The sequence below is a fragment of the Pteropus medius genome, unplaced genomic scaffold (assembly GCF_902729225.1).
Source record: "Pteropus medius unplaced genomic scaffold, Ma_sr-lr_union100, whole genome shotgun sequence".
Taxonomy (NCBI): Eukaryota; Metazoa; Chordata; class Mammalia; order Chiroptera; family Pteropodidae; genus Pteropus; species Pteropus medius.
In genome coordinates, this window is record NW_024343159.1 from 62,174 (window position 1) to 188,466 (window position 126,293).

The 126,293-nt window shown below is 46.1% G+C and overlaps 14 protein-coding genes, 2 long non-coding RNA genes and 12 other non-coding genes across 42 annotated transcripts in view; 11 read left to right on the forward strand and 17 right to left on the reverse strand.

The window, feature by feature from the left end:
* Positions 1–8,927, reverse strand: part of ZKSCAN8 (zinc finger with KRAB and SCAN domains 8) — a 9,037-nt gene extending 110 nt beyond the window's left edge. The window contains exons 1-6 of one of the 4 annotated variants that reach the window (XM_039867306.1): positions 8,749–8,927; positions 5,451–5,941; positions 4,707–4,848; positions 2,951–3,039; positions 2,542–2,665; positions 1–1,903 (exon numbers count right to left, since the gene is read on the reverse strand). The exon at positions 1–1,903 is cut by the window's left edge and continues 110 nt beyond it. In XM_039867306.1, the coding sequence (XP_039723240.1) occupies positions 942–1,903; positions 2,542–2,665; positions 2,951–3,039; positions 4,707–4,848; positions 5,451–5,867 (1,734 nt within the window). In that variant the 5' untranslated portion in view covers positions 5,868–5,941; positions 8,749–8,927 and the 3' untranslated portion in view covers positions 1–941. The other 3 variants (XM_039867305.1, XM_039867309.1, XM_039867308.1) reach the window with 3 other exon arrangements.
* A 1,184-nt stretch (positions 8,928–10,111) lies between these two features.
* On the reverse strand, positions 10,112–22,665 carry ZNF165 (zinc finger protein 165). 5 transcript variants are annotated; one of them, XM_039867314.1, is made up of 5 exons: positions 22,540–22,665; positions 18,530–19,009; positions 18,098–18,236; positions 14,676–14,770; positions 10,112–10,767 (listed from the first exon to the last, which is right to left on the reverse strand). In XM_039867314.1, the coding sequence occupies exons 2-4, from the start codon at positions 18,938–18,940 to the stop codon at positions 14,700–14,702; spliced, it is 621 nt and encodes a 206-aa protein (XP_039723248.1). In that variant the 5' UTR covers positions 18,941–19,009; positions 22,540–22,665; the 3' UTR covers positions 10,112–10,767; positions 14,676–14,699. The 5 variants fall into 5 exon arrangements, with proteins under 5 accessions (XP_039723248.1, XP_039723247.1, XP_039723244.1 ...); XM_039867313.1 differs by lacking the exon at positions 10,112–10,767 and adding an exon at positions 12,592–13,651; XM_039867310.1 differs by lacking the exons at positions 10,112–10,767; positions 14,676–14,770 and adding an exon at positions 15,428–16,418.
* A 4,842-nt stretch (positions 22,666–27,507) lies between these two features.
* Positions 27,508–31,113, reverse strand: LOC120606155 (putative olfactory receptor 2W6). Its single transcript, XM_039867322.1, is given in 3 exon segments — positions 27,508–28,369; positions 28,372–29,238; positions 30,921–31,113. Coding segments are annotated over 2 exon segments (933 nt in total). The 5' UTR covers positions 29,219–29,238; positions 30,921–31,113; the 3' UTR covers positions 27,508–28,283.
* LOC120606167 (histone H3.1) lies at positions 30,779–48,701 on the forward strand. Of its 5 annotated transcripts, none has more exons than XM_039867342.1 (3): positions 30,779–30,792; positions 32,075–32,080; positions 48,235–48,701. In XM_039867342.1, exon 3 carries the CDS (start codon positions 48,241–48,243, stop codon positions 48,649–48,651), a length of 411 nt encoding a protein of 136 aa, XP_039723276.1. In that variant the 5' UTR covers positions 30,779–30,792; positions 32,075–32,080; positions 48,235–48,240; the 3' UTR covers positions 48,652–48,701. The 5 variants fall into 5 exon arrangements, with proteins under 5 accessions (XP_039723276.1, XP_039723274.1, XP_039723275.1 ...); XM_039867340.1 differs by lacking the exons at positions 30,779–30,792; positions 32,075–32,080 and adding exons at positions 33,383–33,386; positions 47,144–47,147 and having other exon boundaries at positions 48,222–48,701; XM_039867338.1 differs by lacking the exons at positions 30,779–30,792; positions 32,075–32,080 and adding exons at positions 39,326–39,331; positions 43,327–43,329 and having other exon boundaries at positions 48,222–48,701.
* Positions 32,042–38,806, reverse strand: LOC120606208 (uncharacterized). Its single transcript, XR_005653847.1, has 3 exons — positions 36,827–38,806; positions 33,248–33,465; positions 32,042–32,700 (listed from the first exon to the last, which is right to left on the reverse strand). It is a non-coding gene; the product is annotated as an uncharacterized LOC120606208 (long non-coding RNA).
* TRNAG-GCC (transfer RNA glycine (anticodon GCC)) lies at positions 39,861–39,931 on the forward strand. Its single transcript has one exon. It is a non-coding gene; the product is annotated as a tRNA-Gly (tRNA).
* Positions 40,306–40,377, forward strand: TRNAM-CAU (transfer RNA methionine (anticodon CAU)). The gene has a single exon. It is a non-coding gene; the product is annotated as a tRNA-Met (tRNA).
* LOC120606180 (histone H2B type 1-C/E/F/G/I) lies at positions 45,916–46,356 on the reverse strand. The gene has a single exon (XM_039867356.1). The coding sequence runs from the start codon at positions 46,322–46,324 to the stop codon at positions 45,944–45,946; it is 381 nt and encodes a 126-aa protein (XP_039723290.1). The 5' UTR covers positions 46,325–46,356; the 3' UTR covers positions 45,916–45,943.
* Positions 46,605–60,020, forward strand: LOC120606170 (histone H2A type 1). The gene is made up of 2 exons (XM_039867344.1): positions 46,605–47,027; positions 59,956–60,020. The coding sequence occupies exons 1-2, from the start codon at positions 46,644–46,646 to the stop codon at positions 59,962–59,964; spliced, it is 393 nt and encodes a 130-aa protein (XP_039723278.1). The 5' UTR covers positions 46,605–46,643; the 3' UTR covers positions 59,965–60,020.
* Positions 51,823–71,372, reverse strand: LOC120606178 (histone H2A type 1-H). Its single transcript, XM_039867354.1, has 2 exons — positions 71,337–71,372; positions 51,823–52,238 (listed from the first exon to the last, which is right to left on the reverse strand). The coding sequence occupies exons 1-2, from the start codon at positions 71,355–71,357 to the stop codon at positions 51,873–51,875; spliced, it is 387 nt and encodes a 128-aa protein (XP_039723288.1). The 5' UTR covers positions 71,358–71,372; the 3' UTR covers positions 51,823–51,872.
* LOC120606181 (histone H2B type 1-N) lies at positions 52,494–52,998 on the forward strand. The gene has a single exon (XM_039867357.1). It carries the CDS (start codon positions 52,556–52,558, stop codon positions 52,934–52,936), a length of 381 nt encoding a protein of 126 aa, XP_039723291.1. The 5' UTR covers positions 52,494–52,555; the 3' UTR covers positions 52,937–52,998.
* Positions 58,813–59,282, reverse strand: LOC120606182 (histone H2B type 1-K). The gene has a single exon (XM_039867358.1). It carries the CDS (start codon positions 59,247–59,249, stop codon positions 58,869–58,871), a length of 381 nt encoding a protein of 126 aa, XP_039723292.1. The 5' UTR covers positions 59,250–59,282; the 3' UTR covers positions 58,813–58,868.
* On the reverse strand, positions 60,544–61,320 carry H1-5 (H1.5 linker histone, cluster member). Its single transcript, XM_039867326.1, has one exon. It carries the CDS (start codon positions 61,259–61,261, stop codon positions 60,581–60,583), a length of 681 nt encoding a protein of 226 aa, XP_039723260.1. The 5' UTR covers positions 61,262–61,320; the 3' UTR covers positions 60,544–60,580.
* LOC120606096 (uncharacterized) lies at positions 64,229–80,768 on the reverse strand. The gene is made up of 7 exons (XM_039867208.1): positions 80,763–80,768; positions 78,182–78,183; positions 69,304–69,727; positions 68,223–68,229; positions 66,523–66,810; positions 65,411–65,559; positions 64,229–64,703 (listed from the first exon to the last, which is right to left on the reverse strand). Exons 3-7 carry the CDS (start codon positions 69,706–69,708, stop codon positions 64,269–64,271), a joined length of 1,284 nt encoding a protein of 427 aa, XP_039723142.1. The 5' UTR covers positions 69,709–69,727; positions 78,182–78,183; positions 80,763–80,768; the 3' UTR covers positions 64,229–64,268.
* On the reverse strand, positions 70,900–71,381 carry LOC120606171 (histone H2A type 1). The gene has a single exon (XM_039867345.1). It carries the CDS (start codon positions 71,355–71,357, stop codon positions 70,965–70,967), a length of 393 nt encoding a protein of 130 aa, XP_039723279.1. The 5' UTR covers positions 71,358–71,381; the 3' UTR covers positions 70,900–70,964.
* Positions 71,598–72,111, forward strand: LOC120606179 (histone H2B type 1-C/E/F/G/I). Its single transcript, XM_039867355.1, has one exon. It carries the CDS (start codon positions 71,680–71,682, stop codon positions 72,058–72,060), a length of 381 nt encoding a protein of 126 aa, XP_039723289.1. The 5' UTR covers positions 71,598–71,679; the 3' UTR covers positions 72,061–72,111.
* TRNAS-CGA (transfer RNA serine (anticodon CGA)) lies at positions 78,987–79,068 on the forward strand. The gene has a single exon. It is a non-coding gene; the product is annotated as a tRNA-Ser (tRNA).
* Positions 80,260–80,332, reverse strand: TRNAF-GAA (transfer RNA phenylalanine (anticodon GAA)). Its single transcript has one exon. It is a non-coding gene; the product is annotated as a tRNA-Phe (tRNA).
* Positions 80,769–82,082: 1,314 nt separating the features above from the next.
* On the reverse strand, positions 82,083–82,176 carry TRNAI-UAU (transfer RNA isoleucine (anticodon UAU)). The gene is made up of 2 exons: positions 82,139–82,176; positions 82,083–82,118 (listed from the first exon to the last, which is right to left on the reverse strand). It is a non-coding gene; the product is annotated as a tRNA-Ile (tRNA).
* Positions 82,177–85,762: 3,586 nt separating this feature from the next.
* On the reverse strand, positions 85,763–85,835 carry TRNAT-CGU (transfer RNA threonine (anticodon CGU)). The gene has a single exon. It is a non-coding gene; the product is annotated as a tRNA-Thr (tRNA).
* A 1,234-nt stretch (positions 85,836–87,069) lies between these two features.
* TRNAL-CAA (transfer RNA leucine (anticodon CAA)) lies at positions 87,070–87,175 on the forward strand. The gene is made up of 2 exons: positions 87,070–87,107; positions 87,130–87,175. It is a non-coding gene; the product is annotated as a tRNA-Leu (tRNA).
* A 3,935-nt stretch (positions 87,176–91,110) lies between these two features.
* On the forward strand, positions 91,111–91,192 carry TRNAS-AGA (transfer RNA serine (anticodon AGA)). The gene has a single exon. It is a non-coding gene; the product is annotated as a tRNA-Ser (tRNA).
* A 4,271-nt stretch (positions 91,193–95,463) lies between these two features.
* On the forward strand, positions 95,464–95,535 carry TRNAQ-CUG (transfer RNA glutamine (anticodon CUG)). The gene has a single exon. It is a non-coding gene; the product is annotated as a tRNA-Gln (tRNA).
* Positions 95,536–98,585: 3,050 nt separating this feature from the next.
* TRNAS-AGA (transfer RNA serine (anticodon AGA)) lies at positions 98,586–98,667 on the reverse strand. The gene has a single exon. It is a non-coding gene; the product is annotated as a tRNA-Ser (tRNA).
* Positions 98,668–99,900: 1,233 nt separating this feature from the next.
* TRNAQ-CUG (transfer RNA glutamine (anticodon CUG)) lies at positions 99,901–99,972 on the reverse strand. Its single transcript has one exon. It is a non-coding gene; the product is annotated as a tRNA-Gln (tRNA).
* A 4,290-nt stretch (positions 99,973–104,262) lies between these two features.
* Positions 104,263–104,334, reverse strand: TRNAD-GUC (transfer RNA aspartic acid (anticodon GUC)). The gene has a single exon. It is a non-coding gene; the product is annotated as a tRNA-Asp (tRNA).
* LOC120606201 (uncharacterized) lies at positions 104,300–106,192 on the reverse strand. Its single transcript, XR_005653840.1, has 3 exons — positions 106,021–106,192; positions 105,748–105,911; positions 104,300–104,506 (listed from the first exon to the last, which is right to left on the reverse strand). It is a non-coding gene; the product is annotated as an uncharacterized LOC120606201 (long non-coding RNA).
* A 102-nt stretch (positions 106,193–106,294) lies between these two features.
* On the forward strand, positions 106,295–121,299 carry ZNF184 (zinc finger protein 184). 4 transcript variants are annotated; one of them, XM_039867301.1, is made up of 6 exons: positions 106,295–106,449; positions 106,981–107,124; positions 112,100–112,167; positions 115,069–115,238; positions 115,601–115,696; positions 118,821–121,299. In XM_039867301.1, exons 4-6 carry the CDS (start codon positions 115,073–115,075, stop codon positions 120,776–120,778), a joined length of 2,220 nt encoding a protein of 739 aa, XP_039723235.1. In that variant the 5' UTR covers positions 106,295–106,449; positions 106,981–107,124; positions 112,100–112,167; positions 115,069–115,072; the 3' UTR covers positions 120,779–121,299. The 4 variants fall into 4 exon arrangements, with proteins under 4 accessions (XP_039723235.1, XP_039723233.1, XP_039723234.1 ...); XM_039867299.1 differs by having other exon boundaries at positions 115,112–115,238; XM_039867300.1 differs by lacking the exon at positions 106,295–106,449 and adding an exon at positions 106,531–106,691 and having other exon boundaries at positions 115,112–115,238.
* The last annotated feature ends 4,994 nt before the right edge of the window (positions 121,300–126,293 follow it).

The window sequence follows — 126,293 nt, forward strand, 5'->3', positions numbered from 1 at the left end:
GTACGTTCTCTGTGGGGACTTAACTCTTCTTCAAGTCCCTGTCTCCTTCCTCCCATGTGATGCCACACGTAGCAGAGTGTGAACACGTACTTGCATCACAGCGTACAGCAGGACGGTGAAGAGGAGAGCCAAAGTCACCAAAAGGTACAACCATCCACGCCCAAGGGCAGCGGGCTAACCTCCCCTCCCCTCGCTCTCTGCACATGCCCACAACCACCACTAACGCATCCACGTCTTTAGCTAACGTGGGCACTGGGGCCGGGTGTGCTGAAGGGTACGTATGGGTGTCAATGACTCCGTGGGGCCAAAGTGACATGCGAAGAAAAATGCTGTTAAAAATGTAGCATTCCAAGTCTACGTGGGGATACGGCTCTCCAGTATCGGGAACCTCAGAATAAAATAAAATGCACACTGAAGCATAAATCCATTAACTGTCTGCAAAAACTGCTATAGAACTGGGATCTCAGAGAGCTACACGCAAACGTAAATCTCACACAGAGGCTGCTTCGATCAGGTTAGCCGCATGACTGCAACTTCAGGGTTATGAGTAAACGGAGAAGGGGATACAGGAGATGGGACGAGGCAGAGGAACCAGGAGCCGCCTCTCTCAAACCTACAGCTACTCACCCAAAAGACAGAGCTAAGTGCCTCGCACTCCAGCAAGTAACCCGCTCTACTGCTACTTTAAGCTTCTACAGGAGACACTGGGCCTTCGGAGCTCCACTCCATCAGGACCTCCAAAGACAGTCACACTAACCCACCTGCATCAAGGCACTGGCGCAAACACTGAACGGCTGTCCTAACTCCGCCACCGATTCTGATCCTCCGGAAGGCTGCGCTGAGGACAAACTTCCTGCGCTTTCAGTACCCTGAAAGCCCTCTCACGTGCGTGTGGTTTCTCTAAGGCTGAACAATGCCCACACTACGACCCGAGTTTCTTCCTAGACGCCTATGGATTCAGACTTTTCTCCACTGTGGATTCTCTGATGTCGAATGAGACTCGACCTCTGAATGAAGGCCTTCCCACACTCACTGCACTGATAAGGCTTCTCCCCTGTGTGAATTCTCAGGTGCTGAATGAGGCCCGTGTTCCCATTGAAAGCTTTCCCACACTCTTTACATTTATAGGGTCTTTCTCCGGTATGGATTCTCTGGTGTTCAATCAGGCCGGACTTCTGACTGAAGGCCCTCCCACATTCGTTGCACTTGTAGGGTTTCTCCCCAGTGTGGCTTCTCTGATGGCCAATGAGATGTGAGCTCCGCCTGAAGGTTTTCCCACACTCATCACACTCATAGGGCTTCTCCCCAGTGTGGATTCTCTGATGTCCAATGAGGTGCGAGCTATGACTGAAGGCTTTCCCACACTCATTACACTCGTAAGGTCTCTCCCCACTGTGGATCCTCTGGTGCAGGATCAGGCCGGCACTCTGGCTGAAGGCCTTCCCGCACTGACTGCATTGGTACGGCTTCTCCCCAGTGTGGATTCTCTGGTGCAGGATCAGGCCTGTGTTCTGGCTGAAGGCTTTGCCACACTCCTTACAGTGATAGCGTTTTACTTTGTTGTGGATGTCCTGATGGGAGAGAAGGGCTGACCTGTAACTGAAGGCTTTCCCACACACGTTACACTGATAGGGCTTCTCCCCAGTGTGGATTCTCCAATGGCGAACAAGGCCTGAGCTCTGAGCAAAGCTCTTCCCACATTCGTCACACTTATGTCGTCTCTCCTGGGTGGGATTTCCCCGCTGCCTCTCTAATCTGCCCAGAAGGTCTCGAGCTTCTCCATGCTCAAGACCCCCGATAGCATCCCCGTTGCACTTGGCAGCCGTCTCTCCATGTGGGTGGGCTCCGGCAGGTATTACCTGTTTCGAAGCTAATTCCCTGTTCTCATTCCTGGTCTCACCACCTGAAATAAAAATGTAACAAACGTTAAGCCAATGTCACTTCCTGTCCTTTATGTTAGGAGAAAAGAACTGAAGATCAAAGGAAAATGCACATGGAACAGCTACGCGTAAATGCAGAGCTTCCGTCTCCAAAATGCCTTCGTAAAACGGGGAGGCAGGAGCAGAGGCAGACTCAAGCCCACAGGCCAACAGGGGCACAAGTTGGTGGAGGGGAAACTAAGCTAGGGGAGGGATCGACGGAGAGAAGTGGAAGGGGTACAGAACCAGTATAAGACCCAACGAGTGCGACGAAAATGGAAAAAAGCACCAAAGAGTCGCTGAGAGGGAGGGGCATAACGGCCCTAAGGGAGGGACATCCACGCAAAGATCTTCCAGGGCCTGGGAGCAGAGTGAACTCAGAAAACACTAAAGGATTTCAACGTCCGACTGGCACACAAACCAATATCCAGTTACGAATGTAAGGTGAGTGAGGCCTAGCCTGGAAAATCACTTTCATTTCAGACCTCAAGAAGTCTCAATGCTGTATCTCTCTCTTGGATCCTAAGTTCAAACTCGACTATGTCTTTCAGGAAGCTCACAGCCAAGTGCACATAAAAACAAACAAAAAACCGTAACTGACAGTAATCAGAGCTCTCCTTACCCAGGGAGAACGTGCTCCTGTAATTCTCTGGCCTGTTATCTCCACTCAGATCCTTCTGGGATGGATCGAGAAGCCACTCTTCTCGAATCAGGGACACGGCCATGTCTTCGATTTTCTCCAGAGTCTGAAACAAAACAAGATCCCCATTTGGAGATGGACGAGGACTGTCGCACAGCTCAAACACAGTGTCAGAGAGACCCACTGAGAGAGAGTCAAAAGCTGGGACCATACTGTGTGAAGGGATCTAAAGAGCTGGGAGGAGGAAAATGCACCAGGTTTACTGAGGGAGAAGGGGGAATCAAGGACCAATCTGTCTCTGTTCAAAAAGATTTGGGGTAAGTTCTTGGTTGAGCACCACAGACACTACCTAGGACAGCCACGGGGTTCAGTGGGAAGGAACACAGCTCACCTGGAAGCCCGCTGTTAGAAGTGTAGCTGTCACCTGGTCTCCGGGACTTCCTTTCTGGGAAGCAGTGGGACTCTGAGAAGCAGATCCGGCTGAGAGAGAAGAGGGAGCCGTGAATGAGGTCAGTGAATGAGATCAGCCTTGACCCATCTGTCCATTAGCAGGTATGCACGCTAGAGATTTACATATGAAAAGCTGGTATCCTGGGCTCTGGGCCCACACAGAACACCTGCACTTTGATGTCCCACTCAGCCTGAAGTTACACGTCAAAAAGACAAGGTGCACTCCTTCCCTAACAGGAACGGTTTCACAATTTCTTCTCCACCACCAAAGCCCAATACGAACCCCGTGCTTGTTACAGTGTTTCTTCAGGTGGCCGTCTCTGGGCAACTGAAAATGAAGACCTAACTCAATCCAACTCTACTAAGTCTATAACCTTTCCGAAACGTCTTCCAGAATGGCCAGTATCCACTTCATGGAGATATCGGACAGCGCAATACCAGAATCGGGCAACGGGTCTTAGAACTTTAGACAAGAATTGTATTAATAATTGAACATGTTTCTATGCGTCTTCGGAACTATTAAAAATTTACTTCTACTGAACTACTATAAACTGCATAAATAAAAAAAATAAGAAATGCAGAGCAAGTGAGAGATGAGACTAGAACATCTCATTCTGTAGTAAAGCAAGTTCTTAAAAAATGATGGGAAGATGTCAAAAGGACACAAGAGCCAGACTGAAGGGGCCTTCTCTGGTGAGGCAGCAAAATGAAGATGATAACAGAATATTTATGGGATAAAATATGAATATGTGAGTCCCTACGATAATAAAATAAAATGGGGAGAAAGGAACCCTCTCCATTATGATAAACAAATAAATGTAGAAGGAATGATAGAAAACTTATTTCTAACTATCACGGTGATCACTTGAAGATCAGTGAATGCTAGTCTGACGAGGCCCAGGATATTTACACAGACTCCAGAGAATCTCCCCACAAATTACTTATTAATTACAAAGAAAAAAATAGTAACTTTTTAATAATTAACCCAGCAAGAATAACCTTAACCAAGTCATCAAAGATACCAGCACCAACAGCAGGACAAATTCCCACTGGAGCCCTGAGAAGGACACACCACCGCTTCTGGGGGTTCCTGTCAAATACACGGCTTGAATCTAAATGTGAAGAAACATCACAGAAGCCCAAATTGCAGCCACTTTACAAAATAACTGACCCGCACTCTTCAAAAATATCAAGATCACGAAAGCAAAGAAAGGCTGAGGAACTATTCCAAATTAAAGACTAAAAGGACGGGACAAATGATGGCCAGCTGTCATCTTGGACCGGACTCTGGAAGAACAGTCACTGTTGGAACAACTGGCAAAACATGAACACGAAGCATGGACGAGATCAGTATCGCATCAGCGATACATCTGACTGACGGAAAACGCCCTGTCTGAGGAAATACATACTGAATTATTTACAAATAAAGTGGCATAAAGATACCAGCAAAACCTCAAAAAACGCCTTGTTGGAAATACACCGGGGTAACAAAATTGCGTGAATACATAAAAACCCCCAAAGTCTTTGACTTGTTCATGAGTTAGCCCTGGGACTGACAGTCTGTCCGAGATCGACGTTTAAAGCGAGCCTCACGCCTGGTCGGTAAGGACGGCTTCTCCAGGAGCCTGACAGGTGTGTGTGGGGGGGACCTCCCCTCCTCTGCGCTCTCCCCGCCCCCGGGATGCGTGGCTCCTCACCGCTCTCCCGCGGCCCCGGGAGCACCGTGGGTGTGTGCTGGGCGGCCACAGGCTGGGGCTGAGCATCCGCAGGCTCCGGCGCGGGCTCTGAGGGCAGCCTCTCCTCCCAGAGGACCCTGTGTCCAAGTGCGCCAGCTGGGACCTGGAAACACAGGACAGCTGCGTTACGGAAACCCCTCTGAGAAATGCGGTGAGCGCCGTGAGGGACCGAGAGCACATCTCCAGGGACACGCGCTTGGGAAGGGGAGCGGCCGACCCCGGTTGCTTCCTCGAGCCGTCAGGGACACGAGGTGCTGACCTGCGCTGTGGCTGAAGGAGGGAGCTGCGGGCGCCGCCCCACCCTGCCCGGCACCAGTGATCTCGCTCCCCAGGCAGGCGAAGGACGGGGGCAGCAAACAGAGCAGCGCGATTCAGTGGCAACACTTTTGATAAGGACCTAGGAAACCTGAGCTGTGGTTTCAGACCTGCCTCTCGTATCCGGGTGCCCCTGAGAAAGTCAGTTAAACCCCCCAAGCACCAGTTTGCCATCTGGCAAACAGGAACAGTAACACGGTGCAGGGATGTACGAGGATAAAAGAGGATTTATAGCCCCTAAAAGCAAAGAGCTCTACAAACACGAGCCCTGCGCCCCTGCAACCACAACAGAAACGCGGGCTCGGGGCTCGGTGCCCACGGCGGTGCCCACAGCGCCCCGCCCGGCTCCCCGGGCTCCCCGGCCCGGCACGCACACCTCCGCCCACTTACCGGCCGTCCCAGTATGTCGATCTGCCTCTCCACGTCCTCCAGCAGGGTCACCACCTCCTCACCGTCCTCCAGCTGATGCTCCTTCACCAAGACCTGCAGCTCCGTGGGCAGGATGGCCAGGAACTGCTCCAGCACCAGCAGCTCCAGGATCTGCTCCTTGCTGTGCAAGTCAGGCCGCAGCCACTGGTGGCAGAGCGCCCGGAGCTGGATCAGCGCCTCGCGGGGCCCCCGTGTCTCCTGGTAGCATAGCTTCCTGAAGCGCAGGCGGAACAGCTCTTGGCCGGGGGGACGCTTTTCATGCAGACTTGAGTCCTGGTTCCAGCCATGGTCTTCCTCCACCTTGACAATGACAAGGTCCTCCTCGGGAGCCCGGTCAGCTGGGGATCGGGCCAAACACCGTCTTGGTTCTGCAGCCATATGGGGCCGGAGACGCTCGGGGGACTCGTCCCCAACTCCTGCGTTCTTTTAGGAGAGCCTCCCCTTTGAGGGCACTTCCTTAGGAAGAGGAAACAACAGAGTCAGGGGAGCTGACGGCCACAGTGAGTCACTGACACGTCTCGACAGGCTCCCGACCTCAGTCAGTTAAGAGATCCTTTCTGCTCTTTCAGAATTAGCTCCTTGCCCCTTAGCCTTCTGTCATGCCAACCTACCTCCCTTCTGCTTTCTCTCCTTGGAGATGGGGAACGTGGGTAAACAAAGTCAAGAAACCAGGTAGACTGTGTCCTTTTGAAATTCTGCATTTAACCTTGGCTGCCCTCAGTGCTGCTGACTTAACTTCGTTCAGTGTCTGCTACACCAGCTGCACTGTTCCTACGCACTTCAGCTCGTAACCAGTCCCTCAGCGGATGAGACTAATCTAGCTCAAGAGACTGTTTGTGGCAATGACCTTTTCCTGAAGCAGGGCAGTTGAATCCCATGTTCGTATGCCATTACAGCACTGCAGACAACAGACAGGATAAAACGTAACGGAAGGCAGGACCGCAGGAACGGAGAACGGGACCAAAGGCAGCACGTCCAAGAGCAGCTGGCAAGAGACGCCAAAATCGAGATAAAGCCGCAAACCACAGTCCACAAAGAGACAGAGGCAAGTGCTTAAAAAGAAAATCAGACACGCATAGTTTCTGACGTGACTCCTCAGAGCAGTGCCTCTGCCTTTCAGGGAGTTAGGGGAGAGGGTGGAAGGAGGGTGGTCTGTAGTCTCTACAATCTAATAAAAACACAGAAAGAAGCCCTTGGGCACAAAAGTTTAAGTTCAATTTCAGTAGAGTTCACAGACCTACACCCACCCAAGAATTCCAGGAAGATAAGAGCCTCTACTTAAACAGTATGGAGAGAAAAGGAAAAGAACTCGAAAATTACCTTTGATTAGACAAGGCCGGGAACAACAGTTTGGGGAGTAAACTACAGGTAGGAAGAATCAAGGAGCAAGAGATCAGTCTGAATGATGATTAACATCAGACGATTTAATTCACGGGTGATGACGTCACAGAGAAGAGGCGGGATTTCCTGGGATAGTGAGATTGGAGGGAAGAGTGAATCTGGCCAAGAGGTCGAGATTTTGCGGAGCGTTTGAGATAAGGGGTAATCGGTTTTGTCTTAAACAGACAAGATTTACATCCACGGTTTTTAAATATTTTTAAAATCAATTAAAATTGATTAAAATCTTAAATCGTCTTAAAATAGCTACTTATAGTTTAAAAACTTAAAAGCTCATTACCACGGGACATGTGTTCTGAGCTCTAATCGTTTAGAATGTGATGCTGCACGGCCAGTCTTGCCACATCTTCTTATGAATTTCCTTAAAGCCCAGGCTCATCTTTAACTGCCGAACTGGCCACCTTCCGTCTTAAAATCAGCCCTCCTCAATACTAGCTATAAAACACTTCCATGTCAAGAGCACATCATTCAAAAACTTTATTGGTGGTACATTAAAATGTTACATTAAGTAATATACTATATTACATAATACTACTAAACAAAGCCTCAATAGCAAAACTTTGATGGAAGTGATGTAATTATCAGGTTTGTTCTCATGTCATACCAAATCAGCAAACAAGTCTCGTCCATTCTCCAACTTGACTATTCTTTCTAGTAGCTAATTTTCCATTTTTTGGTCTCTTTCCTCTCCAGTCGCACAGTTTTTTGACCATTATGGCCTATAACTAACCAAGCACAAAGATATGTACTATAAAGTCAAGTCACAACCTACCTTCCTCTCAAACAATTCTGTGTATACACATATACGTTGGGTGGGTAAAAACCTTTGGACAAAGGCTGCTTCTTACATTGTCTTGCAAAAACACCCAGTCAAGTTTACTGACTTAGGAAGTTAAAACGGTCAATCTTGGAGGCTTTCTCTGGCCTCAAACACTGTAACACTTCAGTGAAATACTGAAGACACAACTCAGCTTTTAAGACCATTGTTTTTCAACGGATGAAGAAGAAATGTGTTCCTCTTGCATACTAGTTAAGTATAATCTGTGATGTTTGGGAACTGAAAATAAAACAAAACAAGAAAGATATTTTCCAGGTTTTAAGCATCAAGAAAAGGTAGGTGAAGCCAATACTGTGCTTTAGTTATCTCAAGCTAAACGTTTTAACGTATATCACATTTTACAATTAACCACAACCGAAGTTGAAAACGTTTGCATTTTCCAAAATAATGGTTACTGCATAAACATAGTTATCTAATCAAAGGACAGAAGTATAGATTGCTCTTAGAGGCGGTAGTGGCAGTTGACGTTGCCTGGCAAAAATTACTGGCGCAGGACCCGAGTTCTGGAAACAGGACCCCTCCTACTGGGTCCCCAGACTTCTGCTTCAGTTCGCTTTAATAAGCTAAGTCAAGTGTTCTGAAGAGGGCTGAATTCTACATTACCCCGAAATGTTTCTTTTGTACAATTACTCAAGTCAACACACCACCATTTTATGAATGCGCTACAAAGAATAACCTAAAGGTAAAAATAGGTTTCCACGGTTAACTGGGGCTTCCAAAGGCAAAATAGATCTTTTTTTTAAAAAATGGGAATTTTACTGTGACGGAAATGCAAAACTGCTACGTCAAAACAATTCATATCGTGGAAACAGTCGTGTAGAGGATAGCGTGGGGGCGGTTCCTCATTTTAATACAAATAACAGCACGAGACCGTCAGTGATGAAGAAAACAAACCCCCATAAAAGGTTCCCTGGCAAAAACTGTGGGGACGCGAACGCGGCCTGCGCCGGCACCTCCGGGGCCCCGTGACCGTCCCAACGGCCCGGGCCGCCTCTCGGACCCCCGGGCCCGCGCAGCACTCACCGCGAGTTCAGGCGCCGCCCGGGCCGGGCCGGGAGGGGAGGCTGCCGGGGGCGACAGGACCGGGAGGCGGGGTGGGGAGAGAGGGCGGCGGAAGCTCCGCGCCGGCCAGGCCCCGCTGCTCCCCAGCTTCCAAACCGGCGGGGGCACAACGCCGGCCCCCGCGCATCTTGCCCCAAAGGCACTTCCGGCGGCGCTCTAGGAACCCGGCGGCCTGACGGCTCTATGGTCGGCGCCTCGGGCTCCTCCCGCGCCTGCGCGTCGCCGCGCCTGCGAGCGGGCGCCGGGCTCGCTCGGACTCGTCCCTCTGCACGTCCCTGTCCTTTTCATAAAAACATCCAGTTCTCCCGCAGACTGCACATTTCTCAGGAATTCCTGTTAATCATCGTTTACGGGTTTTTTTCCTTTTTAAACCCCTGTGGCACCTGGGAATAGTTCATTTAGGCCTTCCTAAAAAAAGAATTGTAATCGAACGTTATTTTCCAATCTACACGTATGTCCCACTGTTTCCTATCTTAATGAATTGCACTCGTTCACAAAACCTGCTTTTGCAGCCCCGCTTTTCACGCCCCGAATCTGGACCCAGTTTTAATACCGCCGAGTTCGGGAAACAAATCTGTATTCCCTCTTTATATACCCGTTGTATTAAAGTTTTAGCTTTTCACACTGGTAGGATTTCGGGGGTGGAGGTTGTGGAAAATGTGTTTTACTTTTGCTGTTTCGGTCCCACATTTTTCTTCCTTCAGCAACTTGCCTAACCACCATTTATTCTGAGTTCCCAGGCGCCCCTCCGGTCTGCACCTTCACTTCCCCTCTTTTGTTCCTGCTTAAAGCCACCATCAGTTTCTATCCTGTCCCCAACCCTAACCCAGAAATATTTTGTCCACCCACCTGAACCTAATCTTAGTAGTTTTGATTTGTTTTTGTCATCACAACGAAACAATAAAGACAATAAAGGAGAACTTTCAGTGCTTCTAGGCTCTCAAAACACTTATCTTTGTTCTTTATTTCATAGCTCTTGCCTCCCAGCTGAGGATGGTAACTGGAAGTAACTGGCAACAGACTAGAACTCTGCTCTCAGTTTTTTCCATTACAAAATTTTTTAAAAACCAAAGTTGTGCACATAGGTAGTTGAGAAAACAGCATCATGACCTACGTGAAGTTTTCTCAAAAGGCTTTAATGATAACAGATAAAACTGATAAAATCTGACTCCATCAAAATTTAAATCTGCTCAACAAAAAACAGCATTAAGACAGTGTAAAGAAGCTACAAACTGGAAAATATTTGCAATATATATTTTTGACAACTGGAATTCAGAAAATATAAAGAACTCTCACAACTCTGTCATAAGAAGACAAACCAGCATTAATAGGCAAAGATTTTATTACACCTTCACAAAAGAATATACACGAATGGCCCATAAGTACATGAAAAAGTATTCATCATTATTCATTATTCGTTAGAAAAATATAACATTAAAAACAGTGAGTTAACACTACATATCCATTAGAATGGCTAAAATTAAAATGACTGACAGTATCAAGTACAGATGAGGATATGAAGCAACTGGAACTCAGACAATGCTAGTGGGAGTGTAACATGCTATGTTAAATTGACAGTTTGTAATAAAGTTAAATGATGCCTACATTATGACCCAGCAATCTCACTCCTAGGTAGTTATCTAAGAGACATGAAAACATAAGTCCACAGCAGCTTCATTCACAACAGGCCCAAACTAGAAAAACCCAAATGTTCATCAACAGGAGACTAGGGAATCAAATAGTGTTATGTTCATGCAGCAGAATACTACTCAGAAATTAAAAGGAGCTACTGATAGATGAGCAATGTGCATAAATCTCAAAAGTCCTATGTAACCTTATATGAACATATATTCAAGAACAAGTGAAATTCATCCGTGGTGACAGAAGACAGAAGTGTTTCCCTCTGACTGGGGTTGTCGTTGCATGGTTGCATACATACGTAAGAATCCAGTAAGCTGCACCCCTGATTTGCACGTTTTACTAATAAAAATAAAAATTTAAAAAGCAAATAAAATTCAACAGGACTCTCAGTATTATGCTGTGAAAAACACCAGGCCTCCATCCTCCCTCCTCTACCGGTATCTATTCCCCAGAGACGACCACTTTAACTATTTTACTTTTATTAACCTCCATATTTATAAGTAGCATGCTAACACTGCCATTTCTAGATTTTTCCTGTATAGATAATATATATTGACTTCCTATTATGGAAAATGAGCATCTAACCCTTCTAAACCAGTGATAGTAGCCACATCAGGGATTAGATGACAGGTTTTAAACTTCCCAGCGTTGCTAGGTCTGACAATAGCTGCCCCATCAAAGCACAAAAAAAGTTAGGCTCTGGTTACTTGTCTTTTCCTTATTTGTATAAGCAGAGAACAATTTCTATGTAGATTCCAAATATTTTCCATACCTGGGGCCTCAAAGGTGTTCCCCAGATTCATTCCCCTCCGTTGCTCTGCAATCGTTTCACCAAGATCCCTTCATATATGGTACGTGGACTAGCACAGTAATTCTCGAATATTCTGTGACTCCTTTTATGCTCTTAAAAACTAGTGAAGACCCCGGAGAACTTACGTGGGTCATTATTTGTCTAAATTTGATGTGTTCAAAATTAAAACTGAGGAATTAAAAATATTTATTCTTTAACAATAACATATCCATTACACGTTAAGGAACATTTTTTGTGAAATTTAACTATATTTTTCAAAGAAAAAAAACAGTGAGAAGAGTGGAATTCAGTTTTGTGAATCTCTTTAACATCTGTCCTAATATAAGGTGGTGGGTTCTCATGTCTACTTCACTTAGTACCACACTGTTGCTTACACTGTTCCCTCCTCTGTAAGTGTACTTCCTTCTACTTTCCACTAAACTCTGTCCATCCATCAAGGTTTGGCTCAAAATTTTACTTTAATTAGAGAGCCTCCTCTAAGAATCTGGAAGTGGAGTGTGTAAAAACAAGAAAATGGGAGATAAGGTGGTATAGAAAAAAGTGACTTGTTTCAAGTTCAAGTTAGAAGTGATACATATATCTAATTCCTCTCCCTACCAAAATGACTGAAAAAGTGTAAAAAAAAAAAAATTATTATTGTGCTAGAACATAAAGAATTGGTCAGAAATTTTGAGGAATTTCTGGAAAAGAATAAGCAATTGGGATGTTTGTTGGAGAAGCAGAGGAAACTGCCATGAGAGAGCCTAGGGCCAGGTGTGTATCTCCAGGGGGGCCCTGGAGTAGTTCTAACCTCAGGACCCACAGCTGCAAAGGACAGGAGGGGCCATTCATTTAAGAACTGCATTTGGGACGGTTGGATTTCTCCCCTTTCTAACTGGTAGCTGGGCCTTCTGTCCTCTAGTTATGGTTTGATTACCTGCTTCCTAAAACAAGTCAATGGGCTCTTACTAAGAAAACTGAGGCCTAAGAAAGAAGCACAGTAGAATTTGAGATGACTCTGGACCTCTACAACAGAACAAGGGTGGGGGCGGGGGGTAAAGACAGCACTGCCTAGGAGTGAAGTACACTGAAGCTCTCCACCTCAGAGAAGGCATTTTTCTCATTTGTTCATTGTGCAAGTCCCCAGCCTGTCTGTTGGCTCTGGGTTCACTCACTCCGATGCCTGCCTGCAGCCTGCTTACCTGAAACCGGCACTGAGAACTCCCAGTGGGGTACGGCCACCTGCAGCGGAAACATGACTGTTTCTCTGCAAGACTAAAAGGGGGAAAAGCTATCACTCAGTAAGCACCTAACTTTATTTTTTAAATAAGGATGTTTCTAATACTAAAGACTTAACATCTTTTCTCTTCATGCCCATTAAAAAACCCTTTATTTCAAATGCTTTGAAATATTCCTCAGATAAGTCATAAAAACAAGTATGAGTGTGAACTTGGTATTTTAAATATTTGTATCAGTTTATGTAATCATTCAAAGTAAACTTACATTTTCTTTTAAAGGAGACTTATATTCAATAGGCATAAAAACTCAGCTTATCTTCATGGTGTTACGAGGAACGATTTAAGGTCTATGTTCCAATAGTAGTGAAGCCGGAATGACTCTGGTGGTTTTCCCACTTCCAAACACAAGGTGAAAACGAGTGTGCGCAATCGTCTCCACGAGATCTGATCCCTTCCTGGTTGTTCTGCTCGTGGCTGTTCCCAGAGCCAGGAGCTCAGGGCAGTTTGGTAGCGTTATAAACGTGAATGTGCTGGGCCTGTGGCCACAATTCCTGTCAGGTTATAAAATTCTCAAGCTGGGGATATAAAACTGATCAAGTACATGAAATGCTAATATATTTTGAAGCCAAAAGGAAAAACATTGGATTGTTCATTATCTTAAAGTATGGGCGCCCTTGTTTCTCCTTAGTGTAGGTTTCTGATGGGGATGCTATCTTTTAAAGGTAATTACACTCTTTTTATGGAGATGAGGTAGTAATTTAAGCTTTCAATTTGAATTATTAGGTTATTGCAGTTACTTTACTAATCATCTTTCTCCGATTATAACACACTTTTTTTTTAAAGCCGAAAAAGCGCCGTTATTGCTAAATCATTTTCTTTCAGGGTGTTTGTACTTTGTCTCCTGTTGCTACGGAAGCCTCTTCAGGTGTCCCCTTTGCTACCTTTCTGAACAGAGTCACACGATATCAGAGCCAGAAGGCTCCTTACTTGATTGACTGGGACAGCAATGCTCTCCAGGACTCTCTGCAGTGATAAAAATGGTCTCTGTGCCACGCAGCACAGCGGCTACCAGCTACACACCACCGAGCACTCCAAAGGCCCCATTTGATTTGTCGTTTGCATTTCCACAGCCATGTGCGGGTGCTGGTGACCATACTGGACAGTGCAGTTCCAGACCAGTCTGCCCGTCTCTTTCTTGAGACTCCGAAGAGAAGAATTTAGTTCCAGGTCAGGGTCCCGCACCCCCATCACCGCCCCCAGCGGCTCCAGCTCAGGGTCCATCACCATCGCCTTTCCCAGCAGCTCCTACTGAATGTTCACTGCTTTCCTTCCCACTTTAATGTTTTCTTTAGCCTCCTGTCTTTTCTGATGGCTTCCTTTTTAATCATCAGCAAACAAACAAAAAAAAACTACGCAAAATGATTATACCCCCTACTTTAAAAAACGGATAAGTATTTAGGCCGCTATATCAATAATGATGAAAAACAAATGGTAGTTTTAGTACCTAATTTTAAAGACAGTTTTCATCTATTTTAACACAGCATATGTGGTGGGCCTCTATTATGTATATATATAATGCAACTAACTAAACCACAGACCTAATCACTAAGAGTTGTCTTGAGAATAACTAAGGAAAGATTAAATTCAATGCCCTGCACTTAGTGAAACCCCAGCAAAGGGCTGCAGTTGCCCTGTGAGCTGGCCACATAGGGACTCCTCCTTGGTTTCTGCGCACAGAACTCATCGTTATTCAGAAGTTATTCAAGATAAAGACACGAGGCCACTCCTAAATGTTGCCTTCCACTACTTTAGATCTTCGAAACAACAGAACAGTCTACTGAGTTAACCAGCCAGACTGCAAACACCTTTCCGATTTCTCTGGACAAACCGAATTGACACGTGACGGATGAGCGACCATGATGAGCCTAGGAAGGTTTGGCTGTCATTGTCCTTTAAGCTACAGCAACCTGACAGACCACGAAAGCTCCCGGGAGTCAGCGGCGGTGATGGAGAAGAGGGTGGTCCTCAGGGACCTATCTGGGACAGCACCTGCCACCCAGGAATCTGGGTCTTTGGAACATTCTGCAGTGCCAGCTAGGAGCTAGGCTGGGAGGGGGAAGGGCAGCAGAGCCCAGCACAGAAATTGGCCCAAAGGAAGTGTACCCCCAAACCCAACCCAGAGAACTACTCAAAGAACCCGGCCTGGAGGAAATACTCACATGAAGCTTTTCTGGAGGAAGTGCTCAGGTGAATCCCACCCAGGGGAAGTGATCACGTGAACTCCTCCCGGCAGAAGTAAACTCGCCCCAGGAAACTGCCAAAAAATCCACAGCATATGTGGCAGTAAAAACCTGGTTACAGTACTGTGTCCGCCTCCTCCAAAACTTACGGTCAGGTCCACTTGAACACCATTCCCAACCTCTAATCCCAACTCCAGCTTGATTTCCTTCTACGTCCCTCCTGTCTTATTTGACTCTGCATTCTGACCTCTTCCTTGGACACTCACAGTTTCTACTTCCTGGCATGACCCTGGACTCAGGTATTGGCCTACATATTGGAATGCCGCCACTGCCCACGTCCTCTTGATTACATTTAGCTTGCTTGTGTCCACGTTTTAAAGCAGCGTTCGGAAAGCACCCTTCTGTGCGCGCTGCTCCAGCTACTGCACTCCTGGCTCGGCCGAACTCTTGTTGTGCAGAATTATTAACGACGGTTGAGGACCATTCTCTTTCCCTGAACCACCGCCCCCCACCCCCACTGTTCTCATGGTTATCTCCCAAAAGGGTCTTTATCCCTCTTTCTTCACCGCCACAGACTAATCTATTTCTTAGCCTCCCCCAGATTCTGCTCTTCTGGTTTGACTTGGAAGTCAATGGAAGAGCCGCATCCTGTCTCACAGAAAGCACACTCAGAGGCGATCACCATATGCAGAACAGCAAGCCAGAGAACCAGAGAGAGAGAGGAGACAGTGCTTGTTCAGCCATTCGATATTTATTTTTTATTCAAAGTTTTTCATGTTTTGCTATTTCCTTAGCCTTTCATATAAACAGAAACCCATTACATTAATAGGGTTTCCCTCTTGTGAATTTTCTGATGTTGCCTGAGGTGTGAGCTCTGACTGAAGGCCCTCCCACACTCACTGCATTCATAGGGTTTCTCTCCAGTGTGGATTCTCAGGTGTCGGATGAGGTATGAACTTGCTCTGAAGGTTTTCCCACATTCTCTACATTCATAGGGTTTCTCTCTGGTGTGAATTCTGTGATGCAGGATAAGATGTGACTTCACGCTGAATGCTCGCCCACATTCTGGGCATTCAAAGGGTTTTTCGCCAGTGTGAATCCTCTGGTGTCTAGTAAGATCTGAGTTCCCCGCAAAGCCTTTCCCACACTCATTACATTCATAGGGTCTCTCTCCAGTGTGGATTCTCTGGTGTCTAATAAGCTTTGAGCTGTGTCTGAAAGCTTTCCCGCATTCGTTGCAATAATGGGTTTCTCCTCCACTGAAAATTGCTGCATGTTTAATAAGGGTTGGACTCTTGAGAGATTTTCCATATTGGTGAATTTTTTCTCCAGTATAAATTCTTTGATGCTTAATAAAACCTGAATTCCATTTCAGACTCTGGTCAAAGTTACCACGTTTACAAGAGTTCCAGTGTGTAAATTCATTTGAGTTCAGGTTTAAGCTTCTCTCAAATCCATCATGACTTATTTCACTTGTAAGTGTATTTTTGTGGGTGAGGATTTTGCTAAATCCTCCATCCTGAGCGGATGATGGTCTCTGAGACTCCCCAGGTTCGTTTTCCTGTTGCCTCTTTATCCTGCCCGCAGGCTTAGAGAAGTCCTGAGGCTCAGCAGACACTTCTGATGCAATCCTTGAAATCCTTCCTGATACAATTCTCTGTGATTCCTTTTTTTCATGAATGTCCAGATTTGGCATTGACCCATTGTTTTCACATCTATGATCTAAAATAATGATAATGATAATGATAATGATAATGATAATGATAATGAGGTATGTTTGCTGAGATGGAAGAAAAGAAAACGTTGACATACACTCAAGATAGCTACTATTTGGTACTCATTTGGCCACTCTAAAACTGTGGCCTTTCAAATGAGAGGCCTGAAGGACATAAAAGAAAGAATTGGTAAAAGCAAGTAATGTATGCAGTGGTTGGCAGGGAGAGGAAATAGACATCTGAAGATGGCATTTAAATAGAAAAGACTGGGAAGAGGATCATCACCGGCAAGAATAGGGGGAAGACAAAGTAAGGAGAAAGAACTATGCAGTGTGACTGATGGGTTTTGGGGAACTTTGGATCTGACACATTTCTCGGGTTAGGCTCATAGGGAGAAAGGGGAGCATCACCACAAAGGAAGCAGATGAGGACACAGATGCAGGGAGAAATGCAACGTTATAAATGGCTTTGGGGTATGTGTACGTGGAAGGGAAAACCTCCACCCGCCTATCCATCCATCCATTTCTTCTTCATCTTCCATGGCTAATCAAGTCACCACGTTCTCCTGAATGTCCCTTTCTCTACATTTGTTACCATCCCCTTAGTCAAGAATCTCACCACTTCCTATTTGGTAACTGTAACAGCTTCCTTGCTGTTCTCACTCGGAACTATTCTTTTTCGTGGTCAGCCTAAATACCTTTACCCGACTAACTCGTTAAACCTTGTCAGCCCTACCACAAAACCTCTCATCTCTTCGCTTCCACGACACATCTGAACTCCTCGGCCTGCTTTCCAGGAACCATTTATGGCCTAATTGTCACAATTCCTACCTTCTAGCTCGTGAAGCAGTGCTGTGCTCAGGACTCTGTACTGTGCTGGAGTCAAGCCCTCTTTCTTGCAGGGTTTCCTTACTCTAGAACATGCTAGGGCAGGAAATAGGGTTCGGCAGTGCTGGTCTCAGGGTGGAAAGGTCTTAGGGAAAAAGTAATTTTCAGATGGCATGGATGGAAATGTTTCCAGAACAAACTTGACAGCAGAATCTGGGTATTCAAAAAAATTACTGTAATTTTTCCTTGGGTTTATGTGGGGCGCTTTTCACAGCTAAAGTGATACTGAGTCCATGAACTTTTAAACAGATGGGTTTTAGAACAGCAATGAGTATTCAACAGAGGAAATCTCCAGAAATATGGCCAACTTTCTACAAAAACTTAAGAGAGATTTTTAAGATCAAAAGTATAAAAAAGGCAACGATATGTATCTTGTTCTATGGATCTGTGAATTATGTTCTGGGTATATCATCATGCACTTGCCTCTTTACCATTATATATATTTCTCTATTATGTTTTATTTCCATCCACACGTTTTTTGTCTTTGGCTACTTTTCTCATTCCTTGATGTTTTCTCAAGTCATTTGTTTTTCTTTCCTTTAATTTTCCCCTAAGATAAAAATATCCTGTGTTTGGAAATGTTCTGGATAAAGAAACAATGGAAAAATAGAAATATTCTGAATAAAAAAGCTCTCTCTCTCTCCGTCTCTCGATTGGACAATGACCCTAGGAAAAGTTCCCTGCTTCTCATTGCTTAACAAAGGAAAGGAGCACCTACAGCAACGAGGACTTCTCAGAGAAGGGACGTGAACCTCCACACCCTTTCGTGGTGAGGCCTGCATCGAACACTGTCTCTTACCAGAGTCCAGTAGGAGAGGGGGTTCTGGAGAACCACGAAGGTCTTTGGTGTCCACTGGCTGGAACCGGACACTAAGCGCTGGCCCAGGAGATGCCACCCTTCTCCAGAATATTTCTTGTCCATGACCAGGGACTGGAACCTGAGAAAAATACAGTACATTTGGGCTTATGACAGACTGCCTGGAATTAAACATCGTCCAAAAACAAAGAGCACCTCCTGTAGGGATACAGAACTGGGGAAGGAAGAATGAAGTCCGACTCCACTGTAAGATGTGGCGTAGGAGAAACAGCGAGCACAGGAGACCCGCCGCACACTGAACTGAGCGCTCCTCCACGGCTCGCTAGGTCTCACTAGTCGGTCCGTCCCAGGCCCTGCCTTCCCACGTGGGGCTCCGGCCTGGCGGAGGTCTTGGCTCCGCCATCCCCTGTGTACCTGGGGCGTGGCTTCCTCAGCACCTCTCCCCACATCTTCCAGTATGGTCACTGCCTCCTCTCCGCTCTCCGGACACCGTCCCCGCACCCGGGCCCGCAGCTCCGCGGGCAGGATGGCCAGGAACTGCTCCAGCACCAGCAGCTCCAGGATCTGCTCCTTGCTGTGCGTCTCGGGCCGCAGCCACAGCCTGCAGAGCTGCCGGAGCCGGCGCAGCGCGTCACGGGGCCCCGGGGAATCCCGGTAGCAGAACTGTCTGAACAGCTGCCGGCAAAGCTCCCGCCTGACAGAACCACTTCTCTGTGAGCACGTGTCCTGCCTCCACACACGATCTTCCTCCTCCGTCTTCACCGTCAGAAGCCCTGCGTCCTCCGGAAGGTGCTGAGCTGCAGCTTTCTCTGACTCTGCCGTCATCTTGGGATAGAATGTATTCCTGGAAAACCCACTTCTGCTCTGTGAAGGGTCTCAGTTCCCAGAGCTCTCCTGAGAGGTAAAAAAATTACTATGACTATCGAGGAAGATGAAACATCACATCATAGAAACGGTCACGTTCCAGGACACAAACGCACTGGGCATTTACTGTGTGTCGAAGCACGGAAATACCTGCTTTGTGAACACGACTGTTACATAATCTCCACCTCTAAGCAGCTTAAAACTTAAAAACGAGATCATTTAAATTAGAAACACTAAATATAAGATAACTATAAGGCAGCACTAAATCTTAACATGCTACACGACTATCTGTAAGTCATGAAGACAATAAGGACCAACGAAAAGGTGATGAAAGTGCTTCACAGAGTTGGAGACGAGAAAAAGCACAGCACGCTGCGACGGTCAGACAGCTTAATGAAAAAGCTAACTCCGAAGAACGGAGAGGCTTTGACCAGGATGCGGGAGAGAGAGAACAGGAAACTACAAGTGCGGAACAGCGTGAACCGGTGAACAGTAAGAACACGGAAGCGGGAAAGCAAAGCTACAGTCGGTTTGAGTAAGGAAATTACAGCGGCCAAGGCCCTGCGCTAGAAAGTCTCCGATGTCAAAGTTCATGGTTCAGAGGTTGTCTTTTAGGCACTGGGAAGCCTATGAAAGCTCGTGAGCAGAATGACCTGACAAATACCGTTTGTGCAGATGAACACATCGCCCATTTCCTGGATGGACTATAATACGAAAAGAGAGAAACAGAAAGAGGCTGCTGTACGCATACAATGAGGAAAGCACAGGCTCGAATTACTGTAATTATTGATTCAGAATCTGGAACTAGGATTACTTATAAATCTCATAAATAATGAAATAGGGCAAATTTCTTGAGAGGCAGAGGTTAACAACTTGTCAGTGCAACTGCTCCCTCCCCCAAAGTCTCAGATAGCTTTCCTTTCGTCTCAACAGTGCCTTCCCTGCCTTCCTAGTGTCGTGGCTCAGGCCAGGTCTCGCAGTGAGGCCACCTCACGATAAAATCAAACACAACAACCCAGCAGCGCAACTTTCTCACCCGTCTTCTTGAGCCTTGTTATTGAATATCAGTTCCCCAAGCCCTATCAGCATGTGGGAATGGTGGGCCTGGTTTCTGAACTGAAGGGCTGAATAACAGGAGTTCAGAGGTGAAGCCTGGAGCACAACAGCAAAATGCAAATATCGGTCTTTCAGGTCTGTCGACCACACATTTCCTCAAGTCCACGACTGACCGCTGCAATCTTAACACGAGCAAGCAGTGGGCTTGATGGTGTTCGGCAGTGGATTCTAAAAAAGTCTGAGTTCAGAGCTGGGTTCATTGCCTGATCTTCATGTGGGGACTTAGTCAGAAACAGTTTCCTGGGCCTTGCTCTAGAGGTGCTGGTTAGTTAGGATGGGATACTAATAAGTTAGTGTGGGGTACGCTGGAAATTTGTACTCTGATGTACAGCTAGAAGGAATTAGAAAATAAAAGTGTTTGAGTTTGCAAGGAATTTGCAAAATACTTGAGAAAAATGACACAATACACACATGGATATAAAACGTTTAAAAAACAAGACATGTTCCACAGAACAGATGCATTGAAAATGTTTGATAAATGTTCAAAGCTGAATAAACAAGTTGCACGGTGGACACTCTGAAGAATCTAACGATCCCAAGGTAGGGAGAGAATGCGTGTGTATGTGTACAAATGGGAGTAAACATTTCCTGGAGGTGGTGGGGCTTGAACTGGACAATAAAGGATGACGGGTTCAGAAAGGCAAAAAGGGACAGGAAGAGATGAGCACGTGGGAATGAACAGCAGGTTGATGGCGAGACTAGCTTGCTGGGAGTGGTAGCTGCAGGGACTAGAATTCCACTACCTCTGACACGAGTTCCACGACTCTACTCTGACTTACTGCAGTTCCTAATACATAACATCTGTGAATACCACACATGCCACCTCGTATTATTTTTACTTGTTGGCTGTTTTTCTTCATCAATTGACTGGAGCTCCCCGAGGTAAAGGACCTTGTATTATTAATATTCATTTTTAAGTTCTCGTGTTTGTTGTTTTATTGCATAAAAGTGGAAATAAGGCAAGTTTGAGTTGCTTTGTGTTTTGGATATTCTATATTTAAGATGCTAAGGAGACACCATTTGGAAAAACATGTCCAACAGATATTGTGAGATTTTAATGAGAAAGAGCTAGGAATGGCAATATAGATTTAGACAAGACCCATGGAAAGGGGAATTGAAGGTAAATATCAGGAATTATTCTTCAAGAGTATGCAATGTGGATCGCAGGCTCAGACTGAACCTTGGAAACAGAGCTTGAGTGGGAATAAGTAGGAACAAAGTTTAGCGGTGACAGAGGGCAAAAAAGGGGGTTAGTGCTATGGCACATCAGTCAGTCTCAATCCTTCATGTTACTGGGACATTCGTTTGATACAAAGGCCTAACTGCACTTCCTGTTCTGTTTCCTGAATGTGCTGAGCGCTTACCGGGTAGCGTCCTAACGCTTTACGGGCATTACCTCATTCAGCATAGGAAGATGGGCAGTAAAGTCAGCCTAGAGATTCCACAAGTCACTTACACGTTAATGATCACGTGAATTAGCTGGTTCTATAGCATGTCATCTCCTTAGACACCTTAAAGTCCTATGTCCAGGTGTTTCATCACCTCTTACCCGTTTAAAACAGTCCACAACTCTAGAGGGAATTATCTAGTCTTCAAGGATTAGATACAGCCCCCTAAAGCTGGTTTTTAAAGGTCTTCCTAACTTCAAGGTAATACACATTCATTCAGCATCTAGAGCCTTACAATCACTGTGTTGGGGGACGAGTCAAAAAAACAGCCAGGCGGGTATGTAAACAAACATAGAAAGGAGTAATTAATGGTGCCGGTAAGGCGGAGCTTCGGTCAACTGCGGGGCTCCCGGTGGACGAGTAGCTCCCCGGCGCGTCCGCTGCGGCAGAAGGGCCGGGAGGGCTCGGCCGGTGGAGGGCGAGGAGGCGCCTGTCGTCCCTCGATCCGGAACGAGGGCGGGGGCTCAGCGCCGGCCTCACTGCACACCCCGCACACAGCAAATACTCACTAAGCAGTTACTGTGGGAACCAATTTCACCGGGAGGCCCGGGGCCCCTTTTCCCACGGAAAAGCGGTCGCTCCTCCGGGGAGAAGCAGGCGTCCGGGACGGACTTCCGGCGGCTTCCTCCGGCAGAGACCGGAGCCGAAGCAGACGCCGCCCTTAGCGGTCTCGCCCGGTTGGGCCGGGACGCTCCTCTCCCCAGAGCCCCCCTCCGAGGCTCGGCGGCCGGAAGGCCCGCGGCCCGCACCACGCCCCGTCAGCCCAGACGGTGACGTAACGCGCGGCGGGGTAACTATAGAAACCACCCCTCCCCACGTGGCCGGGCGCAAGTGCCGTCCCGACGCCGAGCCCAGTTCCTCGTTTCCTCCGGATCCTTCTGAGGTCCTGGGTCAGGGCGCCGCAAGACTGCTGCAGTCTCGAGGGGGACATAGTAGGGGCTGGGTGTTTAGAGGGCACGAAGCGGCGGGTACCTCAGTCCCCAAGCCCGGACTCACCTCTCCCACGGGCCCGGTTCTGATCGGACACTTCCGGTGGGAGGACGCAGCCGCGTCGCCGCTCCCGGTGTCGGCCCGGAGACCGCTGAGTCTGCGCAGAAGGAGACGGGCCCCGCTCTGCCTGCGCTTCCCAGAAGCCTCCGGGCCTCCCGGCGCTCGGACTCGGTTTCCCAGGAGCCTTCGCGCGGTGCGGAGGCCCTCCGAGCGCGGAGGAGGCGGGGCCTCGGCTGCCGTTGGCGGTACGCGACGGCGGCGTCCCGGCTCCAGCGCGGGGCCCGGAAGTGATGCCTCCACCGCGCGGCCCCTGCGCCCGCCTCGCCGTGCAAAGCCGTTCCGCACCCGGAGCCGTCCCGGACCCGGACTCGTCCCGCAGCCCGGCGACACGCAGACACGCAGCACGGGATGAGCCGTGACCCCGCCTCTAAAACGCGAACGTTTTCGGATGTCCCAGGCCATAAGCAGCACGACATGAACAGTGTTATATTTACTATTTCTCTCGTCCGTCGCCAAACCTGTTACAAATTTTGTTTTTCGTTCTCTTACCTTTAAAAAGATAGTCTTTTAGATACACATGCATGGTCAAACAGTCCCAGGTTCAGTGTTACTTGTTTTTGATCCAAAAAGCATCACGTCGTAGGTAATATTATAGTTCCTTCTTTTCACTCAATATATTACTAAGATTTATCCAACTGTTGAGTTAATATTAATTTTCATTATCGTCTGATCTACTTGTGATTATCGCGGGGCATTCGTCCATTTTCCCAGAGATGAGCTGATGACGCTATCACCTCGCTTCTGGATTGGTGCTGTAACGTGGTCCCTGTGCTATCTACCAGTGTCCCCCCAGTCTGTTCTCAGTAGAGCGGCCAGAGTGACACTTTTGACACCTAAGTCCTATCATGCTACTGCAGGGTAGGAGCATATGCCTTCCCAGAACATGCTGCTTCAATTCATTGGTTATATCTCGAGCTGTAGGCACTTGAAAAACAGCAGAGGCTTTCTCTGAGCGCCCCTTATCCAGCTAAAGGCAACAAAAATTCAGGACACTACCAATCCAATGTTTGGACTTTACTTTTCTCTCACTTTATAAATCTTAAATGTTACAGAGCAAAATATTTTTTCAGCTTCTCAGTCTGCACGTTATACAAATACCAACCTGTCACGAACCATTGTTTCCTACTAAAATCATTGGGCCTGTTCTTAGAAATAAATCAACCTCTATCTCCCCATGATGCAAGTTTAATAGTAAATAGTACCTAAAGAAGAATAATATCTCACAGTATCACCATAGTCCAGAAAAGAGTCTGGCATATAATAGATTCAAGGAAATATGTATGAATACATGAAAAAGGAAGAAGCTTAAATTTTGTAATATGCTATAGAAATGTATAAACTTACAAGAGGAAAACAAGAAATCCTGAACAACATTTAATAAGCAGTCTTGACTTCTGAACTTTAGGTGTTTTAAATACTGTGTTGTATGGAACTTTGCAGGGCTGTCTCTTGTGAACATCACTTTTCCATTAGCCAATTTGTGACCAGGCGAGAGGATATTCTGTTACCTCTCTTATGCCTTTCCTGTTGGATTCTTAATACCCCAATCCTTTTATTACTAAATCCTTTTGGTGATCGTTTTGGTGGATTTTGTTACCGTGGTGCCAAAGGATAAAATTAATTTGGAATAATAAGTTCTAAAATGCAACAAAATAGTATATCTGAAGGATATTTTTATAAGCCACCAAAGTCAAAGTACATGCTTCCGGGAGTGAGATACTTGAGGATGTGTTTATTTTTAGTGGCCCCAAGAGTGGCCTGCCCCATGTAACTCTTTTGCTTTAGTCCAAGTATCCAGAGTTTGGTGCCTCTGACAAGCAGCCAAAGAGAAAGGCTCTGGAGAGGAGACATCAACAGAGGGTGAATCTGTTCCTGCCAAACTGACTAGGAGTGGACCTATTGCCTTAACTTTCATTTCCCAAATCTAATACTATAGATTGAAAGTTTTTTGCTAGTGTTTCTTTTTAAAATTGAGATATAATCGGCATATAACTGTCAGTTTCAGGTGTGTAACGTAATGATTCGATGTACGTATTGCAAAATGATCACAATAAGTCTAGATAACATTCATCACAGCACATAGTTACAAATGTTTTTTCTGTGACGAGAACTTCGAGGATCTTAGCAACTTTCAAATATACAATAAAGTATTATGGTCTTATTAACTGTAGTTATCATGCTGTACATTACCTCCCCAGGGCTAGTTTTTAAATTTTTTATTCTTATTTTTAGAAATACTATTTATTCATACTTAAAAGAGGAAAAAGTGCATTAAACATAATTTCTGTGCCTTTCTTTCATATTAATTATATCTGCTATGACTGACTCACTAACAATTGATTTCCAATGATGCCCTTAACCCTATTACCTTCCAGTGTTTTTTGAAACCTTGTTACCCAGTTATATCTAATCTGTTCTGCCTTCAGCTTCTTGTATCCCATTATCTGTTTATCCATAGCCTAAAAATATGCTCTTCTATTCTATCGGAAAAATAAAATTAGAATGAACCCTCCTATTCTCCCCACTCTTCTAGCTCTCCCGCCTGTTAACTTACAATTTTTTTGATAGGACACAACACAGTTCAGGGAAAGAGGCGCAGCCGCGTTATATAAAGCCTGTTTAAACACATCAACCCAGGCAGCACGAGCCTGTAGAAACCATCTCCTTTGACTGTGGAACGCTTCTAGGCACTGCCTTTCCCGTTAGACCATTTCTCCAACGTCACCCTAGACGCTGTGGAGGATTTGGCTTCTAAGGTCATCTTATGTCCTTTCGTCATCGGGATGGTGTTAATTAACGGCCTATGTGAGTTGATGGATGCCCCTCCACTGGAGGTTCTCCAGTCCGAACTCCCAGCAGTGGTGGTTGGGAGGCGACCTCAGGCTTTTGCCAGGAGCCCCAGTCTACGCTCCGCGTTGGGCCACCGCAAGAGCGTGGGTCCTGCCGGCACTCCTGCTTCTGTCTTACACCATGGCTCAGGCAGTCTTCCTGGTTCCCATGTGGCTCGAAGGGCGGACCTACGTGTTTTACCTACGAGGGAGGGGACACGGTCTCCAGTGGGATGCAACCTTCATCCCCACAACATAATCCAGTAAAAGAGGCACAGCCACTTCACAGAGAGCTGTTCAAACATACCACCCCTACTTTACTGTGATTCCATCGACCTTTACATGCCTAACCGTAGCCCCTAGTGGGACTTCATCCACGTCTTGGATTTTGGAAGGAAGACCTGATACAATAGCACCTTGTCTTCTGCTTTTAAACGTTTTGCAATTCTTTACATAAACATAGAACTAATGAATCTAAATAACTAAGAAGACCATGCAGGATTTTGAGTCTCTTCTTTTTGCTGTCTCCTAAGTGAAAAGAAAATAGAGCCTGTCTGTTGGTTCATTGAACAATTGACATATTTCCCCTGATGGTTATGTTCTTACAGGGGATGAGAGAGATGGAATTATAGGCTGGAAAAACTGAAGAATGAGAAATGTTTGGATGTGTTGATGAAAGTAGTTTCTTTTAGGCCATTTCTTCTTTTTGGTAAAATTGGCATATAGCTGCATTTACTCATGTGATTCCCCCTGGGTAATTGTGGAAAATCTTAACAGATTCTAGATGATGAAGTCAATGAGCAGTATTTAAAACCAGAGGGCGGCGGGAGAGCACCTTTCGACCTCTTCAGCTTCTTATGGAAGTTGGAGAGAAGAAAGAAACCCTAGAGATCTCGTTATGAGAGTCACAGGGAAGAGCTGCTGATTGCCCTGGTGCTGGTCTCTGTGCCCACAGGGGTCTGGCTCTTAGGAGAGTACAATGATTAAGATGTCCCCCCCTCCCCCAGCTATTAAAAAGTTTCAAGAATTTAATTATAATTCACAAAATGGAGCAATCTCTAGGGTTATCTGCCTTAGAGGAGAAACACTTGATTAAGCACTGGCCGCAATGGGAGTAAACATTGTCAGCACCTGCCACTGCCGGATGCACCCGGCTTGACGGTGGCCTCTCAGAGCCGCTCAGCAGCGCCAGGGCGTCACCCAGCAGTGTCTCCCGCACCTCAAGCCTCAGCTTTCCTAACATGACCCACACTTGGGGATGGCGTTTTGTCCAGCAGGGACTTAGTGGGAGTGTCTAGGAGAGCTGTCCTCCATCAGTGACACTGTCCTCCATCAGTGACACCGCATTGTTGATTCCATTGTATTGTCACAGCTCATTATGTTCCTCTCCATGACGCTTCTACCTCCCATTAGGTATTGTGTTCGCTGCTGTATTCAGCACATAGTTATCCAGTAAGTATTTGTCAATTATATCAGTTGATTTATAAAGGATAGTGAAAATACCACAGTGAAGACTTGTTATCTTTTACAATGAATATTTGGGGAAATATTTTGCAGAGAGCTGTAAGCCCTGTTAACAGTTTAAACTTTACAAAAATTGCGACGGAGGCTTTGGGGCAGGAGGGAGCCACTGCTGTGGTGGAGGCTGGAGTACGCCATCGACAGACTTGCGTGTCTGTGTGAGCATTCTCGCTGGCATGTGGGAATAAATTCGAGGGAGACGAGGCTACAGACCAACAGAGAAATTAGGGAATTGCTGTAGTAACACAGATGAGCAATGGAAGTAAAAACAAATTCAAGAAATACTGAGATATTGAGGAGGATAAACTCACAGGAATATTTATTGCATGAAAACAATAAGAAAAAGGACCGACTCGTGGGTGATGCTTGAACTTCTGCTTTGAACTTCTTCGTGACCTCAGTTTCAAACATCTCTGTCTCAGTTTCCGCTGACTTCCTTGAACCCTCGACCTCTTCCGCCCGCTGACTTTACCGGTTTCTTAATTGCCTCATTTCTATCCTTCTCTTTCCTCCTCACCCAGAGTTTGTGGTGTCACAGCTTTGGTTAAGTTCAGCTCTTTACCAGTGCGGTGACTCTCCTAATGTAGTTTAAAAAGACTTCCTTAGTCCCTTTACTAAGGTGGCCACTCATTCCTTCTGGAGCATTTTAAGCAAGAAGGCATGTTAGCCTTTTGTCATCGATAAAGTATTAAGTGTTGAATACGAGCACGAAATTCTTCCTTTTCCGTAAAGCAAATATTTCATGGTGTTGCTTTACATCCTTTCTTCTTCATTCTCTCTTGCTTCAGAAAGTCAAACGTAAATATCATTTAACCCAATTAAATAAACGATTCAAAATATGCAGGACCCATGTTATTGATCCGTGTTACAGTGTTGGAGGCACTGAGAGCGAGATAATTGAACGACTTATTTTGCCTCTCAGGCATTTGGCACTATGAAAGAACATTTAAACTTTCAAGAAAAAATAAGTACTTTTCTTCACGACTTCTAAGTGCATTATTTTCACATATTTTGAGGACCTACTAAGTACAAATCACTGTGATAGAAGCCGGCAGAGGTACAGAATGCCTGGTGTGTACATTCATGGCTGGTATGTTGCAAGCACAGGCCTCCGATCCAGGGCTGGCGCTCCAGTGCTGCATGCTTGACTGAGAGGGACTTGAGAGGGACACAAGGGACTGTCAACTAGGAAAGCCACATCTTCTCGACCTCTCTAACGCACCGAATTCCCCACTTCATTGAGTCCCTTCAGTCTGCAACGTCAGAATGTCCCTTTACTTCCCAGGTCCAACGACATGTGTAGAAGATCGGTCAGAAGACGATGCCAAACTTGGTCGCTCTTTACGACGCTTCTGCATCCCCCTTCCCGAGCGCCTTCTTCAAGGCCTCCTTAACATCTCTGTTTCTCAGCGTGTAGATCAGGGGGTTGGGGTGACGATCGTGTAGAAGAGAGTAAGGAACTTGCCCTGGTCCTGGGAGGACGTGTTTGCTGGCTGGAGGTACATGTATATGATCGTACCGTAGAAGAGCGACACGACAGTTAGGTGGGAGCTGCAGGTATTGAGCGCCTTCTTTCGCCCCGCGGCGGACTTGATCCTGAACACGGCCCGCGCTATGTGACCATAGGAGATGAGGATGAGAATGAACGGTGCCAGAATGATAAAAATCGCCAGAGCAAACGCCAGTGCCTCGAGGGGCATGGTGTCCACGCAGGCCATGCCGATCAGTGCCGGCATCTCACAGAGAAAGTGGTCCACCCGCCTGTGCCCACAGCGGGGCAGCATCAACGTCTGGGGTGCCATTATGAGGGAATTGCCAAAGCCGCTCAGCCATGCCACTGAAGCCAGCTGTCCACAGAGGCGCGGGTGCATGATGACGGTGTAGTGCAGGGGTTTGCAGACTGCGGCGTAGCGGTCATAAGCCATGACAGCCAGGAGGACACACTCCACCCCGCCCAGGGCCAGGACAAAGTAGAGCTGGATGGCACAGCCCAGGTAGCTTATGGTCTTGTCTGGGCCCCACAGGTTGTAGAGCATCTGGGGGATGGAGCCTGTGGTGAAGCACATGTCCAGGAACGAGAGGTTGGCCAAGAAGAAGTACATCGGTGTGTGCAGCCGGGGGTCCAGAGCCGACAGCGAGATGATGGCCGTGTTGCCGAGGAGTGTCAGCAGATAAAAAGTGAGGACAACCACAAAGAGGACCAGCTCCAGGTGGGGCCGGTCAGAGAAGCCCACCAGGATGAAGCCTTCAGAAGAACTGATGTTGTACCTTTCCATCACTGGTGACCACTCAGCACCTGTGAGGAGAGGGTGAGCATCCGTGAAGGGTACAGACACGTTCCCTCAAAGCAGAATGGCTGATAAGGTGGTAGAACGGGAACACGAACGGCCTGGGGGTCGCCGCACTGGGCAGATGGCCTGGGGGACGCCCGTGCTCGGCGGTGTTCAGTGTGAGGAGTGCAGCGCCGGGAGCTGCTCAGGCTCCTGGCTGTGACCATTCACCAGCCTTCTGCATCGTTCTTTTCAGATTGGCAGGATGAAAAAGGCTGCTTGTATTACAAGAAACGAACACTCAAAATTATCTTTTTTTTTTTTTTTAAATGAGGAAGCACCAAATTCTCTGATAATATATGTGACCCTTGGATAGGGGAGCAGCTTGTGTCTCTGGATCATAGAGCCCAGCTTGCCGATAGCTGAAATCTCATTCTAAATGTTGTCTCGTCAAGACTGGGAACCCGGAGTCACATGCAAACTCAACAGGAAAAAGACGATCTTGTCACTGTTTATAGCTACACCTTGGACCCCACCCATTCTCTTTACTGGAGCACGACCCTAGCATACCCCCTGCTCGGCCCTGTCCTAACCCTCTGATGAAATGGTGTTTTATATCAATGTGGCATATTTTAACTCTGGGGTTAGGTGACCTTTCTGATGTTGGGAACACTTTCCTGTAAAGATAGAAAAGATAGGAATAAAATAATTCCCAGAACTCAGTCCCCATGGAACTATATTCAATGTTCTTTTACTATTCCTCTTATTCGCATTTTATCCTCACGAAGAACTCCGCTTCCAGGAAGTCTGCATTGATTATTTTATTTATGTGTTTCTTGTGATCCCATAGGAATGAAAGGTTTTGTATTTTCTGTGATACTTTACGCTTTCAATTATTGGGTAGTGTTTTTATGTCTTGGGTGAGTATACTATACAATGTAGGTTAACCAAGGGCAAAGTTTCGTTCTAATATTTTTGCAAATTTTCCTAAGCAGTTAGTAAAAAGTAGTAGAGTGTGACTCTCTTTAAAGGGGACGTATCGCGTCTCCCATGTGAGTGGGACAAAAAATGGGGTTCTCATGCTCTGAGAATGCTTTGCCATGACTAAGTCATGTTGTGGCCTGTGTTCTCAATGAAAGCTCTAAGATTTTGTACTTTAAAACTGACATTTACTGAAAATTACAGGGTTGTAAAAGTCATCACTTCGGAGGCTGCAACAGCTTCTGCAGAGGGATGAATAGATGTGATAAAGTCTGGGGGATGGACAATGCACCGACTGGATAACTGAGGACCGACACAGGCCAGCATGGAGGGCTTTCCCTCTGCCCTTCTAAAATGGAAACTAAAATATCTATAATTAAGAAAAAACACATATGTATACATAAGTAAACTGGGAGGGTAGACGCCAAATGGATGATAGCGAATGTCTCTGGAAAGGAAATTGGATCAAAGATTGGGACTTTCTCTATATCTATGGTGTTTTTTATTTCTTTAAAAATAGAAGGAAGTATGGCCCTAAAGAATAGCTATTAATTCTGAATAGGGATATTTTTTCTGTTCGTCTTTGTAAATTTTCACATGTTTAAAATATCTCAGATTATAAAAGAAAAATAACAATATGAATTACAAATCATTTAAATATTAATGTAACGACTGTTTGTGGACCTCACGAACTAGGCACTAATATTAACCATTTGACATAGTTTACCTCATTTCACTCTCTAAGCAGCTCCAGGAAGTCAGCAATTTCATCGTCGTCATAACAAATTAAGCCACCGAGGCCAAGAGAGGGACAAAATAAGCTGGCTGGGTCGCACAGTCGGCACACGGAGCCCTGCAGTCACTCAGATCGCTTCCGCGACCTCACTGCAATGGCAGGAAGTGGGCGGCAGAAAAATCACCGCAGAGCTGCGTGTGAAGGATCCACACGAGCTGTAAAACTGAGCCTGCAACTCATCTCTTTTGATTCATTGCACAAAGTTTAATGCAAAGTTTTAGTGCTTATGAGGTGAGTAAGGCAGGTACTGGTCATGGTATCACAGGTGAAGATACAGACAAACGAGTCACGCTTTTTATTCAGAAAATGAGAAATTCAGTTAAAATTTGCCCGCCTGGATGTGTTAATGTGTGTACACTGGGCATAGAAACGGTCAGAATGAGCTCAGTTCTGGTGTCACTGGCCCCATGGGAAGTGAAGGCAGGCAGCTGTGATTGACAGTGACTGTCTCTCCTCGTGGTGGATATGCAGAGAAGTTTCCCTACGTCTGTGAAAATTTATGCTTGCACGTGTGGATATGAATGTTTATCCACTGTAGAGCACAAACCCGAGTTGTTTTTGTCTGTTTCTCAAATCAACCAAAGGACCCACAGAGCATGAGATTATTCAACTAGGATTATTCTCATGAATTTTTCATTTTGATTGAAAAGTTTTTTCGTGGCTGTCTTCTTGTGTTATCACATCGAAATTCAATTGCTACTCTTCCAAGTCTTCCCTTTGTGAGGACTGAATTCTTACATCTCTGAACTTTAAATAACCAACGGTAATTCTTTTAAGCGATCCATGAGTGCGTCTATCCTTCTTTGAGCCTCATAGGATGGCTTCTAAACACAGGGACATCTTAGTTTTCTCACAGGAGCCATATACATTAATTCTTGGATTGTATGATTCAGTCGATCACTTATTGCATTTAAGTAAGTTTCTATTGTTTGGAAATGAGACAGATGTGTATCGTCTGTGACTTCTGGATCCTTGAGCAGGTAATTTCAAATTTACAAGGTTTTAAAAAATTGAATCTAATAATGCCCCAGTATCAACTATTATCTAAAATCTTCTATGAAGAGCCAGAATGGGGGTTTACTGAGTAGAGTGTTTGGAGGGATGAATTGTCAAGTTCCAGGGCTAAGGAAAGTACTGGCATCTCCCCGCCAAACGAGCTGCTGGTCTGCGCCAAGCGGAGTGCAAGGCGACGCAAGCCTGAGGGACCCAGAATGCTCCCGGCTGGAGGTCCAAGTCCTGGGGTTAGCACTCAACAGCAGTCACCGAGAGCTCATCATTCAATACTCTCTCATGCGACACAGACCCACAATTAGTGTTTTTATTCTTAAGGTTTTCCAGTTCAGTAGATTAAACTACTTTTTAAATTTATGTTTTTGGTAAGAACTCCATTAGTGAGTTCAAAATCTCTCTCCAGCTTCCTCATGAATGAGGATATTAAACCACCATCTTTCAGTTGGGTCAATCCTATGTAAATAAAGTGCATAGACACTTAGGCTGTGAAGTATTGGCATAGTATGTCCAGCTGTCCATGATTCAGCTATAGTCTATGCTTCAAAAAACAAAAAGAACCCCCCAAATCAGACGTTTGGATAGAGGCCTAGGTCACATTTCTTCCTACACAGGACCATTAACTTACCAAACTTGACCGTAACCTCAGAAATGCCATGTCCACTGCACGTCCTCTTTCTTGGGACTTCACTTGAGAGTTCAACTGGGATGACCAGAGTGAAAACGGGAGAAAAGAAAGATGATGTTTAGGAAGTCTGTGAGGGAGAGAAGGTGATAAAGAGGCAAGGGGACCCGGCAGCTGACTCTGGGCGGGTGAGGAAAGAGTGTTGATGAGCACAAGGTAGTCACACCTGAGGCCCGAGCGCCCGCACCCCCTCCCACCCCCATAAGGAGCAGCCTGAGGAGCGGGAGGTCTCTGATGCACACTCAGCGCAGGGAACAGAGATCAAAGGATTCATGTTTGCAGAGGAAGAACTTCTTATGGGTTTCCGAGCTGATGCAGGGTTGGTCACTTCCCTTTCTGTCTCACCCTGTGGAGTAAAACTTTTTTCTCGAAAATTCCCTTAACTAATTATCTCTAAAAAGGGTTGGGAGAGCATATGGTCTCAGAGGAAATATTACTTTTCCCAAAACACACACACACACACACACACACACACACACACACGAGATGAGAGAGAGAGAGAGAGAGAACCTAATCTTCCTCGCTGGGTGGTTAGTACTGAGCATTAGGAGCAGAAAACGGTCACCTCATTCTTAATTCAGAAGAGCCCGGGCTCGGTGGGAGGCGTGGGAGGGTGTGGAGGACCCGCACAGGCCGCTGGCCCTTGTGATTCGTGTCCTCTACCGTTTGCCTGGTGCGTTCGGTGCAGAGAAGTGCTGTTCCTAGTTCTTCGTCATTTTGTTTACTTAAGATCAATTTTCTATGCAATTTTTAGGTCCATAATAATAAAGCTTGAATATTCTCCTTTTAAGACAGATATATTGAGAGAAGGAAGGCAGATAAAAAACGATTGACTTTGACATTTGAAATTAATACGAAAACAAAAAATAGGTCCAAAATGTTAAAATAATCTCATTTCTACTTGCCGTTTGGTTTTTAAAGTATTAAAATTATCTCAAGAAACTTACTATGGAGCCGAGTCATTAGAATAAATGAACAGATTTGGGTTTTTTTAAAAAGACAAAAGATAATAGTATGCACGTGCTACTTCAGACCACTTTACTCTAGTCATAGGGTGAACGAGGTAGAAGCAGGTGCCTCACAAAAGCAGATTTTCTCTATTTAGCTGTCAGAGACTTCTAAGGGAGATCAACCTCACATCTCACCTCTACAACTGGAGATTTTGATCAATACACACCAGAAAACATGTAAATGTGCTTTGTACATTTAAAAATGTTATTTAGATTTTAATAACCGGTACTATTAATTTTCTGTGAATGACTAACCTCGGTGGCCATTTCTGGATACTTCTGTCAAGTAGAAACAGAGCACATGTCAAATACTGTGTTTTAAATATAAACATTATTAAAGTTATATACTATAATCATAATACCATTAATTGTATTGGTAGAGATAGAAGATAGCTAGATATAATGATAATATTATCACCTCCGTTAATTTATAAGAAAATGGCATACGATTTTTTTTCATCAACAGAAATATTAAAGTACATGGGTGAGCAAATAAATAAAAACTAGTCAACATTAATTCTGTATTCCAACAAACTTGGCACAGTCAGATGGGCCACTCCCCTGAGAGCTGCTTCTTAAACTTAAATTAGGTCTTTAGCTTGTACAACCATCTCAGCCTAATATTTTCTCATGGAAACTGGAGAGAAATACCTGGAGAATTTGATGCTCTCAAGAATTTCCTTTTTGAAATAATGAGTCCCTGTGAGGAAAGAGGTCCTTGTGGGGTAGTCACTCAGTACAGGGGGTGGATGCTTAGCCGAAGAAGACTTTAGAAGCAATCTTTAATTTTTTTGCCACCTGACTCTTACTCACACCCTAAACCACTCCTAATCCATCACAAATACACTTAAACTTGTAAATGATGAAAACATTATAGTTGTGGAAAGCTATTTTCTGTGAAAATAATACAATTCAAGGGTTATAGTGACTGTAAGAGCTGCTTCCCAGCATATGACTTAATATGTTATAATATGACATCATAGAATGTTGTCAGAAAAAAAAATGGAGCCTGTAAGTTTATGCCAGTCACCTTCATTATCAACTGCAATTATATTTAAATAAATGATCTTTCATTGCAATATAATCTATTTTTTATCATTGTAGCTTTTGTGGAAGTGAACAACAGATTATTTATAAAACCTTTGTCTCATGTATTCATAAAATTTAATGTCAAATGTCCATCACTTTTTTGAACCTTATTTCCCAAAACTTTTCTTCCCTCTTCCTCCTCCACTTCCCTAAGAGCAGGACATGAATCTCCCTTGTGCAGTTGTCACCTCTTCCAACTTTTCCACCTGACGACTGCTCAGCACTGAGATGGATCTGTGTGAACAAATCTTAGTGAAATAGCCCCTGTCTTCCACCATACGCTCCTGAGTCACTTCCCCCACTTGTTCACTCTCTGAAGCCCAAACTCCTTTTTCTTTATTACACCAACATATACGCCCACAGGTCTGGTTACTTTTTTGAGTTTCACGTCTTTTATGCGAATCCTGTGCACTAAAATATTAATAGAAATTGTATGCCTTTTCTTCCATTCATCTGTTTTCTGTTAGTTTAATTCCAGACATAAGTTTGAGATGATCACAAAGTCAATGTCAGTAATCTTTAAAGAACTGAGAAAATAGCAATGAAACCAGAGTAATGGGAATTTAGGAATTTTACATTTTAAAAAATTAGCCACTAATTGATTAAATACACTATGTAATGGTAAGTTTTAAAGTGATTTATAACAAAAGTCTACACATATTTTACTATCAGTTACTTTGTAATTATTATTAACATATATAGAACATATAAAAGTGCATGAATATATTTTATATGTTATTTAAATACATACATACATGATATGTATTATCTGAATACTATTTAAATTTTCCAAGTAGAATTTACAAACACTTCTCGGTATAGTTTTGAAGAATACCAAGCAATAGTGACTAAGATGGTAAAGCATTTCTACCTGTTCTTGTCTGCCCGTAAAACCTCACTCAAAAGGTGGCTAATGAAACACAACCACTCTGGAAAGAAGGTACTATTGTTCCAGGACTTATATATGTTTTAACCTACTAGAATATGCACTTGTCAATAACTTGCGTGAACTTAAGGATGACAGGCGTAAGAGATTAAAAACGAGACCAAACTGAGAGAAATCGATGATTCTATAGACGTCAGAAATAAAATTTAAAAATAGAAGCAATTAGTAAATGGGTGAAATTTAACATAATCATATTGTATACTACAGGGCGATAGAAATATGACTAACAGTAAGTCCCGTAAAACCTCAATTGGGAACATACTGACAATAAAACATGTAGATTATTCATTTCAGTAGGGTTCACATTTTAGAAGATAGATTGTAGAACTAAAATGCTTCTGCAGAATAATGACTAGAGGATTCAGGAGTCAGAACACCATGCCTCTTGAATTACCGATGGCATAGATTTGACAGGGGATGTAAAATGCTTTGTCAAAGCATGACACGATAGCTAAAGGGCAGCCGTGAAGAGTGAAGTTTGTTCCATAAAGGTTGGAATTCTTACTTATGAGTAAAAATAAAGTAGAATTTTAGCACGATGTAAGAAAGGACTCACCAAAAAATTGGCTTCATACCATGAGGAAAGAGCAGAGCATTTCTGGCAGTGTGGGAAAGTAGAAATCTATACAAAATAGAGATTGAATTAAATAATCTGCCTAATGCCTTTCCTCTTTAAATTCTGTTTAGTAATTTCCTGTAGTTAAATCACATCTGTCATAGCCATTTCTGTCAATGGCCAGTGGTAGAAAAGCAGACACGGAGAAAATGATAACAAGAGCCAAGCCTTTGGGGAAAAGCCGTGTAGAAGTCGAGTTGATTCTCGTGGCTTCTAGAGAAGAGCCAGGTGGAAGCTGCTTCTTCGACATCCACAAGTCAATATTGGGAAAATGGAATCGCTCGAATGGGAAAATCTCTCTGTGGAGATACGATTTTCAGTTACTGGAGGAAAGTTGGACTACATGACTTGTCAGGTCCCTTCTAACCCAGAAAGTCTCAACTTCTACCGGGCTTTTTTCTCTGTGCCTGCTTTGTGAAACATTTTCCAAGTACATATAAGTAAGTGGGAGTTATATAAACGTGTATTCACATAGAGACCTACCTTTACATCTGCAATAAGAAGAAGGCTGGAACCATCAAACATCAGTTGGTATCTCTGTGTGACAGGATCACATTGGACTTGTACTTTCTTCATTGTACATTTTTATATCTTCGATAATTTCTACAGACAACACACCTTAAAAAAGATCACCTGAGATGGATCATCAGCGAGACCTGCATCCCAGTCCCAGCTGCGTGACACGTGGAAATTATTCAGCCTCCCTGATACTTAATTTCTTCACCTGTAACTGGCATCTTCCTCACAGCAGTGCCCTGGGTAATGGCCGATGGTGATATGCACTTCTATTTTAAGAAAATTTCTTTGAATTATCTGATATACTATGCCATTAACATCATAGAAATTTTATTTTTTGAAAACTTTTTATATACATGTTTTAAATATATAAGCATGAAGAATTTTAGGATAAAACGACAACTAATTATATTTCTAAAACCTAGAACCTAGAACCTGATAGTCGTCACTGTAAAACGAGAAAAGAAAGATGTTTCTGTCCTTCCAGGCCTGCGGCTCAGGTGAAGACCCGTTGTACTGAATCTGAGAACACACAAATGTAGCAGAACGGAGTTTAACTATGTAGGTAGAAATCACAGAGAAAAACTCCGCACTGCATAAGATACCTTTCTGATGAGAACAATGCGATATAAAAATTTTGAATCTATTTTCTATCCAGAGACATTCATGTAATGCTCATTTAACAAATTTGTACTATGCGTTCACCAGGTCATTTTGCAAATCTGGTGCTGAGAATACAGAGCTGAAAGGTCTGCTCAGCGAAGGCAGGAGCCGTGTCGTCCGTCCTTGTCACACCTGTCTTCAGAGGCTCAGTGGTGTTCCATAAACCAGGGGACCACGAGCACATCTCGGGGCTTCGGTTTCTCTAGCACGCCTGTCCCACGGAGTTCTTCACCTGCTCTCTTCCACGGCTCCCTGCTCCCAACCTTTCTAATAAGCCTTGCTGAATCCAAGTAAACAAAATCTCGTGGCAGAAGCAAGGATCATGAGATCGTCCACGGTCTTTCTCCTTGTCCTTCTGCTGAAGAGGGCCCTGGATTACTGGATCAGATCCTCCTCCATCTCTGACTCTCTAGGATGAGAAATGAGGCTTCGCAGGAGAAAAGAATAAAATGCTTTGAGCTTCCCTGGGAGCCTCTAGTGGAGCTAAGATCACGGTGTGGAGGAGATGGAAGGAAATAATCTGACAGGAGCCTTGACAGACAGAGCTGGCAGGCCAGCCCGGCCGTCCCTGCAAAGGGCATCACCTCCCTCTCAGTGGCCCCCGAGCCTACTTTCACTGTCCTCCTGCAAGTTCAGTTTAGAACTGCCTGTTTCAATTTTTTTTTTTTGGCTTCTCAAGACTGACCGGGCGCCCTACGCTTATGAATTTCTTCTTTCAAAGTTGACATTGGAGGATCTGAAGGATCTGATAAGCAGATTTCTTTGGGCAACCATGGAAAAATATGACAATCTCTAGTCTAGATTCTAGACTAACCCCCAAACATCGGAGTCGAGGGAATCAGAATCTAAGAAGAGAAACGAAGTTATTCAAAAGACAAGCACCCAGTGTCACCCCTTAGGACCCAATGACCCGAGTCTAGTTATTTCACGTTAGTGAATCTTTTTTTTCCCCCGGTCGTCTGGAAAAAATGGGAGAAATACGTGTTTCAAGTGTGTCCTGAGGATCAGATGAGGAAATTATGTCACTGAACGGAGTTCGTCCACTCAGCTCAAGCCGAGCCGGACGCCAAACGCCGAGGACTGCAGTGGAGACTGAAGAGTTGCTTTGTGCGCACGGGCAACGTAGGGAGAACAGGAAAGTTCTGGCTCAGAAGCCCAGACTCCCCACTCCGGGGCCAGGGTGGGTTCGGAGGGGTTAGGGAAACAGGTGTGTGGGGTCCAGACTTTGGTTCCGGGTACAGCTGGAGGTCGACCTTCTCCGCTGCGCGCGGGCCTCGGCCGCCTGACCCGCGGTGTGGGTTCGAGCTGGTTCTGCCGCCCCCGACACGGACCCCAGAGCTATGGGACCAGTGACTCCTCCTAGGCCCCAAAGCTGAAGCCCGGGTTGGCAGGAGCGTGTCCCGACCTTCCGCCGCGTCCTTCGGGGGCCTGCGAGCCGCCGGTTCCGAAGCCCGCGCTGGGCTTCGGGGCGGGCCGGCGCCCTGGGCTTGGCGCCGCGGCGGGCTGGCGAGCACGTGCTCCGCGGCCGAGTTTGGCCCGTAGGTTTGCGTCAGACGCGGCAGAATCTCCCTGAAAAAGAGGAGGCCTGTTGGGGAAACTTCTCTGTCACCTGATTCCCAATCTGCGGGGCTATCGTGCAACTGTAAATAGCACATAATTGATAGCGAACGAAAAACATTCCTGTCTGTGACGTGCAAGTTAAGTCTGTCGCGAGGCGGGACACTTTCCTCCCTCCCCCCCATCACTACCCTCCTCCTGGCGGAAAAGCCAGTTTTTACTCTTACACATTTAATTCAGTCTTCCTGATCTGTAAGTGGCGTCCCTTAATTCTCCTTTGAACTGGTGGTAAATCACCAATGACCTCATCAATGAGTTAAATAAAATCTTCTAAAAGGGGTTCAATTTAAATTTATCCCCTTTTTTTTTTTAATTTTTGGAAATTTACCCTTTACTGAGACCTTTGCGCTCGACCATGGCAACCGAAAGCGGAAGGCAAACCCACAGTTCATAATGCCGCCTCCGCTGTCTCTGGGGTGAGCAGGAACAGTCCCCGGCCCTGTCCCGGTCCCCCTCCTTCCTCTTGGGGCGCTCGGTTCCCTCCGTCCCTGCCTCCCAAGCACCCGGCTCTAGGCGTCCGAGGCTCCCGGGCTCTGCAAGGTGCGCGGCCCCGGCGGTGAAAGGGGTGTTCCTGAAGAGAAAGGAAGAAGCACCCGAGGTTCTACTCAGTAGAACGAAAACCCACCCAGACATCTTTTTGGAAAGAAAATGAATTGGTGGTTAGATAAAAATAACGGGGAAAGCCCATTCCTACCACCGGCAGAGCGGCTGGGGAAGCGAGGCATTGGTGGTTCAGTGGTAGAATTCTCGCCTGCCACGCGGGAGGCCCGGGTTCGATTCCCGGCCAATGCAGCTTCCCTTTTCCTTTTTCTTTTTTCCTCTCTTTCCACGTCCCCCCACCCCCACTCCCATCCTTCCGATTGTGTTGAAAATGCTCGTTTGGAGGTCGGGTATTTTCGACCTCGAACCACTGGTTTTCTCACACATTCTGACTATATGACTGGACAGCAGGCTGACGATGGGCTCTTTTCTAACAGAAACATCGAATTTTGTGCATTCGGAATATTTGGATTCAGTGAATTCTGGACTCGCTCTCTTGTTTGAATCATGAATAAAACCGACGAGTGAACTTTGAGAAAAAAATTGTTTTTTAAAGACACACAAAAGTAGCTTGCAAAGATAAATACGAAAACAAACAATTTTAGGCGGCGGATACAACCGCGAAAAGCAGAGTGGCGCAGCGGAAGCGTGCTGGGCCCATAACCCAGAGGTCGATGGATCGAAACCATCCTCTGCTAGTACTTTTCCTAAAAAAGTGCTGGAAGCTTTTAGAACTTAAACAGTCTTGAGACCCCCGCAGTTCTGTAGCTAGAGAAATCTTGAGCAACCGCGAAGGAAGTGTTTTCGGCCCAGGAGAACTTTATGACACATACATCACACAAATTAGAAAGGTTCTAACAAAGACATGCCACATGCACCATCTCAGGGAGCAGAATTGATAATATTAAGCCATCAGCCAAAAGTTGAAAGGTCTCCATCTTTACCTACCACCAAATTGTAAACACGAATGTAAATTTGAAGTTCGAAAGGACCATACGCAGCTATTTTTAGTCTGAGAACCAGCTAAAGGGGGTATTCTCCCAACGATCTCAAACCTTTGCTGTTTTCCTCCTTAGCATTTATCACTGTATAGTATATAGTATATTTTATTTATTCATTTAGTGTTTTATCCCCTATAGTCTGTAAATTCACAAGAACAGAGGTTTTTGTCTCTTCCCCCTGTGGTTTAGTTGCTGTAGTATCCGGAACGCAGGCTGGAGCATCTTAGTCACTGGTGTTTTGGTAAACACTGTATGTTAAAAGCCACAATTTCTAATATACCAAACACCAGTATTCGACATGAGTCTTCACCTTTTCCTTTTGCCTTTTAAAAATTTCAGAAGAGTGCAAAAGTGACTACACAGAATCGATCTACTACTATTTAATAATGTGGCATATTAACTACAAATCCTTTTTATATTTGAAGGAAAAAAACCCCACATAAAATTGAAGTATCCTCAATCCTAATATCTCCTTTCTCAGGGGAAACTCTATCATGAATTTGATGTGCCTCTCTCCTATTCCTTTTTTTATTTTTAATGAATAATTTCTCCTTGCAAAGAGTCTAGGAACAGCTTATAATTGGCTCTCATTTAAATCATAATGCTTAGAGGACAGCATAAGGACGTTTTCAGACGCGTATTTCTTAAAAACCTTACCTACAACACACTGTTTCCCAAGAAGGTGTGAAAGGAAGGAGAACAGCAAGAGAAGGGAAGGTGTGAAACTCAGGAGACGGTGTTTCCTACGAGGAGAGAGAGGCAGGAATCGCCAGGAGGGAGAGCAGCAGGAAGACGTGTCCAGCAAACTCCGGGATACACTGGGCGGGCACTCGGCAAGGATGGAGAGAACTACGTGAAGGAAAATGGAACGGATAAAGGTCTGACAGGCTTCCATTTGGAGAAAAGTCTTAGAGCTGAGTTAAATGGCATGTAGAAAATACAGAGGACCAGAAAACGGAAAACTAGGCCATCAGGAGAGAAGCATTTATTAATCCCAGAGAAAATAAAAAGTTGTACAAGAAATGTAATCATAATACAATACACAACTTGATGCGAATATTATTTACATAGCCCATAATAATCCACTCACTAAATATTGATTTAACTGAGGATCGCCAATTAGCTATATTAGGAGGATTGGGAGGAAGCTGCAAGAATGTGAATATTCAGGGTGGGAAGTTGTGTAAGAGAGACAAATTGTGTAAAAAAAAAATTAAGAAGTAGCAATAAAAGCAAAACATTTAAAAATAAAAAATAACGATGCTTATTAAAAAAAATAACATTTACTTTATGCGTATCCACACAAAAGCCTTTCCCTCACAATACTGTTGCCATTAAGTCTATTGCTCTGTGTTGATCTGTGACCAAACAAAGCAGCACAGCTGACGTTTACACGATGTGGGGACTGGGAGCTTGATTTTCCGCTAGTTCCAAAATGCAAGCAACATCTTTATCCGTCCAGCAGAAGAGGTATAGAGGTTTGTCATTAAGGTTCTTTTATTGACATTTTAATTTTATTTCCACATAAAATTCCCGTCACAATAAAGAACCACAGTATTCGGTTGAGATGCCAGCTCAGGTCCTGTTCCTCTTTCATTCTTGCCAACACTTATGCCCCCGGCAAATACAATTCCCTTCTGAGATGAATTTTAAAATACTCTTCTCAGTAACAAGCTTTCTAATCTTACAGATAACTAGAGGCACATGTGATTAATCTTTAAAAAAAAAAAATTGCCAAAAAAGATAAAACGCGTCCTGCTATTTTCTCCTGGTTCCTATTTCAGAAATGGAATTTTTGGTTTGCTCTTGGATATTGCCGCCATGGATGGAGCATCTCCTCAAAGCGGTGGATTTACCTCCTAACCTGCAAGGCACTCGTTCTGCTCTCTAGATGAAGAGTTCGTTAACGAGCAGAAAATGAAAGGAGAACAGTTCTATTGAGATAGTCATTTTGCAAAGAACTAGAGACTGTGGGGCCTCCAAGCACTCCCTCTGCACGGTACAGAAACCGCCCCTGCCACCCGCGGTTTCCCTTCCTGCGGTTTCAGTTACCTGTAGTCAACCAAGGCCTGAAAATGTGAAATGGAAAATACCAGAAATAAGTAATTCATAAGTTTTAAATTACGAGCTGCTCTGAGCACTGTGATGAAATCTCCCGCCATCCCGCTCCGTCCTGCTGGGGCTGTGGGTGGCCTCTCCCCAGTGTGTCTTGCTGTCACGCTCTTCACCTATTAGGCCCTCACAGCCATTTGGCTTAGTGGTGTCACAGTGCTTGTGTTCCCATAACCCTTATTTTACTTCATAATGACCCCAAAGCACAAGAGCTGTGATGCCGACAGCTTGGATATACCAAAGAGAAGCTTTAAAGGGCTTCCTTTCCGTAAAAAGGTGAAAGATCTTAATAAGGAAAAAAAAACTGTATGCTGAGGTTGCTAAGATCGACAATAAGAACAAATCTTCTACACGTGAAATTGTGAAAAAGAAAAAAGGAATCTGTGCTAGCTTTGCTGTCGCACCTCAAACTGCAAAAGTTATGGCCACGGTATGTGATAGGTGCTTAATTAAGGTGGAAAGGGCATTAATTTCTGGGCAGAAGACATGAACACGTGTTCCGATCCACCACGTGTTGCACCAGAAACCATAGAGCCTGTAAGAAGGCTTGAGCAGGGGACCCCCTGAAATGAAGGGCTGCATTCACACAACTTTTACTACGGTATATTGTTACAATTGTTCTATTTCCTTATTAGTTCTTGTTAATTCCTCACTGTGCCTAATTTATACATTAAGCTTTATCATAGGCCCGTATGTAAAGGAAAAAACATGGTATGTACAGGCTTCGGCACTACTCATGGCTTCAGGCATCCACCGGGGTCTTGGAACGCATTCGCTGCGGATAAGAGGGATGACCGTACTGGTTTTTCCAAGGTTGAAATAAAGCTTGTCACATGTTACACTGTTAGCAATAGCTTCGAGTGACCTGCGTGAAAGAGATGTTTTGACACAGATTATTTCTCCTGGGAGGGACTTCAGTGATCTCTTTTAGCTGAGCAGCAGAGAGCGAGAAGATGAGACGATGCAGTGAATTACACAGTGCGATGGCAGCGGCCGCCGGGGTGGTGGCAGATCGAATGCAAGACTAATGATTCCTCAAAGTATTAGTCTTCACTTTATAGCTTTGGATGCTGACAGCAGAGGCTCCCAAGCCTCACTGTCCCCCGAGAGGTCTAGAAACTCCTAGTGTGGGGCGATCTCCCCACGGCAGAGCCGAGTGTACACCTGATGAGGTTGGAAAGAGGGACCCAGGACTGGGACCAGGTTAGCACCTTGCAATGAGAAGGCATCTTTAGACCAAAAGATGAAGCAGGCAACTGCACAGAATATAACAGCATTTATTACATGGTAATTTACTTATGCGAAGGTTGGGTCAGAGCAGAACAGACAACCCATCAGTTTTGTGTTAATTATTCTCCACTGCCTGCGCCCCATTATATTACTTTTAAATAGTATAACTTGAGTACTAATGATTGACAAGCGAAGGGATGAAGAAGTCAGTAGTGCCAAGGGCCTTACCTCCTGGTAGTCTTGTGGTGGATGATTGTTTAGAATCAATACTCTCGCTATTTTGATATTTATCTTGGTTGTTGCTAGCATTCTGGCTGTTGCTAACAAAAATATTTATGGTTACATTTTAAGGGACGCAGATAATCATCAACTAGAAAGCTTTGATATGCTTGCTAAGGATGGTGAAGCTGGTCAAAGATCACGTGGGAAACTTAAAAATGAAATGAAATTTGTGACACAGATATGGAGTCGGTTTTGTTCACATCTGCGTCTGTATTGAGGGGATGAAGCGGGGAGCAGAGGGTGTTAAAGCTTTGAAATAAAAGGAGAATTTAGGCGCCATTGAAAGATGCTGGGGAGGGGAGCAGACTTTCCCCCCTGCCTTGGGTCTCCAATCCCAGCATTCCTGGCCAGCCCCGCCTTCAGCCCACTTCCTACCTCTGGGGTGTTTTCTGGGGCCTGTTTTCTTTAAACATGGGGTTCTGTCTGACCTATGTCTCAGGATTTCCAAAAATTATTTTTATTTTCAATTACAGTAGACATTAAATATTATTTATGTTAGTGTTAGGTGTATATCATCATGGTTATTTATAAATTTGAAGAAGTGCTCACCCCATAAGTCTACTACTCACCTGACACCATAGTTAATACAATGTTAATGATTATACTTCCTATGCTGTACTTCACATCCCCGTGACTATTTGGCGACTCCCAGTTTGTATCTCCCAAACCCTTCACCTTTCTGACCCAGCCCTCCAACCCTCATTTCATCTGGCACCATCGGCTTGTTCTCTGTATCCGAGTCTGTTTCTGTTTGGTTTAGTTTATTAGATTCCACGCATAAGTGAAACCATATGGTATTTGTCTTTCTCTGTCTAACTGACTTCACTCAGCATGATAACCTCTAGGTCCAGCCATGTTATCGAATGTCATAGGATTTCTCTCCGTGGACTCTCAAACCCCAGCTTGAGAAATGCCCCTGCGCCCACCCTAACACTGATCCTGATGAACGCGGCTTTCCCAGGCTGCTGGGTTCCTCGTTCCACATTTTATCTTTAAGGAGCCTCCCTACCTTTAATGTTCCCATTGTGCTTTGATGGAAATCATTTCCACTCACCCTAATGTCACCGCGGGGCAGGCAGAGCTGCTACAGTCCCTGTTCCGAGCTGTGTGGGACAAGGACGCGAACTGGATCCGACTGCACAGCAAGGAACGGTTCAATTTCCGCTTACGACTGACTGCGGAGCCCGCTGGTTTTCTCCGGGAAAAACAGGGGTCAGAATTTCACCTTCCAAGGAATCTCTTCGAAAAGCACACCCCATAAACTATCCGGCAAACTGCAGCTCAGCGTGGGTTTTTCAAATACTGCCGCCCCCATCAGACACCAGGCGTCATCATCAGTGTAACCAAACGCGAGTATGGCTACCGTGGAAGGACAATAGAGTTCTTTCAAAGGGTGTAAAAAAAGGCCAAAACAAACCACTAAATTGGCATAACAGCGCCTAATGCATACTCTAGAGTACCTGTGGTGGACTTTTTAACATTTTATCCTTAATGAGAGTTATTTTCCTTTCCCAAAACAGTCCCAACGCTTCTAGAAGAAACTAGACTACAGACAAAACGCACCAGCTATTTCCGTGAAGTGTGGGGTGGCTCTGAAAAGAGCCTTTGGGGTCAGCGGCAAAGCCGCTCAGGAACGCGTCTACTTGGAGCTGGTGTACTTGGTGACGGCCTTGGTGCCCTCGGACACGGCGTGCTTGGCCAGCTCCCCGGGCAGCAGCAGGCGCACGGCCGTCTGGATCTCCCGCGACGTGATGGTCGAGCGCTTGTTGTAATGCGCCAGGCGCGACGCCTCGCCCGCGATGCGCTCGAAGATGTCGTTGACGAACGAGTTCATGATGCCCATGGCCTTGGACGAGATGCCGGTGTCGGGGTGCACCTGCTTCAGCACCTTGTACACGTACACCGAGTAGCTCTCCTTGCGGCTGCGCTTGCGCTTCTTGCCGTCCTTCTTCTGCGCCTTGGTCACCGCCTTCTTGGAGCCCTTCTTCGGGGCGGGCGCCGACTTGGCGGGCTCGGGCATGGTCGGGAGGAGCCGCCGGACACGGGACACCACAGCGAGGACGAGCCGGACGGAGTGCGGGCCCTCTGGGTTCGCAGCCTCTTAAAGGACGCGCTGAATAAGGTCGCGTCCGATTGGTGGTGAATCCTGGAAACGTCACCTGTCGACGTCGACCAGTCAGTGAGGCGTTTTTCAAACGCAGATGTCCATTGGCTGAAGTGGAAGCGCTTGAACTCTTCGCCAATGGCGCGGATTCCCTTTCGCGCCCAGCACCCACTATAAAGAGCGCCGCTCTGGGCGCCGGCGTCAGACCTCACTCGGGCGAGCGGTTCCCTCCATCATGTCCGGACGCGGGAAGCAGGGCGGCAAGGCGCGCGCCAAGGCCAAGACGCGCTCGTCGCGGGCCGGGCTGCAGTTCCCCGTGGGCCGCGTGCACCGCCTGCTCCGCAAGGGCAACTACGCCGAGCGGGTGGGCGCCGGCGCGCCCGTGTACCTGGCGGCCGTGCTGGAGTACCTGACGGCCGAGATCCTGGAGCTGGCGGGCAACGCGGCGCGCGACAACAAGAAGACGCGCATCATCCCGCGCCACCTGCAGCTGGCCATCCGCAACGACGAGGAGCTCAACAAGCTGCTGGGCAAGGTGACGATCGCGCAGGGCGGCGTGCTGCCCAACATCCAGGCCGTGCTGCTGCCCAAGAAGACCGAGAGCCACCACAAGGCCAAGGGCAAGTAGACGCCTGGCTTTGTTTGCGGCAGCTCGAGCAGGCCGAGTTCAAACCAAAGGCTCTTTTCAGAGCCACCCAAGTTTTCACTAAAAGAGCTGCGTGTTCCTAATTTAAGTCTGGTTGCAAGCTGCCTTTACCACATTTGGTCGGTAGGTGTCAGCACTTTACTGCATAACGCGAAACTTACCCTCCACTTGAAAGTAACAACAAAACTCCAAGTGAAACGGATACAGAGATACTTTGTTTCACAGGTAATTAGGGCAATCAGTGCAGCTGGCCTCAAGGTTAATGTGAGGAAAGGTAAACATTTAGATGCAAATCAAGTTAGTGCCCCACAAAGCAATAAAACCATCCTCCAGGCTGGGCGGTGTTGAGAGATTTTGTATTTTACGTGGACTCACCGCCTGTAATCCGCCCGTCTCCCACTCTGCGGGGCCCTCACCCCTGGTAAGCAGGAACGCATCACTGCTTGTCCCCGGTCGTGTCCTTCAGGCCGAGCCTAACGGGCTTCAGCAGAACTTTGAAGAGGCACGGTGATCTTGTACCATTTACAAGTCGGCATTTTTTACCCCATTTCACAGAAACCCAGTAAAATTGTGAAACCCAGTGGGAGGGCTTTGCCACGAGGACGCTGTGAGTGAAAGTTCATGTTCATGTAGTTCCAACATTAAGTGAAATTACATCAGAGTTTTGGTGCATTTAGAAAATCTGGAAAAACAGATTTTAAAAAATCTAAGCTTAGAGAAGTGAAGCAATTGACTTGAACTTAGGCTTCCCAAATTTGAATGGAGCTAAAAAAAAAAAAATCTCTTAGCCAATCACGTCTTGCGCGCGCCTTTTCAAATCGATCAAAAGAAAACCAGTTTCGAGCGCCCAAAATTCAAATTTTATCCAGCAATTAAGATCTATCGCTGCAGTTAAGGTAGACCCCTGCAGTAACTGATGTTCTATTCTGCCCAGAAACGGCCTGAGTCGGTAGAGGCCAGAGAGGGTTGAAACAGCGGCGGTTGAGGGGGCGGGTGGAGGAAGAAGCCGACTTCGGTCTGAAGGCCCGGAGGTCACGCGACCGGAAAGCGGCCGCCGCTCCCAATCGGTGCCCCGCGAGCCGTGCGGGACAGACGCCGGGTCCAATCAGAGCGGGGCTCGCGTGATATATACGGGTGGCGGGGCGCCCTCCCGCCCGCATCGGCCAGGCGCTCTCGTGAGGTCGCGATGGCTCGCACGAAGCAGACGGCGCGCAAGTCCACGGGCGGGAAGGCTCCGCGCAAGCAGCTGGCCACCAAGGCGGCCCGCAAGAGCGCGCCGGCCACCGGCGGCGTCAAGAAGCCGCACCGCTACCGGCCCGGCACGGTGGCGCTGCGCGAGATCCGCCGCTACCAGAAGTCCACGGAGCTGCTGATCCGCAAGCTGCCCTTCCAGCGCCTGGTGCGCGAGATCGCGCAGGACTTCAAGACCGACCTGCGCTTCCAGAGCTCGGCCGTCATGGCGCTGCAGGAGGCGTGCGAGGCCTACCTGGTGGGGCTGTTCGAGGACACCAACCTGTGCGCCATCCACGCCAAGCGCGTCACCATCATGCCCAAGGACATCCAGCTGGCGCGCCGCATCCGCGGGGAGCGGGCCTGAGCTCCGCCCCTGGCAGCTTGAAACCCAAAGGCTCTTTTCAGAGCCACTTCCGTCCTCACAGACAGGAGCTGTTACGCTCGCCGCCCGCTTGGCTGTTATGAACGCGGTCAGGGCACAACTGGAAAGTGGGGGAAAGTTACTCTGCCCGTTTCGTTTTCTCAAGAAAAATAGGTGTAAATGTCATTGCAAGGCCTCCCCTGGGTCCCTTTATAGTAGCTACTCAGGGAAACGGTGTTGCTTAGCGGTGGTTACAAAGGCCACGATGTCTCGGTGATAGTACCACTTGGACCCTTGACAATCCGGGTGTCAAGAATCGGCCCACTGGAAAGTTGGTCGACCGGGTCAGATGGGGTTCATAGCACCTCCCTTCCCCATTTCGTTTCTGCACCGTCTGGTATTCAGTCTGTACTCCGATGTATTTGCATCTCAAGGTGGACTGGAATTTCCACTGAGTATTTTCGTTCTTTTGAGTGTTAATACAATTGTTTACCAGCATCCGGTAAGCCTACAGGATTAAAGTTGGACTGTTAACTCTTCTTCACATCCACTCCAAGATTTGATATGATATTAGCAAAGTAGCCTTCTGTCGCGTTTGCCAGCTTCCAAGAGTCCGCAGTGCAGAGTCACGTGAGGAGCAGACACAGGTGTTAGGCTTTTCCAGCACCCATCCAACTCAAGGCTCTTTGAAGAGCCACGCACACGCTTGCTGAAAATGATCATCCTTGCAATCTTTCTGGCATTTGTGGTTTTCTAAATATGAAAAAACTATGCTCAATTATTTGAATCTTAATGTTCTAGGTCGGACCTGGCAGTTAATTCCTTACAAGTGCTTTTCTTCATTTCTCTTGGCAGGCTGGTGCCTCAGTTTACCTACTGCCAACTTGTGTACAACTGGTGTTTCCCTTTTCTTCAGTACAGAAAATGGAAAACAATACTTTCCTCATCTAAGCATTCAAGAAGACTTTACATGACAAATTGGCTTGTGTACGTTGTGTCTTTTCTGCCTTTACTCAAGTGTGTGAAGCAAGTGAAAAGACCTTTCTTACATTCTTAATACTTTTTGTTTCTTTTAAATTATATAACGTCACTACTGCAAATCTTAAGCCATCTGGTCATGGTCATATGTATCACCTTCCTGGGAGTGGGGACATGGGAAGAAGGACCTATAATTATGAAATACAAAATTTAGGTTGATGTTAATGTTTTATTAAATTAAAATGCTTTTTATTTGAATCACACCTTAAGCAAAATCCCTTCTCAGGAATCAGCCTTCCTCTGGAAAGAAAGATAAAAAATATTTGCAGGGATGAAGAGCCCACACAGACAGACACACACACACACACACACACACACACACACACACACACACTCCTGATTCAATCTAAGCTAATTTCTAAACAGACTGGTATTCTTGAGTGTGTAACAGTGCCTTCTTTCCTTCCAGGTTAGAGAACTAAGCTATTATCAGCCCGGAAGGGCCCACAACAGAGATGACCCTGTCTACAGCGATACTCTTGCTGGCTGGGAAGGGCACCCTGTCGTGGAAATATGCTGTCAGTACTCTTCTCAAACTAATCTTTCAGTCCTGATTGTATGAAGATTTTATTCAGGGCAGTGAGTAGTTCTAATTATGCGTACACGGATAATCCATGTCTCTCAAAACACTCCTTGTGCTGAATGGCCAGCAATGGTCTGGCAGGCTCCACCTGCAAAAGGTCTTTCTGACTTTCAACATGCTTTCATCATCCCAAACAAAGGGTTGAGTTTGCTCTAGGAATGGCACACAAAAACAGTATTCAATGACACCAGGCCATTTGATGCATGTTAATAAGTAAATGGTGATCCAAGTACTAGGATAAGAGATCACCAGGGAAGTGGCAGTGATGATCAGTCTGGGACACTCACGCTGTTTCCTGGAGATATACAAGGATTTCAGAAAGTAGCAGATGAATATGCGTGTCTGAACTCAGGATTGGGGGCCTTAGTGTATAAGTCTTTAAAGCAAAGGAGTGGCCGCACATCCTTTCTGGTTCCTTCCCATCTCTTTTAACCTCTGCCTTACTGCCAGTGTTGAACTTGCCATTTCCATATGACATATGACAGCCCTGAGTCTGGTGATGCTCGTTCTGTGCTGCAGTTTCTATACTTTCCTGTAATCCTCAGACCAGAGGTTACCTCTCAGAGATCTCACTCCTCCTACAACGTCCGCCGTCTGCTTTTCTTGCTATGTCGTGCTTTGTTTGCTTTCGTGTGTCACTCTCCACTAGACTGAGTTACTTTCAGACAAGTAGTGTCTTACTAACCTATCCTTAATGTGGGGCACCTAAGTGGGAAATAATTATTTGTTGAAACCATAAAGACATTGTTATTTAGTGAAAGAGGAAACAGAAGAAAGTCTTTGAGCCTGCATTCCTTGACATGGCAAACTGGTAAGAGGCATAAATGTTCTATTTTTTTCCTCAAAGCCTAGAATAAAAGGACCTTGCTGTGCCAGTATAGAATATATGAAAAACATACTAGAATCTATGCCCTCTCTATTCTCAAAACAGCCTCTGGCTTTTTCAAAGAGATGTTCATATTTTTTCAAACTGTAGGTCTCTATCATTGGGGACCTCGGAACCCACGTAGTAGCATCCAGCACTTTGTCATGAATGACCAGGCTTGACTACCTCATGTGGACGTCTACTTCAGCAGTGCAGTACTTTGCAGAGTCAGGTAGTACTAAGAATTAATATGTTCAAGTACTTTAGAGTAAATATACTCAAGACAAATTCCTTAAGTTAGATTTGCCACCTTCCCGCTGAGACACTGGTTGTCTGTGTATAGTCTGTGAAAACCACCTGTGTGTCCCCTTCAAGAAATAAATTCTTTGGATGAAAACCATCACTTTGAAGCCATAGCTAATTTCCAGTATGGACCTGGGTGATCATCTGAAGTCAATTTAATGATCTTCTAGGTTAAATGTCTCTGAAATTAGTCTACTTAAACAAAGCATAAATTGTCGTCTTGCTGGCAAAGGCTCCTAAATACCAGTTCTGAAATGCAGAACTTGTCTGAAAAGCAGACAAGGACGTTAGGCAGCTAAAGACGAACTCAATTATAGAGAATATCCCAAACTAAGTGGCTTTTAAGAAAATGCAACAGGTCGTGCTGTCTTTTTTTGTGATTATGGAAGTGGCTCTGAAAAGAGCCTTTAATTTGCTTATTTCCAAACCAGGTCCTTACTTGGCCTTGTGGTGGCTCTCGGTCTTCTTGGGCAGCAGCACGGCCTGGATGTTGGGCAGCACGCCGCCCTGCGCGATCGTGACCTTGCCCAGCAGCTTGTTGAGCTCCTCGTCGTTGCGGATGGCCAGCTGCAGGTGGCGCGGGATGATGCGCGTCTTCTTGTTGTCGCGCGCCGCGTTGCCCGCCAGCTCCAGGATCTCGGCCGTCAGGTACTCCAGCACGGCCGCCAGGTACACGGGCGCGCCGGCGCCCACCCGCTCGGCGTAGTTGCCCTTGCGCAGCAGGCGGTGCACGCGGCCCACGGGGAACTGCAGCCCGGCCCGCGACGAGCGCGTCTTGGCCTTGGCGCGCGCCTTGCCGCCCTGCTTCCCGCGTCCCGACATAGCAGCTAACTCCTGTAGGACAGGAGAAACTGGACAGTTGAATTGCACTTTGTATGGTGAAGAAATCCTTTTATAGATAGTGTAGGAATGTGGCAGTGACGGCACTGATTGGTTGAAATGTTGTCTGTCCAATAGGAAAGAGAAATGTGACAGTGTACTGATCATCCAATCAGAAGGGAGAAGTCTTCATCGTTCATTTACATTGAGGAGCATATATAAGCGAATGGACTCTGCAGTCTTCACACTGACTGTGGTGAAAAGTGCTACTAGCAGTTCTACAAGTTGTAGGAGAAGCCATGCCTGAACCTTCCAAGTCGGCGCCCGCCCCGAAGAAGGGCTCCAAGAAGGCGGTGACCAAGGCGCAGAAGAAGGACGGCAAGAAGCGCAAGCGCAGCCGCAAGGAGAGCTACTCGGTGTACGTGTACAAGGTGCTGAAGCAGGTGCACCCCGACACCGGCATCTCGTCCAAGGCCATGGGCATCATGAACTCGTTCGTCAACGACATCTTCGAGCGCATCGCGGGCGAGGCGTCGCGCCTGGCGCATTACAACAAGCGCTCGACCATCACGTCGCGGGAGATCCAGACGGCCGTGCGCCTGCTGCTGCCCGGGGAGCTGGCCAAGCACGCCGTGTCCGAGGGCACCAAGGCCGTCACCAAGTACACCAGCTCCAAGTAAACGCGCACCCGATCGCCCTTGCTGCTGACCCTAAAGGCTCTTTTCAGAGCCATCCATGTTTTCCAGAGAGAACTGTCATTCACTTTTTATATTGGGTGTTATCTATTTGCAGCCAAGAAACAATATTCTTGTTAGTAACTATGTCCACCACAATGTAGCCCCTGATGCTCAACACTGACACATTTTTACATGGGTCTATGTTAACAACTAGGTTTATTTCATAATCAGACGAATGTAGTAAAGGAAAATACCCTTTTTCTCAAAATAATCCAATTAGCTTTTAAAATGTCAACTTTGAAAAATGTTTCTTTAATATTGCTTTGAGCACCCTATTCTTAACGTGTACCTTTCTAGTTAAGCACGTGACACACGCTAAGAAATGTAGAAATCGTCTTATTCACTTTTGGATTTTTGGGGGGAGTGGGGCGATGCTGGCTCTCTTTCCCTTTACCTGAGTTTTGATTTCCCAAATATTAGAAAGGCAGAAGTCAAAGAAGTGGAAGTGAGGACCCAGTTCAAATTACAGCATCAATCGGCTGCACATTTGCCCGGGACAGCCAACCCAGGCTCTGCGAAGGTAGTTTAATAAATCACAGGTCTGACGGTGCCATTCTGTCCTAAACGGAGAATTCTGGGTTTTGTAGGAGGAACTTTCATTTTATCCACTTTATTGCTCTGAAATTCTTTTTAGCAGGGATTAGGTTTATTCTCTACCTTTCTCGTGAAATCTGCTTCATGTTTTCTCTGTGTCTCTTGCATGTACTGTTTCTCTACTAATTATATGAAATTTAAAAAGAAAGTTAGAAAGTAGAACACAAGAGTCCTTCCTACCCCCAGTTCAGGAAGTCAAAACTCATCTCTCCATTTTAACTCTTTAGGAATGCCATATATATTTAAAGCTGTTTTGGTCTTTGCCCGTGTCAGTGTGGAAATGCTCTCATGTTGAATTGTGTTTGCTGAAGGTTACTGATGATACCCTTTATCCAATTACAGTCTTCCAGTAGCTCCACGAGTTCACTCCTAGGTGTTTTCATGAGAATATTCTGCACACATTGCAACTGAGACATACAAGAAGGGACCAGTGCTATTTTTAATAGCAAAGTACTAGAAGCAAGCATATGTTCATGGCCAAATGAATAAATACATTTATTGAGGTGCATTTATACAATGGGATAACACAGAGAAGAGAAAATGATTGAGATACACAGCACCGGTTGAATTTCAGAAACATAAATCTCAGAAGGTTCATGGTACCATTTCAAAAATAAAGCCCAATTATATATTATTTAAGCATATATTATTTAATAGATAGCTTCATGAATAAATGTTTTAAAATATTAAGCAGTGGATATCTTCATGATAGAAGGACAAGAAAATGGAGAAAAGCTCAGAGGTAAATATAACTATCATAAAACAAGTTACAAGCATCAACTACCGTCATAAGGAAATCTCATAAATGAGAGCCCCAAACCTGATAGTATTTCTCTAGATAGTATTAGTTTCTTTTAGAGAGTAGAAAAAAAAGACTGATAGAGGCTGTTAAAAGGGCACACACATTCTGCAAACTCAGGATTTGGACCACAATTAAATCAGCAGCCAAACTCCTTCAGCTCTTGTAAACTGTCCATTCAGCTTCTCACAAAATCTTTGTGACAGCTCTCCTTGAATCATTATAGAAGAGAAATTACACATTTTTAATGTATCTTCTCTCCTGCCACCATATCTCTCAAGACATTTGAGGACAGTAAATTCAACATACATTTTTAAAATCACAATCTTTCAAAGCACATGTACTTTTGATCCTGTCTATTCATCCATCTATGAAGATAAGTGGCAGCTAGTTCTGGTATTGTTTTGTTTTACAGAATGAGGGAATCAGCAGATAAAATCCAAGAGAGGAAATGGGAAGATGGTTTAGACAGTAAGTTATCTAAGCACATGTATATCCTGGCCTGGAGAATGTGCATACTCGTGCGCACGCTTGGGGTGTGTGTGTGTGTGTGTGTGTGTGTCAGGGACTGCCCAGATGACAGGTAATTATCAGCAGGGAAGATATCTAGATGAATATGGAGAAGGGGGTGGCTAAAATCTTCAGAATGGAGAGAAACGTGTGGTTCTTTTATACAAGGCTCACATTTCAGGTCCATTACACTCCAATGTTTAGAAAGTTAAAATTCCTAAAAGGAAGGGGAAAAAAGAACCCTCAGAGATAGATATCGTGGATTATTTTCACTTTGGTGAGCCAGGCATAATTAATCTTGATTAATTTATGCCATTGCTGATTGGCCTTGGGAAACTGGGTTTGAGCTAATCCAAACCAGAATGTCACTTTGTTTCACATTGGACTGTATAGCTGGTAGCTCAAATAATTCACATGATTTGCCCCAAGTAATTTTTTGTCAATATTTTTACCTAATGAACAATTTATAGAACAGAAAGAAACAGATTGTAGCATAGAAATAGATGAGAAAATCTGATCCTAACGGACAATTTTTCCAAGTTGTGTCACGTGAGTAGACTGATGCTCTACTCCACGCTTGCTGGCTGGGCACTGTGGGTACTTCAATGGGCCTGTGATTCTCTTGATTGTTTGCAAAATAGAGACAATAGCGAGGTCCTAGTTTTCTCAGAAGGACTTTATGAGATGGTGTACACTGATTCCTCACATGTTCTTTGGGCCTGGATGAGGTGCACGCATAAAAGTTGCCATGAAAAAGTATTATGTAGATATTTTTCTTTCAACAAAATCATCGGTTAATTATTAAACAGATTGAGAAATAAAAGTAAGATGACTTTATAAATGTTCTACCACAATGTGAGCTTCTCTGAGTTATATATTGTCATATTTCCTGAGTTAGGCATATAATAGTGGTTCCATTAAATAGTACATTAATTAAAGCAATGTTTTCCTAGTTCTGTATCAAGTACCACAGGGGCACAGGAAATTAATGTGGACTGTTTATATGTGGACTCTGATGTTTAAAATGTTGAAACAGAGTGGAAAGATATTCTTTTTTACTCTCCTTAAATCTGATTAAGTAGCAGTTCATTAAAGCTTCACTAAAATTTGCTATTCCTCCCACATCCTACCCCTTTTCAAATTTATAACAAAGAGCAGGCCTCAAGCTCAACCTAATAGACAGCAACAACATATTGCTGGAATTGAATGTGATCATTTTTCTTTTTTTTAATATTGTTGCAGTTACTTTCTGTTTATGGTCAGAGGTAGAGACGTTTCACCAGGGCAATGATGTAACATTGTCATTTAAAATACATTGATTTCATGTTCTAAAAAATATATTTAAAGAAAAATATTAAGTAAATAATAGTTTAGATTACACCCAGACACAGACAGAAGAAAAAAATTGTAAAAGTGGAATTCAAATGACTGAGTTTGAATAATACTGAATAAAATAATAAATGCAGTGTTATACAACAGTAAATGACAATGCGATTGTTCTATTTCTACACAAATTACACATCTATGTATGTTATATAAATGTATAATTATATATTATGAATATAATACAAATTATGTTATTATATATAACATGTAATTAATATTATGTAGTATATTAAACTATACTTAATGTTAACTACTATAGGACTTTGGAGGGAATAAATATTATTCTGGAATGTGGCAATCTGGGAAAGTTTCTTGGAAGAGGGCAACGCACTTCGACCACGAAAGAAAAGATTGTTAAGATTTTGTTAGTATATTAGCAACTAAATATGTTGTGTAACGCATTAGTCCAAAACTCAGCAGCTTAAGATGGCAAACATGTCTTACCTCACAGAGTGTGAGGACCAGGCATCAGCTGGGGGCGTCTCGTTCGAGCTCTCTCTTGAGGTTGTGGTCAATGAAGTCTTTACTGGGACTGGAGCCTACAAGGTCCAAGAAGAGGGTCCCTCCCAATGCAAATGTAATTGGCTGGACTGGACGCCTCAGTTCACCATGTGAGACTCTCTGTAGAGTCACTCATGCCAAAGGCTGGCATCCTTCCTCTGGAGCAAGTGATCCGAGAGACAGTAGGAGCGATCAAGGTGGAAGTCTCTTCTCTCACCTTGGAAGTGACCTACCATCTCTTCTGCCACATCCTGTTGATCAAGCCTGCAACAGTGTGGGAAGGGCTCCACAGGGACACATAGATCAAAAGGGGGGCACCCTGGGTGCCACTTTAGAAGCTGCGTCCCACTCCTGGCATGGAACACTGTGCCTCTCAACCCTCCTAGCATCGCCGGGGGAATTTCAAATATCCCTGGTGCCCAGGCACCTCTTTTAATCAATTAAATCAGAATCTCTGGGGGCGGGGCGAGGTAGTGACTATATATATGTATTTTTACAAAGTTCCACCAGCAATCCTGATGCATGATTAAAGCTGGGAATCACGGGATACAAGAGGAGTGAGAAACTAGGGACAGACAACTGATCAAGTGAGAGTGGCCATTTCTTTATTATCATTATGTGAATAAAGAATAGCCAGAAGGTGCATTCCAGGAAATAATTGCTCTTTGGGAGCCTAGTAGTATTAGTTCATTTCTTCACCGCGTAAGTGATAGTCCTAACTTTATATTCAATATTGATTGATGTAGTAAAGAAATGGGTGAATATTAAGCCCCCATAAATATTCTAATTATGTTCTCAGCCACCTTTTCCAGGCCAGAGGGAATACAGCCACTGGCTTTGTCTGCAGATTTGGCTTCTTAACTCTGTCCTTTGCTCCCTTAACTCATAAATTTACCCCAAATTTCGTGCTTTTATTCCCATAGCCTATCTAAGGCCTCCTGTCTTTTAATGGGAAAAGACTGAGTAGTAGCTAGAAAAAAACAGTAAAGATGTTGGGACTTAAGATCTTATCTGATGGTCTAGAATCCACGGGACTTGTATTTCCACACTGATTCCTGGAAAAGCTGTGTCAGCTCTCAGAGGCCTGCCTACACGCTGGGAGACAGCGCAGCCCTTGGAAGATGTCTGCCACTCTCCTTCATAGTTCGGAAAGACTGCATTTCACTTAGAATTTTCCCCTTGTTACAGAAGGAAAAAAGGTGAGGTGGAAGGAGAGATGAGATGTGCCATTAACTTAGAGGAAAAAACCTGACCTATAGTCCCAACTCCCCCCCCCCACCCCCACCTCCCCCCCCACCCCATAGAAAATTTTGAAACTGTTTAAATTGCAGTGAACGGGATGCCATCCTGGAAAGAGGTGAAACATGAAAATGTGCGTGTAGAACAGGAAGCAGGATCAAGCTGCATCAGTGGAACTTCACAAGGAGGGAGGTGGAGGTGGAGGTGGGCAGAAAGCACCAGGAGGAAAATTCCAACTGCGGGATGCAGTGATGGTTATCCCTAACCGAAGACGGCTGACTGTCTTCGCTTCTAAACTTCCCGCCTCCATCGTCATTTCAAACCATTAAGTTATTTTGTGCAACCATAGATCTAGAGAGGTACACAGAAGGCTCATGCCAGCACTGACGTTACAAAACAAGCTGAGGAGTTTCCCTGAAGCCATTTTATGTGGTATTTATACAGCATGGGGCAGGGGAGCTGAAAATGGTGCAGGCTGCGGAGGTTAACATTCAGCGAACATGATTCTCACTACAGCTAGGCAACTTTTTCCACCTTAAAAAGCATCTGAAGTTTTCTAGTCACTAACGAATTCATTTACTCAGCTGGAGGGTAATCAGCATGCAATGAACGAAAACATCATTTTAAGTATCATTCTGGGTTTTTGACGTCTGTAACACTTTAATTCCTTTTTAAAAACAAACCATGTGGGAGTTCAGCACAAAACAAACATTTGAGAAATCAAATTTAATACTACAGCTGCCTACCTCTTAAGCAGTATAAAATGAGTGCCAGTTCTCTCTGGAAAACGTGAGTGGCTCTGAAAAGAGCCTTTGGAGTCAAGAAAAACGGCGTCCGGACGCGCGTCTACTTGGCGCTGGTGTACTTGGTGACGGCCTTGGTGCCCTCGGACACGGCGTGCTTGGCCAGCTCCCCGGGCAGCAGCAGGCGCACGGCCGTCTGGATCTCCCGCGACGTGATGGTCGAGCGCTTGTTGTAATGCGCCAGGCGCGACGCCTCGCCCGCGATGCGCTCGAAGATGTCGTTGACGAACGAGTTCATGATGCCCATGGCCTTGGACGAGATGCCGGTGTCGGGGTGCACCTGCTTCAGCACCTTGTACACGTACACCGAGTAGCTCTCCTTGCGGCTGCGCTTGCGCTTCTTGCCGTCCTTCTTCTGCGCCTTGGTCACCGCCTTCTTGGAGCCCTTCTTCGGGGCGGGCGCCGACTTGGCGGGCTCGGGCATGGTCGGGAGGAGCCGCGGGAGGACACGGGACACCACAGCGAGGACGAGCCGGACGGAGTGCGGGCCCTCTGGGTTCGCAGCCTCTTAAAGGACGCGCTGAATAAGGTCGCGTCCGATTGGTGGTGAATCCTGGAAACGTCACCTGTCGACGTCGACCAGTCAGTGAGGCGTTTTTCAAACGCAGATGTCCATTGGCTGAAGTGGAAGCGCTTGAACTCTTCGCCAATGGCGCGGATTCCCTTTCGCGCCCAGGACCGACTATAAAGAGCGCCGCTCTGGGTGACGGCGTCAGACCTAATCTGGGCGAGCGGCTCACTCTATCATGTCCGGACGCGGGAAGCAGGGCGGCAAGGCGCGCGCCAAGGCCAAGACGCGCTCGTCGCGGGCCGGGCTGCAGTTCCCCGTGGGCCGCGTGCACCGCCTGCTGCGCAAGGGCAACTACGCCGAGCGGGTGGGCGCCGGCGCGCCCGTGTACCTGGCGGCCGTGCTGGAGTACCTGACGGCCGAGATCCTGGAGCTGGCGGGCAACGCGGCGCGCGACAACAAGAAGACGCGCATCATCCCGCGCCACCTGCAGCTGGCCATCCGCAACGACGAGGAGCTCAACAAGCTGCTGGGCAAGGTGACGATCGCGCAGGGCGGCGTGCTGCCCAACATCCAGGCCGTGCTGCTGCCCAAGAAGACCGAGAGCCACCACAAAGCCAAGGGCAAGTAAACCCGCCGTGGAGAGCAACGCATTCGAAACCAAAGGCTCTTTTCAGGGCCACTTAACCGTTTCCATAGAGCAGCTGGCGCACTTGGGTGCTTAACTCCCTCACTTGTGTGAATTGTGAAAGGAAAATCATGTCACTAGCTTGCCATAGGGTTGAGGAAGTGAGAGCCACTTTTTATGTTGAGGTTCTGTCTGAATTTTACCTCCCATGGCTGAGCATCCATGGGAGCCAGCCTCGCTTCCCATGGATGCTCAACCTGCTGCGAAATGTAAGGCGTAAGGCACATAAAGTCCACTAGGAGGCGCATGGCTGAGACAAGTCAGAACGCCAAGAGCGCGCGCTTTTTAAATTAAGCTTGCAGATCGGGAAGGACTCAGGACTCACATCGAAAAGCTAATAGTAGCTTGTTACTCAGATTTACTTGTCCGTTTCCAGGTAAACTCCTAAGAGTAAAGCCGCAAACTGGAAAACGGTAAACTAGAAAGCGAGGGGTCGTTTGCCAATAGCAACATCAGTCAAAGCGTCAAGGGCTGCAGTGTACAGCTGCTTCCGGAGTTCTCTGGGTGGCTCTGAAAAGAGCCTTTGGGTTTTGTTGCCTTTTTGTAAAAGGCCAGCTTCCTACTTCTTTTTCGGAGCCGCCTTCTTGGCCTTCGCAGCCTTGGGCTTGGCCGCCTTGGGTTTCCCGGCTTTGGGCTTGGACGCCTTGGGCTTCACGGCCTTGGGCTTGGCCGGGCTCTTGGCCGCCTTCTTGGGCTTGGCAGCGGACTTGGCCTTCTTCGGGCTTTTGGCCACCTTCTTGACGCCAGCGGTCGCAGGCTTCTTCGCCTTCTTGGGGGTCTTCTTCACGGCTTTCTTGGTTCCTGCGGCCTTTTTGGGCTTCTTAGGGGTAGACCCTGCAGGCTTCCTGGGCTTGGCCGCGCCCGCCTTCTTGGCCTTGGGCTTGGCCTCGCCGGGGGCCGCCTTCTTGTTGAGCTTGAAGGAGCCCGAGGCGCCGGTGCCCTTGGTCTGCACCAGGGTGCCCTTGCTCACCAGGCTCTTGAGGCCCAGCTTGATGCGGCTGTTGTTCTTCTCCACGTCGTAGCCGGCGGCCGCCAGCGCCTTCTTGAGCGCGGCCAACGACACGCCGCTGCGCTCCTTGGAGGCGGCCACGGCCTTGGTGATGAGCTCGGACACCGGCGGCCCGGACGCCTTGCGTTTGGCCGCGCCCCCGCCCGCCGCCTTCTTGGCCGCCTTCTTCTTCGCCGGGGACTTCTCCACCGGCGCTGGGGCGGCCGTCTCGGCAGGAGCGGTTTCCGACATGGCGAAGGGAGGAGATGCCAGAGGGAGAGTCAAAATGCAAAGAGAAAGTTCGCAGTGCTGCCGGCCTCCGGCCCGGGCTTTTATAAGCCGGGGCTGCGCTGTGATTGGTGGGGCGTCCGATCCACCGCCCTCAGGCAGCCGACTGTCCCGTAGGACTCAAACTGTGTTTCCTAGCCTCCCCAACCTGATTAAATGCTGAAAACAATAGTACATAATTTGATGCTTTGAAGCTGCAAAGGTGGAAAACAGCCTCCAGGTTCACACACTTGTCTGAGTTTTCATGAATCCCGCGCAACAGATCAAAAATATTTTTTAAAATCCCTTCAGCTTTCCATAGGAATCTACCCGGTTTAGGGCAACGTGCTATTTAGCTGCATGTTGCAATAAATTTCTACAAAGTATCAAGTGAATGTATTAAAAAGGCTTTGTGTCTAAGTTTGGTCTTTGATTTTTTTGGAGAGAAAAGACACTAGGCTTCTTGGTTTCAGCATAAACTTTGTTTCTAACTGTAGCAAGTAACACATTGGTGGCTGGTTGCCTAGAGCCCCACATCAACCATGTAGACTTTACTTAAAGAACGGGTTCTGCTTCCTAGGAGTGTCCACTGCCAATGTCTTTAGAGAGAGGTAGTTTGCAGCTTGGAGACCTTCAGCTGCCACAGTGACTTCTACCTTGCAGCAGGAGGAATAGAAATTGCTTTGGTTTCAGGACCCAACGACCTGGATTCAAATTCAAACTTAACTTTGGTATGTTTTTTTATTGAGATGCATTCTCTCTTTAGTTTCTAGGCAAAGCCATTAAAATAAGGATGAGAAATGTGTAGCTCAGATAATGTTTTAGAGAAAAACTCTGAAACCTGCTAAAAATTATTCAAGGGATTGCAGTAGTTCTCAAAAGCACAAACAACTGTTTATCTGCTATGGGACTCTGTCTGGTTGTCAAAGTGCTTTTCTTAGTGTTCTTATTCCAACTTATCTTCGTCAACATTTAACAAGTTGTACCATCACAAACACTTTTGTAAGCAGAAAGGAGACATCAATGTAGATATTACTGTGTTTAAGTGAAGATGGATCTGTATTTAGAAAAATAATTGGTTACTGACTATAGGAAGGGTAGATTGGTAATTTCCAGAACTAAATTCAGGAAAACAACATTTAAGGGAACCGAGTCAAGGCCCATGAGGTTGGAATGGAGGATGGAGATGTTTGCTATTTATTTGGAAGGTAGTGCGGTGAATAGACAGGACTTTGTGCCTAGCCTGGATGATAAGAGAGATTAAATGATGATTTTGACCTCTAATACAGTCATCGGTTCTTAGTTGTCCCCTCTGAAACACTGTAGGGGAGTAGCCAACACACTTCTCTCCAGTTTCTGGAGTTGAAACTATAGCCAACAATGGCCAAATAATGTCCTGTTTTTGTATGGCCTTCAAGGTAAAAGTGGGTTTTAGATTTTTAGATTGTGTTAGGAAAAAATGTGACAGAGTCCATATGTGGCCAGCAAAACCTAAAATATTTACTACCTGGCCTTTTGCTGTGTTTCAAACTCATCCACATAGACATAGGTCATGGTGTGTTTCTACAAGCTTGCCGCTTTCAGAACAATGCAAAACAAGAACTAAAGAAAAAGAGATCTTAACAAGAAAGTGTTCTAACTCACCATTTCCCATTGTTCCAATCCCAAACTTTTCCAAGATCCAGGGGGAAAACCCTCCATGCTTAAGGGACAGGAGAGAACAATAAGAGCTAATGTGCGCCGAGCATTTACTAAATGCCAGGAAGTAATCTAAGGTTGCTCTACAGATTTTAATTAATTTGCCACATTTTACAGCTATACGTGCTAAGGCTCAGAAAGATGGGTAACAAAGGTTATGCAGTTGATAACTGGAGCTCTGAGGTTTGATCATAGACCACTTGGTCTCGGGTCTATAACGATGGAAAATCCTAGAAGGTGGGGAAGAGGACGATCTCTGAAGCTCGGAGAGGCAACATCATGCTATCTCCATACCTGATAGCCATTAAAGGAGCAAGCTCCAAACTACTCTGTAGGAAGAGGCTTCTGGCTCCATCAGACTTTATACTGAATCAATTCTGAGACTTCAAAAAGCTTTGCGAGGAGCCAAGAGTTCAGATGTAAGTGCTCTGGAAGAACAAATCCAAAACTGGAAAGGCAAGGAAGGCCCAGGTGGCGGACCTGCCTGCAAACACTCCAGAGGAAATGGCCTTCACACACCTCTGCTAACTCCTGTAGTTAGGGCGTGTGCCCGCAAGGTAAGTAGCACTGATAGTCATATTTGAAAAGCACATGAGAGAACTTTTAAGAGCTGGGATTTTGGGCAAAATAGAGCCAAGTTTGGTCAGGAAAACCAGTATTGTATATGTGGAAAAAAAGGAACAGCTTTAAAATGACATCTCAGATTTAACCCCTAGTCTGAGTCTCTATTTGGAAAAAAAAAAAAAAATCATGAAACTCCAATGTTACAGACAAGCACATATTAAAACACTTGGGCAAACAATAGGTTTTCAGAGCTATTGAGAGTGCATTTTACAAATGACAGCCTTCAGGTCATCACTGCCCAGTTCCCAGTCACTCAGGCAAAGCCCAGAGCATACTTTGTAAACGTTACACCAAAACAGAAAAGCTAGCAAGATTCTAAACCCTCTTGCAATCCTTATCCTGTTGCTTGTTAGCCGAATGTCCAGTTTTATAAAATGAGTCGTTAAAAGAACGCTTATACAGAAACGGATGCTCACGGCGCCGAATCCGGGCAGGTTTTGCCGCGCGAGATTCACAGGATACACAGAACCTGCCTGCGTCGCCCATACTCTCAGTATACAGTGGTGAGGCTGTCACCATGTAGCCACGATTGCTACTCGTGGGAATATGCGAACTTTCACGTGTGACTGCCGTGTTCTCTACAGGAGCAACAGATCTTTTAGCAGAATTGAGGGGCTCTGAAAAGAGCCTTTTGGAGTGGGGCGTATTAATTTTAGAATGTCATAAAAATTCACGCCCTCTCCCCGCGGATGCGGCGCGCCAGCTGGATGTCCTTGGGCATGATGGTGACGCGCTTGGCGTGGATGGCGCACAGGTTGGTGTCCTCGAACAGCCCCACCAGGTAGGCCTCGCACGCCTCCTGCAGCGCCATGACGGCCGAGCTCTGGAAGCGCAGGTCGGTCTTGAAGTCCTGCGCGATCTCGCGCACCAGGCGCTGGAAGGGCAGCTTGCGGATCAGCAGCTCCGTGGACTTCTGGTAGCGGCGGATCTCGCGCAGCGCCACCGTGCCGGGCCGGTAGCGGTGCGGCTTCTTGACGCCGCCGGTGGCCGGCGCGCTCTTGCGGGCCGCCTTGGTGGCCAGCTGCTTGCGCGGGGCCTTCCCGCCCGTGGACTTGCGCGCCGTCTGCTTGGTCCGAGCCATGGCTAAGTAGAGGAAACTACTTAACTAATGGTAGAGACCCAGCGATCCCACTATTTATAGAGATCCCCGCGCCCCGATTGGACCGCACCCCGGGGCACCGCCCTGCTCCTCCCCTCCCCAACAAATTAGTTCTCGGTTTGATCCTCTAAAGAAAGGATGTATTTTCCCGCCTCTACTTCGATCTTACTGGCTTATCGCTAGGAAGCATCACAAATCCTTAAGAAAATTTTGTCTTGAAAATCTGAAAATGCTGTGCACTGCTTTAAACAAAAAGGAGTCATGAATTGAAATCTTGACAAACATAGTTTAATGAAGCTGAAAAGGAACCGTGGCATTGATTGTGGGCGTTGAAGGGTTTCAAATTTGTGCTGAGCTGGTTTCAAACTTGAGCATATTTAAAAACTGCTCAAAAACCTTGTTTTTGAGGAAGGGTCGGCCCTTTTTCTGTAAAAGATGACGATGGTATTTGGGCAATGTCCTACCTATTCTGCCCTTGACACTAGCGCCAACGTAATGGACATGGGCAAATGATCCCGGCTCTCACTAAAAGTGTCAAAACAAGTGGTGTAGATTTGAGTCACCGAAAGTTTGGCCACTGTAGTAGGCGAAGGACATACTGGAGATAGAGAGGTGTGGGTGGTACCAAAACCCACTTTTTGTGGCAAGTTATATAGTTTAAGTTCCTAAGCGAATTTGCAAAGTCCATGTTAACCTGAACTCAGGTAGCTGACCTGAAAAAAACTTTCATGCCTCTTAGATTTCGTGGGTGGCACCAAGATGGGACTTTGAGTGCTGATATGTAGGCTTGGAGCACTCCGGCCCCTGAGGCAGTAGAGGCAGCGCCTGGAGGCGGAGCCCGCGAAACACGCGGCGGCGGGAGCTAGAAGGCAGAGGGCGGGGGGAGGCGGCAGGAGCCGCCGGAGAGCCTGTCGCCGCAGGAGGGCGCCCCTCTTCACACATGCAAACTTAGGCCCTCGGGTTCAGAGGAAGTAAGAGACCCGAGTTAGAGCACTGACTGATGAACGATAATTTACAAACTGTGTAGCTCCGGCTTAGCGAGGGGCACAGCCTGAACGGAAACCAGCAAGGCCCAGTTAGCTACATTTAAAACCAAACCCACCGGGTTTGGAGGTGACACCACTCAGCACGATGCCTGACAGCGGGAGCGGGGGCGGGGCGGGGGGAGGGGCGGGCGAGGACCACGTGTGCCGACCCTTCCTGACGCCGCTCGGGGCAAATAGGCTAGAAAGTGACACCCAGCGTTTTGCTGGCAGCGTGGTTTATTTTAATTGCTCTGGGTTCCTCTGAGAAGTCAGCAGCCCCTAGCAGGCTCCATAAGTCGTGCATTTATAGAAATTCCGCCCGCACCCAAGAACTAAGATCTAGGCTGGGGCGCTTCCAAGGGTCGGCGTCACTGTCAACCGCCTCCTCGGCGGAACTACGGCCGGTATTTGAGCCTCTTACAGGGAACAAGGGGGCGGGCAGCGACGCCGCAGGAGAAAGCTGGGGATTCGGGAGCTTCCCCCTCCATTGGGGAGCTGGGACAACATGGGCTTCCTCTTATTCCTACCTGTAACCGACATGAGACCTGTCTCCCGCCGGATTGGCAGAAGCCGCCGCTACTGGGTCACTACGCCGTCTGGGTAACGCCTGTGGTGACGGAGTCACCACCCACGTCTGAGTTATGAGGAAAGTAAAGACCGCGCTGACATCAAACACAAACCACGACGCCAAGACACCCCGAGCACGACCGCCGCGCACAGCTCTTCCCGAGAGGGAGTGGGCGGCCCTGAAAAGGGCCTTTGGTTTTGCTGCAGAAAGCGAGCCGGGGTTCAGACTCAGCCCCCGAAGCCGTAGAGCGTGCGGCCCTGGCGCTTGAGCGCGTAGACCACGTCCATGGCCGTGACCGTCTTGCGCTTGGCGTGCTCCGTGTAGGTGACGGCGTCCCGGATCACGTTCTCCAGGAAGACCTTGAGCACCCCGCGGGTCTCCTCGTAGATGAGCCCGGAGATGCGCTTGACGCCGCCGCGCCGCGCCAGGCGCCGGATGGCGGGCTTGGTGATGCCCTGGATGTTGTCGCGCAGCACCTTGCGGTGGCGCTTGGCGCCCCCCTTGCCGAGCCCCTTTCCGCCTTTCCCGCGACCAGACATTTTTACAACAGGTACACAAACGAACTACCAGACTTTGCAGGCAGCGTTTTATATAGTGGCGCCGCGGACCTGTTTGGGAACTCTGCAGGCCCCAAGCACACATTTCCAGGAAAACGGAAAGGGCGGAGCTTAATTACACCCCTTGGTTTAGAAAACGTCTAATGACCAGATAAGACAACCCCTCAGTTATCATTCTCAACTAGATGAAGTGTTGAAAGCTATTTAAGATCAGGAACAATACAAGGATTCCACTTTCGCTTTTATTCAGCATAGAACGGAAAGTCTTAGCCACAACAAACAGGAGAAAAAGGCATGCCAATTGGAAAGGAAGATGTAAAACTGCCATTACTTGCAGATGATATGATACTGTATAGAGAGAACCCTAAAGATTTCACCAAAACTATTAAAATTCATAAATGAATTCAGTAAAGTCGGATACAAAATTAATATTCAGAAGTCAGCTTCATTTTTATACACCAATAACTCAGAAAGAGAAAGTAAGAAAACAATCCCACTTATGATTGTGTCAAAAAGAATAAAACATCTAGGAATAATCTAACGAAGGTAATAAAAGAGCTGTACTCAGAAAACTGTAAGACATTGAAGGAAACAATTGAAGAAGACACAAATAAATGGAAGGATGCACCCTGCTCATGGATAGGAAAGGTTGATGTTAAAACGTCCACAAGGTGGAGGTTTAAAAAACTAATAATTTTCTTCCCATCTTCTAAGTTCTATTAGCTGGGCTAAACATCAAGTTAACAGACACAAATTGGCAGGAGAAAGTCAATCTTTTAATACATGCCCATGGGAAATTCACATAAGCATGAAAATTCCAAAGACAGTGAGGGACATTGGGCATATGTCGCATTTTTGGACAAAAGAGAAGATTGAGAGGGTATCAAAGAGTTTTTGCACATTTCCTAAAAGCACCTTTGCTAGGCCCAAACTCTGCCTTTCCCCTTAAAGGAAAAGAGGCCCCTTTGTTCCTGCTTAAAAACAACAGCAACTACTAGAAACTCATTCTCCTTTATTTTCTTACAGCCATAGGAGGCTGATTCCAACCTCTGCCTTCCCTCCTTAGGCGTGCTGAAAGATTTCTGCACAGAGTTCTGCTGACTTTGCCCCTAATACTCGAGTCCCTTTGGAAAGGACAAACTTTTCTAGACCTAGAGAGGAAGTAACGATGCCCTGTCTGAGCCCCAAAGGCTGTGGTCAGGATCACACACACAAAACAAGTGAAAATACTTTGAAAACTGTAAAAGTTTACATAATTGTTGTCAGTATTCTACGTACTCACCATGTAAGAGTAGTGACAAAAAGCATGTGGGAAGGAAAGAGGAAGGCAGGAGGCGGGAAACCCTGCAGATGCCTGAGGCTGAGTGGGAGCTACCTCCAGCCTAAAAGACAGCAGCAAAGCAGCAACACTCTCATTCAACTGGAATGTAAGGAGCGCCCGCTGCCTGTCAGGCCTTTTCTGCTCTGGGGTTACAACAACAAAGAGAACAAAAGAAGTCTTCAGCCTTTCCTATGGCACGATATTCTGTGGGGAGAGAGTAGGGGCAATATTTATTAAAGTTTTAAAATGTAGGTTCGCACAGAGTCGAGGGGAACATTCCTGAAGCTATTATTTCATGTGTGCGTGTTGACATACATGGGCCCTGCAGTCACTATGTAAGGCATGAGGAGTCATAGGGAGGTCCTCCGCGGGGCTGGGGGAATCACTGCCCCTAAATGGCCTCACTAAAGCTTCCACTTTAGGGGAGTCACCAGTATGACAGATGATTGACCTCCAGGGCCCATCCGCAGGTGGCTGGCACCGACCTGTGTCTGCTCCTCATGCTGCTCTCCATTACCAGGCTCCAGAAAGCTAGTAAATGTGACAGGGCTACTTCGCTAATTTCATATAGGATCGTGGAGTGGGTGTGAAGGAAAGTAACACTAAGACCTTTGTCTTGAAGGGTTACCAGGTGCTGCTGCTAAACTATGGGAAAGGTAACTCAACAAAAATTCTCTGGAAATACCAGCCTCCTTGGACGCGTCAGAGAACAGACCTAACCAGGACTGATGCCAGACGGTTCAGATCCAAAGCGGGGAAATGTGATGCTATGAGCCCCACCTTTCTTAGTTGGCAGAGGAACTTACCAGAGGGCGGGATCCTTCACCTGGATTGTCAGTGGTCCAAGTGGTACTATCGCCGAGACATCGTGGCCTTTGTAACCACCGCTAAGCAACAGTTTCTCTGAGTAGCTACTATAAAGGGACCCAGGGGAGGCCTTGCAATGACATTTACACCTATTTTCCTTGAGAAAACGAAACGGGCAGAGTAACTTTCCCCCACTTTCCACAGTTGTGCCCTGACCGCGTTCATAACAGCCAAGCGGGCGGCGAGCGTAACAGCTCCTGTCTGTGAGGACGGAAGTGGCTCTGAAAAGAGCCTTTGGGTTTCAAGCTGCCAGGGGCGGAGCTCAGGCCCGCTCCCCGCGGATGCGGCGCGCCAGCTGGATGTCCTTGGGCATGATGGTGACGCGCTTGGCGTGGATGGCGCACAGGTTGGTGTCCTCGAACAGCCCCACCAGGTAGGCCTCGCACGCCTCCTGCAGCGCCATGACGGCCGAGCTCTGGAAGCGCAGGTCGGTCTTGAAGTCCTGCGCGATCTCGCGCACCAGGCGCTGGAAGGGCAGCTTGCGGATCAGCAGCTCCGTGGACTTCTGGTAGCGGCGGATCTCGCGCAGCGCCACCGTGCCGGGCCGGTAGCGGTGCGGCTTCTTGACGCCGCCGGTGGCCGGCGCGCTCTTGCGGGCCGCCTTGGTGGCCAGCTGCTTGCGCGGAGCCTTCCCGCCCGTGGACTTGCGCGCCGTCTGCTTCGTGCGAGCCATCGCGACCTCACGAGAGCGCCTGGCCGATGCGGGCGGGAGGGCGCCCCGCCACCCGTATATATCACGCGAGCCCCGCTCTGATTGGACCCGGCGTCTGTCCCGCACGGCTCGCGGGGCACCGATTGGGAGCGGCGGCCGCTTTCCGGTCGCGTGACCTCCGGGCCTTCAGACCGAAGTCGGCTTCTTCCTCCACCCGCCCCCTCAACCGCCGCTGTTTCAACCCTCTCTGGCCTCTACCGACTCAGGCCGTTTCTGGGCAGAATAGAACATCAGTTACTGCAGGGGTCTACCTTAACTGCAGCGATAGATCTTAATTGCTGAATAAATTTTTAATTTTGGGCATTCGAAACTGGTTTTCTTTTGATCGATTTGAAAAGGCGCGCGCAAGACGTGATTGGCTAAGAGACTTTTTTTTTTTTTTAGCTTCATTCAAGTTTGGGAAGCCTAAGTTCAAGTCAATTGCTTCACTTCTCTAAGCTTAGATTTTTTAAAATCTGTTTTTCCAGATTTTCTAAATGCACCAAAACTCTGATGTAATTTCACTTAATGTTGGAACTACATGAACATGAACTTTCACTCACAGCGTCCTCGTGGTAAAGCCCTCCCACTGGGTTTCACAATTTACTGGGTTTCTGTGAAATGGGGTTAAAAACCCCGACTTGTAAATGGTACAAGATCACCGTGCCTCTTCGAAGTCCTGCTGAAGCCCGTTAGGCTCGGCCTGAAAGACACGACCGGGGACAAGCAGTGATGCGTTCCTGCTTACCAGGGGTGAGGGCCCCGCAGAGTGGGAGACGGGCGGATTACAGGCGGCGAGTCCACTTAAAATACAAAACAAATTCTCTCAATACCGCACAGCCTGGAGGGTGGTTTTATTGCTTTGTGGGGCACTAACTCGATTTGCATCTAAATGTCTACCTTTGACCAAGCATTGTTCTCCACTTCATCTTTTCCTCACATTAACCCTGAGGCCAGCTGCACTGATTGCCCTAATTACCTGTGAAACAAAGTGTCTCTGTATCCGTTTCACTTGGCCGATAGTAACTTTCATGTTTGTTGTAACTTTCAAATTAAGGGTCAGTTTCGCGTTGTGGAGTGAAGTGCTGACACCTACCGGCCAACTGGGGTAAAGGCAGTTTGCAACCAGAGACTTAAATCAGGACACGCAGCCCTTTTAGTGAAAACGTGGGTGGCTCTGAAAAGAGCCTTTGGTTTGGACTCGGCCTGTTCGAGCTGCTGCAAACAAAAGCAGGCTTCTACTTGCCCTTGGCCTTGTGGTGGCTCTCGGTCTTCTTGGGCAGCAGCACGGCCTGGATGTTGGGCAGCACGCCGCCCTGCGCGATCGTGACTTTGCCCAGCAGCTTGTTGAGCTCCTCGTCGTTGCGGATGGCCAGCTGCAGGTGGCGCGGGATGATGCGCGTCTTCTTGTTGTCGCGCGCCGCGTTGCCCGCCAGCTCCAGGATCTCGGCCGTCAGGTACTCCAGCACGGCCGCCAGGTACACGGGCGCGCCGGCGCCCACCCGCTCGGCGTAGTTGCCCTTGCGGAGCAGGCGGTGCACGCGGCCCACGGGGAACTGCAGCCCGGCCCGCGACGAGCGCGTCTTGGCCTTGGCGCGCGCCTTGCCGCCCTGCTTCCCGCGTCCGGACATGATGGAAGGAACCGCTCGCCCGAGTGAGGTCTGACGCCGGCGCCCAGAGCGGCGCTCTTTATAGTGGGTCCTGGGCGCGAAAGGGAATCCGCGCCATTGGCGAAGAGTTCAAGCGCTTCCACTTCAGCCAATGGACTCCTGCGTTTGAAAAACGCCTCACTGACTGGTCGACGTCGACAGGTGACGTTTCCAGGATTCACCACCAATCGGACGCGACCTTATTCAGCGCGTCCTTTAAGAGGCTGCGAACCCAGAGGGCCCGCACTCCGTCCGGCTCGTCCTCGCTGTGGTGTCCCGTGTCCTCCGGCGGCTCCTCCCGACCATGCCCGAGCCCGCCAAGTCGGCGCCCGCCCCGAAGAAGGGCTCCAAGAAGGCGGTGACCAAGGCGCAGAAGAAGGACGGCAAGAAGCGCAAGCGCAGCCGCAAGGAGAGCTACTCGGTGTACGTGTACAAGGTGCTGAAGCAGGTGCACCCCGACACCGGCATCTCGTCCAAGGCCATGGGCATCATGAACTCGTTCGTGAACGACATCTTCGAGCGCATCGCGGGCGAGGCGTCGCGCCTGGCGCACTACAACAAGCGCTCGACCATCACGTCGCGGGAGATCCAGACGGCCGTGCGCCTGCTGCTGCCCGGGGAGCTGGCCAAGCACGCCGTGTCCGAGGGCACCAAGGCCGTCACCAAGTACACCAGCTCCAAGTGAGTCCCTCTGCAGCCACCCTTTAACCCAAAGGCTCTTTTCAGAGCCACTTAATTCATAAAAGAAAGAGCTTGCTCACTTTGCCTATCTCTTTTGTGTGTGGTGAGATGCGTCTGGGGACATCTTGAAAAGCAGCATTTAACTGTAGGTTTGTGTTAGCTGTGGCATCTGTTCAGACAAAAAGAAGTTTGCATTTTTCTATAATTTGTACTATTCAAACTTTTCGCACATAACTCCTCCCAGTCTTGACTGGATAGCTTCAACATCTGAAAATTTCAAGGAGGGCAACAATTCGCCAGGGAAATCACAAAAGGCGAGGGAGCAGGGCCGTGACCAGGCAGAATTTGAACTAGATGTGGTTGTGACAGGCCTCAGCTGACCTCCCTGGGGTGTCCAGCAATGTCCTGAGCTGAGCCTGGCAGGGAGGGCAGGCCTCCCATCACCCAGTCTTGGGTTTGAGCTGCCCCCAGGGGTGGAAGTAACTTTGAGCAAGGTGACTCCTGCTGAGGGTTCCAGAGACCAACCCAGCTGTGAGCCATGTTAGTCCCCGTGTCCATCCTTCCGGAAGCACATTCTTCTCGGGTTTCCACTGAGGTAGGAGATCTATTCTTTTTTTGTTTCACAATCACCTGACAAGCCAGTCACTGAGCTCATTACAATTGAGAAATGTAACATCATATCCAAATAATATGTAACCTGGACAAGCATTGAGTCTGCTCTGCGGCTTCATTGTCATAGCACCGGCCCGGAAAGAGGAGATTGGGGGTTCAGGCTTCAGCCGGGCCTCCTGTCTGCTTTTCCTGGTCCAAACCTCTAAAAGGAGAGATTTTCTCTAGGTGACTAGGAACCAACCTGAATGCACACGGAATGCAACCTCCGATGCTCAGACTTCACACCGCTTAGGAGGACAGGGGTAGAAGGCTGAGCGGTGTCCTTCGTACAGACACTAAGAGTCGTTTAGGACTCAGAATACTTGCCTCCACGTTGTGGTATTAGCAGTAGAGAGGTAGCCATGCTCAGCTGAGGTTTGCCCCTTCATCTTGCCATTTGAGATCAAGGGACAGAGATTCGACAGATCCAAAAACAAGTCCTTTCGGGTATGTTTGCTGTGTCTGGTTACCGAGAGAGATTTCATTGTCTTTGCAACCTCAGAACCCTCAGCACACTTGGAATGGATTTGGCGTGCAATAATTTTTTCACGATGGACCATTGAATGGCTAATGGTCTTTCTAATTTCAAAGTAATATGTAGAAACATTCATCGATGATCTCTGAGGAACCGTGGATAGTGTGCCGAAGCCCGTGGGCCGTGGTGGAGAGGCTAAGTCCTCTACCTTTGAATCTTCCCAGCTACTTACTATATCTCCTAGTAAACCTGCAATTTCCCTTGCTTTTTCATTCTTAGCCTTATTCTAAAGGAAGGTAAGAGAGGAAAAAAGAAAAGAAAGGGTTAAAAGTCCTAATTTAAACTTTAAGATAAGTGCTGTGATTTGCCTACTTTTTAAATGGTTCTGGACTATAGGACATCTCGGAAATGTGTGAAAAGAAGAGACTACGGTGTTGTCTTAGAAGCACAGTGGTCAGTGATAAAACAAAGAATGTAGCAGGAGACTAGAGGCGAATGGAAAATCATTTCGTGGTCTAAAGTCTTCAGCTGTTTTCTGGACAGATTTTTACATAAGAGGCCTGAAAAAAATATCAAACCCTAAAAATAAAAGGATTTCTGTTTTATCTGCTCTGTTTATTTTGTCCCTCTAAGATAGATCTTAAAATTATTTCTGTCTCTACAAGTGCCTACTCCCCCATCCTTAGTGATGAGCACAGAATTCTGCAAGCGATGGGTTGCATCCTGAGCAGCTTCTTGCTCTTCACGATAATGGTCCAGATCAGTTCCTTCTTTGCTGAGCATCTGAAGACTGACATTTCTTTAGAATGGAATTGCACGTAATCACTGCTAACATGTACCTCCAGAAGAGGTGAGTTCGTGACTGTGCCAAATGATGAAAGATTACAGAACAACTTAAAAAGTCCTGGACACTCTCAGTTGTGTCTTTGCTAAAGGGGCTTCTCTTTAATTGAAATACTATTTCTTTCCTGACCTGCATTGTTAGTTATTCAAACCTCCTCCCTGGTAAACGTTCCCTGGCTTGGAACCTTCAGATGGGCAGCTCCTTCGTGCTCTTTACGTAGGCCTACCATTGTCTAGGCCAGCCCCGCGGTCCTTCCTTCATGTCCGGGTGTTCATCGTCAACAATGAACACCGGATAAAGTTTGGTGAATTGACTTAAAAGAAATGTCCCTGAAAGGGAGAGAGGAAAGGCATGGTGATGGTAGAAAATGTTGGGGAAAGAGAAATGGCCGGAAGAGTCTCCACGTGGTTGTCCAACCAGGGAGCGTTAGACGTGTGAAGTGAATGTGATCGTGACTGCACCATGGATAACGACTCAGCTGACATCGATCCCACTGGAAACGTGTGGTTAGACTTGACCCCTCGCACTGCCTTGCCCATCATCAAAACATCTCAAAGCCAAGCTGATTTTGCCTTCAATGTATGTGAAATGCTTTTCCTTTGTGTTCTCCTATTGGCCCCTGTGGGGAACTTCAATACCTCTTCCTCACCACAGTCCGCAACAGCCTCCTCCTGTTCTCAGGACTGGCCCTCTGAAGCCATTCTCAGCATAGCACACACGTGAAATTTGGCTTAAAATACAAAACATCATTTTCTCCTTAAATTTTCCTAGTCTTAAACCTTTCCTTTTTTTCTAATCTGTGCATTTGAAGCCACATATTTCCCTCCAAATGCTGCTTTAGTTGCATTTTGTATTTTCATTTTTTCACTTCAAAGTATTTTCTAGTTTTCATTGTACTTTTACTGTGACTGTGGGTCATCTAGATGCATAATGTGTGAGTTTCCCAATATCCGAGAATTTTCAAATAGAATTTTCTTTTAGTATTAACTTCTAGTTTAATTCTATTGTTGTCAGAAAACATTTTTAAATTATGTTAATTCTTTAAAATTTATCAAGACTTGCTCGATGGCCCTGTTTTGGTGAATTTTTCATGTGCACTTGAATATAATGTGTGTTCTGCAGTGGTTGGACGTAGAGTCTTATAAATGCCAGTTTAGTCAAGTTGATTGGTTGATAGCCATGGTTCAAGTTCTAGATCCCTACATAGTTACCCGCTTTTCTTTAAATTTCTCATCGGCTACTCAATTGGATCTTTAAAATCACCAACCATCGTCCTGATTCTATTTCTTGTTTTCATTTTCTCAGTTTTGCTTCATATAAGAATAAATATGTCATTCTGACGAACTGATCATTTTATCACTATGAAACATCCCTCTTCATCTTTGGTCTCACTTTTCACCTTGATGCCAGCTCCGTCTCATCTTGATGTATCCACACCGGCTTCTGATGGCTGGTGTCTCATGGCACATCTTTCCCCACCACTTTACTTTCAGCCTATGGCCTTATTTTTCATGTGTGTCTCTTGTAAGCAGGACATAGTTGGCTCCTGTTTTTCTTTATTTTATTTTATTATCTAGTCCAGGGGCCCCAAACCCCAGGCCACGGACCAGTACTGGTCCATGGCCTGTTAGGAACTGGGCCGCGCATCAGGAGGTGAGTGGTGGGCCAGTGAGCGAAGCTTCCTCTGTATTTGCAGCCACCAGACTCCCCGGCTCTAGACTAGCATCACCGCCTCGGCTCCACCTCAGATCGGCAGGCATTAGATTTTCAGAGGAGCACTGGTCCCTAGTGCCGAAGAGGTTGGACACTGTTTATAGTCTACCAATCTCTGCCCTTTAGTTAAGTATTTGTCCCATTTACATTAAGTGCACTTATTTATAATTGGACTTAAGTCAATCACTATGTCATTTGTTTCCGTTTGTCCCACTTGTCCTTTGTTCCTTGCCTCCCTTTGAGGAGATATTTATTGTTTCATTTAACCTTTGTTTAACTTAAAATGTATTATCGTTTCTCTCTAGCTGCTTTTAAGATTTCTTTTTAAACTTTGGTTTTTCAAGCATTTCAGTATAATTTGGCTACTTATAGTTTTAAAAATGTTTTTCCTGGTTTTTGTTTGCTAAGCTTATTGAATGTACGCATCAATGACACATTTTTTTCATTGAACAGTATATTTAATATGAGTTCAGTTTAATGCATGTTCAATGACACTTTGATTTTTAAAAACACCTTCACTGATGACATCTACACTTCAAGAATTAAAGGTTGGTCTCCAGTGTCTCTCGTCATGTCCAGACGTCCCGCCTTCGGAGGGCGCAGCCTTCTCCCCTCGGTCCGGCCCGTGTCCTCCCATTTAGTCCCATTCGCGTCCATGCCCCGCTGCAGATCGGGTGGATCCACGTAAGGGTAGCTCGGTTTGAGGGATTTCTCAGAAAATGAGAGGGTTTAAAAGTTTCATGACTTGTTTGTGCGTTTCGTGACATTTTGTTAAAAAGCACGAGTTTAAGAAGGACAGTTTTTCTCCTGGACTGAATGTACCGCCGGGAGGAGGGACATTACTCGGTGTGGTGCCCAGGTGTCAAAAACTCTGCCAGCACCGCGTCTGCGCGAAGTGACCACGAGGGGGCGGCAGAGCCTGCGGTCCGCGGGCGGAGCCGCGCTGGGAGCGGCCGGTCTGGCCACCAGGGCCACCAGGGCCACCAGGGCCACCAGGGCCACGAAGACTCATGGCAGTTCTTTCACACTTATCGGGGGCACTTTAACTTTTGGCTCTCCTTACAGGTGAAGTCGCACCTGATCTCATTCTGGATATTTTGACTGGATGAAAGGAACGGACAGAAACTAGCATTTCACAAGTCTGACCGATAGTGCACATTTTAGAGATGCTTTGTGTCACGACACTCGCCGTGTGTAACTGCCCACATGCCAGCCCTTCAGGTCGCCTCCACCCCGGAGCCACAGCTCACCGTCTCCTGCGGTCTGTGCTCCCTGCTCTGAGCAACCAGCCTCTCCCACCACTGGGCTAGGCTCATTGGGTCACCTCTGGCCGAAAGCGTCGCACAGGCCTCTCCGCCTGGTTGTCTCGGGCTCGTGCGCAGGGCTCATCCGGGCTGTGGCTTTCATAAGGAAGACTCCTTAACGCCGCTCACCAACCGCCCGGACTTCCCACAGTACCGTGCACTCTCTCTGCTTGCACTAGTCGGTGTGATAAGTTAATCGCTGTCTGTCTCTCGCCGCAGTGTAGCATGAGGTCGGCAGCGGGGTTCGCTCTTGCTGTCGGGAAGCCCACACAGCCTTGCAAGTGCCCAGTTCATGACAGGCACTTGATGGATACTGGCTGTAAGACCGAACTCCTACCATGCCTTTCTGAGGAAGGCATTATTTTTCTAATTTCAAGACACTAATAACCTGTCTTGCCAAAGTGTTGCTAGCATGTGAGTTACAATTCAAACATGACTTTGCCTGGCTCAACAGCTCATTTTTAAATATCCTACTAGATGTGGGTATATTTTCTTCGAACTCCCAAAGCCCTGACCTTTGCAGTTTCCATATGTAGGGAGGAAAAGCTTTTTTCTCTACTCTCTTAGGTTTGTTAGTAAGACCTATGAATTAAACTGACAAAAACCAGATTATCAAGAGAAACAGTTTACAAAATTTATTGATTTTAATATTTTTTATTTTAATTTTAAATGCATGGAGGCTTCTCAGAAAAGTGAAAACCCCCAGAGTAGTTAGACTCAAAGCTTAAAGTATCATTTAACAAAGGGCGACAAAGTGCGGAGAGGCAACCAGACCAAGGCCAGGGGCATGTGGGAAGCCAGAGGCCGTCGCTGTGGGAAGGTGAACTGGGGGGACCAGTGGGAAATAAGGGCTGTTTAGGAAAGTCTGCGGTGCAGACCCAACTTGGTGCCCACTTCCCACCTGGTACCGGGATGGGAGGGAGACCAGCTCTGCAAAGGAAACCTATGCCCTGCTTTTAGAGGGTGGTGGAGCTGGCGGGGGGGCGCATAACAGAGCCCTTCCTGTGTTTGCTGTTTGTCATCACCTCCGAAATAATTCTTACACCAAAGTGGCCTATTTGGGGTGGCACGTTCTGATCCCCTTCAGATGTCATGTTGAAACTAATAATGGGAAAGAAATAGCTGGAACGATAGTAACAGCTCCCATTTATGCCCTGTTGTTAAATCCGGCATTTATTGATCTTTTACATAGACGCTAACAGAGCACAGACCGAGCGCGTTCCACAGCGTGTTAAATGACCATGAGCGACATGGAGGCACAAAGCACAGAATGGGACGAGCGCTGGCATGAGGGGGATTCACAGTTTTAGATCTAATGTTCTGGCTGTGTTTCCGGGTAAGGGACTGAGTCACACATTCGTCAAAGCGACAGCGTTGCAGCAGGAAAGCAGTCAGAGCAGAGCCCCTGAGACAGCAGAGTGCCCGGTGTCCGGACAAAGAACAAAGGAGCCAGCAGTCACTGAGCCCACAAGCGAGGTCACCCACAACCTGGCCGCCCAGCGAGGACTCCCGCATTCGCTCTGATGAGGTGAGGACATGCTGTCGGGTTTTGAGCAAAGCTGTGCTTTAAAGTGCTTTATGTTCAAAAAGATCTCAAAAAGGCTTTTCATGGACTGAAAAGAAAGGGTGAAGAAGGAAACTTACTAAGAGGCTTTGCAATATTTCGTGTTAGAGATGAGGGTGTCTTGGACCAGGGTGGGAGCAGTTGGGTGGTGAGTTTTTCAGCAGACAACATTCGAAGGTAGAGCAGAGAGAACTCCCTACGGGCGGAATGAAGGGATGAGTTGAGTATACTGCCAAGGGTTTGGGCCTGTCTGAAAAGTTGAAATTGCCAAGTGAAATACGTAAGCTTGGGGTAGGAGAAGGTTTTCTTGGAGAAACTGAAGAATGGGTGGTCTCCGCCCTCCACGCAGCATGGCAGATGTCTCGGGGTCCCTACCGAGGCTGTGATGGCCGAGTGGTTAAGGCGCTGGACTCGAAATCCAGTGGGGTTTCCCCGCGCAGGTTCAAGTCCTGCTCACAGCGCTCACGTTTTCCGTGTAGAGCAGTTTTTCTTCCTGATTATCCCCGAAAGCACTCTCTCACAGCAATCCTCAATGCTGTGCTGACCCCAGAGGCCGAGGAGAGCCATCAGAATTTAGGAGAACGCTCCATCGTATTTGCCAAGCACTTTTTGAAGCACTTTATACAAAAGAGATTGAGACACAGAGATGATGTGTTTTGACTTCTGACTTCGCCTCAAGTTCCAAGTTCACATGAAACCTCATCTCCTCAACGGACTAAACCCCTCTCTTACAATGCATTTTGCATTTTCAGCTGGTTCGCCTACTTTGCACCTCAAGTAATTTTTAAGTCAATTTTATGTATGTTAGAAAAATTAGTTTCTGGTTTCTATGTTTCTTTGTCACATACGATTCTTAAAATGTATACTTCTGTTGAATTCTTGCCTCTTTATTGCATTTTGTGGACAGGTGAATATTTTGGAAAACAGTCATAAGGACTCAAACCTGGCGCTCGCGTGCTGCTGTTTATTTTAAAAAAGGAGAGAACACACAGCCCTCGCACTTCGCTAGGGAAGCTGAAATTGTGAACCTCAGGCTAAGGGCACTTTGACTCGGGGAGCGAGGAGGGACCCCCCCGAGGGCGACTGCGACCGCGCGGGAAGCGAACTCGCGGCCTTGCGGTTGACTGTGCTCTGCTCTAGCCCGCTGAGCTGGCGAGCCGTCTGCGGGAGTCTCTTCTTTTGAGACGATGATTTTAAACATTCGTTGACCTTTCTGAGCTTGAGAGAGAATTTCTCTCGCTCCTTTGCTACCTCCCTCATTCACAGACTTTAATAAGGAGTCTGCGCTATTTCAGCCCTGTGTGTTTGGACTAGAAAATCCACGGGGAAATTTTTGTGTGGAGATTGAATCCAGTCTGCGCTGGACTGAAAATTGGAACTTCTCTTTAAGGACTTGTGACTTAATGACCTGTTGTTTTCAAGTTGGTTCAAGGCGACGGAAAGGAAGACGAGTTGGGTCAAGGAGAGGGGCCGCGTGTTCAGGGCCTCTTAGGGTCGCACACAGGCACTGACGTCGTGGGCAGTGACACCCGCTGTTGGAACAGGAGCCCCGGCAGGGCCCAAGTGTGTTTCTGGGATGCGGGAGACGGACCGCATGGTTTGCAGAAGTGTCAGGTAAATGTTAAAATTGAAAGGCGTTCACAGAAAACGCTTGCCGAAACCCGGGATCGAACCAGGGACCTTTAGATCTTCAGTCTAACGCTCTCCCAACTGAGCTATTTCGGCCAGCTCTTACGCTATGTTCCTCTGTCAATTATTTTTAAATAGTCCATTCTTATCACTTTTCTTTCCGGATGTCATATCTCAGCAAAACTAAGAAAGTTTTGGTCTTCTTTCTTGAAAATACAATGTTTGCCCATTTCGAAAATAAATGTAGCAACATAAAATCAGACTGGGGGAAACTCACCCAAAGTTTCCTGAGTATGCCAGGAAGAAGGAAAAACAGCGGTAAAGGAAACTCTGTGGTTCCTAAGGATGGAAACTGGCTGGCCGTGGGCTGCGGTGATTCGGGGCGGAATGGAAGCTCCCTGGAACCAAAGACCACACCATTTGGGATCTCGTATAGTTTGGCCCTCAAAATATCTTCTGTTTTTTGGGTGTTTTCATTTCGTCCCCTTCTGTTCTATCAAGGTATAAACTGCAAAAGGTAGAGTACGCAGATCTGAAGTCTATGGCTTAATCATCTTCGCAAGTTTATATCCCTGTGGAACCATCAGCTCCCTTGCTCAAGCTCTGACTTAGCACCCTTCAAGGTGAGCCACTGTCCTGAGCCCGTTCACTATACGAGCGTCACTTGTTTTGACTTCGTATACACCGAATCAACTAGGATCTGCATTCTTATGTCTGGCTTATTTCGCTAAATATTGTCTTGGAGACTTATCTGTTTTGTGGACGACAAAGGGGCCACGTACTAAACCTGACAAGCTGAGGGGGATGGAGGGCCACATTGTGGGCCCTACAAACTCAGAGATGGGAGAATAACCACATAGGATGGTCTGAACATAAAAATTCCTAAAAGCGGGTCATGGCGGGTAGTCACGTCCTAGATCTGCAGCTTTCTTTACAAAACAAAGGTCAGTGTTCACATTACATGAGCCTGTCTATTGTCTTTTTGCACCTAAGATAACATATCTTTGAAATTTCAGAGTAATTTCCTTTGCCAGACCCCTCAGGGCACAACCTCGCACCAGAGAGAGACCACAGAACCCTTCATAGTGATCTTGCTCCCCAAATACCATCTCTCTGTGCTGTAAATGTTATCTATTAACTATCCTGTACTAGCCAATGTGGAAGAAGCATGTGTTTCTCCGTTTTGCTTTTTATCCAATCCCAGAAATCCTCTCTTGCTTTTTCTCACCTCCCTAATCTACCACCAACGGATGTCATTGAAAAACCCCGACCTCCGCAACCTGCCATTCGCTAGAGCATTTTCTCGATCCATTAAAATTTTCTTCCCTGACAACTGTCATCACTTTGCCTCAAATAAATTCATAGAGATTCTCTACAGATTTGGACTTTTCTTATATTAACAGTTTTTATGTGTAAATGCAGATTGTTCCTTTTCATCGACTTCCATTGAATGGACATACCACAATTTAATGCTGATGGGCATTTGGATTCTTTCCAACTTAGGGTTATTAGAAATAGCACCGAATCTTCTTGTGCATAGCTTTAGGCGAGTATAGACATTCATTTATCAGATAGATAGACAGATGATGGATAGATGGATGATGGATGGGTGGAATTGCTGGGTCATATGTATGTTTGCTGTTCGACCAAGTCCAGGTAGAGGGCTATGCTTTGGCATTGCTTTCCACGCAGCTCATTGATTCAACCTTTAAAAAATCCCGACAAAATATACTTCATCAGAAAAATATGCGCGGTCTCGCCATGAAAAATATGATAACTTTTTAGCTTTCTTTAAAGAGAGGGAAATGTTTGAGAATGACATGAGTCCGAAACCATGAAGAAAACATGCTCCAGGTGAGGCTCGAACTCACAACCTCGGCATCACCCGCACATATACTGCTGTATAAGTACCGCGCGCTAACCGATTGCGCCACTGGAACATGCTTTGATATCGCCGCCCGCGCACACTCGACGGAGCAGCGAGACGCGCGCGCACCTGCACCTGCCCACTTCTCCCGCGAGGCCGGCCCGCGGGGTACATCACGCGACGATCCCGACGCTGCCATCTCTCCCGGAAGAGATGCGATGCTTGCGATGCTTCCTGTGCGCCGCCGAGAAGCAGCATTTCCCCGGGATCCGGGAGCACAGCGGCCGAGCGCGCCACCCTCCGCCTCGCCGCGCCCTGCAGTGCCCTGCCGCGCTCCGGCCTCGCGGCCCCACACTGCCGGCTAAGCTCCGAGTCCCCCAAGTCCCCCACCACGAGCCCGCCCGGAAACCGCATTCGAACGATGAGCCAGCCAGTCCGGCATCTTTGCGGGAAAACTGCCAGAGTAGTAGCCACTCCGGCTTTGTGCACGCGGCACAGACCGAGGCAGCGTCCCCCGCCCCGCCCCCACCCAGCTCCTCCACCTGTCTGGACCCCGATAGAGGCTCCTGGCAGATAGTCCGCCTCTGCGACATAATGCCCACCCAGCATCCTCGTTCCTCCCTGGGGCCTCTAATTATAAAGACGAGTTTTGTGTATCTGCTCCTTTGCTTGTTTTGTTGTTGTTGTTGTTGTTTTTGGAAATTGCAGCTGTCAAAGCACACGGACACTCGAGATATGAAGAGTTTCGGCTTTTATGGAACAATTCTTGTCAGTGAGGAGGAGGCCTGTATAACAAGGCTGAGACTTGGGGGGTCTCTGCTCTGGTGAGCCCGTGACTCCCTATATTCGTGGCGTGTCTCCAGTCTTGGGGGCAGGGGTTTGCCCTGTGTCCTCCCCTTTTTTTGTGGTTTCAAGAACAGTTGTTGGCTTCTCAGTCTGTTCGGCTTTTTAATCGTTGTTAGGATGCAGTGGCGACTTCCGAGCTCCTTCCTGCAGCTGGAACTCCTGAGTGGCATTTTCCTTTTACATCGCTGAGCGCGGTGCCTTGTAATTAGCGCCTTTTACCAACATGAGTTAAAATCACACCCCTGCGTTTCAGTGGGTGAACTGCAAATATAGTCATTGACACAGTACGGTTATTACAAAGATAGCTTTAATTCTCCAGGTTATTTTCTTCGAACACCGGGTTAAATAGTTTCCTGATAACTTCATCTTGCTGTAGAGCGCGTGCAGGTTCGGAAATGTGGCGTTACCGAGCAGGGCTCGCTGCCCCGTGCACACAGAAGCCAAGACTATGGCACCTGCTTTTAGGAAAAGAAAAGGCTTTAAATGCGAAATCCACCCGCAAGGAGACAAGAGGAAGAACTCCAATCTGTCTCCGAGCTAGGCTTCCCGGCTAAGTTTAAGGGGTTTCAGCACCAGAGCTTCGTGGACAGCGGACCTTTCGCTTCCGAAAGTGTTTGGAGTTCAGGTTTGGTCACGCCGTAGGCCCTTTGGTTCTGAGTGATTTACAACAGTCTCTCCTCCGCGCATGCTTCGGCTGCACAGCTGGTAGTTTTGTTCTATTGTCCCTGAAAAACAACTCAGTGTTTTGTAACAGACAGGACTGGGACAGTTGGAACTGATTTTGCAGTTACCGTAGCATTCATTTTAAAAAATTTTATTCATCACGTATTTGAATTCTGACTGGCTTGTGATGATTCGGTTCTAAAGAAAGCTCGGTATCTACTATCAGCAAGTGTCATTTTAGTGAGAAAAAGAGAAAAAGGTTCATCAATGATTAGTTATCATGCGATATGTGCTATAATAAAGGCGAACAAACAGCGCTATGGAAAGTGCCTCTTATCTAGACTGAGGATAAAGCGAAACACGAGCCGAATTCCGGTGGGCGAGAAAGACTTCGCTGGCAGGAGGGTGGAGGTATATTTTGAGCAGAGAGAACAGTACCCTTGAAGTTACCAAAGCAGAAAGAACTCTGAAAACCCCGAGCAACCACCAGAGTCCTAGGCTGCCAGCAATAGGAAGCTGCTCTGGTTTTAATAGAAGAGAATCACCAGTGCCGGTCCTGAGTCTTTATCAATTTACAGTAAAATTTTCAAACATGCTTAATGTGAAGTGTGTTGGATTGTTTGAAGAACGCAGAGTACTTTTTAAAGAAATGCACCTGTGTCTTATGGGTATTATTATTAATTGTTTAATGCGCATGTGTTATGGAGAAATTCCATCGTTTTAATCTTTGATGTAGATCATTGATTTGGGCAATTTATGTGAGCCATTCAGATGTTACCAAGGGTTTGTTTTTGCAGGCAGTGAATTTCAATTATGAGATAATATATTGAGCCCGGGCGGATTCGTTGCTTCGTATTTACATATAACCTTCATCGGGGCTGAGTCACTTTCTTTGTTTTTCTCTCTTAGCTGACCTTGGTCATTTGGCCTTCAGAGAATTTACATGCCCCTTAAGCTATTTGCAAACGCACCACACTCTGGTTACATTTCTTTTGCTGGGCTGCATTCAACATTTACTAGTGTCCATACTCTGCTAGTCTCTGAGATACAATATCAAATAAAATGTGACGCCTGTCTCTAAGGGAGCTTAGGTAAGTATGATAAAATTGGTAATTATCATGTAGTCTCTTTAGGCCTCCAAAGGCTAAATTAGTCAGGACTCTTTAGATTGCAAGTGATTGAAACTCAGTACAAATTAGCTTACCAGCTGGTTTATGCAGTCGCACCCTCCTTATCTGAAGTTTTGATTCTCATGGTTTCAATTACCTGCGGTTAACCCTCGTCTGAAAATATTAAATGCAAAATTCCAAAAATAAATAACTCAGAAGTTTTGAATTGGGCGCCATTCTGAGTAGTGTGATGAAATCTCAGCATCAAAGTCACCACGTGGTCGCTGAGGGATTACAGCCCCTGCAGCAAGGCTTTGACAGTAGAAAAGAGAGATGACGACTTCTGATTAGTGTTCTTCCAAAGGTTTGGGGAAAAGTCTTTGACTATCGAGGGTCCTCAACCGTGGACATCGCCTGCTCTTGACATCCAGCCATCGACATCGTCAGGGCCCATGATCCAGGATCGCCTGAAGCAGATGGTCAACGCTACGTCCCAATGCCTGCGTCATTCACCTCATCTTATGTAGTCACATAGGTGTTTTATCATCTCGCACCGTCACAAGAGGGTGAGTACAGCACAGGAAGATATTTTGAGAGACCACATTTACATAACTTTTACTACAGTCTATTGTTACAATTGTTCTATTTCATTATTAGTTATTGTAGTTAGTCTTACTGTCGCTAATTTATAAATTAAACTTTATCATAGGTACGTATACACGAGAAAAACATACACATAGAGTATGGTACTATCCGCGGTTTCAGGGATCTTCTTGGAACGTGTCCCTGCTGGCACTAGTTGTGCTGGTGGCACTTCAAGGTGTCCTACACCTCGATTCCAGGCATCATAAAGTTCAGAAGGCACAGCAGCTTCATTTCCATAATAGAGACTCAGTTTTAGAATTCCCTGTTAGCTGCAATCTCCTGTGTGCTGAGAAGGAAGGTCATAGGCCTGAGGAACTCATTTCTAGTTCTAGGCTCAGATGACAGAGAAACACATCCTCTAAAATCACCTACTAAAGGTGAAAAACCGACAACCAAAGGCCCCGGTGAGATTCGAACTCACGACCCCTGGTTTACGAGACCAGTGCTCTAACCCCTGAGCTACGGAGCCCCTGCTGAACGATGTGTGTTAGCTCCTTGTCCTAAAATTGATATGTTCAAATCTTTAGGGTTTTTATTTCTATATATATTTTTTGTTTTCTAGAAAACTTGAGGTTCCATCCCCAGCTCCGTTCCGATTTTCTGATCTGTGTTCAAACAGATTCCCGTGCTCTCGGAGAGTCCCAACGGCCCCTTCAATTGGCTTTTGTCAAAGGAAATTCAGGACCCCTGACCCGCTTGCGAGGGTTTGGCTTGGACAGGGCCGTGGGGGCGGGTGTGGGGGGAGTCAGCGGGGAGAGAGCGGCTGGCCTATCTGCCCCGACGCAGGGTTGGGGGGACGACCAGGGGCGTCTCCTTTATTCGCACCGCGCCCTCAGCGCTGCAGCGCTTGTCCCCCTTGCCTGTCACCCAGGTGTCTAGACTTTAGTTCTCGGTGCCTCGTTTCGAATCCCCGACGTCAGGTGCCAGCAGAGAGACCGAGCGTCGCGGGCAGGACCAGGCGGCCTGGGGTGCCCCGGGTCGGTTCCGAGCTCGTCCTGGGCTGGAAGCGGGGTCCAGGCTGAGGATCAGGCCTGCTCCTCTCCTCCTGCGTCGCTGGATCCGGACCGAAGAGCTCCGTCCACAGGCGCGCTGGCGAAAATGCCAGAAAATGGCCACATTTCGTCCGGTAAAGGCCGCCATTTGGAGACTAAGCTCGGACCAGCAGAAACCACACGTAAGGAGAGAGACTGGACCCCATGGATTCTCTCACAGGCTTGTTGGCCAGCAATCTGGGCAGAGCTCCGCGATTTCTGGGGAGTCAACTGGAAGACTCTCAGGCAGGGACACAGAATCATGTGAACCGTCTGAGCCACAGTCTGGATGGGTTGAGAACAGCGGAGATGACCCTCTCTCGTCCAGAGCAGTGGGCTGACCATTGAGCTGCATCTGCTGGATGGAGGTTTGAGTTAGAAAATACACTGTGACCTGGGGGTCCAGGTCATAGGGGGAGTCAGGCAGTAGGGGCCTGAGCTGGGGGTGCTGGAGAGGAAGCGAGGAGGGAGCCCCTGGGTGCACAGCACCCAGTCTCAGGACTGTGGGAACTATTCAGATCTTCACTGCCTTCCCGTTTCTCAGTGAGTTCAGAACTCCATCCTAGTCCGACAAATTCCAAGAATAAATTTTCTTTTCCTAGGATGCAGCCAGGCATTGACCATCACCGTTTGAGTCTACAGTATAACTTTAGGTTGCACCAACTTCAAGGTGTCAGGATGGCCGAGTGGTCTAAGGCGCCAGACTCAAGCTCAGCTTCCCGCTCCTGGGGCTTCTGGTCTCCGTATGGAGGCGTGGGTTCAAATCCCACTCCTGACATGAGGTTCTTTTTGTTCTTGCCACACATAGAAAAGAATCTGCTATATAGTTCTATCAAAAATTTGCCTAGGTCACCTTCCTATGTCACTTTGAAACTCTAAAAGGAAGAGTCCCTCAAGATTATGAAACTGCTGAAAACAGTTTTTAGGTCATCAATAACAAGGAAGTGCTCATGTTGTCGAAATACAGTAGCATGTGGTGTTTGGAGGTACCAGGCCGCAGGTGGCAACCTAGATGTCCACCGGGGGACGCAGGGGCTGTGTGTGAATTTTGTGGCAGGCAGCAGCCTTGCTCACAAGCAGAGATAAAGGTAGTAAGAAGGCCTTATGTGGCAAGTGAGGGGTGACAAGCAGGAAGTGGAGGAGAGAGAAGGAAAGAGGCAAAGGACAGGGGCCTGGGGAGAAGCAGAGAAAAGGAGGGGGAGCGAGCAGTCAGCAGGCGCGGGGGAGAGGGAAGGGGGGGTTGTGAGCGAGGTGGTCTCCAGCCGAAGGGGCCCTGAGAAGTGTGCACCGCCTCTTTTGCCTATTTATTTATCATTTTACTCTAAAATCTCCCGGAAATCCTAACTGTGAAAGTGCAGGAAGAACCGTAAAGGGGACAACAGACTTAAGTCCCCTGTCTCGTAAGTTAGGACCCTCAGCCTCTTTCCCCACCTTTGGGTTCTCCGAGGTCCCTCCTCACTTGCTCCCCTCATCACTAAACTGTTCACGTCCCTCCTGTTCACAAATAATCTACCTGTCCCGCTCTCTCCATTAAGTGCGATGTCCTTGCGGTCTCCTGGGGCTTCTCTGCTCTGGCCTCTCCACCATCGCTGGTGGACTCCACTGAGAACGTCCCCAGAGAGCCCACTCCTTTCTGAGTTTGACTGTTCATCGTCGTTTCCCCTGCAATCGTGCACACTAGCCGGCTGTTCAACTAGCGTACCGTGTGGAGGTTAAGCGGTCTGCGCGGTGACGAAGCCACACTTTGGAGGGCCCCGAAGGGCCCTGAAGCTGGACTACTCCGGCTGTTCTCCGAGATCTCATCCCTTCGCCAACAAAATTGGGCTCAAGAGCAGGTCAGAGACTCCCTCTGCGGAACAGCTGGCTTTTGATCTTTTAGCATGCATTTCTGTGGAGGAGCTATGTGACATTTTTACGGCGGACACATCCAGGTACAGAGGATCCTGCTGCCTCGTCCACTGGGGGGTGTCTAGGTCCAGTTAAGGAGGGACCTCCCAAACACACATACCACTACTACTTTTCAGATACAGTATTCTTCTCCTGGGGATATGTGACATAGTGGAAGTGAGAGAAATAGTTATAAAGTAAATGCAATCTTGTTTTGCACACACAGTATCCACCAGGTGCCAAACTTGACTTTTTGTCCAAAAAACCATTTAAAATTTTACAAAAATCTATAGTACTGTACACAGAGGAAAAAAGCACAGAAGCCCATTTCTAAAGTTTTACAAATTATCTAAATCCCAGGGTAAGGAGAGTTGCTTTTTAATGAAAACACAAAATGGATGGCTAACCCCATTTCATAATGTGTTTGGATTTTAGTTTATCAACTGTTTTTGCAGAACGGACAAAACTTCTGTGTAAGGTACTTCCGTCTCGCAAACGACCAGGGGAGCCTCGGGGTCACAGACATAAATGCCCCTACTCTCAGAGTTTATATGCTAGTAGGATCTGACCAAACTGCACCCCACCTTCTAGAATGAAGTCACCCCCACACCACAGAAGATTAGAAAATGGCATAATTCATAATAATTCAATCACAAGTTATTTTTTGTTGTTATTTAATACCATTTTTCCTATCACCCATGATTCTAAATTTCCTTGCAAAATCTAAGAGTGGTTCTGTTCATCTTTAGAAGAAATGCAGTAATTAAATGGATCTAGATTTGACCTGTTAACCTAAAAAATAAAGGCCTTTCAAAGTGAGAGGCAACAAGGATTTATTTGAGATCAATACGAGTTGGTATTTGGGAAGCATTGATTCAGACAGAAGCCCAAATAGTGTTTCAATTAGACAAAGGCAAGGGGTATTTATGAGAAAGGGAAGGGGACCAGTTACATCCGTAGAAGTAAGTGATTTCTATTGGTGCAGAAAAGCTAACAGTGATGCTAATTCTAAACAATGTTTTTAATTCTCGGTCCAGTCATCATTTTATCTGCTTTCTTGTCATCTTTACAAACAGTTCTTTGGGACATGATGTTGCTTTAGACTCAGTCCAAAGGTTATTTTGCCCTGCTTTAACATTTCAAAGGTTTGAGGCATGAGAACACAGAGCAATTCTTCCAGGATGGCAACGAAGGTCTAAAAGTAAACCTTAACCTTGGTAAGGACGATGAGGTCATCTGGGCTCTTCTACATGTGATCGGAATAAAAGCTTGGGTGATGCCTGCACAGCTTCATCTGGACCCTTCACCTAGACCCTCAGGGTAGAAGCCTGGTGCTCTGCCAACTGAGCTGTTCAGGGTCCCGTTGTGCTTCTTGATTTGCCCCATAAATAAATTTCATAAGTAATTTAAATCATTAAGAAAAGCTGGAGCCACAGTGATGGCCTCCAGCTTCCATGAAAACTCTTCGTCTTGCATTTCGCAGACACCACAGTTCAGAGCTTGTGTCACCACACATATTCTGGATGTGATGCAGATCATTAGTCAACAATAACACCAGACTCAGAGAGGGTTCTCAGGGCGTCCGAGTGGTCTCAGGCCCCAGGCTCAATCTCGCTTCCCGGGTTCTGATCTCTGCGTGGAGGCGTGAGGTCAAGTTCTATCTTTGACAATACCGTTTCTTTCTGCATTCGAGCTCTGCGACTCCTCTGATTGAATCGTAACCTCCTTCGCTGGCAGCATGACCAGATCTTACTGTCCCCCCATCATCACCCATATTTCACCCTGACACCAGAACGGTTCAGCTGAGTTTCCCTTCTGCCTGCCTTTCTTCCTTGTCCTTCCTTCCTCTTTCTTCCTTTCTATAAAAAGTACATGTTTATGAATATCTACTTGGATGAATAGTAATATATCAGTATTGCAATGTAGATCGTAAACAATACGGGAGGTAAGGGTTACACGTTCCTGTCCGGTATTTTAACTGCTTTGTGAGGCAGGTGGCGGGTGTTTGGAGCTTTCTTCCAGGCTTCTCCTGCATGTCCCTCTCCCTCGATTGCCCTCACCTGACCCTTTTCCTTCACCTGCTGGCTGTCTCCCCATCACTTCCTTCTCCAAGCCTAAGGGCCGTGAAGCGAGCAGGTTTGGTGTGACATTCTATGACATAAGATAAGAAAGATGAGAGATAGGAAACGTGCTGTGTTGGTTAAATTTAGAGAAAAGGGGCCGTTGCAGGCCCCCCAAATTAAACCAAATAATCTATTTCTAGAAAGCAGCTGGGATCTCACAGGAAATAAACTCATGGACTGGCTACACCCGTGTTTCTTCTCAACCCTTCTGGAAGGTGAAAGCGCGTTGGCCTTTGCAAAGCACGATGCCAAACCCAGGGACGCCAGGGCGCAGAGCTCGCCAGCAGCGTCTCCTCTCTCTCCCCCTGGGACCCAGGTCAGAGAGCACGTCCCTCCCCGGCGCCCACAGAACGCAGCGCCAACGGCCGGGGGTGGGAGTGGGAGTGGGGGGTGGAGGAGGACGGCCTCCTGTAAGTCCTGGAGGAAGAGTTCCGTCCGGGCCTAAACCGGCGTCGCCCGACGGCACCTCGGTGCCTGAGACTCCAGCTCCCAGCAACGAGCTCAGCTCGGCCGCGAGGGGCAGGCGAGCCCACCTGAACTTTGCTGGAAACGAAGATGCCGGTACCGTGAGTACCTGCGCTCCCTGCCTGGTGCCACGCGTGTCGGGCTGCCGAAGAGTGTGACTTCCCTCTCGGAGTCTTTGTCTGCACAAGAATTTTAGCGTCACATCTGCCACATTCCCCTGCAGGAGGGACTAACAGCTGTAGTCGTGGCCGAGTGGTTAAGGCGATGGACTAGAAATCCATTGGGGTTTCCCCGCGCAGGTTCGAATCCTGCCGACTACGTCTCTGCTTTTTACCTTATGCTAAAACGGTTTGCTGTGGAGTCCGCGCGGTGCAGGGGGCGCGTGTTTCTCACCTAGTCGTGTCCTGTCACGGTCCCTGCGCTCCCACGTCCAGCCCAGAAAAAAACAAGTGAGCGCGGTGTTTTCTTGGAAAAGTTTTCTCTAACGGAGCCCTAATAACCCCCGCCCCCAAGGACGGGGCAAGGCTGTCTCCGCTTGTTCCTCCCGAAACCCTGCTTGGACTAAGCTATCCCAAAAAGAGGCCATTTGGGGGAAGGTGTCCCTCAAATAAATTGTAGAGGATGTGCAGTCTATGCCACAAAATGGAAACTTTTTACTTTATTTTTAAAAAATGTATGAAAAGATAAAATCGACTTTTGAAAGCATATGCATACGTTCGTGTAAACCGCTATCACAGTCAGGATACAGAGCAGTCCCATTGATCCATAAACCTCCCTCATGTTATCTATCATAGTCGCCTCCTAACCTCACACATCACAGACGACGCCTGCCTGGTACGTTTTCTGTCCCTGCCTTTGGCATTTTTGAGAGTGTTATAGAAGTTGAACCGTTCAGTATGTAACCTTTTGAGATTAGCTTTTTTCTCTTGAGTTAGAACATGCCCTCAGATTTATCTAAGTTTTTGCATGTATCAAAATTTTGTACCTTTCTGCCGTTGAATGAAATTCCACTGTACCGATGTCCACGGTTTATTTTTTCGTCCGCCCATTGATGGACATCAAGGTGGTTTCCAATTTTTGGCAACTGCAGTGGAGAAATAGCTATAAACATTGTTGTACATACATTTTCATTTTTCTTGGGTGGATTCCTAGAAGTGGGATTGCTGTATCACCTGGCAAGTGTCTAACTTTATAAGAATTCTTCAAACTGTTTTCCAGAGCGCCCGTACCCTTTTTCAGTCTCACCAGCACTAAATGACATTTCTAGTTGCCCCTCATCCTCAACCAGCCATTGGTTTTGTATCTTTAATTTCAACCATCTTAATAGGTGTGTAGTGATATCTCATTGTTGTTTTAATTTGCATTTCCTAATGACTAATAATATTCACATCTTTTTGTGTGACTATTGACCATCCTTTTACTCCTTCTGTGGAAGTGTGTGTTCATGTATTTTGTCCATTTTTTAAATTGGGTTGTTAGTTTTCTTATTGGTGAGTTTTGATGATTTCTTATATATTGTAGATACAAATCCTCTGTCAGAGATGTGATTTGCAAATATTTTCTGCCAGTCTTAAGCTTCTTTTTTCATTCTCTTAACAGTGTCTTTGCAGATCAAATTATTTAACATTTTGATGAAGTCTAATTTATTTTTAAATTTTTTTTCTTCTGTGAAAAGTGCCATGTCTAAGAACTCATCACCAAAACCAAGTTCATGTAGATTTTTCTCTTATGTCTTCTTCTAGAAGTTTTTGGTTTACATTATACCTATAATCAGTTTTTAGTTAATTTTGGTATAAGTTGTGAGGTTTACATCAAGATTGACTTATTCATTTACTTACTTATGTCTTGCCCCCCTTTTTGCATATGGATATTTCATTTTCCCAATACCATTTATTGAAAGCCTATGATTTCTTCATTGATTTATTTGCACCTTTGTCAAAAATCAATTGGCCATATTTGTGTACATTTATTTCTGGATTTCCATTCTGTTTGATTGATCTACATGCCTATTTCTATACCAATACTTCACTGTCCGATTAGTGAAATTTAAAGTGGGTCTGACATCAGATGGTGTAATCTCCCACATTTAATTTTTATTTCTAAAAATTGTTTTAGATATTCTAGCTCTTTTGCCTATCCATATACATTTTAGACTTAGCTTTTCTCCAACTATAAAAAAATGCTGCTGGGATTTTGATAACAGTTGCATTAAACCTATAGATCAGTTAGAAGAATGGACAGGGTAGTGCTGGTATTCTTTTTTCATATATTTGATGATATTTTGTTTTTGGCATCTTCAAATAGTTGCCTCATGCATTCTGCTCATGTTTTATAGTTGTATTCAGTGGGAAAGAAAGCAAAATGTGCTTATTTCATTTCACTTGGGAGTAGAAACTAAGGATAATTTTTTGTAAATGATCAGAAGAAAAACTAGAGGGAATGTTATCAGGAAATATATGAAAAATTCTCGAGACTGAAGGGTTTGATGACTCAGATGCACAGGAGTACCCTTTATAGCTAAAGCTTGTAGTGCTAAATTTAAAAAATGTTTCCTTAGTTCAAAGTCATAAAGATATTCCCCTGTGTTGTTTCTAGAATCTTGCTTTATTTATCTATTTATTTAACATTTATGTTCAGATCTACAGTCTACCCGGAACCGGCTTTGTGAATAATGCAAAAGGGGTCATTTTAATTTTTTTCCTGGTAGCTGGTCCCTTGATCATTTTTTTCTTATAGTATTTACAGCTTATTCAAAGACCGTTCGTTGCCACTATTTCTGCAGTGCTCCCGTGCTCATAAAGCAGGGTATGAAGCGTGAGTCTGAGTCTGAACTCTACTCAGTACCATTGTTTATCCATGGACAACATCATATTGTGTGATTTATACTACCCTTATGTCTTTAGCATTTGGTGAAATAAGTCCTCTAAGTTTGCTTTTCTTTTTAAAGATAACTTAAGCTACTCTGGCCGTTTTCAATTAAATGTTATATTTTGGTCAATTTATCAACCTCCAAAAAACACCCGATGGGATTTTACTAAAAATGCACTGGCTCTGTACATCAATTGTGGGGAGAACTGGTATCTTTACAAAACTGTGTGCTCCTGTCTAGATTTCTTTCTAGGCATTAGATGTTTAATCTGCCATTTAGCAGCATACTTATTTGAATTTTCTTACTGCATGTTGTTGCTTTAATTATTTTTCCCATTGGTGGAAATGTAAAATGGCCTGAAAAGGAGCCTCGTTCAAACCACTGGGTCTGACTAGATATATGTAACTCTGGTCTCCCAAAACTGCATGGTCAGGAACCTACATCAATAAGCATCTGAGATGAGAGACACGCAGAACAGGTTTGACTAGAATCTCAGCTTCAGGCGTGGGTGCACCTTTGCTTCCTAATTTACAACATTGAGGTTAATGAATCATGCAGCCAGAATTTAAAGAGAATGTTTCTTTAGCAGCTTAATTTTACTTGAGTGATCTAGTTTCTTATTATAGTTACAATGAGGTTACATAATATAGAAGGGAAACCCAAATGCAGAGGATTCTTAGTGTGGGGCACAGAGTCTTAAATAATTTTGTGAAGTCCCTGGAATAGTTTGCTAAGTGCTATGTTCGGTGACTGAGGTCACCTTTGTGTGAGAGGGTGCATGAGTTTCCGTTCCATATGCCAGGGGGTGCTAAAACAACAAAGGTTTTAGAAATCTCCCCTAATAACTTTGGGGCCCATTAAAGGGACATAGAAGAGACTGCCAGCTTTATTTTCTTGTTTTGAGAAATGCATAAAATGTCCTTTAGTGGCTTCGATGCCCGAAGAAAATTCTTTTTTAACTAGTGCAAGCAACTTCTCTACATGAGCTCAACACCTCTTTCCCCGTGACAACCAGGGCTCACCGACATGCGGCGCCTCACACGGGGGCCAGATCTGTCCCTGCATCAGAAGTCACTAAGCGGTCCGGGAGGCGCCCGCGCGTCTGGTGCGCTCCTCGCCCACCGCTGCACGTGACAAAATCCGGACTTCTTCGAGAACGACTTTCCCACTTTCTCGCAAACATGGCTTCCTTTGCAAGTTTTCTTCCGTGAATGTGCCAGAAATCGACATGTTAAGGCTTGTTTTCCTACAGGCTTTGGACCTGACAACTAAATAATCTATGTAGAGAAAAAGATCTCATGGCTGAAACTGAGTGGAGTTACAGACAAAAGATATGGAATCTCCAAGTCTCAGCTTTCCGGTTGATATAGGTGCAAACAAAACAAAACAAAACAAAACAAAACAAAACACTACTTCACTGAGTTTCTAAGCATTAAATCATATAATGAATATAAAACGTTCAATTCAGGGCTTGTATAATGAGGAATGTTCACTCGGCCAACGAGTTCGAGTTAATGGCGTGTGGGGGTGTAGACTTTACAGGTTTGTGTACTTGGCAAGAAAATAAGATAAATAAATAAGATAAAATGAGGTAAAATAGGATTTTCTTCGAAAGAGTGTCGTGAGTGTCCGTTGACCCAGATTTTTGATTGATAAGCTAGATGAAATGCTGTCAGCAGAGTTCATATAATTCATATTTGATAAGCACAAAGGCACATGTGAGGTTCCATGGTGTAATGGTTAGCACTCTGGACTCTGAATCCAGCGATCCGAGTTCAAGTCTCGGTGGAACCTCTCTTTTTTCTTACCTTCTCCTCTGAGAAAATTGTCCACCTAAATGACTGAAATCGATTTTGACACTGCCATCTTCTGTGAGTTCCTCAAGTCTCGACATACCTGCATCTGTGAGGAGGAAGAAATAGAATTTTGTTCTGATCTAATGGAATTTATTATAAAGAGGAAAATAAATACTGGAGGAAGATGGAAAAACCCCTGAACTATGCTATGAATAAAAAAACAGTTCTAATGGAAACCAATAATTGACTCATGCAAACATTGTTTTCTGTGCACATTAAAAAGAATGTTTAAAATTGTTAAATATTTCAAACATGAGGAATAAATAATTGTAATGGTATTGGAGAAAATACAGTCAATAGCAAATTCTGCTTCTATCCATGACCTCAAGCTTCATATTTTCTGTCCCCCCACCTCTGAACCCAGTTTATATATATATATATATATGTTGTAAAGAAATCAAATGTGGAAATTTTAAATTTGGTGACTCTTAGTAAAAGGGCAAATAAGACTCATTATTACATTTTAAAAATCTATAGATTTAACATATCAGAGTAAATATTGGGGGGAATTCATAATGATATTTTCATTGCAATGTTTATTTGGTCCATGTGCCACCCACAAAATACCAAATATCCCTCTTTTCCAGCTAAAGTGAGTGACTACTATTATTTCTTCACTCATTACATTCTTTGTAGAAGCTTCCCCTTTTCATTGTTTTTTGTGCTGTTTTGCATAGGTTTTAGGAATTTTAAAAAAACCTTTCAGTATGAGGAAAACGTGGGCACTCACGTTCCATCAACTTGTTCATTTCACTTCTGTGGGCATTTAGAAATGATGCTGAAGGCATAAGTAGTGTTCACGAGCAAAGAGCAATGAGCATCAGCTGAGATATCCAGGCTGCTGCTCTAAATCTAATACTTAGGGGCTGGGCAACTTGGGGACTTCTCTTAGCTCCCCCGTATTTCTCATTTGCGATGTGAGGATTAAATGAGGCCATGCATATAAATGAGGATATTTCGTAAAATGTGAAGTATTATAGACATGTGAGACAGAGAGAGAGAGGGAGAGGAAGAGAGAGGAAGAGGAAGAGGAGAGGAGAGAGGGAGAGGAGAGGGAGAGGGAGAGGAGAGGGAGAGAGGAGAGGAGAGGAGAGAGAGAGGAGGAAGAGAGAAGGCTGACGCGTGAAAAGGGCGTCGACTTCCCAACCTCCTTTGACTTGTCCTAGGAATAGTCCCTGTCCACGGTGCTGAAACAGAAGGGGCTTCTGATGCGCGGACAGGACCGTCCACGGCGCTGGGGCAGGACTGTCCACTGCAGGGACAGGTGCGAGCAACATTCAGCGGACTTTCCTGACACTAAAGGTGTGGAGGAAGAGCACACTAAAATAGCGAGTTTAGCCACTGGGTGTCACAGCGGCACTAGTCCTGAAGTGTGCGTCAAGGACTCTTGTATCTTGGACCGTAGCCAGTTGTTTCCAGAGTAACTGTCCCTTGGTTTCAATCTTCTACCAACTCAGTTTTATTCTCTACACAATCTAGATCTGTAATGTCCAATAGTTTAGCCACTTGCCACATGTGAGTACTGAGCACTTGGTCCCCATTGGTATTCTCTAAGTCCCAATGGCAGTATTCAGAAACCCAATCACATGCTGATTCTCCACGATGTGAAATTCTGTGTGCTGATCAATCTTGCCCAGCGTCTCGGCTCCAGCCCCAGAAACTGAGCCTTATCCTCTGTGGCACCTCCAGAAGGAAGCATCCAGAACGAGATGTTTGTACTATCAACATTCTTCTCTAAAGTATCCTTTTGGACAATTTTTTAATTTTTAAATTCTGTACATCAGTGTTACACAGGTCACTTTCCTCAACTCTGAAACTAAGAATTGTATCCACAGAAGAGCCTTAACATTTCATTAGCTTTGACATTCTAGAATTCTACTAGTTTCTCAGAGTCAAAGCAACCAGCATGCTGGATGTGGGAGGAGATGAGATGAGAGATAATGAGTTTTGCAAAGAAAGATCCAGTTCAGCCTCCAGAAGCCCAGGTCTTGCTAGAGCCCAGTCAAACTCACCCCACTGGCACTTCTCGGCAAAGACGACTTGACACTGCCTAGCATCACTGACCCACACAACTTTGCAACTCAAGGCTTTTTATTATACATCATACCTCTGAAGACACACAGTAAAGAGGATGGGAGCTGCTGATTTAATCCATGGCGAGGGAAAGCACTGTGTTTACCAAAAATTATTAGAAGCATTCTTGGACGAGGCTCACTAAAGTATATCAACTCAGCACTGATCTCCACAAGTGAGGTGAGGACCAGCTGCACGGACAAAGCTGTCCAGGCATGGACTCAACTCTCCTGGGAGGTCCTAGAAAGGCACTCACATGTGGTTAGTAGCATCCCTTTACTACCTTAGCCCACACTTGTTAATCATACAATGAGATTTTGTGTCTGAACAGTGCCCAGAAGGAGTGAAAATCTTGCCTCGTTTTCAGTCCCTTTCTCTTCACTGTCCTCCTGGCCCCCAGGACAAATGAGCCCAGCCAATGTGATGTTGTCAACCCCTTTTTATTGGATTACAAAGAAAATGGCTTTCCTCAAAGTCTTCAATTGTGGTGGTTTGCTTATTTATACCCAGTTTGGATTCTCAACTTGGCGAGCACAGCTGTGAGTCTTGGCTTTCACTGTATATGATCCAAGCTTTCCTGGATCGAATTTCCCTTTCCATATGACTGGAAAAGAGTCCTGAGAAGGGCACGATTCCTTTCTCTTCTCTGGGAAAGGATGCCTTCAAAGCAGGCAGGGTTTTGACTGCAGACATGCAAAGGCATCAGGCAAAGCCTGGACTCTCTTTGGGAGGGAAGGGAAACAGCATTAGGACCATGGTCGAATGATTTTTGAGGAAGTAACAAAAGCAGATATGTAACACACCAGCATGTACAAGCGAGAGACTGATTAGTCAGGTTGGGAAATAACCAACTTGCTAGCAGATTCTCAGGGGTAAAGTGTCAGTAAATTATCCTTCTAAGGAGGGCAGGGGTTCCGTAGTTGGCAGGATTTGAACCTGCGCGGGGAGACCCCAATGGATTTCTAGTCCATCACCTTAACCAATCGGCCATGACTACATAGCATATGTGGAACTTATTAGCATATGTAGGCCAGGAAAACTTCAGCTGTCTTCAAAATGTGAAGTACTCCACCAGAAAGTGTATTTGTTGTAATTGTTTCTTAGTCTGAGACCATTTCGATGAACATTATGCTGTTGTAGCAAGTTGGCTAGTAACACCCCTTATTCCCATGGACCACAAGTCCTTGGATTTTAGTATAAAATCAGAAAACTTCCCCCCAAACCAAAAGACTTGTAGGGGCAGAACTCGATCCAAGTAGATGTCATTCCCCAGGAGTCCTGGTCCACCACGTTGATCACTCAGCCACAATGTAACACACTGAAATAAAACACTAGCTGTGCTGAAATTAGCTCTCCTTATGAGCTGAAGTCATACATCACTATGTATTTGCAGTAAATGTCTCTTATTTGATGTCATAGAAATGGCTATCATGCTACTTCACCAACTTGGCAAGCAACATTTCACTCCCAGAACTGGGAGACATTATTCTGATGGATTGATGGACTGAGGCTAAACAGGAGACATTCCAAGAAGCCAGATTTCTGTTGTCAGCATCTGATGGGGACTCGTGAGATTCACTCAACAACTGACACAGACTCTAAGACTTCTAAGAATTGAATGTTGAGGCGATGATCTTAAAAATGTGAATTGGCATCTATTTTTAACTTTTTAAATAAACTTCGAAACACCCATATAATGGAAGATTCTGCACTGATAGAAGAAACGAGAAACACTTCTATTTAGCCGTGGCCCGTGCATGAGGACTACAGCACGCAATCTTTCTTGCACTAGTCCAAATACCCGAGAGAGTTCCAGAAGCTCTTATTTAGAGTAGGAGTGGGTTTCAGAAGCCACTTCTCAGCAGAGCTTGAATGGCCTATGAATTCCGGTCATTGTCCCTAACAGGCACCGCAAAGTCTCACCTGCAGGGTAGAAAGGCATGTCCCTGAGAACGTTTCTTCTCTCAGTTTTGTTGGATCTTTTCGCTCCTTTGCGAAGCGAGTTCAGTACATTTTATAAAGCAGCAATCAAAGGAAAAGTTCAACTCAAGTCAGAATCCTAGGCTGTCGCAGGTCGCTGCTGAGTCGGGGAGGGAGCACGGGGTGGTCAGCAGGGGGTCCGTGTCCCTTCCCCTTCTAGGTCCCACTCTCAGTTCGCTTGGACCATGGATTCCAGGCCAACCACCCCCCAAAGGAGGATAGAATGGAATGAGAAAAGGGTAAAATGACTAGGTCCCACCGAGATTTGAACTCGGATCGCTGGATTCAGAGTCCAGAGTGCTAACCATTACACCATGGAACCCCGCTGCCGGTGGCAGGAGCCCTCATGCCGCAGTCCAGTCGTCCTCGTCTGCAGCGAAGAGCCGCGTCCAGCCTCTCGCTCTCTGCAGCCAGGGCAGCGCCCCTCCCCCTGGTGCCAAACCCCACAGCAAGTCGGGATCCGGGGGCGGAGATGGCAGTCGGCCCTTCTCTGAAGCGCTGCTGCAGGAGACCCAGAAGATTCTGTGGCCGGCCTCTTCCCTCGCCATTTGTGGCACCGCCGGGGACAGCCCTCTGTGTCCTGGAAATGCTCCGCCTCGTGGGGACCCGAGGGTGACGCGCGACACGAAACTCCAGTGTCTCAAAACGGGGTTTGTTTGAGAAAGCTTCATCTTGGCTTTATCACGGGCAGCACTGTGAGCGTCCCGGACTCCTCGCCTGTGTCCAGAGGGGACACAGGTGTCCAGGACTGTCCATCCCAGTTGAAAACGCGGCAGGAGACGTGGAGACACAGTAGGACACGGTGGGGACATGGCAAGAGTGGATTGTTCAACCCGGGGGCCGAGCTGAGGAGTAGATGGCCGTTATGACAGTAAGCATACTGCTAAAGTAAAATGATCTCTTAATCGTGGCCGAATGCTTCATTAATCGTGGTCTCGTAAATTAGGTCAAAGTTGCGTTCATAACTGAAGCCAAGGTACGAGTTAAGGTAGAGAGGAGAGCTTTTCCTGAGGCATCTTTTTCTTCAGTTCTCGGATCCTACCCGTCCTCTCACCTACAGCTGCATTCAGGTCGGGTTTCAGCCGGTCGGTCCTTTTAAGGCGGGGAAGGGGGTCATCGAAGATATTCCTCTCTTAGTGTTTAGTGCTGAAAATAAATGCGAACGACTGAAGTTTCTGATGCCCTCAAATTCTTTCGGCCACTTTCCAGTCCCATTTGCAGGTCTGAGGCTATGGCCCTTCGGCTCTGACAAACACCTGGAAACAGGCGTCAGCGGTGACTGGGGCCTGGGGTTCTAAGGGCCTAGAAAGTTCAAACCTCTGGTCTCAGGATGGTTCTTTGTACTCCACCTTCCTCTGCTGCATTTTGATTTGCTATAGATGATATTTCATCTGAGAGAGAGAAGCCCCAAATGGACATGGGCAATCTTGTTATCAGGCCGAATAATGACACACCTGAACATCTTTCACTATATCACATTATAGTGCAGTGTCACATTACAGGGAACAAGGTTTCGGTGCCTAATTCTGTGTTAGGTAGCACGCTGCTTGCTGTACCCACACAATCAGCAACAAGGAAGTTGCATTAGTAGGCAGTTGCAGCCATCCCATTGGGGTCTCCTCCACATGGGTTTGAATGCTGCCAACTATGGTGCTCTCCTCTAAATGCCACTGACATTCCTGCATCCCAGTCATCTTCGTTGCTCACCCTCTGTTGCCTATTACCCGTTTCTCTGGGTCAAATAACCTCTTACTCCAATTCCACAGACCATCGTGTCTGAAATATTGACATCAGTCTCAAACGGAGGAGTGAATCTCTTACGGTATGAACATCACTTAATATTACGCCTGATTTGAGAAGCCAATTCCCTTTTCCTCAATTACATGCCATAGCCAGACTCTACCCTCTCCTGAGGCAGAGGTGCTGGTGTTACCGTGAAATATATAAAGCGTTGAGCTTAGGCAGTTTGTCTTGCATATCATGGTTTCAGAGTTCATTTGTTGTGTGTGTCATAGTAGGACATTCGCAAGTTTTGGTTTTCCTATCTCACTCCTCATCTGTTTTGGTCCAAAGATGTCTAGGTGTGAGAGTCAAACAACACGGATTGTTAAGAAGTGGAATTAAACAATGAAAACCGGGTCAGTTAGGGACAAGCTCACAGATTCGATGGCCCCTTTCGGTTGCTACTCATGTTCGACGCCTTTGCCTTACAGCTTAGAGACTCCAGAGGAACATTCTCTGTTCCCAGCCCTCTCTTTGTACCTTCTCCAGTACATTCAGGAACGTTTATCTGGGCTTTATGGTCAATTCAGGAAACAAAGTATAAATTCAGGGACTCAGAACTTTGGTTCCCAAGCAGAAGAGAGTGGGAAGAAAAGGTCCAGGTGGGAACAGAGAACATGTGGGTGGGGGAAGGAAAGAGGAGAAGGAGAAGCAGGAGGGGGAGGAGATGGAAGGGATGGAGCGGAAGCGAAGCCAGGGGGTTGCTGAATGCGGGAGAGCCCTCAGCCCTCCTGGACACCGCTATTCTCAGCATCCTCAGTCACAGAAATGCCTCAGTGCCTTTGCTCTTGTTCTGACAGGGATCTTTCCACCAGCTCCACTCTTCGAAGTCACCCCCGATGTCGGGGCATTTCTTCGAGTCCACCGCCTCCAAAGGCCTTTGGGTTGTTTTCCGTTTGGGCTATTCTAAATAGTGCTGCCACAGATATTCTCATACACATCTTTCAATGAGCATAAATAGGGATTTCTGCTGGATAGATATGCTCATGTATGGAATCGTAGAGTCAGAGTGAATGTTCATGCTTTAGGGTATAATGCCAAAACATTTTTGCGAGCGATTGAACCAATTTACATCTCCCTGTATGAACACCTAGCTGTTTGACATCCTTGATAACACCTGGTATTATTTGCCTTTTATTAGTTTATTTTTATGTGTTAACCTGCTGGGCCATGGTAACCCAGATGTGTGATCAACTATCATTCTGTGTTTCTGTAATGTTTCTGTGAGGGTATTTGTGGTTGAGATTAAAATTTAGTTTGATAGACTCCGAGTAAAGCAAATTGTCCTCTATGATGTGGGTGGGCCTTATCTAACGGAAGACACAATAAAGCAAAAGCCTGACCTCCCGACAGATGGCCCTCACACCTGACCTGTAGCATCAGCCCTTCCGGATCACAAGCCTACTGCCCACCCTGCAGACTTTGGTCTTGCCAGCCTCCGTAATTGCCTAAGCCAATTCCTCAAATAAATCTGCATCTCATACACATACGTCCACTGGCTCTAATTCTCTGGAGAACTCTGTGGACACAGTTTTGTTAGGTATATGCAATATAAATATTTGCCTTGTAATGGTGGCTAGTAATGAACAAAAGTTTCCAATATTTGTGAAGTCTAATGTATATGTATACGTTTTCTTTTGTGGCAACTGCTTTTTGTGCTCTTTTTTAGAAATTCTTGTGTACTCTGAAGTCATGAAGAAATTATCCTGTTATCTTTCAGAAGCATTGCCTTACCTTTCGCTTAAAATATACGCTTCATCTGATTGAATTTTCTGTGTTTTAGTTCATTTATTTCCATGTTGATATCCAATTGAGCCACCAATTTATTTAATTTTAGTTTATTGAAGAGAACGGTCTTTCCCCCAGTGCACTGTAGGGTCACCTTTTTTTTAAGTCAAACGACTGTATGCATGGGTCCGTTTAAGGTGTGTTCTTCTGCCCCACTGGTTTAGTGACCCACCCGAGAGTAAGTGCCGCGCAGCACCGCCCCGACTGCCATGGCTTTGTAAGAGGAGTTTCTTTCCTTTCAGAAAGCTTTGATTCATGAAGTCTAACATACATTCACAAGCACAGGGCTTGCAGTTCAGATCTTGTTGGAAGCAGCAATGCCGATACTCCTCAAATGTTCCTGGAACTTGGGGGGTTTCCTCTTCCTGAAAGCGTATGACCACCTTTTCATCTTCCTTCACGTATTTGATCTGCATCTTGCAGATGCTAAAGCCGGGGGGTCACCAGTGTGGAGCTGCCCAGGTCAGCCAGTGTGGCTGGACGGAGCACACGAGCCCCAGCTGTGCCGCCAGGGCATCACCATTCCAGAGCTGATGTGGAGGAGGATGGAGGACCTGTACGGCCACATGGGCTTTTCGACCTTCTCCGCATATTGCCCGCCGTGGCTCTTTCTGCGTGCAGATGGGAGGCAGGTGCCAGACAACCACATTTTTATTAACTCTCGAGTCTTCTAAGCCCTGTGTCATCTAAACCCTGTGGCTTTGATATTTTAGGATTGATTGAAATGCTTCTACTATGAGAGTGGCCAGGACCGGGAGTGACGCCAGCGGGGACGGTGTGGCTGAGAATTGCCAACAGGCAGGTCCCGGCCGCTCTCTCTGCTCCCAGTGCCCGGTTCCCAGCAGTGGCGGTCGCCTTGCGCTGCAGGGGACAGTGGAGCTGCAGCGGCGCCCGCAGACTCTGAGCCTAAAAGACAAAGTTCTCCAGCTTTCGTGTTCAAGAACTGTGGCACACAGCCTCAGGTCCTACGCAGCCATAGCACGATTGCCAGGAATTCTAAAAAAAGGTGGAAAATAAAAAACCAAAAACTATGGCGCGCGGCCTCCCCGTCGGGGAATCGAACCCCGGTCTCCCGCGTGACAGGCGGGGATACTCACCACTATACTAACGAGGAGGAGCTGACCAGCACCTTTACTGATTCCGTGGAATCTCTCAATGACCCGATACCACGACCCAAGAAAGGGACCTTCGGCGGAGGGAAGAAAGTGCCAACCGCTGTTTTGCAAACAGACTTCCGGGGGATTTTCGCGGACAGGACAGATATCTGGCTATGCCCACTGCGGCACCTGCTTATAAATAAGAGTAGTGGCCGCTCCCTCCCCACTGCTGTGGGGCTCTCGCCTGGAATATCTTGCCGGGGGGTAGCGGGTGGGGGTGAGAGGACCCCATAGTCTGCAGGATTGGAACTGGCGCGGAAGACCTCAATGGATTTTAGTTCATCACCTTAACCATTCCGCCACGAGTACAAAAATTTGGATGAGGTTTTTCAAGTTAGAGACAAGACCGAATATAAACCAGGGTAACTACTGCCCGCTGCATAAGGCGAATGGGCTTTGCGCGAGAACACAACCTTCAGGCAAAATGAGGGTTCAGCAAAAACACTTAAATGCCTACGTCTCCTGCCTCCCTGACAGGGCTATATCTTAAATTTCTGTGAATTTCCATCTTTTTTCTGTTTAGTTTTATAAGAAACTGCCAAAATATCTTCCAAAGTGGCCGTATCGCTTTACACTTACACTGGCAATGGATCAGAGATGTAATCTTTCTCAAACTCAGGAAATTGTTCATCTTTCTACTAGGGAGTCTAGATTAAAAGTGAGAGTTTGGGACCAAATTACTAAATCCAAGTCCCAGCGGCCCCATTTACTGGCGACGTGACCTTCGGCTAGTCATTCGACTTATCTGTGCCTCAGTTTCCTTCGTTGTAAAGTAGAATTAAATAGATGTGAAGCATGAGAACGCTGCCTGGCACACGCAGTGTCAAATGATAGCTGATTTCATGTGGTCTCTCCTTCCTGATGCCGCATGTTGGCTTTCCATCCTGTCTTTTACATATGTCTCTCATCTTTTGAGTCATGGAGGAGCTTTAAAAGAATATCCTGTACATAACTTATTCACCTACCACAGCATCGGTTCAGTTCTTCAGTATAACTTTATGTAACTGCATCTTAAATATGTTTGCTATGTGTTTTTACTCCTTTTCATCTAGTGTCTTTTTACTTTGGCATGTACCCTCACAGCTCTTTCCTGTTTTAGGCCCTGTTTTCTTGTAATCTACCGAGAATACCAAATTGTTTCCTTTTTCTGGTTCCTACAGCTCTTTTCTGAAATCTGCAGTTAGAGACTTCTATATATTGCTCCCTTTTCTTTGCCTGTAGCTTTGTTTTCATACACGCAACATTAAGCTTCCAAGTTTAGTTTCATCAACCTACAGGCTGAGTGACTTGATCTTGGCCACTCCATGCTGGGGACGCACAGCAAATTGCGTGGGCCGCATATTTAAAAATATAAAAACCTACTGACTTACTTTGGATCCTTTTCTGCCAAGGGCACACTGAGACCGGCGCTGGGCTCCTGCGCAGGTACGCGCTGGCTCACGCAGGTGGGTGTACACGGTGCACTAGTCGGGCAAGACGTGGTAACGCCACTTCCCGGATTCCTGCAGCATTATTTTAAAATGTGGGTTGCGACCTATTTGAGAGTCATGAAAGCAATATAGTGGGTCGGAACCAGAATATTTAAATTAGAATACTAGTCCTCTGAGTAGAGTGCAGAACCGGTGATAAGGTACGTGATGCACCGTGACGCGCTTGTGTGCTTTTCTAAATCACGTGTGTGTGTGTAAACGTCTATCTCTTACTACCAGTCCCGGCACAGAAGCTCGAGCGTCGGCTGCCAACGCACACCTCCACCTGGGTCGGTCAGGAGCGCAGGACCCGGCCGCGCCGGGCAGCCGCGGCCTCTGGGACATGGAGCCCGGCGCGGCGCGTGGAGCATCCTGGGAGTCGCGGGCCGGCGCATCCGCGCGCTGCGGCGCACGCGCGGGCCGGGGCGGGGGCGGGGCGCGCGCGGCGCGGCCGGAAGTGGCCGCAGCCGTCGCGGGAGGCGTGGAAAGAGGCTGGCGCTCGGGAGTCCCGCGGCTCTGGTCCTTTCGCTGGGTTTGGTGAGCTTCCCGGCGCTTCCGGACGGGCGATCGGAGTTGGATCGCAGTCGGAGGAGGGAAGCCCAGGTATCACCATGGCAACCGCCAGCCCGCTGGCCGCGTGACGTCACCCTTCTCGCTCCGCTCGGAGCGGCCTCTGCGGGAGGGAGCCGGGGAGTCCTGGAAGGGGGCGCCCCTCGCCGCCTCGGCGCGGGCGGTTCCGCCCCGATCCCGCGAACGGCTTTGTTCTTTTGTTCCGGTCTGGGAGGAAGGACGCGAGCTGGGCCCCGCCCCGCTCGTCTCCTTCCAGCTTTACGCCCCCGCAACAGGTGTGTGTGCCCGAATCCGAGCCCGCGGGGCAAGCCTGCAGGTGCGCTCGGAGGCAACGGGCTGGTCGCGGGCGCCTCCGGCCGGATTCTAGGGGAGCACTACGGGTTTTCTTAATCCGGGGCCGAACCTGCGTGCTCGGTGTCCACTCTGGTTTTGTTTAGCGAGAGCGCCTCTCGCCTGCTCAGTGCTCTCCCTGGCCACTTCTGGGTTCCGAGGACCTCTTGGCCACCGTGCAAAACTGAGGTTTGATTGTGACGCATGCCGCTGACCTCATCCTGTGTCTTTTAGGTCAGCCGACCTCAGTGTATGTGGAGTCTTAGACTTGTTGGACATCTGAGCTGCAGACCGAGACCCAGCTGGAGGGACGCTTGCTGCTTTGGAAACCCTGGTGACCAGGTTCCAGAGGAACGGGATGAGCTCCTGAGATGGAAGGTAGAGGGGACGGCGAGGGCGGGGGAGAGCGGAATGATGGAGGCGAAGGAACGTCTTGACTTGAAGATCAAGTACTTGACAGAGCTGGAAGAGGTGGAACGATGAAACCTTATATTTAAGGATCAAGAAAAGAATCCGAATTATAGGGAGAGACTTGCAGGAAGAGTTAACTCTCCCGGGCTTGGGGGTTGCGGAATGTAAAGAAACGATGATTCATAGTGTCTGTGATCTTCACGTGACTTCTCTTCATTAAATATTAGAATGATAATCTTACAGTCAGAAAAAAATCTTCGTAATCATCCCTTCAGTGTAAGAATCAGATTTTTAAATCTCGCTGGGAGATGGCCTGTTAAGCCTTTGAACAAGTGTGGCATTAAACTGTCCATTTTGGGTGCAGGCTGTTCCTTTTTTGACTTTCTTTTTTTAGTTCCTTATATTAGGCAGAAGTGTCTGTTCCTTTAACTTTTGCCTCGATCTCAGTTCTTAGTCCCCAAAAGCAAGAGATTGCTTTTTCTCACATTGCTGTCCTTCAGATATGAGATCAGCTGTCACAACTCCTCACAAATTCTTTTCTAAGCAAAATAGCCTCAATTCTTTGATGTGCATTCGTTCGATACATCTAGACCATTTCTCTGAAAACCATGCTTCATGACAGCATGCTCTTAAAACGTGCTGCCTAAAACTAAACACAGTTCAGTGGACATGCTTTGAAAAAGACCTGGAAGTACGCACTGCTTCTTTTGATTTGGTTTATACTTCTGCTGTTTAGCATCAGATGGTATTTGCTTTAAAAAGTTTGTGCTATTATGCTGTAAACCCTGGCTCTTTTTTACATAAACCGTAGTGAACTAGATTCACACCATCTTTGTGTAATAGAACTGTCTTTTATCCTTAATGTCGAGACTTCACATTTATGATTATTCCATTTTTTAGCCAAGCGTTGCAGCTTGTCAGAATAATTAGGTATCTTAATTTAGTTATTCATTGTTTTAACTATCCTTTCCAACTTTATGTAACTGGTATATTTAATGAGTATTCCTTGTATTTCTTTCTACATGTCACTGAACAGGTCGGGGTAAAGACAGAGCCCCGTGACATGTCACTTAAGACTTGCTTCTGCATCATCATTGTCTTTACATTCTTTAGAGATAGCTATGCAGTCAGGTTCCGTTCAACCTATTACACAGCCCTTTTGCTTGCATTCCTTTACTATCATTGGAAGTGTTAACATATTATTTATGTAGAGCGAGCTATACCTTACATTTGTCCTCACTCGTTTTTTAAAGGATACAAAGAATATTTTATTTCTTACAACTGCACGTGTATCTATAATTATTTCAAAACAATGTCCAATTAAATCAACTTACATTATATTACTAATGAACAGTCGGAAACTATAAAAATTATGACTCCATTTACAGTAACATCCAAAATATGAAACAGGAACATACCTAAGAAAAATGTTCAAAATCTGAACACTGAAATTTACAAAACAGTTTCTGAGAAAATTTTTTTTCCAGGTTTACTGAGATATAATTGACTCTTAATATTGCGTAAGTTTAAGTTGTCCAGTGGAGTGATTCGATACACCTATGTATTCCAAAATGATTACCACAGTAAGGTTAGTTAACACATTTGTCACCTCACGTATTTGCTTTGTGTGTGTTTGTGTCTGTGTGGTGAGAACATTTAAGATTTACTCTCATAGTAACTTTAAGTATATAACATAGTGTTAACTGTTGTCACCATGCTGTACATTAGACCCCAAAACTAATTTATAGCTGGAAGTTTGTCCCCTTTGACCAACATCTCCCCATTTCCTCCTCCCCCAGCCCCTGGAAACCACCATTGTACCGTTCGTTTCTATGCATTCAGCTTTTTTAGATTCCATATATAAGACCTTATAGTATTTGTCTTTTGCCTTATTTCATTTCGCATAATGCCTTCATGGCCCATCAGTGTTGCAAATAGCAGGATTTCCTTCTATTTTATGGCTGCAGTATTCCATTTTGCGTGTGTGTGTGTGTATATACATATACATACATGTAGTTTACATGTGCGTTTGTGTATATACACATACATTCCCATTGGTGATGTAAATGGGTGTGCTCACTATGGAAAATAATATGGAGGTTCCTTAAATTAAAAGCGGAACTGCCATATGACCCAGCAAGCCCAGAGGAGACGAAATCTCTGTCTCGGAAAGATACCTACACCATGTTCACTGCAGCAGTATTTACAGTAACCAAGACATGGAAGCAGCGTAAGTGTCCGTCAGTGGATGAGTGGCTAAAGAAACTGTGGTGCGTGTGTGTGTATTTTTTTCCGTGTAACTATTACCAGTTTACATTCCCACCAGCAGTACACAATGGCTCCCTTTTCTCCACATCCTCACCAACACTTACCTCGTCCTTTTGATAATATCCTGACAGGTGTGAGGCGGTATCTCGTTCTGATGTGCATTTCCCTGATGATTAGTCACATCGAGCGCTTTCTGTGCCCCTGTTGGCCATTCGTGTGTCTTGTGCATTGTAAAATTATATTCGTTTTTATGCTTTTGAGTTGTAAGTACCATATATAGTTTGGATATTAACCCCTTATGAAATATATGATTTGCAAATATTTTCTCCCAGAGCTTGCCTTTTCATTTTGTTGATAGTTTCTTTTTCTGTGCTGAGCTTTTCAGTTTGATGAACTCCCATTTGTTGATTTTTGCCTTTGTTGCTTATGTTTTTGGTATCATATCAAAAAAGTCCTTGCCAACACCTGTGTCAAGGAGCTTTTAACCTAAGTTTTTCTTTTAAGACTTTAACAGTTCTAGGTCTTGTTTAAGTCTTTAATTCAAGTTAATTTTCACGATTGGTGTCAAATTGGAGTTCAGTTTCATTCTTCTGCACGTGATTATCCAGTTTTCTCAAAACCATTTATTGAAGAGACTATCCTTTACCCATTGAGCATTCTTGGCTCCCTTGAAAATATTAGTTGACCGTATATGTGAGGTTTTACTTCTGGGCTCTTGATTTTGTTCAGTTGATCTGTGTGTCTATTTTTATGATAGTACCATATTGTTTTGATTATTATAGCTCTGTAATATAGTTTGGAATCAGGAAGTGTATTGTCTTCCGCTTTGTTCTTTCTTAGGATTGCTATGATGTTTGGGGGTCTTTTATGATTCTGTACTGATTTTAGGATTGTTTATTCTATTTCTGTGCCAGTTGCCATTGGAATTTTGACAGGGATTGCACTGAATCTACAAACCGCTTTGGGTAATGTGGACGTTATACTAATATATAAGTTGATTTGATCCATGAACACGGGCCATCTTTCCATTTATATCTTCTTCAGTTTCTTTCATCACTGTCATGTAGTTTTCAGTGTACAGATCTTTTACCTCCTTGGTTAAATTTCTTCCTAAGTATTTTATTGATTTGGATGTTATTCTAAATGGGATTGTTTTACTTCTTTTGCAGATATTGCCTTCTTAGTGTATAGAAACACCACTAGTTGTATGTTGATTTTATATTCTGCAGCTGTACTAAATTTGTTGATTAGTTCTAACAGTTTTTTTTTTTATGGAGTTTTTAGGATTTTCTATATGTATGTGTGTATACATATATATATACACACACATATATATAAGTCATTTGCAAACAGAGGCAATTATACTTCTTCCTTTCGGAGTTGGATGCCTTGTATTTATTTTTCTTGCCTAACTTCTCTGTCTAGGACTTCCAGTATAGTGCTGAAGAGATGGTGAGATTGGGCACCCTCCTTGTTTCTGATCATAGAGGAAGAGCTTTGAATTTTTCATCATTGAGTATATTAGCTGTGGGCTCATCATATATGGTGTTTATTATGTTGAGGTACATTCTTTCTATACCAGTTTGTTGAGAATTTTTGTAATGAAAGGATGTTGAACTTTGTAAGATGCTTTTTCTGCATCTCTTGAGATGATTATATGAACTTTATATTTCATTTTGCTAATGTGGCGCATCACATTTATTGATTTGGGTATGTCAAACCATCCTTGTATCCCAGCGATAAATCTTCCTTGATCATGATGTGTGATCCATTTAATGTGCTGTTGAATTCATCCTGCTAATGTTTTGTTGAGAATTTTTGCATCTATGTTCATTAGGAATATTGGCCTGTAGTATCTTTCCTTGTGTTATCTGGCTGCGTATCATGGTGATGCTGGTTTCGTAAAACGAGTTTGGAGAAGTCCCTCTTCTCCTGGTTTTTGGAAGAGCTTGAAAAGGTTGGTGGTAATTCTTATTGCAGTGTTTTGTAGAGTTCACCAGCGAGACCATCTGGCCCTGGACTTGTCCTTGTTGGAGGGTCCTGATTACTGACTCAGTCTCCTTTACTCCTTATTGGTCTGTTCAGATGTTCTTTTTCCTCACGATTCAGTCTTAGTAGGTTGTACGTTTTTAGGAATTTTCCATTTCTTCTAGGTTATCCAATTTGTTGATGTGTGACTGTCCAATTATAATCCATTGTATTTACATTCTTGCCAGCAGTTGCACTGACCATGTCTATTTAATTGTAGACATTTTGGTAGACAGTATAAGTAGTATACATTATTGTGATATTTAATTTGCATAAATAGTAGTTTCAAAGGGCCTATGAAGACTTTTGGAAAGTAGGCTGATTATTTATATTTTCTACATAGCAGCAGAAATATTTTGCCTCACTTAATGGGAACATAGATCGAGTTGTATGTATGTGACATACAGGACTGTAAGTATCTAGAGACAAAACTGTGAATCTTAAAGTAACGCTTTACCTTCTGAGCCTTCCAAGGAGAGTATCAGGACCCTGGTCACAGTTATCCTGATTTTTTTTTGGATTCTGAGAATTAAAGGAAATCGACAGTTCCTGTTACTTTCAAATAGAAAAATAAGTGGGATTTTATGGATTGCTGGGAACAGCTGAGTTGGACAGGATTCACTGTGGTTTCTTCTTCCTCCCCCAGATCTGTCCTCACCAGAATCTGCCCTTCACCACGGGGGGCACACTCTCTACCCGTCAGCCAGTTTTCAGGTAAGCTGGGAGGGGTTTCTTAAAACGCCATTTCAGTCCTTAGAGTGGGACTATATATTCTTCTGCTGTGGGTTGTGTTTATCTAAAAATCAATGTTGACAGTTCGTTCTGGGCGCCCATCTGCTCCGTGGCCGTCTTCCAGGCCTGCCTCTCTGGTTTACAGTGCACTCACCACTTACCTCTTGCTTAAGTTCTTTTGGCATCACTTTATTCTTTATTGACGGATCTTGTGACAGCCCCACACAATTATCTGGGAGAATTATCTAGCCTGAACTATCAGTGGCGCCAAGGCGAAGAAGTTGGCGTACATACTTATTTTCATTTAATGTCATTTTTCTTCTGCATGAAGGACTTCCTTAAAGTTTTTTATAGTGCATTCTGCTGGTGGTGAATTCATTCACGTTTTTATGTCTGAAAAAGTATTATGTTTTTGTTTTTCATTTCTAGTTTGACAGTTTTTCTCTTTAGTATTCTATAATGTTTCTCCATTGTCTCCTTGCTTGCATGGTTTCCAACAACAAAAAAAATCTGTTATTTTTATCTTTGTTCCTTTAGATTTGTCTTTTTTCCCTTTGGATACTTGTAAGGTTTTCTCTGTCACTGGATTTGAGCTACAGTATTTGATTAAGAGGTGCCTTGGTGTAGTTTTCTTTGTGTTTCTTGTGCTTACAGTTGAGTTTCTGAGATCTGTGGGTTTATAATTTTCATCAAATTTAGAAAATACTGAGCTATTTTTTCTTCAAATATTTTCTCTGCTCCCTTTTTTTTTTTTTTTGGTCCAGGGACTCCAATTACACATATTTTGAGCCATTTGAAGTCCCACAGCTCCCTGATGCTATCTCTTGAAAAAAATTTTTTTCTTATCAGTTTTATTTTTGATAGTTTCTATTACCATGTCTGTGAATTTATTAATCTTTTCTTCTTCAAGCTTAATATTCTGTTGGTATTATCTAGTGTATTTTTCATCCCAGAACATTTTCGTTTTCAGCCCTAGAAGTTCCATTTGGGTCTTTTTAAAAAGTGTCTTCCATGTCTCTAACTTTTTGAACACTTAGAACAGTCGTAATAACTTTTAATGTTCTTGGCTGCTAATTCTAATGTCTGTGTCAGTTTTCGGTTGGATTCAATTGATTGGTTGCCAGCCCCCTTCATTATAGGTCGTATTTTCATGCTTCTTTGCATGTCCGATAATCTTTGACTGAATGCCAGGCACTGTGAATTTTACCTTATTGGATTCTGCATACTTTTATATTCCTATAAAATATTCCTTTTCCTGGGATGCAGTTAAGTTACTTGAAACAGTATGTTTCCTTCAGGTCTGGCTTTTAATGTTTGTTAGGTGAACTCAGAACAGCATTTAGTCTAGGGCCACTTCTTTCCCAAACTGAGGCAAGACCTTTCTTTGTGTTCTACCCAATGCCTGGTGAATGAGGAAGTTTTCCAGTTTTGCTAATGAGAACAGACACTCTTTCCACACTTTTGGAGCTCCAGTGCTGTTCCCTAAGTCCTTGTGGGTGGGTCTTTCTGTGCCTTTGATGGTCCGATCACACCTCCGTGCTGGCTGGCACTTGGCGGACACTCAGGCGGGAGCCCTGCAGTTCTCTGTGTTTCTTTCCTGTGTGGTTTCCTTCTCACTCTGTCCCGTGAGTTCTAGTCACCTTGATTTCCTAGACCCAGTGTTCTCTCTCCAGCTCGGGAAGTTGCTGCACTGCTGCCTGGGAACTCGGAAGGCAGGAAGCTGGAGCGATCATCGGCTTCCCGATTCTCAGGGATGACTATTTTTTGTTATCTGAGATTCAGTGTCTCAGAAACTGCTTCATATATTTTGTCTGGAATTTTTTGGTTATTTTATGCAGGAGGGTAAATCGAATCCTTGTTAATCTCATCTTGGCCACCGCTGGATCCTTTTAAGCTTTGATTTTGAACTCCCAGCTTTGTTAGGGCTGATCTAGTGTAAGCTCTCTTTAGGACTGCTTTTCCGGAGGCCCGTGACCACCTTTCAGTTTAGTGCTTTGTTAGAACGACTCACCCAACTTGGCAGTGTGCCTCAGGGCTAACAGTTATTACAGCACAGGGCACAAAACAGGATCAAGAGGAAAGATGTTGCAGAGTGGGATGCAGAGACATGAGATGCAGTCTTCCAGGTCTTCCCTCTGTGCTGGTCACACAGATGCCCTTCCTCTGCAGCTGCGACCCACAGAGACATGAGCAGTGTCTACCCAGGGAGGCCTGCTTCAGTCTTGGAGTCCAGAGCTCTTAAAGGGAGCTGATCACGTTGGCGTACACTTGTTATTGACCACCTACGGTGCAGACCCCAAACTGGCACCATCGTGCAGCATAAATCTTCACGTGCCCCAGGCACACAGTCCCTTCATCAGTTGGTGACTAAGCATTGGTTTTCAGAGCTTGCTTGAGGTTCAGAAGTATGGATCCAGATATTTGTGAAGATTAGGAAGGATTGGGCAAACCAGACTCGCTGCTGTAACTCTTTCAAGTGTTCTGGGCTGTCTGTGGAGCGGAGCGCACCTGTGGGCCCAGTCACGTTGTCCTGCTGACTGATACTGCTCATGGAGACTTTGCACCAGATTTGGGGCTCACTGTGGACAGTAGAACAGGTTCTTGATGTTCGGAGGTTCACTACTGATGCGAGATGTGTCCTGGAGCACAGAGATGATGACGATGAGTATGAGCGGCGGTAGCCACACTGGCTGAGCACGTGTTGTGCGCCACATTCTCAATGAAGCATCTCATACCGAACAGTTCGTTCTTAGTTCTTACACCAATCCTGAGTCAGGCTGTTTTTATATTCATTTCACGAAGGAGGAAATGTCAGAATCATTTTTCAGGTAGCCCATAGCTCGCCTTACTCCGTCACTGTTGCTTACTCCATCCCCTTCCTAGGTAAATGCTTTGTGGCTACGCAGAAGTGTGTTTGGTATTGCAGGAGTCAGTGACCTTCAAGGATGTGACCGTGGACTTTACCCAGGAAGAATGGAAACAGCTGGATCCTGTACAGAGAGATCTATTCAGGGACGTAACACTGGAAAATTACACACACCTGGTGTCCATAGGTAAGGATGACTTCTGCGAGTCAGAAGCTGGGGTACAGAGGAGGAGGAAGAGGGTTCTCTAGTGCTTAGACTGGTTTTGCCTTTACGTGAGGGACCAGAGAGACCTTGATTTTGAAAGGCTTTGAAAAGGTTTCTCTCGTAGCAAGAGGAAGGACGAACTAATAATTTTTCTGAATGCAAACCAGTTCCCCAGTTACACCGTGTCTGGAATTTGTAACCTCAGAGCTGGATCTGCTGTTCATTCCCATTGGATCGCTCCCTCACTGCCTCCCCTCGAAAGCGAGGCTGTGAGACTGGATTCTGACGTGGCGGTTTTCCCTGACGGCAGACGGTGCCTCTTTCTTTCCTTCTCCCATGAGCAGGACTCCAGGTTTCCAAACCCGATGTCATTTCCCAGCTAGAGCAAGGGACAGAGCCGTGGATCGTGGAGCCGGGCATGCCAGTGGGTGGCTTTGGAGGTGAGTAATGGGTCCCTACAGATGAGTGTCGTTCACTCGGACAGCAGCCTGAGAAGAGGAATTTGTGTGTGAAATGTAGATGCACTTGCTTCCTGCCAGATGTGGGAAGGCTTCTGGGCTCCCTCGTGCTTTGCCAGAACACTGTCTTGACACGCATCCGGTTTGATACTCCTTCCACCTTTCTGTGAAGGCAGCGTCTTGGCCTGGACTCTGGATTCCGTCTTTCCCACCCCCTCCGGGACTCTGAGCTCACGAACATCACCTCACTTTTCCACCTGTAGAGTTTCCTTTCCGGGTCTACAGGCTCTACCACTTGTACCTCAAACAGAAGTAGGGGACCTGAATTTCCGAGTACTTTTACTCAGCACCATTAATCTATGTGGCCACCATCCAGTGCGCTCCATTGCTTTCCCAACCACGCTCTGCAAAAGTCCCTTCCTTGCCTTTCTTCATCTCAGTGTGTGGCTTCGGAGCCTTTTACTCTATAAGGCTATCCTTGGAATTATAAATTAACTTGTAACCCATTAATTCCCAAACTGCACAGAGAGACCTCTTCATAGACCAGACCCTGGAAAAATATGCAAACTCGGGTCACTCTAGATGAAACTGAGTGAATGAGATATGGGATGGGGGTTCTTTTGTGTGGGGGAGAGAAGCACGCCACGTTCAAATTTGAGAAGTGCTGGATTAGCTAAAATTTTAGCAAGTTTCTTCCTGGGGGACCACTCGAGACATTTTTTTAACAAGCAGTTGAGCGTTAGGAATTTCCAACAGAGTTGCACAGAGTATGACACGCTTTCTCCCCCAGCCACGAGTCTGTTTCTTTCATGCTGCACCTTTAAAATCTTTCTCATAGAATATGATTTCATGAAACGTAGTTTAGAAAATTAATATTTTTTAACAAGAGCTTTATTAACTTGTGCTTACAGATGATTAACTTTCAAAAACAAGTTGTTTTATCACAAATTAAAAACTAAGTTTTAAAAAATCCCGACGAGCAGCTAGAAAATCATTTAAAAATGTTTAAATAGATATTGAAAAAAAATCATAGGCTTTAAAAAAAATGCTTCAGTCATCAGTAAAAAGAGGTTTGTAGGTAAAAATAACAAAACACCCACGCTGCATAGGTAACGTGGACAGTCCCAGCGACCCGGCCAGTGGGCAGAAGGCAGTCAGTGGAAGCCTCGAGCTCCCTTCTCATGTTTACTTTCTGTCGCTGGAATGAGACCCAGCCAAGACGGTCTTGGCGAGCTAGCCCTCGGCCCTGTCCTCTTCGGCCTGTGGAGCAGACTCGTTCCTCTCTGGTGACTGGTCTGCGTTCGTCGCTGGAAACGTGGTTTACAGTTCCGTAGGCATCGGTGCAGGGGCTGAGTTGCGGCAGGCAGCCCCGCCACTGGCCCTCCGCCCCTCCGCATTGTTTCCTTACCCTCTTTCTTGCCGTCTTCTCGAGGCTGCCTTGTGACCTGGCCCCTGCAGCGTCGTGACCGCATGGCGGTGCGGACTGCCTCACTGGTCCAGGTGCCCCTTTGCCCCCTGGTTGTTGGCACCCTCGATTAACCGTCCTCGCACAGGGTGCTGGGGGATGCTCAGTGCCCACAGACTCTGCATGCAGTAAAGTGGGCCTCGTTTTCAGCACTTCCTCCTCTGGTGCTGTCCGTCTGGCCTTCTGGAACTTTCTCCAGTCCTTTGTTCTTCGCCTGCCTGTGGTGTCCTGGTGACTTTGTTGCTAGCTGCGTGAGAGACACGACCACGTGGGTAACATAGGTCACGGTCTGTTGCATACTTGTTGCTTTCGGCTGGAATTCCCGCCAGTGCTGGGACCAGCTTCAGCCACGGCCTTTTACCCTTTATCCGCATCGGACGCCGTGGTCTCCAGTCCCCCACTGAGGAGTACGTGGACGGGGCGAGCTCCATGGCCACCTGCTGTGCAAATACTGAACACTTGGTGGTCCCCAAACCTGTGTTGCTTTCATCTTGTCGCTGCTAGGGAGGCGCTGCTGTCACGAGGCCGCCCACGCTCACGGCCGCTGCACCTTCCCCAGATGCCGGGTGCACCGCGGGGTCGGGCAGCTCGGAGTCTCCGCTGGCTGCTTATGCGTGCGATGATGGTGATGCTGACGGTGACGGTGACGGCGGCTGGGCTGGCAGCACGGGAGACTCGAGGTTCTCTGGGCTGTGCTGTAACCCTGCTGCCATGGAACAGAGGGGTACCGTTTTAAACGTGGCCTCTTTCCCTGATCCCCGGCACTGACCCCCTGCTTCGTTTCGTCGTCTTTCTAGTCTCGGGGCGGGACGGGCCGCTACGCAGTCGGAAGTGGAGCAGGGCGGCTCTGCTTCCTGATCGCGTCCTTGTCTTTTCTTCCTTCGCTTCTTTGCTGATGAACTGCTCGCTCTCACGAGTCAGCCCACACTGCCACCCGTTTTCTCACGTACGTTCCTCTGGCTTCGGGTACCCCTTCCCTTCCTTCACTGAGCTGATGTCCCCTACCCTGTATTTAAGATCTTGGGTATTCTGCTACTTTGGGCGTCTTCCAGCCCCACAAACACCACTACAGCCTCCGTTTCTCTTCCTAATTCTCAGAATGCCTGGAACTCGTCGTCTTCCCTAAAATCATTTCCTCCCCTATTTACAGCTTGCCCATTTTTAGCAGCGATATGACTGTTCCTTCAGTGTTCCAGGACAAAAACCGTGCAGCCTTCACTAGGTCTTCCCTGTCTGTTCTGTCTGAAGATTAGAGTTCTTGGATTTCTGCTTTGCTGTTCGTCGGCAAAGAATCTGTTGAGACCGTCTCCTCTAAATTCAGTCCCTCTGTGTCTCCTCTTAGCACCCTCTGAGCCACCCTTCAACTAACTGTCGCCCGAAGTGGAATTCCCTTACTGGTTCTTAGATATTAGCTGTGAAATTCAACGAGAGATTCTCTTGCTATTTTTAAATTTTATTTATCATTCTCCTTACCTCTATCCAAACTTTTCCCCAAATATTAGGGCTCTATTTGAAACTCCCCAAGAATTTCCTGAAGACTTTGCGTTTGTTTAGCCGCATTAGGTGGTCCCCACAGCATCCTGTTGTCGTCGTCATTTTTCCCTCTATTCAGAGAATACAGCATTTTCTTTTTTCTTTCAGACTGGGAGACAAGACCAGAACATAGCCTATCAGTCCCAGAGCCGGGCACTTCTGCAGAGCCAGTTCCAGAGGCAACAGTGGGAAAATGCAAAAGCAACGATCCTGGTAGCTCTAACTTCTCAGAAACTCGGGTGTCCAGACGCAGTCCAGAGAGGCAGCAGGCAGAGGGACAGACACTGCCAAGGGGAATAAACTCAACTGAAAAGGCAACGTCTGCTTTGGAGCGAGACCCTGTAGATCACGACTTTGGAAAAAGCCTCAATATCACTTCCAGCCTTGTAACACAACAAAAGATATCTCCGGAAGAGTCCTCTACGAAACCACGCATCAAACGGAATTCAAACCCAGTTAAAAAAGAGAAGTCTTGTAAGTGCAACGAATGTGGGAAAGCTTTTAGTTATTGTTCAGCGCTTATTCGCCATCAGAGAACGCACACTGGAGAAAAACCCTACAAATGTAACGAATGTGAGAAAGCCTTCAGCCGCAGCGAAAACCTTATTAACCATCAAAGAATTCATACTGGAGATAAACCCTACAAATGTGATCAGTGTGGAAAAGGCTTCATTGAGGGTCCATCTCTTACTCAACATCAAAGAATTCACACTGGAGAAAAACCCTACAAATGCGACGAATGTGGTAAAGCCTTCAGTCAGAGGACCCATCTCGTTCAGCATCAGAGAATTCATACTGGCGAGAAACCATACACTTGTAATGAATGTGGAAAAGCCTTTAGCCAGAGGGGCCACTTTATGGAACATCAGAAAATTCATACAGGAGAAAAACCTTTCAAATGTGATGAATGTGATAAAACTTTCACCAGGAGCACTCACTTAACTCAACATCAAAAAATTCATACTGGAGAGAAAACTTATAAGTGTAATGAATGTGGGAAGGCCTTCAATGGGCCCTCGACATTCATCCGTCATCATATGATTCATACTGGCGAAAAACCGTACGAATGCAATGAATGTGGGAAAGCCTTCAGTCAGCACTCAAACCTCACTCAACACCAGAAAACGCATACTGGGGAGAAGCCGTACGATTGTGCTGAGTGTGGAAAATCCTTTAGTTACTGGTCATCCCTTGCTCAACATCTGAAAATTCATACTGGAGAAAAACCTTACAAATGCAATGAGTGTGGCAAGGCCTTCAGTTACTGCTCATCTCTCACTCAGCATCGGAGAATTCACACCAGAGAAAAGCCCTTTGAATGCAGTGAATGTGGGAAGGCTTTCAGTTACCTCTCCAACCTTAATCAGCATCAGAAGACTCATACCCAAGAGAAAGCTTACGAATGCAAGGAATGTGGCAAAGCTTTTATTCGGAGCTCATCTCTTGCTAAACACGAAAGAATTCACACCGGCGAGAAGCCTTATCAGTGTCACGAGTGTGGCAAGGCCTTCAGTTATGGCTCGTCCCTTATTCAGCACAGGAAAATACATACCGGAGAAAGACCTTACAAGTGTGGTGAGTGTGGCAGAGCCTTCAACCAGAACATACACCTTACACAGCATAAAAGAATTCACACGGGAGCAAAGCCTTATGAGTGCGCCGAGTGTGGCAAAGCCTTTCGACATTGCTCATCTCTTGCTCAACATCAGAAAACTCACACAGAAGAAAAACCCTACCAGTGTAACAAATGTGAGAAGGCTTTTAGCCAGAGCTCCCATCTGACTCAGCATCAAAGAATCCACACTGGCGAGAAGCCCTACAAGTGCAACGAATGTGACAAAGCCTTCAGCCGGAGCACTCACCTGAGTGAGCATCAGAACACCCACGCTGGGGAGAAGCTGTACAGCCGTGATGAATGCAGGAAGACTTTCAGCCAGAGCACATACCTCGTTCAGCATCAGAGAGTTCATTCGGGAGAGAAGCCTTTTGGATGTAACGACTGTGGAAAAGCCTTCAGATACCGCTCTGCTCTCAGCAAACATCAGAGGCTGCACCCTGGCATATGACTGTTCTAGAAGCATCATAAACGTGGGGGTGCGTTTACTCTGCTTTGTCCTCTGTTAAGTACTGAAGAACCAGAGCAGATTGAGAAACTGACTGACTGCTTAAACCGTTTTAACTTCTCACTGCCGTGCTATGGAATCGTTGGTCTGAGTAATCACTTATGTTGTTAAGCAAGTTTGTGACATTGGAAAATTCAGCTGTTTTAAATTTCACTTTCTGCCATGAAACTAGGGATTTGGAATAGATGATGTCAGAGGTCGTTTGGAGTTTTATATTCAGTTTTGCTTATTTACGATATATTCTTGAATAGGATTACTATACATCACATTTTGCCGTGTTGCATCTAGAGTGTATATTTATGCATGTTTTGCTAGCAAAGCACTTACGCTTCAGTAACTGGACTGGAGATCTATTATGCTCCTGTCCTCATGCATTTGAGTTGTTTAAGTAACTGTTTCCTAATAAAAATAAGCCCAAAATACTCTCACGTTAATGTTTCAGTAATATATAATGGCTTAACTCAGTACGAGTTTTCGACTTTTCTTTTCTAGTATGTTTTAACGTTTAGTTTATCATAACTAGAGATTTTCTGCAGCTTTAACAAGTGTTATCTAACCCCGGTTACACAGTGGAATCACTTTGGGAACTTAATAAAACTATTGCCAAGCCCCTCTCTCAGAGACTGTCATTGAATTGGCTTAAGGGGGTGGGGCCCAGACATCAGCATATATTTTTTAACTCCTGGTTGTGTTGCATCTATAAAATGAAGGGTACCCAAGGAGTTAACCGTTAATTTCGTCAGGTGTGATAGCATGTGTGAGAATAGTCTGTGGTTTTTAGAAATGCATAAGGAAGTATGTAGGATTAAATTGCATGTCTCACTTTCATTTAAAATATCAGCAAAAGAATAAAAGAAAAAAGGGACTAATAAAGGAAATTGACAAAATTTTAATAATTAATGAATCCTGGCAATGAGCATATAGGAGTTCATTATACTGGTTTATAATTTTGTGTATGTTTTAAATTTGTCATAATTTTTATAAGTGAACGTTTTATCACTTATTTCCTAGAGAGCATGTTTAAAATAGATTTGACATTTTTTATGATCTTGGAGGTAAAAATGAACAATTTTAAAAGTGTAAACAAAAGTTCTAGAAAGAAATTAAGAGTTTACTCTGATATGACTTGCAAATAAGAGAACGTGGCCTTCCTCACGAACTGAAAACATGCCTCTGAAGTGGGGAGAATGGCACAGCGTGCTTAAAGGCACACGTTTAATAGTTTTATTAAGTTCCCAGGGTTGCTAGGAAACAAGGCCATAAGTTTACATAACTCATTTTTTGATTGGAGGGGCAACTGGACATTCAGCACTCAGCCACTCAGTGGTCTGCAAGTGGGGTTATGAGATGAGAACAATGAGTAACATAAGCATCTCTCAATGTCCTAGTCACCATTCAGGTCCGCAGAACACAGGGTTTTGGTCAAATAGGTTTGTACAGGGAGTGTAGTTTGTGGCACAGCTGAAGCAGCATCAGGAGGCTGTCTGCCACAGGCGGTCTGGAATCTGAGAGCCAGAGTCATGCCTTGTCGGTAGCTTCAGAATTTCAATTACAAAAAATTCGAACGTTGGCCACAAATTACGATGTTAAAGTTATTATAAGTCCTCAAAAGGCGCAGCCTTGTCTTGATTGCCCTCCAGCCCCTTTTCCTAAGTTCTCTCCTCCGCCCTTCCTTTCCAACTCCTTCATCTCTCATAGGCTAATTTTAAAGACGTGTGTTGGGAGAGAAAAGGCAAGGGGCGATGTGAAACGATAGATCTGGCTTTGAGGGGATGTGAAAGTTAAATTTATCACCAGCTGTTGTCTCCATCTCCCAAAACAGCATGAAAAGCCATCAACTAGGAATTGGGGCAAAGGGCCATTCCACAGTCACTTCCAAATCCATGCTGACAGCTTTCAGGCACCTGGGATTCTTAACCACCTATAGTCTGTTTTCTGTCTTTAATTGTTAAAAATAACATGCAACACCTGATTAGTTTGCAAGAATGACTTAATTCGTACCAGGAAAGGTAGGAAATCACTAGCAGAATTTCAACAGAATCTTATGCATGAAAATCAGATAGAAAAATGAGTATACTGATTTAGCCAGCATAGCCAACAATGCACTTTCTCCATTAAAACCAAGTATTAAATTGAATTTAGTCAGATCTCCAAACTGTGTGGCAAAAGGCATTAAAACAATGTTAAGAGCACCTGGAGCGCAGTCAGGTGTTTGTACCATGAAGAAATACTTTTCACTGCAGAAGAAACCTGAAGCAACCATCCTTGCTCCTGCAGTGCGCCTGTCGGTGTGGGGCACCCACGCGTGCTCACGCCTGGCGCTGTTGGAAGGGAGGCGATGCCTGGGGTCCGCAGGCTGAGAAGTGAGCGCCTTGCCGACCCAGAGAGGGGGCCGGCGGCCTTAGGGGCTCCGGGCCGTCCTGCCCCTGCGCCCCGGCCCGGCGGCTCCTCGCGTGGCCCCCGCAGCCACACTGGGACACGCATGTGTCTTCTAGATGAGAAGTCTGGATCTGAAGCCAAGATATAAACAGTAGAGCAGCAGGACATTTTCAAAGAAGGTTTATACCAAGGAATAAAGGTGGAAGAGGAAATCTATGGGGGAAATCTAGAGGCCAGTTTAAGACTCATCACCTAAATCAGGAGAAATATCTGGGACAAGACATGGTCATCTGCATGAAAATTCCTGCCAATGAAAGGCATGGAATCTAGTGAATTTGGAAAATATTTCAATATAAGATCAATACTCGTTTCAGAGCAGCATGATCCAATAGAAGAGCGTTGTTGTCAATATGGTACACGTGGGAAATGTTTAAAGAAAACGGATTATACAAATGAAATGTGATGGGAAAAAAACCTTGTAAATATAGCGAATGTGGGAAAACCTTCGGTGATCACACCACACTTGTTCAGCATCAGAGAACTCATACCGGAGGGTGAGCCTATAGATGTAATGAATGTGGAGAGGGATTTAAGCAGAGTTGTCACTTCACAAACCATCAGAAGACTCATGCAGGAGGAAAGCCCTACAAATGCAATGACTGTGGAAAGGCCTTCAGTTATTGCTCAGTTCGTATGCAATGTCAGGGAATTCACAGTGGGAGAGACCTTACAAATGTACTGCACGTGACGTGGCAAGACACTCAGTCATAGCACATACCTTACTCAGCATCAAAACATTCACACAGGTGAGAAACCCTCCAAACGCCTTGAATGTGGAGAGGCTTTTAGCCACATCTGGGATGGGATGGGATGGGATGGATGGGGAGGGATGGGGGGAGTGAGGAGGAAGGTGAGTGGGTGTGAGGTAAGCCTAGGAATGGAATTGGGGTGGATGAGGATGAGGACATTTTCGTCTGAGGCGGGAGTGCTTACTCCATGCTCCAGGCTGCCCCCTTCCCCCGCATCCCTCCGCCCCAAGGTTTCCTCAGGCCTTGCTGTTCTTCGACCCGCAGCGACAGCCCCCTGAAGAGGCGGTTCAGAGGTTGAGTCTGGCCGACAGAAAGCGCAGACTCGGAGGTGCTGCGGGAACCAGTGGGGGCGGGATGAGGAAGGATTGATGGTGGGGTGGGGATGGGAGGGTTGCTAAAGAGGCTGAGGGAAGGGAAGGGAGGCGAGGAGGGAGGAGGAAAAAGATGAGGAGAAAAACGGAAACCGTTCTCCTGATGGAGACGCCCTGGTCCTCAGCCGGGGGCCGCCGTTGGACTGCAGGGCGCAGCTGGAGATCGTGGACCGCCTTGGGAGTTTTGCAGCAAATCCAGTGTTAAGCTGTATTCGACAGCTGAACCAAATCTACATCTAGATCTCACATATTTAACCTTTCCTAAGGAAAGCCCTTCCACACCCCGCCTGAGTGTCAGTCTGCCATGGCGGTGTGGCCCGCGAGGCTCCCGGCCTCGCCCTCCGGCCAGGAATCTCGCCCTCTGCTTGATGACTTAAGACATTTCAGGTAAATTAAGACTCATTGGCTATGGTACTTTGCCTCCTCGTGTAAAATGCCCTCCCTGGCCCCCCGCGATGGGGACAATTGGAAACACTGAGTCAGAGATGACCCCTTCAGTTGCGGGGACCTCATGCCCTATTTCATGGAAGAGGTGACAAATTCCGCATTTACTTCCATTAAAGGACTTTTCAAATTATTATCTGCTTATTATGCTTTGATTGATTGTGCATCACAAGGAGATGCAAATATAACACAATCCACAAGAAGTATTTTTAACAGATTTGGGGGCACAAGAAATAACATCAGATTTCAATGTCCATATCTGTATTTGGTACAGAGAGATATGGTGGGAAAATGAAGAAAATACTAAACAGAAAATGATGTATTGCAATAAAGCTCCATGGGAAGTGACAAATTCAGGGAAATAAAGAGTCGATGTAAAATCTTCCAACGAAGATCAAAGAAGGGCTCCCTGCCTCGCCGTCTCGTTGGCATTGAATTACTATAGTTTTTAAGACAGAAGTCACTATATCCTTCAGTAGAATTTAAATTTGTGAAGAAAAATTTAGATGTTCACTGATTTTGAGAGGGAATACCAAGTTTGTAAAAAATACTTTTAGAAGGAGTAAGAACACCCCAAAAGCAGTGAGGTGTACAGTAGGGCCAACCACATTCATTCCTTCCTTTCTAATGACTACCTTTTTTCTTACACCAAGAAAAAAAGGTCATATTTTACCAAATTTGGCAGATTCTTACCATGGCTCTCCACTGCTTGCTTTTCACTTTTCTTCTCTTGGTTTTTCATTGTTTCTTTGTGTCTTTTTTGGTTATTTCTTGGTGTCCAGTAAGTAAGATTTAGCTAAGCATTCCATACATATTTAACCGTAGCAATCAGTTGGTTTCTGCTTATTTTCCCTCCTTCAACTGTGTTAAAATAAGGATTGTCTTCTTGTGGCCCTTTATGTACCTTCTCTACCGACCTGTAAAAACCTTAACAGGTGCTGGATGAATTGACTCTGGGGGGTTAAACCTCTGCTTGGTTCCTTTTCCTGAGCACGACACTGGCTCAGGGCTACCACTGAATTCAAATAGTCTCTACTCCTAGCTACAAACCCAGTTCTTACTCAGAGCCTGGGTAACTCAATCGGCAGAGCATCAGACTTTTAATTTGAGAGCCCAGGATTCAAGTCCTTGTCTAGGCGGTGAGGTTTTGTTCCCCTGATGCAAAGGGTGCTAGGTTTCTGGCTTGAGGAAATTTGGGTTAGAGTTTGACAACTTTTATTTGCCTAAAATGAGATGCCATGAAGTCAGTTATCATCCACCTCAACTGGTAGCTGAGATTTGCTCCTTCTATTCCAAGCAGAAGATGGAGGTTTCCTGCAGGACACAGCTGGAAAGGCTTACATCCCACGAAACATAAAAAAGCTAACCCTCCAGACTCAGACGATTTAGTAAAGGAACCGGAAACTGTAGTTATTGGAGACAGTGTTCACCGTGTCAAACCCAGGACCTCTAGGT

Bases quoted from the DNA above. Each gene is read 5' to 3' on its own strand.
- LOC120606096 (XM_039867208.1), bottom strand. From the start codon at position 69,708: ATGGCTCGCACGAAGCAGACGGCGCGCAAGTCCACGGGCGGGAAGGCT. The intron at 65,560-66,522 runs GCTGAGTCTGAA...TCTGCCTTCTAG, and splicing joins CACGCTCTACGGCTTCGGGG to CTCCCGCCGCCGCGTGTTTC. The intron at 64,704-65,410 runs GTCAGCTACCTG...CTCTACCATTAG, and splicing joins GGCATGAAAGTTTTTTTCAG to TTAAGTAGTTTCCTCTACTT.
- LOC120606167 (XM_039867342.1), top strand. From the start codon at position 48,241: ATGGCTCGCACGAAGCAGACGGCGCGCAAGTCCACGGGCGGGAAGGCT.
- LOC120606179 (XM_039867355.1), top strand. From the start codon at position 71,680: ATGCCCGAGCCCGCCAAGTCGGCGCCCGCCCCGAAGAAGGGCTCCAAG.
- ZNF165 (XM_039867310.1), bottom strand. From the start codon at position 18,940: ATGACGGCAGAGTCAGAGAAAGCTGCAGCTCAGCACCTTCCGGAGGAC. The intron at 18,237-18,529 runs GTACACAGGGGA...TATTTTTCTCAG, and splicing joins CTGAGGAAGCCACGCCCCAG to GTTCCAGTCCCTGGTCATGG. The intron at 16,419-18,097 runs GTAAGAGACAGT...TCATTATTTTAG, and splicing joins CCCTCTCCTACTGGACTCTG to ATCATAGATGTGAAAACAAT.
- LOC120606181 (XM_039867357.1), top strand. From the start codon at position 52,556: ATGCCTGAACCTTCCAAGTCGGCGCCCGCCCCGAAGAAGGGCTCCAAG.
- LOC120606182 (XM_039867358.1), bottom strand. From the start codon at position 59,249: ATGCCCGAGCCCGCCAAGTCGGCGCCCGCCCCGAAGAAGGGCTCCAAG.
- ZNF184 (XM_039867299.1), top strand. The intron at 112,168-115,111 runs GTAAGCTGGGAG...TTGGTATTGCAG, and splicing joins ACCCGTCAGCCAGTTTTCAG to GAGTCAGTGACCTTCAAGGA. The intron at 115,239-115,600 runs GTAAGGATGACT...TCCCATGAGCAG, and splicing joins CACACACCTGGTGTCCATAG to GACTCCAGGTTTCCAAACCC.
- LOC120606178 (XM_039867354.1), bottom strand. From the start codon at position 71,357: ATGTCCGGACGCGGGAAGCAG. The intron at 52,239-71,336 runs GGCGGCAAGGCG...CGCGGGAAGCAG, and splicing joins TGTCCGGACGCGGGAAGCAG to GGCGGCAAGGCGCGCGCCAA.
- LOC120606180 (XM_039867356.1), bottom strand. From the start codon at position 46,324: ATGCCCGAGCCCGCCAAGTCGGCGCCCGCCCCGAAGAAGGGCTCCAAG.
- LOC120606171 (XM_039867345.1), bottom strand. From the start codon at position 71,357: ATGTCCGGACGCGGGAAGCAGGGCGGCAAGGCGCGCGCCAAGGCCAAG.
- H1-5 (XM_039867326.1), bottom strand. From the start codon at position 61,261: ATGTCGGAAACCGCTCCTGCCGAGACGGCCGCCCCAGCGCCGGTGGAG.
- LOC120606170 (XM_039867344.1), top strand. From the start codon at position 46,644: ATGTCCGGACGCGGGAAGCAGGGCGGCAAGGCGCGCGCCAAGGCCAAG.